We start from the raw sequence: 144,179 nt of genomic DNA, 5'->3' as shown, positions 1-144,179 counted from the left end.
CGTCTCACATTTGCCAAAAAACATCTTCATTATCCCCAAGACTTTTGGCCAAATATTCTGTGGACTGATGAGCCAAAAGTTGAACTTTTTGGAAGGTGTGCATTCCCTTACATATAGTGTAAAACTAACACGGCATTTCATAAAAAGAACATCATACCAACAGTCAAACATGGTGGTGGTGGTGTGATGGTCTGGGGCTACTTTGCAGCTTTAGGACCTGGATAGCTTGCCATAATTGATGGAACCATGAATTCTGCACTCTACCAGAAAATCCTGAAACAGAATGTCTGGCCATCAGTTTGTGACATCAAGCTCAACCACATTGGGATTTGGCAGCAGGACAATGATCCGAAACATACTAGCAAGTTCACCTCTGAATGAATCAAAAAATACAAAGGTTTTATTGTGGCCTAGTTAAAGTCCAGACTTAAATCCGATTGAGATGCTGTGGCATGACCTTAAACAGGCTATTAATCCTCGAAAACCCTTCAATGTGGCTGAACTAAAACAATTCTGCAAAAGAGTGGGCCAAAATTCCTCCATGCGATGTGAAAGACTCATTGCCAGTTATTGTAAACGCTTGATTACAGTTGTTGCCTCCAAGGGTGTCACAACCAGTTATTAGGTTTAGGGGCAATTACTTTTTCACATAGGGCCATGCAGGTTTAGACAGCTTTTTTTCCTTAATAAAGGAAATGCATTTTTCATTTACTCGGGTTATCTTTGTGTAATAAAATAAATTTTGTTTAATAATCTGAATTCTTTAAGTGTCACAAATATGCAAAAAAAAAAGGAAAGGGGCAAATACTTTTTCACAGCACTGTATATTATGAAGAGATTTTCATGCATTCAATAATTAACCTAATGTCCATATACAGTCTGATCCTAGGCAATGCCCTTAGCTATATAAAAAGAAACTTGTCTGGGCCAGCTGCCCAAAAAGTCCGTTTTAGAAACTAATTATGATTGTTGTCTTGGTAAACTTCTCCATTGTTTCTAAGCTTGGAAAGTCTGTGATTTTAATTCATCTGTACTCAACCCTGTGGGTGGAACAAACTTTTCAGGTTTCTGCAGCTTGGAGATAGGTAAACATTCATGTAATCCTGTACGATTTAGTTCAGTCCTATGGTAAAACTACCTTGGGGATAAGAGGCTTTTTGTCTCACACTCCAATATGGCAAAACTTTCTTTATAAAGAATTACTTAAATTGGAGAGCTTTAGGGATTGGGAAGAAAAGGGGATCAAATACATGCATCAGCTATACACTGGCCTGATTCTTCGATCCTTCTTAGACCTACAGGCAGAGTTTTCTCTTCCTCAAAACCAGTTTTATAGGTACTTACAGCTGAGCCATACCTTAAACTCGCAGTCCAGGTTCTCCAGACTACATCTTATGGATCATCTCATAGTTCAGGATGTTCTCTTGGCAAGAGATAAAAGAGGGATGATCTCTAGGAGTTATTCCATTCTCCTTAACGCCATTCAGGATGCCTCTCCGTTGCCATGCAGAAGGAGCTGGGAGAGTGATTTGGGTGCCATTTACAGTGAAACCTGGGCGCTTTGTTTCCATCCGCTCCCTTGGTTTCAGTGTCAGCCTCACATAATCTTTCCCAACTATACTTACTACATAGGGCCTATAGAACACCTGTTCAGCTACATAGGTGGGGAAATAGGCATACTTCCATATGTCCCAAATGTGAACAGGATCTTAGTGATCTTCTTCACATGTTTTGGAGGTGCCTGAAACTTTTCTGTTACTGGAGTGAGGTCCTAGATACGATATATCAAGTTTTGATGTTTAAGATTCTGAGTTATTCCATTGTTTGTCTGCTGGGTGCATTAGAGGAGGAATCTCTAAACACATACTGCTGTTTTACGCTTATTTTATGCTGCACGTAAGCTGATTGCATGGTATTGGATTGCTCCTCAGGTACCTACCAGGAGACAGTGGTTGGAAGAAGTGAACAACACACTTATACATGAGAAACTGACATATCAACATAGAAGTGTTCCTCGCAAATGTTATTCTATGTGGCAACCATGGGTAGATGTTTTGGGACTGGCCCCTCATCAGTTGGTGGGGGACAGAATTTTCCAAGGATAGGCCTTTATCAGGATCTATATGGATCTTATGCTAGATTGTTCGGGTGATGTTGCTCCATATCTGTTTTTCTTTCCTCTCTGTTGGCGGAGGTTCTATATGCTCAGACTTCTGGGTCTTATAACTGATTTTATTAGGATATTTTGGGTACATATGGTTTTGTTACATTTTTACCAACTGTGTAAACGCATACCTTTTCTGATGCTGAATGTTATTTATTCTTTTTTTTTTTAAATACAAACGTTTTATTGAGCTTTGTAAACAGAAAAAAGCCAACAAACAACAAAACCAAAGTACAACATATCAGAGCTGTGCAAATACATGTCATTACGAACAAGTGTCTTACATATCACATAGTAATAAAAGGGGGGAAGAAGAAAAAAAAATAATATAACATATAAAGATATGTAAAGTGGCGGTAAATTACGCTTTATAAACAGTGACGTAGACATGTGTTCGCAGAAAACATAGAAGATGGAAGGACAAGCTATAGTCTCTATTAATGGTATGGGCATAGAGAACATTTTTGCACTGAACACTTCATAGTATATCAGATACCAAAGTCCAACCATACCGATTTCCATGTATGCATACTTCGGAGAAAAGAACAATAATAACAGCAACAAAATGTTCCTGACATAAAAAAAAAAAGAGCATTGATAGGGGTATGACCCCCACGTAGACCACTGGGCGCTGATTCAAGGCAATCCTATAAGGTCCATAACACATCAGATTGTGGACCAGTTCTCCCATTTTTTATGGAATATATGCATAGTGTCGTATAAGGTGTGGTGAACCCTCTCCATGCTCCTAATCGCCTCCATTCTTGATAATACCTGAGTCCAAGGGACCGTCTCCGACCGCCAGTTAAGGGCCACCGCCCACAGCACCGAGCAACATAGTGTATGGGCCAATCTTTGGGTTGGTGCCGGGGCACTAGGAATTTTAGCAAACAAAAGTCCCATCTGAGGGGTAATGGATATTCTAGAGTTCAACATTTGTGAGATTACTTCTGATACCCTATTCCACACAGCCGTCAATCTACCGCACTCCCAAAAGCAACGGTCGGAGACCCCCTGGTAAAATCTATGGACTCTGTCTGGAGTAAAATACCACCTAGTGTGGAGCTTTACTACTGTGTCCTTTACTGACATAGACTTAGTGCATTTATGCATATTCTGTAACATGGAGGACCATGATTCAACTGATAATTCCACCCCGAGATCAGCCTCCCACGCCAGCATGGCCCGAGATTTGACTGGGAGGTGAAGTCCATTAAGGTGACTGTATAATCTCGAGACCACTCCTCTATCTCTAGATGAGGTACGGCTGATAAGTTCAAATAAAGAGGATTCAAGGTTGTCCGTCAGAAGGCCCTGAGAGCCGTAAAAGTCTCTAATTTGAAGGAATCTATGGGATTCAGAATCTGGAATTTGATAATTGTTTTTAAGGCCTTCAAATGAATAGAAGGAGTTGTCTCGGAACAGGGCGTGGAAGGTGACCAAGGAGTGTTGCACCCACCAGCTATAGTCATCAGGAGACCCGAATGCTGGTGTAAAACTTTTATTACCCATAAAGGACATTAATGGAGGTCTAGAGGAGGTCTGACAGGTAGACCAAAGTTTTAGGGTATGCCACACTATGCCATTAAGCTGCTTGACGTCCCGAGGATGCGACATGGAGGACCAAAGCAGACCCTGAAGGTTGAAGGGGCGAACAGATTCATTTTCGAACCTCAGCCAAGGTGGCTGTGGGGCACCTGCATGCCATTGTGCGGTCTGTGCCAGTCTAGCCGCTAGGTAATAGTGCCACAGGCTAGGGACCCCTAGCCCTCCCTGAGAGAGAGGCCTATACACTGTGAGTTTCCCACACCTGGGCCTCTTACCTTTCCATATGTACCTGTTCACTTCCCTTTGTATGTCCTCCACATCCCCTCTCCGGAGCGCTATCGGCAGGGCACGGAAGAGATATAACAATTTCGGCAATATAGACATTTTAATTGCTACTATCCTGCCCATAAACGGGATCGGGAAAGAATGCCAGAGGGACAACCACTGTCTCACTTTAGTGAAAGCCTGAGGGTAGTTATTGCTATAAATGGCTGATAGGGATGGAGCCAGTCGCACTCCAAGATACTGTAGGGACTGTCTTGAGACTGGGAAACCAAATCTGGCAGTTACAGCATCTATCATTTCCTGAGGTAAGTTCACTGATAGGGCTGAACACTTAGAGAGGTTGACGCTTAATCCTGAGATTCCCTCAAATTCACTCAGTACCTGTACCAGTCTAGGGAGGGAGTCCAGAGGATCCGGTAGGAAAACCAGTACATCGTAAGCGTACAAGCTAATTTTATGTTCCTCTAGGCCCTTCTTATATCCCTTTATCGCTGCATCCTCACAGATAGCCCTGGCCAGGGGCTCTATGGCCAGTGCAAAAATTAGTGGTGATAGGGGGCATCCCTGCCTGGTGCCCCTACCCAGTGTGAAGAGGTCCGAGGAGCAGCCTGGCAGCTTTATTCTAGTCTGAGGATCCCTGTATAACGCCTTAAAGCCATGCAAAAAAAGCCCCCCGGAAACCAAATTTCGCAAGAATGACATCTAGATAGGGCCAAAGCACACTATCAAATGCTTTATTGATATCAAGTCCCAATATCAAGGCCTTACGTTGGAATAGATCTGCATCCTGAATGATATTAGAGGCTGATCGGATATTATCCGTTATTTGTCTGGAGGGAATAAAACCAGTCTGTTCTGGAGCAACCAGAGATGAAATAATGGGGGCTAAGCGAGCCGCCAACAGTCTTCCAAAGATCTTGAGATCATTATTAAGGACAGAGATCGGCCTATAATTTTGGGGGAAAGAGTAATCCTTATTGGGTTTGGGAATTAAAGTCATGTTGGCATGCAGCATATCTGGGGGAAGAGAGTTGCCCTGCAGAATAAAATTAAAGACCTGTGCCAATTTAGGGGATAAAAAGTCTACAAATTTCTTATAATATGTGGACGTAAAGCCATCAGGGCCTGGGGCTTTGGAAGTTTTAAGGGACTTGATCACGGTCGCAACTTCTGCTTCTGTGCATGGGGCATTCAAACTACCAAGCTGCTCCTCAGTTAGGACAGGTAACTTCAGGCTGTTTAACCATGAGTAAGATATATCCGGATTGTTGATCTCTGGGGGAGAGAGCAACTTCTTATAAAATCGTGAGAAGACATCAAGTACCTCCTTAGGATGTGAGACCAAGTTGTCTCCTTCATCCCTCACCTTATATACATGTGCCGGCTGGAGAGACTGGTGGAGCTTCCTGGTGAACATGGCCGAGGCAGTATTACTGTGCAGAAGGAACCTAGCTTTTGCCCACTTAAGAGATTTTTCCGTGGCCGAGGACAATATGGAGTCTAGAGCAACTCTCTTCTGTGAAATTTGGTGTAGTACATCTGGTGAGTGATTCTGGCTATGCGTATGATATAATTTATGCAGGTCAGATGTCAGTGAGCGGATATCTGCCAGTCGTTTGCGTTTGGCTTGAGTAGCTAGTTCTATTAATTTACCTCTCATTACTGCCTTATGGGCAGCCCAGAGCATAGGGGGTGACACTTCACCATTATCATTAAGGGCGAAGTACTCACTCAGATGGTCAGCTACTGTGGTGAATGTCTCTAAATTAGAGAAGATAGAATCGTTCATTCTCCAGTTCGACGCAGAGTACGGAAGGCCAACATGATCCGTATTAAAGGATACTACATGATGGTCAGACCATGGACATACATGAATATCCGCCGATGAGGAATTTGCCAATAAAACTGGTGTACTAAATATATAGTCTAACCTAGAATAACTATCATGCGGGTGCGAGTAATGGGTATATTCTCTCACACCAACATTCAATGCCCTCCATGTATCTAATAATTGACAGTTGGTTAATGATTTATGTAAAGTTCGTGGAAAAGCGTTGGCCGTGCTCACCGATCGGCTCTTGTCAAGCATGGGGTGTGCCACCAGATTGAAATCGCATCCAACCAGAACATGTGCAGAGGAATATCGTTCCAGGATCTGGAAAAAATGTTGAAAAAAAGAACCCTGTGAGACATTCGGGGCATAAAGATTTGCAATTGTTATAGATTTACCCTGAATAGTACCCTGTACTATAATGAACCTGCTATCTGGGTCTCTATATACCTTTTGCACATCAAAGAACAGATGACCACGTACCAGGATCATGACACCCCTTGTCTTTGAGGTATATGTGGTGAAATAGACTTGTTTATAAGCCTTATCGAAGAATTTGGGGTGGTTTTGGGTAGCAAAATGAGTCTCCTGTAGCATAATAATATCTGCGCCTAAGTGCTTATAAAAGCGGAATGCTTTACGTCTCTTTTGAGGGGTATTAAAACCCCTCACATTATATGAGATTACCCGCAGCCCCATATCTGGGTATACAAGTGGAGTCTATAACCCTCTTGTCCACAAGGCACTAACATATCCAGCGAGTCATAATAAGGCACTTGATAATTCTTATAAGTAAGGCGTGTATCAACCAGGGGTTTCCGTGGCAACTCCCTGTTTGCGCCCAGTGGTCCACGCATAGTCAGGAACATAGCAAACAAAAATGAGAAACTTATTTTCATATAAAAAACAATGAACAACAAAAAATAAAAATTAACAAAACTTAGGGTTCTTGTCATTGGAGAACTTCGGGGGACAGAACCCCGGTTCCAAGAGAAGAATAACCAAGGACTAAATCGTCCTACACTCTTTGGAATAGGTATCAAACCTACAGCATCAAGCAGTGTACCTTAGCCTTCCCTGCTGCAAATATCGTGCAGGGAATCCTCGGCAACTACAGCAAGTGCTGAAGAGTGGGGGGAGTAAGAGAGTAAGCACCTAGAGCCTTCAGTGTGGCCCCAAGAAATTGCAAGGGGAGAAAAAGAAAAATAACCAACATGAAAAAAGGTCCAGCAGTAACTAAAATTAAAAAAAAAAAAAAAAACTGTCAGTGGTGGAAAAGACCAACATCCCCTTAAGGGCGCAAAAATATGACCAAAAAAAAAAAAATAGGAAAAGAAGTCGCTGAGCCTCACGGAGACCCACATCCTCTCCCCATGCCCGATGATATAGGACTCAAATACTCATATCCTAGTAGGATAGAGAATATGGCATGGGAGGGGTGGGGGCCAATCAGTCTGGGTAAGATCCACTCCTGGAAATTTCCTCGTTAGGGATGGTCAAGGAACACGATCCCTAGACCGGGATCCTCCATTATTGGTTCTCTGTGGTGATGGTGTCGCCCAAATGGCAGATGGGCGTGGGGTAGACAGAAGTCTCTGATTATTTTGGGGTGCCAAGAGACCCAGTTTAACCAGGAGCTCCTTACCCTCCATGACATTAAATACTGTATAAGTGGAGCCATTGTGGGGTACTGTGAGTTTAAATGGGAATCCCCATCGATATCTGATCCTGGCCGACTGGAGTACTGATGTGACTTCCTTCATCCTTCTTCTTTTATCTAGTGTCGTTGGGGAGATGTCTGGATAGATTTGAATGGTAACCCCCTCTAGTTGAATATGTTGTGTGGTACGTGCAGCTCTGAGGATATCCTCCTTCACAACATAGTCCTTGAAGCACATTATTATATCCCGAGGGGGTTTATCTGGGGTAGGTTTAGGCCTGAGGGCTCTGTGGAGCCTGTCGCAAGCAAAGGCCGAAGCAGGGTGTTCAGGGAGGAGGGAGCCAAAAAGCTTCTTCATTGCAGCCGCAAGGTCTGTGGTGGTCTCCGGCACCCCCCGCACCCGGAGGTTATTTCTACGATTGCGGTTGTCCAGATCTTCCAGGTGTGATTGAAGCTGGACAACCGTATCAGAGAGAGTCTCATGATCCTTCCTTAGGTCTGTGTGCGCCAGGGCTAGCTCATCATGCCTGGTCTCCAACATGTCCGTCCTGCCTCCCAAAGCCCCTATCTCCGCGGTGAGGGTGTTCGTGGACTTGTGGAGTTCGGCTTGAAATTTTTGAGCAATGCGATCATACATGATGGCAAGACTGTCCTCCAGATCCGCTTTCGTAAGTTGTGGAGTGTATTCACTGCGGTCCATGGAGACAGGAACAGGGGCGGCCTGGTTTGTAGTCTCCGCCGGAGCCTGCGGGCTGCGGGCGCCATCTTGGGACATGGTCTTCTCCCTGACTCGGAGAAGATAGGTCGTCAGGGACCGTGGGACGGGCTTCTTCTTGCGTTTCTTGGGGGTAGGCATACACTAGAAGTCCCACGGGGGTGATCGGGTAGGAGAGGAATAGAATCTTCCAGCAGGAAAGCCCCGGGGAGTGATAAAAGGCTCAATCTAGCTCAGAGCGTCTCCTACATGCGACCGTCCGGATCCGCGGCTTGGACACGCCCCCTATTTATTCTTTTTTATGCAACATTGGTGCGTGCTTATGTTTTGTACTTTTCTAGTGTGCCATATTTGGTGTATGTACAATTTCGGGATGTGTATTTTATGGTTTATCCAATAAATATATCTTTCTGTTTAAAAAAAAAAAAGATTTAGTTCATCTAAGATTCAAGTAGCTTTCATCCTTAAAGCATATTTAACAATTCAAAATCAGAAAAACCCTAACAATATAACCTTTAATAACAACTTTAATTTTTTTTCATTGCAAGTAAAGAAAGATGCACATGATATACCCTCCAACCAGTGTATGGAAATTGTGTATGCACAAATCCGCCTTCCACAAAATATCCTCTTAAAGCACAATCCTCTCTCCACTTCTAGCACAAATCCTTTCACCAAAAAGAAAACCCTAGTAAAAACCTTCCCCCATCCCAACACAAAACCTCACCTCCCAACCGCCCCAGATTTGGTGGGACATTTCTGAGATTTTAACACAATTCTGGTTTCCCATGAATCTTGGCTGAGTCTCAGAGCCTAGTGCTGAAACAAGCATAGCCCCCTGCCAAAGTATCCTCAATCACATATCCTCTTACGTCTTTGTTACCTTCCCCACCCCCCTTTCCAGTCACTGCCCCCCCCCCTTTGCAAGTCCCCATTAAACCTAAAAACATGTCTGCTGCAGAGAAATATCCTTGACTCCTCCTTCTGGCCTGTTTTTATGATAATGTCAGAGCCAATGAGGAGGCTTCAATCCACTTAGAGGGGGTGATTTCTGCATGTGGCCCCCCTGGGCATCACGTCCCAGAACTTGTTAGCCCAGATTCGCCAGAGGCTGGGATTTCAATGAAATCTCAGCACAGTTCCAGCTAATCTGGGACAGTTGGGAGGTATGCGTATGTACGTATGTAGCCAGGTACTTGGCTATGATGAGCAAGTCATGACAGTTTGCAGCGGCTCTTTACATTATCACTGAAATGATATACTGATTCATCTCACTGTCTGTTTCCCTCCAGCAGGGGGTGCTGGGAAATCAAAGAGCTCCATAGACATCTATGTTGGCCGCAGCGGAATGTGGGAAATGAAGTTCAGGAAGGGAGCCAAACTGTGGCCCTCTATTGACCACAGCCAGAGTCACCTTGGTGTAGAGCAGAGAGTGGACTAACCGCTGAGTGTGACCGGATGGTGAGCTACAATATTGCTTGGACTGGTGAGCTGCTGCAGTGGGGATTTACTATCTGCTGCTAGATAGATGAAGCCCTTTAAGAACTGACCATACAGCAATCCAGTAGTCTTATTGCTGCCTGCAGGTTTGACTGGGACTATTCTTATGAGTAGCATTGGTACAACCGGGCCCCAACGCTAGCTGGCTGAAGAGTTAGGACTAAAGACTGTCCCTTTACAGCTACTACACAGAGACCTTCACCTATTGCTTATGCTAAGAGGTACCTCTCAGGGGACATTGCACCATATCTATCCATTCTCCTATAGTGCCCTGTGGACTAGTTATAGTATTGTTATTCACATTGCATTCAATGCTTATATGCAGTTAATGCTTAAATGCCCTGTTTATTGCAGACTTTGCTGATTCATGAGTTTATCCCAGTCTAGTAGTACAGAACGCTATTCTAAGTTACCATGGCATAATAATTTTACTGTCTAGCAGACTGTGTCTGAACCTACCTTCGGTGTGTTCATTACGACTATTTATTCTAAGCCTTACCAATACATTGAGTTAATTTATGACTAAACAGTTTTGGGTCTATTCCCTGGTGCTAATTCAGAGCCGAGTAAAGGTACCCTACTCGTGTTCTTATAAGTGCTTGCAGTAACTTTCATTCAACCTGGTGTGTCAGAGGGGCTGAAGTTGTTCTTGGATCTGAGGTGCAGAACAGAGAACCCATAATACCAAGTGACTCCTGCGCGGGTAGCACTACATGTATGTGTATGGTGTACAGGTATGCAAGTTAAAGTAACATATAGTCACCCTTTTAGTAGCTCTTTCCAGTCATCTCTGTCCAGATTCAATTCTCTAACTCTAAAGATGTCACAGGCACTCTTGCATGACTTTCAAGTACATGGCAGTGATAAATAGCTGCAGCCCGCTGGGGTTAATCTTATAGAAAAGGAGATATAGGTATGAATGTGAAAGAATTTGCTAGGAAGGTACAGTTGAAGTAACTCTGCTGCTATAGCTGATGAGAAGTGATCTTTTCAAGGATCTGAGAGGTACATTCGGTGTCATCAATTAGTCCCTCCTTTGTAACATGTCTATGTCATCCCACCTGTCACTAATTACAGTTTTGTAACAATTGGGGAAAGGACTGTATACTACTACCATAGTGCAGCTGGTTAGCCCATGCTACCTATGGTCACTGAAAGTTTGAGGCAGTTATAAAATTCCTACCTAAACGTTGTCAATTACTTATATTACTATACGCAAAACAAACCTTGTAGTACTAATTTCACTGAGACATCCATGGGCTACAATTTATAGACACTATCTGGAAAAAAATAAAATAGATTAAAACGTGGGTCTTTAAATCCCCTTTATAGCAGCAGAAAAACTATGGATTTTTCATAGTTACTGTCATATTATTGCATATATAAGGAAATATATATATTTATTATACTTTACAAGGTAAAAAAGCTGGAGACAACAGCCTAAAATGTTAAAGAGTGAAACCCCCAATCTGCAACCAGATAATTGTTTTATTGCATTGTATTTATCAACAAAAATAATGTTTCTTGTATCATGGTACCACACATTCACTTATACATGTTTAATCCATTGACCAAATGTCAAAGGCATTGTTCATTCAATTATTTAATTCATGGCTATGTGCAAAGTTCAGTAACCAACACCAATTAATCAGTGCTTATTTTTTATTGACCTTACTCTCATACATATAAATTCTAGTTGGATGGGTTGGAAGGGTTACTAGACTGTGCACACTTGTCATTGCACCTTTGCAATTTTTTATTAACTAAGCGGGTGTGTCTTACAATAAAGTCAGAAAGATTTAGAGCTATAAATGTGTCTACTTCTCTAGTGTTTTTCCACAGATCACAGGCTATTATTGCAGGAGGATACAGAATGTTTTCCGTGCACATACATAACTTACTGTATATAATAGTGTTTTGTAACAAACTATTGCATAGAGTACACCTCAATGTCATGCTGTCAGACTTAACATCTATAATCATATGCACCTGACACACATGATTGTCATGTGGACAAAGGAATTTCTCAACAAATGACCTCTGAGAAAGGAAACAGAAGCCTGCTTGAACAAAGACATTTGCAGCAATTATAAACTTTAATGACCTTTTTTGCATTACAAGTAAACAGAGATGCGTATACCATACCTTCCAACCAATGTATGTGCAGAATAGGAGCCAACACCCATATGGACCTATGCTAATTTCAGACATGTGACAATTTCCTAATCAAGAAAATATGACGTGACAACTCTTGCAAAGAAACATTTTGTTACCAATATATGTTGTGCTCAGGGAAGCCATGTAGCCTAATAAAATCCTGAGTCATCCCCAGTCAACATATTTTTTCAGTAAAAACAAAGGAATAGTCAGTCAGTTCAGGATGGTTAACACAGAAATAGTGAATTTGTTATAACATATTTTAAGATCATCTGTTGTTGCAGTTAGAAAACCTGCCCCTAAAGTGTATTACAATTAAAGTTTCCTATTTACTCTCATTACGTGGCATTATACACTCATCCATTATATACTCCATTAACCCCACCTATTCTTAATGTGGCTTCTGTACAACTCCCAGGACCACCCTTTGCAGTGTCAGGACAAGAATATCAGTATATAATATCAGAACACCTATCAAACAATGGCTCTAATGTTTGTTCTTCCAGTGTAAAGCCTAGTACACACAAAGAGATTATCAAAAAATCTAACTATTCTATGGAATTGTGCAATGATGGTTTCTATAAAACCTGTACTTGGGGACCACATATCAGATCATATTTTTAGCCTCTTAATTTCTTAACATGTTATGTTTTTACATGGAATTCCATGCAACAATAAATGTGGTACTACCCAATTTACCAGCTGTGCCATATGTCTCATATCAGTCCCAACCTTCTCCTATTAGAACTAATGATCACTTGTTTTTTTTTTTTTTTGCATGCTGTCTCCATAACGAAAACAAATTTGTTACTTAAGTATGAAAATTCTCATACGAAAAAAAAAAGAAATGCAGAAGTGATGTAATGTATTTGTATTGTATTTTGAGACAAACACTGTACTCATTAAACATAAATTGTACGATATGGTATCGTACAAAAAAATTTTTGTGTTTGTCCCTTCGGATAATTTTGGATGAAAACCGTGTACTAATAATTAGGGATGATCGAACGGTTCGGGTCGACCATCGGTTCGACCCGAACATTGGGTGTTCGAAATTCGGTAGAATTCCGAACTTTTTGCGGTAAAAGTTCGAAATTCGGTCACCAGAACCGCCCAAAATGTTACACCCCCTTACAGGAAGAACATGGTGACCCCACTCTGCCATGTCAGGGTGACCGGAGTTTAGGGTGACCTGACTCTGCCATGCCAGGGTGACCCCACTCTGCCATGTCAGGGTGACCGTAGTTTAGGGTGACCTGACTCTGCCATGCCAGGGTGACCCCGATCTGCCGTGTCAGGGTGACCGTAGTTTAGGGTGACCTGACTCTGATAAAGCCTCAGTGACAACTATACATAAATTAAAATTCATCACAAAAAAACAGATTATCTTTCAGTAGCACAGGGATGGTGTTACCCTTCTTTCATAAAGTGCAAATAAATAAAGTGCATAAATTGCATAAATAATCCAAAACATCCAACTAAGCAAGAACAGAGTCCTTCAAAAGTCTTTGTTTATGTAGTGCATTTATTTGCACTTTATGAAAGGAGGGTAACACCATCCCTGCGCTACTGAAATTCTAAGAAAAATAATCTGTTTTTTTTCTGGTTCTGGGCATGCTACAGAGCTGAAACTTCACAGGTACACTTTTTAGACCCCCAGACACTAAATCCAAAGAAATCTCATTTTTTTTTTCAATAATTTTTTCAATAATTGGCTCTCTATCAAAAACGACAATTTTTAAGAACTTTTTTTTGCCTGATTCATAGTCCCTGGGGTATGACCCAGGACCCTAGGCACTTTTTAGGAGCATTTATTGGGTTTTAGGGCTTCAAAATTGTGTTTTTTGATTCCTGAAGTTCGGGTCCCATTGATTTCAATGGGGTTCTGGAATCCGAACCAAACTTTCGGGAAATTCGGGTGTTCTGGTCGAACCGAACTTTTCAAAAGTTCGATCATCCCTACTAATAATCAGATTATTGTACAATTGCTTCGAAAGTGGTATTTTTTGTACGATATTCTGTGAGTGTGTTTAAGGCTTATGTCATTATTAGTGGGCCATAGTCACTAGTACCGTAGACCACGGATCCCCAAACTCTTCAGCTTATCAACCCCTTTGTGAAGTTTGAGGTTGTGTCCCCCCCAAACATTTATTATATGACAATATTTTTATAAATACTACTTTAAATCATAGTACTCTGACTAATGATAATAATAGTAATAATACATAATGTTTGTGTTAAAACTGTTGACACTTTCTCATGTTATCACCCACTGCCATTATGGTTGTTACAATGCTGCATTTTAGTAAATGCACGGCAGTCAGGTATTTGGCAACGCTCCTAACCCTATGGATGTACCCACTGGCTCTTCCATAGAGTTTGAAGTGAGGGAGTATGCTCGGGAAGCAAGAACATATGCATGTAATTCCTGGAACAGGTACAAAACCCGGAACAATAAACAGCTGATAAAGACAACTCAAAGTTAAAGTTACTGATGGCTGGCCATCTTACCCTGGGTAACACAGTCTCACCATTAACCACCTCAATTTCACAACTAGGGACTTGCATGGAGCTCTACAAAAACCCAAAAAAATAAATAAATAACTGATTTAAATCAACCTCACTTTATTCATCGACCACTGTTTGCCCACCCCCCAACCTTCCAGCCACAACCCTTTGTACACTGCTATGAAGATGTTCTAGAAATGGAATATTACAGAATGGTAAATAGACATTTTTTATTAGCTACAAACAAAATACTTTGGGCATGCCAATGCTGACAAAGGTTACACATTATCTTTGAACTCCCATAATTTGAGCTTTCTTCAATCAAGGCTGTCAAATCTACTCTAAGAACTTCATAATGAAATGGGTAATTGAGGTTAGCATTTGAAATGGGTAATTGAGGTTAGCAGTCATGCATGATAAATTGCAAGCAAGTGGAACAACATAATGCAACTTTTCAATAGCTCTATAAATAAAATTGCTTTGTTTCCAGTCCCACAGAAATGTTAGATCTGGGTGTTTATTTTGTAAAGAAGATCTTGGTGTTTGATTACTGATAAATGAGCATTGCATATGACATGTTAAAGAGTGATCACTGTTAAAAATAACTCTAACCAAAACTTTTTTTCCTTTAAAACTTGAGAGGTTTTCATTTCTGTCTATGGCCCCACTGGGGAGATTTCTGCCCTCATAACAATGCTGTCACTAGGACAGAAAGTGCAGAAATAAAACGCTAAGGTTCTACCCCTTCTTAACATTATCTAAGACTAAAACAAATGTTTTGCTGGAAATGAACTTTAAGTGCAGTTGCTCAGTTGAAACGGGCTGTGTTTAATTCAGAAAAGCCTGCAAAAGTTTTGTTCTGAGTTCCAACTTGTCCAACAGATTCAGGTACTTCTTTTTTGAGCTACTTTAAGAAGCTGTCAGTGACAGATTGGAAAATAATTACCACAAGTTAGCATATTAGAAACTGGTGGTTATTAAGACCAACTCTGAGTTGGTGTATAGAGATACAAGAGTCTTCAAAGTGGGGCATGAATGTGTTTGGAAGCTGTCATGAATGTGACAGCATCCTGCACAGGGCTTGTGGTTTCTGGGACACAGGTGGCCATCTGCTTTCTAGCAACTGATGACTCATCCCCTGCCCCATTCAGTTACCATCCAGGAGATTCCCTACCCACAGTTGAACATAAATAAAGGGTTGGGGGGTGCTTGCTGATGCAATTACCCAATAGTTGCAATTGCCATATTTGAGCAATGACAGGAGTCTCTGGCCAGCATCTGAATGGGTTCAGGGATACATCCTTGGTTGCTATGATACTGCACAAGCCATCTTCCATTGGGGATGAACATGCACTGAGAACAGGAGCGTCCATGGTATGGGCCTTCTGACCTCAATGCAACCCTCCCCCTCCTATGCCTCTAATAAATTCATGGCATGTACCAGCATCTATCCGGCGTATGCACACAATAATTCAAAAGAGTGTGGTAGACACTCTTTATGAATTTCACTGATAAGCGTTATTTGAACTGTCCTTTCTATTAACTGGAAATGATGCAAACTACAAAGCATTAGGCCAATAAAAAGTGAGTGAAGGTGGGAGGAGCCACTTACTCTCTCCTTTTCTCACATTCATAGGGTTTAGCAGTAAAATTAGGACACGTGAGCCCAAAAAAACTTTCATGTGGAGAAAATATTATTTAGCAGGTAAATATGGGTGTAGGGGACATGTAAAAAACTTTAAATGAGTTGTAAAGAGCCCTGACCCGGCCCCACCCCCTCTCTCTCCTGATTGGCTAGCTGACTTTGATTGACAGCAGCGGCAACCCCCCTTTGGCCCCCCTAACACTTATCTGAGGCCCCTCTCTGTCCAGCGATGTCCATGAGTGTCTCAGTCAACCAAGATTCTCCCGCCTTATTGGCCATTGGCTGCTTCTGCTGTCAATCAAAGTCAGCTAGCCAATCAGGAGAGAGAGGGGGTGGGGCCGGTTCAGGGCTCTGTGTCTGAATGGACACAGGGAGCTGTGACTCGGATCAGGTGCCCCCCCCCCCCCAGCAAGCTGCTTGCTGTGGGGCACTGAACAGGAGGGAGAGACCAGGATCACAGAAGACGGACCCGAGAAGAGGAGGATCAGGGCTGCTCTGTGCAAATCCACTGCAACAGAGCAGGTAAGTATAACATGTTTGTTATTTTTATAGGGAAAAAAATTATACTTTACAATCGCTTTAAGGCTGCTTCATTTCCACGAGTAGAGGTACTGCAAATGCTTAGGCTGCCCACTCCCATGGGCAGCTGCCCTAATAAAGAGGCAAAATTCATAATTTTAATGGCACAAATATCCTGTAAAAGCAGAAGGGAAAGGACAAGCACAACCTACATAATATAGTAAACAAGGTGAACAATATTTATTAATGATTAAAAATGCACTCACAAAAGAGGAGCTTGTGTAAGGTGGGAAAAGTCAAAGCTGCTGCCTATGGAGCCCAGAACCACTGTGAAATTTGCCTGCTACAACCATGGGCAGGGGGAAAAGAGCACAGGCAGGAGGGAGCTGCTGCTGCAGAGATACAACCTGACCAGGGATTGAAGCCAGAGCCTGGATACAGAGGATGCCTAACACTTCTGGGAGTGCTCTGAGAGATAGGAACATGACACGTTTCACAGCATGTTGCTTCTTCTTTAGCCTATCTAAAAAGCCATAGGTGCTGGTGACAGGAACTGGCTGGAGCCACAAATGGCAGACTGTAGGAGCAAGCAGTGGGCTACTTCACATATCATATACCCTAATAAGTTCAAATAATAAAGTTGTGGCTGTTGCATTGTAAAAGCATTAAAAAACTAATTATTAAAAAAAAAAAAAAAAAGGACCTAAAAAAACTTAAAAAACAGTTGCATTGGAATCAAAAGTATTATAATTACATATACATTATAAAAGTGCACAAACATATATATGTATATTTATATCTCTCAAGACCATATTATAAAAATCAATGTAAAATTGAAATATGTTGGATGCAACCAGAGATAATGGCTGGGCACTATTGTCTGGAATTAAAACAAGTAACATCTTACATATTATATAGTACATAAACTGAAACATTTCTGACCCCCTGTGTACACATACAGTATATATACTGTACTGTAAATTTACTGTCCCCTCAAAAAACTCAACACACACAGCCATTAATGTCTAAACCACTGGGAACAAAAGTGAGTACACCCCTAAGTGAAAATATTCAAAATGGGCCCAAAGTGTCAATATTTTGAGTGGCCTCCATTATTTTCCAGCACTGCCCTCTTGAGCATGGAGTTCACCAGAGCTTCACAGGTTGCCACTGGAGTCCTTTTCCACTCCTCCATGACGACATCACAGAGCTGGTGGATGTTAGAGACCTTGCACTCCTCCACCTTCCATTTTAGGATGCCCCACAGGCGACCACCAAGGCCAGTGGTCGTTTGGACGCTTGTTTGGGGTCGTTATTATGTTGGAATACTGCCCTGCAACCCAGTCTCTGAAGGGAGGGGATAATGCTCTGCTTCAGTATGGCACAATACATGTTGGCATTCATGGTTCCCTCAATGAACTGTACCTTCCCAGTGCCGGCAGCACTCACGCGGTCCCAGACCATGACACTCCCACCACTATGCTTGACTCTAGGTAAGACACATTTGTCTTTGTACTCCTCACCTGGTTGCCACCACACACACTTGATACCATCTGAACCAAATAAGTTTATCTTGGTCGCAACAGACCACAGGACATGTTTCCAGTAATCCATGTCCTTAGTCTGCTTGTCTTCAGCAAACTGTTTGTGGGCTTTCTTGTGCATCATCTTTAGACGAGCCTTCCTTCTGTGATGACAGCCATGCCGGCCAATTTGATGCAGTATGCGGTGTATGGTCTGTGCACTGACAGGCTGACCCCCCACCCCTTCATCCTCTGCAGCAATGCTGGCAGCACTCATATGTCTATTTCCCAAAGACAACCTCTGGATATGACGCTGAGCACGTGCACTCAACTCCTTTGGTCGACCATGGTGAGGCATGTTCTGAGCGGAACCTGTCCTCTTAAACCACTGTATGGTCTTGGCCACCGTGCTGCAGCTCATTTTCAGGCTCTTGGCAATCTTCTTATGGCCTAGGCCATTTTTATGTAGAGCATCAATTCTTTTTTCTTTTTTTCAGATCCTCAGAGAGTTCTTTGCCATGAGGTGCCATGTTGAACTACCAGTGACCAGTATGAGAGAGTGAGAGTGATAACACCAAATTTAACACACCTGCTCACCATTCACACCTGAGACCATATAACACTAACGAGTCACATGACACCGTGGAGGTAAAATGGCTAATTAGGCCCAACTTGTACATTTTAGGGGTGTACAAATTGACACTGTTATACAAGCTGTACACTCACTACTTTACAATGTAGCAAAGTGACATTTCTTCAGGGTTGTCGCATGAAAAGATATAATAAAATATTTACAAAAATGTGAGGGGTGTACTCACTTTTGTGAGATACTGAAAATCTAAACCACAAACCAAAAATGTAATACAGTTCAGCTTACTACTGCTTGGTGTAATAACTGCATCATTTTTTTGCAAGCTTCTTTAGCTTTATTTTTACTTGATAATTCTGCAGATAACACATTTCCTGTCTCTGGATGTGAGACCTTCACTGTATCAATGAAGAGAGTCATGGTTGTCACCCTAAACTGCTCTTCTGATAGAGATGGCAACTGTAAAATTTTGAGTTTCCATTGACTTTCCTGCTTTCAATATTTGGAGAAAAAAATAGGGTGAATCTGCTCCAGTGGGGAAACAAAAACAGACAGCAAACCAGCTGACAGATACACTTTAATAATTTAATTTACTCATTCCCACTGGTGATTTATATGTAACTATTGTAAATAACGGTAAACTTTTTTTAGTGCTAGGGCCAGAGGTTAATCATTCCTGGCGGGTTCACACATTTCCCTGCATCCAATTCGCATGACAGGCAAGTGTGACCGGCTCTCAATGGAGCTGGTTCACACATATCCGGAGCGGCAGCGGTCCGGATTGAAAAAAGGTCCTGTGTGTGTTTAGGTCTGGTGTAGGCGCGAATTCAGGCACAAATTAAGACCTGAATCGCCCCTGAACTGGTGAAAGGGTACGCACCGGACCCCAGGCATGAACCCGCGGCTGCACATATGTGAATCCAGCCCCAAAGAACTAGCCAAAGAGATAACATATTCTTTTGCCATTTAATACAACCACAATTGAATGTAAAATATGGGCTGATTTCCATGCTTTGTACTGGTTGATTGCATGTTTAATAAAATGTATCCAATTATAAACATTTTATACTACAGCCTGGTACCAAAACTATTTATTTATTTATTTATTTATTTTTTGCTTACTACCAGAACTGAGAATTGTGACATATTCACAGAATTATTGGGAGGTTTCAGGCACTGAAATCATTTTAACATACAAACATACATACAGGTGGGGCCTATTACCCCAGTAGTAGTAGTAGTAGTAGATCCCGGTGCAAGCTCTCGTTAGTGCCCCCAGTGGCAGACAAAGGCTACGTTCACAAGAAGTCACCGTTAGGGCAGACCCTTAACTGAAAAGCGAGATTCCTCTCAAAGGGCACTTGCTAAATTTTTGTAATCCGAGGCCAAACAACTACACTCTTGGCACTATAGGCACAACTTTGGTTAGATTTCACACCTCCCTAGGTGTGCAGCATTTCTGAGCGGGTACTGCGGAGCCTGTACCGGTCTCCACTCACTTAGCAGTCAAGTCACCACACCCTGAGTGACTATGACCCGCATGTTACTATTGGCTACAGGAAGCACACTACTCCACTACCCCATGCTTGGTCTCCTCCCTGGACCCCACTGCAACTCTCTCAACTCCCTGGCTACAACAGATCCCTAGATACTTTGTGCCATGAGACCAGTCCTATTATGTACAACTTATGTAGGAGGATTAATTTAATCTCTGTGTATCCCCAGAAGCAATCCACCTCACTGGGTATATGTAAGGGTTTACAACCACTTTAATTATTTAAAAATGTACTACAAAAATAAAAGGGGTTTGACAGATTTGCAACATTTGATATGTAAGAACAGAAAAAAAATATCCTGTAAATTAAGGGAGTTGCTTTTCCCTTTCAAATAGATGGAATTAAAATGTACATAATAAATTGTTAGATTTATGTTTTAACATGATTTTCAGGGAGTCAGCCTTAATGGTATTGGTATTATGATAATCCTATAAACATATCAAGTTCTAATAAATGCATTGAAATGCATTCTCTAGTGATTTCTCTTCTAGTTTTTAGGGTTCTTTTTCTTTTTAAAAAAATAGTATTATGAGAGACAGGGCAAAGTGTTGTCTGTGCAACCTGCATTTCTACAGGAAAGTCCCACAGGACTATGGGAATCAGGACATTCTCTGCCATGTTTAATAGTTTCATGCAATTCCTAAAATGCTGCATATACAGGTCCCTCTCAAAAAATTAGCATATTGTGATAAAGTTCATTATTTTCTGTACTATTTTATGTACTGATAAACATTAGACTTTCATATATTTTAGATTCATTACACAAACTGAAGTAGTGCAAGCCTTTTATTGTTTTAATATTGAAGATTTTGGCATACAGCTCATGAAAAACCAAAATTCCTATCTCAAAAAATTAGCATATTTCATCCGACCAATAAAAAAAAGTGTTTTTAATACAAAAAAGTCAATCTTCAAATAATTATGTTCAGTTATGCACTCAATACCTGGTCGGGAATCCTTTTGTAGAAATGGCTGCTTCAATGCGGCGTGACATGGAGGCAATCAGCCTGTGGCACTGCTGAGGTGTTATGGAGGCCCAGGATGCTTCGATAGCGGCCTTGAGCTCATCCAGAGTGTTGGGTCTTGCGTCTCTCAACTTTCTCTTCACAACATCCCACAGATTCTCTATGGGGTTCAGGTCAGGAGAGTTGGCAGGCCAATTGAGCACAGTGATACCATGGTCAGTAAACCATTTACCAGTGGTTTTGGCACTGTGAGCAGGTGCCAGGTCATGCTGAAAAATGAAATATTCATCTCCATAAAGCTTTTCAGCAGATGGAAGCATGAAGTGCTCCAAAATCTCCTGATAGCTAGCTGCATTGACCCTGCCCTTGATAAAACACAGTGGACCAACACCAGCAGCTGACATGGCACCCTAGACCATCACTGACTGTGGGTACTTGACACTGGACTTCAGGCATTTTGGCATTTCCCTCTCCCCAGTCTTCCTCCAGACTCTGGCACCTTGATTTTCGAATGACATGCAAAATTTGCTTTCATTCGAAAAAAGTACTTTGGACCACTGAGCAACAGTCCAGTGCTGCTTCTCGGTAGCCCAGGTCAGGTGCTTCTGCCGCTGTTTCTGGTTCAAAAGTGGCTTGACCTGGGGAATGCGGCACCTGTAGCCCATTTCCTGCACACGCCTGTACACGGTGGCTCTAGATGTTTCTACTCCAGACTCAGTCCACTGCTTCCGCAGGTCCCCCAAGGTCTGGAATCGGTCCTTCTCCACAATCTTCCTCAGGGTCCGGTCACCTCTTCTCGTTGTGCAGCGTTTTCTGCCACACTTTTTCCTTCCCACAGACTTCCCACTGAGGTGCCTTGATACAGCACTCTGGGAACAGCCTATTCATTCAGAAATTTCTTTCTGTGTCTTACCCTCTTGCTTGAGGGTGTCAATGATGGCCTTCTGGACAGCAGTCAGGTCGGCAGTCTTACCCATGATTGCGGTTTTGAGTAATGAACCAGGCTGGGAGTTTTTAAAAGCCTCAGGAATCTTTTGCAGGTGTTTAGAGTTAATTAGTTGGTTCAGATGATTAGGTTAATAGCTCGTCTAGAGAACCTTTTCATGATATGCTAATTTTTTGAGATAGGAATTTTGGTTTTTCATGAGCTGTATGCCAAAATCATCAATATTAAAAAAATAAAAGGCTTGCACTACTTCAGTTGTGTGTAATGAATCTAAAATATATAAAAGTCTAATGTTTATCAGTACATTACAGAAAATAATGAACTTTATCACAATATGCAATTTTTTTGAGAGGGACCTGTATGTAGTGCATTGTGACATATGGTATGTGCAGGGTTCTAAAAATCTCACAAAATACTTTAAGTCAAAGTTCTCCTTGGGTCCCATCGCTTCATTATGCTCATGCTGCAGTCCCTATTAAGTAGTAAATAGGAGATAGAGCATGTGCTTGATTCAGTGGCACTCCTGGGAACATTTCTTGTGGAAGCTTGGACATCCAGTAGCAAAATGTAACCAAGAGCAAAGGTGCACTAAAAGTCTCCCACAAAAGTGGACACTTACCCTTCCAAATGGAAAAGAAGAAATGTGGTTGGAGAGTGGTGAAGCACACTTAAATAGGGAAATAGCATTTTTCTGGACTGGCAAATATTCATTATGAGTTTATTACTACTGGTCCCACTTTATTAATACTGGTGCTACTAGCTAAGTACTCTACCACATTGCATTCAACTTTACAATTATTCCTTTATGTAAGAACATTTGATTTAGTGCTTATTACTATAGCCTGGCAGCAGGGGTACTTTTTCAGAAGGGCACAATCTTTATGAAGTTCTATGTTTATTATAGGATGGATTTCCTATGAGTGCATCTTTTTCCTCGATATATTTTAGAGACACATGGATGGGTATCAGTGCAGAGACAAGGCCATCTAGTGCCCAGGGCGAAGATGCTTAACGGTGACTTCCCCCCAAGATGTATGAGCATCGCGCATCAGCAAAAATTGCCTCCCCCTCCCCGAAAGCAACTCGAGCACTATTCTGGACACTTACCCCTAAACATAAATTCCCTTTAAAAAACAAATTCTCCCAAACGAAAGTTGCTCCTCTTCCCAGTACAAATTCCACCCTCCCAATGCAATCCCCAACCCTGCATAAATCTATGTCCCCCCCCCTTTCCGCTCCCAACTAAAAAGCTCTCTTTCCTCAAATTCCCCCCGCCGAGCACAAATCTTCTACACCTCAAACGTACCCTCTGAGCACAAATACCTCGCAACCATCCCTACTAGCATAAATCCCCCCATCACCCTTCTTAGCACAAATCTCCCCTCCTAAATCCCCCCGTCTAGCACAAATCCCCCTGAATTACCCTTCCTTGCACACCCCCCAAATAACCCTTCCTAACACAAGTCCTCCCCCACTTACACAAATTTCACTTCCTAGAACAAATACTACCCCCCACAAACACCAGAATTCCCCCTCCCAGCACAAATCTCCCCTCATCTTCCCTTCAAGCACATGTCCTCCCATCAGCTCTTGCAGCACAAATACCCCCAATCTCCCCTCCTAGAACATACCCCCTCATCATCTCTACTAGCACAAATCCTCCCCCTCAAATCACTCTTTCTAACACAAATCACCCCCCCCCCCCAAGTCTCCCCTCCTAGCACAAATGCTCACCTCCCAGATCACCCCTTCTAGCACAACCCCCCTCCAAAAAAAAAAAAACACCTTCCAGCACAGATCTTCCCTCCTAGCTCTGTCCCCACCCCCCAATTCCTCCTTTCTGCATAAATACTCTTCACCAACCCCCCTCTAATAGAATACATTTCCCCCTCTACCACTCTTCTGGCACAAATTGCCCCAATGCCCCCTGCTACCACATACCCCCCCCCCAAACACCCCCCCTCCTATTACTAATCAACTTCTCCCTTCCCTTCCTAGCATAAACACTGTCACTGTCTCCAGCACAAATATTTGCTACTCTGCCCCCCTTCAGTTGTGTACACAATTTAATTCCCCCTCCCTCACACACAGACCTCTTATATAAGTCTGCAGATGTCTGTGGGATGTTCCTTTTCCCAGGCTTCTTCTCTTATTGACACCTAACAGTTCAGAAGGAGCCTGGGGCAAGCTGCTTTTAAAAATTTTGACAGTTTTTGGAACTCCTCTAGATTGGGATCCGCAGTGTCTTTGGGTATACAGGCTTTGACCTGTATTCTTGTGATATGCTCTGTTACGCTTGTTTGCTATTATATACCCCCGGGTATGTGATGCTGATGACTCCTGAAGTTTGTCTTGACACATGTTCTGATTCATGGAGCACAATGTCTATACCTGTTGTACTGATTTTTGTTTTGATTTCTATGCGTTAACCAAATAAAGATTATATAAAACCTTTGACAGGCAGCCAGCAGGGAGAGTTGCGGGGGTATGGGATTGTGGCCGCGGAAACTCACAATAGAGATTGCGGTAGCTGTCAGATCAGGACTTAACAGGGTTTGCTTATCCGCCCCCCTACCCACATTCTTTGCTGGGAGGAGCTTTGTTAAAACTTAAAGTAGTTTTTGTTTTAACTTTTAGAGTTACCCTATATTAAAAATATTGCCTATTTTCCCTTTCACCCTCTCAGTCTTGCACCAGCATTCCTCTTTAGGCAAAGTCATTCTGTCCATATTCTGTAAGCCCAGCCTGTCATTTCCATGCCACTCGAGGTGGGGTCATCATCATTCAGACTGGGCTCGCAGTGCTTCAGCACTACAGGGGGCTCAAATGGCACCACCCAGTCCTGGCAAAATACTTAATTTTATATTAAAATTGAACAATTAAATACCTATTGTGAAAAATAAGACACATAACGAATATATTTTGCATCAAATATTTTCTTTATTATCACCTTTTTATATAACTTTTTATATACACTAAGTACTGTTCTTTGTAAAAATACACAATTACAAAATGTGAAAAAGGGGCTATTTACATTACAAACAAAAAATCTTTTATATCCTAATATATATATATCTATATATATATAGATATACTCTATATATATATATATATATATATATATATATATATATATATATATATATATATATATATATATATATATATATAGATATATATATATATGTATATGTATATACAAACATACAAAGTATAATTTACATATATAAACAGTATATAAATAGTGTATCTGTAATATGTTTATTATGTAACAGTTTTTAAAATTCTAACATTGTACAATGTATGATTCTTTTACACATCTTTCATATATTTTCTGTTTCTTACACACACCAAGAAGCTTGTTTTTATATACCCAAATATATTATTACATATAGAGTATTAAGAACAATGTCACAGCACCTATTTGCATAGTATATAGAAAATTCATCAGAAGTCTGTTTGATGTAACATGACTTGTAAGTATAGGAGGCTAGGTTTAGTGAAACTATTGTATACAACATTTATACCATTCCAGCATCATATTGTACCACGACATGGAAGTAAAAGTGGAGTACTGAACCATACAGAATATTATAATAAAATATGATTTTGAATATTATTAAGACTAATGTAGAAATACAAGAATAATGATTACCTAATTTGACAATTGATGCTATCAAATGGCAAATACTTGTTTTGTTTTAAATCTCATTATTGATATTCTACATTGACTAAACTGTTTCCCTTCACTTTTTGACTTAGCACACTAATGTAATTTTCTTCAAAGACTTGACAATTTAAAGTTTACACAAAGAGCAGTCATCCACTTTGACTTGGGGTAGCCAATCAGAAATCAGTTTAGTATAGCTAGGAATTTAAAGACTAGTGTGTGGTAGCCATGCATCACTGCACACCTGGAAACATGCAATACATCATTATGTAATCAAATGGATCCCAAAGTATTGTTTGCTTGATCTTTTTTGGGTTATATATTTAAAAAATTTTGACTATGATTACAATCTAATATTCTGTCAATAGAAGTAAAATGAAAAATGATGGCGTCACAAACAGTCCCAATTGACATTAATTTAGGCAAACAGTATAAAATGATCAATGTATTGCATTGACTGTCTTCAGAGCATAGTTACTATTTTTCATATTCACAGTGCAATAAAAACGATTGCAGTTAAATATGGAAATTGCTAGATCTGTGCAATTTTTTCCAGAGAAGGTTATTAATTAAAAGAGTAAATGTTTTATCTACCCCCACTAAAGCTGCATTTACTTTAAGTGCCCAATCATTTGCAACATAAAAACTAAGAGTACTTGTGCATGATTCGATGTTTGAAGAAACTCTCTAGGTGAAGTGAAAAACTACTGTTTTAGTAAATCAACTTTTTTCAGCATTATAGTTAATATAGGAAATTAGATCTGGAATGCTGCCTACTAAAAATACTGCTTCAGATGGCAAATTTAGGAAAACCAGGTTAGGTGGTATTTCATTAAAAAATATATTTTTTACACCAGAAATAAATGGATGTATTTCTTTATTTAAAGGCTATAATAGCTGTAGCATTAACAGTGTCTGCAAAGTACAGATACAATGTAAATGCAAATTAGTGGATGTACTCTGTGTTGTGTCTTGGTGTGCTGTGTTGGCCAGAAATAGTACAGGTAATTTTTTTTCCATTAAAATGCCAATTTAAACTGGCTGGACAGCCTAAAGAAATGCACATGCAAAAAGCAGTATTAACATTCATGAACATTTAGTTGTGAATGGAGCCTATACGTAAAAAAAAAAAAAAAAAGGATAAATCATATTGCCAACAGACATCAAAAACTGGCTCACGCTATTTTTTTCAGACATTATTTCACTGGAAAGAAGTGGGAACCACACATACATGATTTTCTCTATGGCATGACTATAGCTATAGCTATTCCCCTGAGGCATTATAAAATTATTAGATTTTAGTGTAACAATACCTAGACCATCAACAATGCATTCAACAACATGTACTCTTTTCATACAAATTTAAAATTTAAAGGGTAACTTCACTTTCATGGGGAAAAAAAATAGCAAACAAAAATAAAATAATATAGCGTATACAATTGGGACACGAGTCATATTGTAATTGAATTTAAAAAAAAAAAAAGACCTTTCCTTTTCAATCTGCAGCTCCGTTATTGTCAGTAAAATGCAATGCAATATGGTTACCTGGAGGATTTCTGTACACAGATGGTGTACAGAACGCCCCCCGAAAATGTCATTTCCAGCTTGTGTGATTAGCTTACTGATTTTCCCAGTCTGCAGTAATATACAAGTCGGATTTTTGACATCACCTGCGACAAAGATGTCATTTTGGTAGGTCCTACCACTTTCCCCATTAGAGCCCTGCAGATGCAGGAGCTGACTTATAATTATAAAACCACTCCCATACAGGTTCACTCATGGACACAGATAATTAAACAACTATTCTTCAGAATAACAAAAGGTAGGAATCTGAAACAAAGTTTGTTAAAATCCTTGCAATGTACATAGATCATCCAGAGGGGAATGTTTTTTCTCGACAAAAGCGGAGTTACTCTTTAAGCAACTAATAACAGATGATACTTATACTTTTGATGAAATATGAGTCAGTAGGAGTCTCTTTTTTTTTTTTAACTAAATGTCAGCAGCCTTTTAAAACATATACATAAAACAATATACATTTAAAGAAATGTTCCAGTTCCTTAATACTCTCTGTTAACAGTCATTTAAACACAAAAGTTAATTCATTTTTGTGATAAAGATCAAAAAGTAACAACATCTCAAATTGTCAATCTTTATTTTGATCCAAAATGTAAAATTGTGTCATTTTTAAAAACTGGCGTACTAAGCAATTTTATACATATCTATGCAGGTTTATTTCTCTCTAGCCAATAAAATACAGATGCAATACTGCTTTTTTGTCTTTTAATATTGTAGTTAAACTTTATACTTTAATTAGAATTTAAAAGCAAGTTCTCAAATTCCTTAAAAAGTTTTTGCAATAAACATGTAACAATATAGGGTTTTGCCAATGTAAAAAAAACTAAAACCTTTTAAAGGTTTTGGAAATGATTGTAGAATATAATAGTTATAGTAACATATATATTATGATAAGGAAAGTGTGTAATGCATGGAAGTTAAGCTGGTCAAACATTATACAATTTTCCTATTCAATTTCCTTTGGATTTACCTTACAAAATGTAGTGCAAAGGCCTGCCTGATTACATACAAACTGAAAGTATTTAGGTTTGACCTCATATTATATGGTTTTGGTGAATCTAAAGGAAAATTCTGCTAGAAAATTGTAAAATGTATGGCGAGCCTTAAGCTGGCCATACATTAACCACTTGCCGACCGACCGCCGCCTTTTTACTGCAGTACTACGTGACTGGATTGCATGTGGTTTCCGCGGCACGCGCGCATCGCCGGAGCCGCGCTCCCGCTGTGTTTAGACACAGCGAGAGGCGGGCTGCGGGAGGAGCGGCGGCGATTGCCGCTGCTCTCCCACGATTGTCAGTTAGGGGTCCGATCTGTCGGCCGCAATGTCGCAGTCCCGCTAAAAATCACAGATCACCGCCATTACTAATAAAAAATAAATATATAAAAAGTCCAAAAATCTATCCTGTAGTTTGTAAACTCTATAAGCTTTTGTGCAAACCAATTAAAATACGCTTTTTGAGCGTTTTTTTTTAACCAAAAACATGTAGCAGAATACAAATTGGCCTAAACGGATAAAAAAATTAAATTTTTACATTTTTATTATTGGGAATGTTTTATAGCAGAAATTAAAAAATATGGCGTTTTTTTTTTTCAAAATTGTCGCTCTTTTTTTGTTTATAGCGCAAAACCTAAAAACCGAAGAGGTGATCAAGTACCACCAAAATAAAGTTCTATTTGTGGGAAAAAAGGACATCAATTGTATTCGGGTACAGCGTTGCACGACCGCGCAATTTTCCATTATAGTATTGCAGTGCCGAATCGCAAAAAATGGCCTGGTCATTAAGGGGGCAAATCCTTCCGGTCCAGAAGTGGTTAAACAATTGTCTTACTCAATTTCCTTTAGATTTACCTTCAACTATGTAGTGCAGGGTCCTGTCTGATTGCATACAAATTGAAAGTGTTTAGGTTTGACCTCAATAGTACAAGAAAATTGTGTAATGTATGGCCAGCATTATTTAGTAACTGCGAAAGCAAGTAACACACTTTAGCTCATTGCCACCAATCAGATTTAAACTTTGAGTAGTGCAACCTAATCATAGTTGACCTGTAATTGGCTGCAGTATTTTAAAGCATACTACTGCTCTTTACATGTCATTAAATAATGCTTCATGAAGATAAAACAAAACATCGTCTTTTGTGATTGATATCCTTTTCAACAAATCTATTTAAAAACTTAGTACATAATCAAACATATATAGCAGGACACTTGTTTATTTTAAACGGAGGTACTATTTGTTGTGGACCTGCCCATATTTAGCAGTTGCTAGCAAAGAACTTCCAAGGGCATTCAACTGATCCTTTTAAATACCATTGTGGCTTCAAGTAATTTTTAAGTTCCCTAAACTTGAATTACATGTGATTCATAAAAGGAGATACTATTAACCTTCCAAGAAAGTTCTATCTCCGAAACCTCTTTTTTGTTTTTGTCTTGCATAGAGATGGGATGAGTTACGACCTCTTTCAGAATCTCAGTGCTGATTTTGTTATTTGCCCCCAGTTGGAACACAGAATTTATATATAAAATATTGTAGAGTAGGGAAGAGTTAAAAACTCTCTCAGTATTTGGTTTTTAAGCCTCTGTTGGGAAAATGTTCCCTTACTTCTGATGGGTGTCAGACAGAAGAGGAAGTGATATTAAGCTTTTACAGACAGTGATAAAAAACCACACAAATAAAAAACAACGTCTTTCTCTCTCTAGCCAAAACAAGTAAAATGTTTTTGGTACGTGGTGTGATATAAAGCTGAACTTAGGGAAATAAAAAAGATGTATTCTTGCAGTGGGTCCTTCTCCAGACTGTAAAGGTTAACTGCTTGTTTTGACTAGGGGGGTGATAAATAAGGTGATATACATGCCCTATTCCTCGCTCTCTCAGCAGCCCACGCACTCCTCCACTGCTAAGTGTTCTGCAATATAGGCCCTTGATGTACTCCATTACATTACAGAACTGCTGGTCCTGCATTGTACAAGATGACATCATAGAGCTGTGACCAAGGAACCGGTCATACAAAGAGGAGGAATCCTGTAGGAGAAGAGCAATGAAGCCTTTCAGTGAGGATGGAGACTCACTGTACGTATAAACTTTTTTTTTACCTGTGTTAAGCTTTGAAAAAAAGGCTGCAAAGAACAAAAACTGCAATCTTTCTCACAACCAATGTCTTTCTGTTATGCATTCCAACTTATCATTTGCTGTATAACATCTGTAAATTACAAAATGTTACGCTGATACAGCACTCTGATTTATAAATGTTATTAGTAACTCCTATAGAGCATAAACTGTATTTCAAGCTTGGTTTGTTATTTAAACTCCAGTGCATAAACAGCATGGAATGCGCATATACTATTCAATAATACATTTTGGTTGTCTAATAGCTATATAAAAATACATTAAGACAATTCACAGACAGCTTGCATTGCTTGGAATGGAAGTGGAAGTTATTGTACATTCATGCTATAAAGAGGTTGGTCTTTTGTTTCTCATTGGTTTTCTTGTGTCTACTATGAAATGTCTGCAGACCTAATTTAAAGGTAAACTGGACTGCGTAGAAACCAAAGATAATCTTGTTCTTCAGAGCTTCAATAACATCAAGTAACAAGTGCTTCAAAGTGCCGGAATCTTGCTCACATCTGTAAAGAAATTACAATTAAATAAGAGTGCTGTTGTTCTGAGGGTCAAAAAAATTACTTAGATGTATTCATGGGGGCGTCCGCAGACATTTTTTTAGGGGGGGGGCAACATTTTAAGGTCACCCATGCTCTGCGCCCTCTTCAACAATGTGATGAGGGGGGGGGGGCTTAGTCATTATTCTTATTTTGAGTATTTATTTTTAAGGAGCAAACAGCAGCATTTATTTTTAAAGCATTTGTTAACCTAAAAAAGAAAAAAAAATTGATGTTGTTCCCTTAAAGCATGTTATACAACACAGTGCTTTGCTGTAAAATTTGGCCCCTTCTATCACCTAAAATACCTGGCTGATCCTGCCTGGCTATGTCCTCCCCCTGAAAAATGACCACCGTATACCATGGCTGCTGAGCTCTTGACACTGTGGTCAGTTTACGTGCCTCCCTCATCTGCAGCCCTCCTGTCCTCCTCTGTCCTCTCTCCTCCCTCTCTACCTGCCTGTCTGCTGCTGTAGTTTTATTTAAAGTTTAATATCCTGTCTACAGTCTGTTTAATAATCCTGTGTGCCCCTGTGTCTGTGTTTTATAAAAAAAATTACATTCTTTACAAGTTTTCAGAGCTTCAATCCCTGCTCACAAGACCCCTCATCCTCCCCTCCAGACTGGCATCAGTGAGGAATCCTCAGCCCCGTCCGCTGCAGGCAGCTGTCAGATGGGGAGAGGAGAGAGCTGACACGCTCAGCCCTCTAAGAAATGTTAAAGAATGGCTTATTTTTTAAAGCACACACACAGGATTAGTAAACAGACCAGACAAGATGGTATAAAGTGGCTTAACAATCACTTGAAAGGGGGAAGTTGAGATTCCAGGGGGGGGGGGGGGAATTTGCCTTGCCCCTACCTGCGGATGCCCATGGATGTATTCTCTTCAGGGTGAAATTAAATAATGATACAATTTGATGCTATTATATTTCATAAATTAAATTGGTCTATTGACCAAAAATATCAAAGAGCTAGATTATCCTGTTTTCTTACAAGGAGCTGGAGAGAGAAAGATTTTAGTTCAGCCTGAAGAGATGGCTTTATGCTCTGTAAATGTAATCAGATTATTTTTTTTTTTATTTCACCCTTGCACGTCAATTGTGTAATCTTTCGAAATAATACTAATACTGAAAATAATCATATAGCTCAAAATAAAGTTTTTGTACTTACCATTCATGTTTCTTCACAATAGAGTTTTCATTGCACCTCACAAATACCACGTGGGCTTTTCCTCTTGTAAGAGTGGCATGCTTCCCATTCTCAGGACAAAAAACTAACCTAAAATACAAAAAAAAACATACTCATATTAATTGATAAGCAAGTGTAACTGATAAACTAATTGCAAGTTTCCAAATACCAGAAAGAAAAAAAATTGTTTGGCATTGGGCACCATCATTTGGTTCCTAGACCTCACATTTCCTGTTTTGTGCAAATGGTCATATGAAGAATAACTTGTGGTTTATAAAATAAAATGTGTAACTCAAGTTGGACATATCAAAAGGCAACACAGGAGTTACTACAACAAAATGATTGTATACAAATGGGCAAAAGGGTACATGCAGCACCTCAATCTTCTCCCCCAAATGTAAAATGGATTTACAAACCTCAGCTTCAGAACTATGGTGATCTCACGGTCATGTTTTGCTGACCTCGTCCTTAGACTATGATGGCCACAGTGTTATGGTTGCCTTTCTTCTGTATCTGAAGTGTCTAAATGTAGTTTATATTTTCATGAAGAGGGTAAGAAAGTGGTGGGATGATGAGTTTTATTTAAAGCTGGATCCAGGCAGGAATAAAAAACAATTTCATGCAGGCTGGCAGAGTAGGGGGGGGGGGGGTCCAATCTGTATTAATTAATTGACAAAATTTGATGTCCCTGACCTGACTTTGCTGTCTGGCATTAACCTCCCTGGCGGTATGATTCTGTCAGGAATTACATACCAAAAGCGGTACAATTCTTTTCATGGAAATTTGGCGTTATGTATTATAGGCCTACAATTCTTAATAATTACTGACTTAAACCTGACCAAAACAAGAGTCTAGTAGACATCCCAGATGTGATAAATTTAAAACACAAACGCATGAATTATAATCAAATAAATAATATAATTTTATTATTTAATATAAAATATATCTAATAAAATTATACTATTGATTAGATTATAATTCATGCATTATATATTATATATATATATACATATATATATATATATATATATATATATACAGTGGGTACGGAAAGTATTCAGACCCCTTTAAATTTTTCACTCTTTGTTATATTGCAGCCATTTGCTAAAATCATTTAGGTTCATTCTTCTTCCTCATGAATGTACACATAGCACCCCATACTGACAGAAAAACACAGAATTGTTGACATTGTTGCAGATTTATTAAAAAAGAAAAACTGAAATATCACATGGTCCTAAGTATTCAGACCCTTTGCTCAGTATTTAGTAGAAGTCCCCTTTTGATCTAATACAGCCAGGAGTCTTTTTGGGAAAGATGCAACAAGTCTTTCACACCTGGATTTGGGGATCCTCTGCCATTCCTCCTTGCAGATCCTCTCCAGTTCTGTCAGGTTGGATGGTAAACGTTGGTGGACAGCCATTTTAGGTCTCTCCAGAGATGCTCAATTGGGTTTAAGTCAGGGCTCTGGCTGGGCCATTCAAGAACAGTCACGGAGTTGTTGTGAAGCCACTCCTTCGTTATTTTAGCTGTGTGCTTAGGGTCATTGTCTTGTTGGAAGGTAAACCTTCGGCCTAGTCTGAGGTCCAGAGCACTCTGGAGAAGGTTTTTGTCCAGGATATCCCTGTACTTGTCCGCATTCATCTTTCCCTCGATTGCAACCAGTCGTCTTGTCCCTGCAGCTGAAAAACACCCCCACAGCATGATGCTGCCACCACCATGCTTCACTGTTGGGACTGTATTGGACAGGTGATGAGCAGTGCCTGGTTTTCTCCACACATACCGCTTAGAATTAAGGCCAAAAAGTTCTATTTTGGTCTCATCAGACCAGAGAATCTTATTTCTCAACCTCTTGGAGTCCTTCAGGTGTTTTTTAGCAAACTCCATGCGGGCTTTCATGTGTCTTACACTGAGGAGAGGCATCCGTCGGGCCACTCTGCCATAAAGCCCCGACTGGTGGAGGGCTGCAGTGATGGTTGACTTTCTACAACTTTCTCCCATCTCCTGACTGCATCTCTGGAGCTCAGCCACAGTGATCTTTGGGTTCTTCTTTACCTCTCTCACCAAGGCTCTTCTCCCCTGATAGCTCAGTTTGGCCGGACGGCCAGCTCTAGGAAGGGTTCTGGTCGTCCCAAACGTCTTCCATTTGAGGATTATGGAGGCCACTGTGCTCTTAGGAACCTTAAGTGCAGCAGAAATCTTTTTGTAACCTTGGCCAGATCTGTGCCTTGCCACAATTCTGTCTCTGAGCTCTTCAGGCAGTTCCTTTGACCTCATGATTCTCATTTGCTCTGACATGCATTGTGTCGAAGGTCTTATATAGACAGGTGTGTGGCTTTCCTAATCAAGTCCAATCAGTATAATCAAACACAGCTGGACTCAAATGAAGGTGTAGAACCATCTCAAGGATGATCAGAAGAAATGGAAAGCACCTGAGTTAAATATATGAGTGTCACAGCAAAGGGTCTGAATACTTAGGACCATGTGATATTTCAGTTTTTCTTTTTTAATAAATATGCAACAATGTCAACAATTCTGTGTTTTTCTGTCAATATGGGGAGCTGTGTGTACATTCATGAGGAAGAAGAATGAACTTAAATGATTTTAGCAAATGGCTGCAATATAACAAAGAGTGAAAAATTTAAGGGGGTCTGAATACTTTCCGTACCCACTGTATATATATACACACACACATATATATATATATATATATATATATATATATATATATATAATATATAACGCATGAATTATAATTGAATCAATAATATAATTTTATATATATATATGTATATGTGTGCGTGTGTGCATATATATATATATATATATATATATATATATATATATATATATATATATATATATATATATATACATATATATATACATATATACACATATATACACACATATATATATATATATATATATATATATATATATATGCATATATATATATATATATATATATATATATATATATAATATAAAATGTGTTATGTGTTTGTGTTTTGTGCAACGTTTTTTTTTTTTTTTTTGAATTTCCCTCCCTAGTTCCGCTCCCATGCAGCATTGCTGCTGCAGGGAACGGAACTAGGAAGTCATCACACCGACGGAGGACGGAGGAGCGGCGGGACTCTCGGCTGGCGGTCACAGCAATGAGAGATCATCGCTGGATCGCCAGGAGAAGGTAAGAGACACCACTGCGCTCTCTGCACATCTACCCTGAGCGTGACTCGGGGTTACCGCTCCTGATAGAAAAATTCAACCCCGAGTCACGCTTGGGATCACCGCCAGGGAGGTTAATGCTTAAATCTCAGGATTGGGTGAACAGAAATACAAATCCTTTGGTGAATTAAACATTATATATATATATATATATACATATATATATATATATATATATATATATATATATATATATATATATATGTTTCATCTGTGTATTAAGCTGTATGGATGGAGTTTATTTTAAAATTTGTGACAGTGTGGAGAAAATGGGATTTGCCATTTTCTCCAGGATCAGTAACACCTGAACTGGATTCTGGAGTCCAGAGGCTTTGTAGAGCATTGGGAGGAATGAAGCTTCTAACCCTGTGTCTACATTGCAATGGAAACCAGCATCCTTATTGTGCAGGTGTGCACAGCACTTTTAGTCAAGAAGCTCTATGGTTCAGGATTCTTTCCCTGGAGACAAGCTGCTGCAGGAGCAGTGTGTGTGAACAGACACTGGGAGAGTGTCTCATCTGGCCTTATGAAGAGGCAATCTGATCGGACAAGGCTGTCACCTATCCTATCAGTTGTATGTAATTAGGCAGGAGACTTAGCAGCCTAGGTTGGGTAGCTGGTTTGTCAGAAGATTTAATGACTTAATGCAGTGAGACACAGACTCGGGGACTATGCTGTCTGGATAGCCAGGAGGCTAGAAAATTTCTATTTGTCATTACGACACTGGAAACTCCTGTAAGGGTATCATTCTGTGTATGTTTTTGAACTTTACTTTTGAAAAAAGTGGGGAAAAAAGCCCTGGAATGTACTTTACTGGCTGGACTGAAGTTAATGAAAAGCATTTTGAACCTCCATAAACTACATCAACTTTTTAAACCCAATGATGCCAAGAAAAGCATTAAGCGCTGGCCTTTTGCAAGTAAATATTTGGCCTAATGTGCATTAAACTTTCAAAAGCTCATAGCTGATTGATTGTCATTTATGAATGCACATCTTTGTTTTCACTGTTCGATAAAATATCGAAATAAACTGCTTGCAGTTGCATTGCAAATAACAATACTCGATCACTATATTATGATGTATACGTTCAGTTGTACCAAGTTGTATTGCTCTTTTGACATACGCTATAGAAAATGGTAGCAATATTAAATAAGCAATAGAAAGATCCAAAAGAAAAGGCTACTAATTATTTTTATGAGAATGTGCTTCAACAAAGATAATTACTTTTTTTGTAACTCTCCAGACTTTATCCTGATCTTCTGAATATCGAATGCATATGTTGTAAACCAGTCTGAAAAACTGAACAATGATTCCTTCTCCCATTTAACTTTCAACATTAGCAGCTCTCCCACATCCAGTTCAGTGTAGATCAAATATGAATAGGTTTTGTTTGTAGACATTTCAGCCCTAAAAAAGACAGGATCAGTTAAAATTCTTGATGTGCATTCACTGTATAAATTAAAAAGTTGAATCGGTGCAGCAAAATGAAGACATACTTATTTACAAGACTGTTTCTGACCATTTACACTAGGCTGAACATCTACTGTTAACCTTCACATGCCATTGACCATCAAAACATTAACATATTTAATGCAGTAGTGATTATGTATTTACCACCTCACTGAGATTTTTCAACCCTGTATTTGCTCCAATACACCCAGATATCTTGTATATTATGTCTCCAGTGTCCCCCCCACAGTGGCCCGTATAGTGTCTATACAGTTCTTACATATGGTTATAATATATACCAAGTATCTGATACATTAGCATTCAATGCTGAAAGACACTAACCCTACCGTACATAAACGTAACCTGTCAATTGCACACTCATCTCTCTGGTGTCGGGATCAATCTTTCTGTGCTGAAAATACGTGTTACATTTAGAGGGCTGGCAATATTGTGCAGAGTTGCTTGTTGTTAAATGTATGCAGGCTGTATGCAGGTTCATTTCATTTGAGACAACATAACTTTGCCTTTTATCTCTTGTCCACCCAACAGTCTTTTCTTTATAGTGTGCTTGCCTATGTAGATGTACATGATTTACGTCATATTTTGGTGAATGTCTGTAGTGCAAAGGGGGCTATAGGCATTATAAAGAGAAGGCAGTTTCTTTAGACTGGCAAAAAAAGGCAAACAGACACCTTAAAAATATTTCACTTGAATCAAGGCAACAAAGTAGGCACATTTCACAAATGCAATAAGGCCTCACTCCTAAATTTAATATTGCTTTTTCTCACTTTACCCTGGCACCCTTTTTAGTTGATGGCATTTTAAAGTTTGGTTCACAACATACAGCTGCAAGAAAAAGTATGTGAACCCTTTGGAATGATATGGATTTCTGCACATATTGGTCATAAAATGTGATCTAAGTCACAACAATAGACAATCACAGTCTGCTTAAACTAATAACACACAAATAATGAAATGTTGCCATGTTTTTATTGAACACACCATGTAAACATTCACAGTGCAGGTGGAAAAAGTATGTGAACCCTTGGATTTAATAACCGGTTGAACCGCCTTTGGCAGCAATAACTTCAACCAAACGTTTCCTGTAGTTGCAGATCAGATGTGCACAATGATCAGGAGTAATTCTTGACCATTCCTCTTTACAGAACTTTTTCAGTTCAGCAATATTCTTGGGATGTCTGGTGTGAATCGCTTTCTTGAGGTCATGCCACAGCATCTCAATCGGGTTGAGGTCAGGACTCTGACTGGGCCACTTCAGAAGGCGTATTTTCCCCTGTTTAAGCCATTGTGTTGTTGATTTACTTCTATGCTTTGGGTCATTGTCCTGTTGCAACACCCATCATCTGTTGAGCTTCAGCTGGTAGACAGATGGCCTTAAGTTCTCCTGCAAAATGTCTTTATAAACTTGGGAATTAATTTTTCCTTCAATGATAGCAATCCGTCCAGGCCCTGACACAGCAAAGCAGACCCAAACCATGATGCCCCCACCACCATACTTCACAGTTGGAATACGGTTTTGATGTTGGTGTGCTGTGCCTCTTTTTCGCCACACATAGTGTTGTGTGTTTCTTCCAAACAACTCAACTTTGGTTTCATCTGTCCACAGAATATTTTGCCAGTACTGCTGTGGAACATCCTGGTGCTCTTGTGCAAACTGTAAACGTGCAGCAATGTTTTATTTGGACAGCAGTGGCTTCCTCTGTGGTATCCTCCCATGAAATCCATTCTTGTTTAGTGTTTTACGTATTGTAGATTCGCTAACAGGGATGTTAGCATTTGCCAGTGACTTTTGTAAGTCTTTAGCTGACACTCTAGGATTCTTCTTCACCTCATTGAGCAGTCTGCGCTGTGTTCTTGCAGTCATCTTTACAGGACGGCCACTCCTAGGGAGAGTAGCAGCAGTGCTGAACTTTCTCCATTTATAGACAATTTGTCTTACCCTGGACTGATGAACAGCAAGGCTTTTGGAGATACTTTTATAACCCTTTCCAGCTTTATGCAAGTCAACAATTCTTAATCGTAGGTCTTCTGAGAGCACTTTTGTGCGAGGCATCATTCACATCAGGCAATGTTTCTTGTGAAAAGCAAACTCAGAACTGGTGTGTGTTTTTTATAGGGCAGGGCAGCTGTAATCAACACCTCCAATCTCATCTCTGATTGGACTCCAGTTGGCTGACATCTCACTCCAATGAGCTCCTGGAGATGTCATTAGTCTAGGGGTTCACATACTTTTTCCACCTGCACTGCGAATGTTTACATGGTGTGTTCATTAAAAACATGGCAAAATTTCATTCTTTGTGTGTTATTAGTTTAAGCAGACTGTGATTGTCTATTGTTGTGACTTAGATGATGATCAGATCATATTTTATGACCAATTTGTGCAGAAATCCATATCATTCCAAAGGGTTCACATACTTTTTCTTGCAGCTGTATATGCAAATTGGCTGTGTTTTAAACTGCATCGAATTTGCATGACATTTGAACTGGCAGTCTTCTCTATAGGGCTGCTTTACAAGTCTGCGGGCCAGCCACGGTGCATTTTTAAAAAGAGTCTTGTGCATTTTTCAGTCCGGTTCAGGTGCAATTTCAAGTAAAAATTTGCATCTGAAGCACACCTGAACCGGTGAACAAAACCGCACTGGACTCCTTTTACAAATAGCTCTGAAACCGCGGCCAGACATGTGTAAACTGAGCCTAAGGGGTTGATTTACGAAAACTGGAAAGTGTAAAAATCTGGTGCAGCTGTGCATGGTAGCCAACCAGCTTCTAACTTTGAATTTAAAATTTTTAAAAATTAAGCTTTGAAAAAAAAAAAAAACTGGAAGCTGATTGGTTTCTATGCAGAGATGCACCAGGTTTTGCACTGTCCAACATAAGTAAATCAATCCCTAAGTGACTGACTAGTTGTTAACCTATGCCTTAACCACTTGCCGACTACCCACCGCAGATATACTGTGGCAGGCTGGTTCGGCTGTACGCTCCTGGGGGCAAGCACGCGCCCACCCCCACTAGGCAGCGGGGAAGCCGATCCATGGGACTGGCGGCCACGATTGCGGCCAGGCACCCGCGATTGCTCCCCATTAAGAGAGAACGACGGTCTGCTGATGTAAATGTTTAGGATCACAGATCTCTGTGTTCATTTCACAAGTCCCTCCCCTATACAGTTAGAAAACACTCCCCTAGGCTCACAATTAACCCTTTGATCACCCTTGGGTTAAACCCTTCCCTGCCAGTGTCATTATTACAGTAACACTGCCTATTTTTTGCACTGATTACTGTAGTAATATCACTGGTCCCCCCAAAAGTTTCAAAAAAATTAGTTAGGTGTCTAATATGTCCGCCTCACTGTCGCAGTCCCGCTAAAAATTACAGATCGCTGCCATTACTAGTATAAAAATTTAAAAATAAAAATTATATAAATCTTTCCCCTAATTTGTAGACGCAGTAGCTTTTGCGCAAACCAAACAGAATATGCCTATTGGGATTTTGTTTTACAAAAATATGTAGCAGAAAACAAATTGGCCGAAAAGGATGAAAAATTTGATTTTTTACATTTTATTTTTGGAATATTATATAGGAGAAAGTGAAAAATATTGTTTTTTTTTTTTTAGAACTGTCGCTCTTTTTTTGTTTTTTAATCGCACAGATGATCAAAAACCAGCAAAAGAAAGCTCTATTTGTGGTAAAAACATCAATTTTATTTAGGTACAGTGTCGCACAACCGCGAAAGTGTCCGTTAAAGTAACGCAGTGCCGAAATGCAAAAAATGGCCTGGTCATTAAGGGGGCAAATCCTTCCAGTGCAGAAGAGGTTAAAACAGCTTGCTCATTTTCCCAGGCAGCAAAGTTTTCTTTATTTTGTAGGATGTGTACCGAGTTTACATTCTAAAAAATGCTGAAATCCTGTGGTAAGCCATCAAAACTAAATCCAAGCTAATCAAGGAAAACACATTCCAGTGATCTCCACTAAGAAGACCAAGCTAGCAGACTGCATCATGCCTATTATTTTAGCTCATCATGGGACATACTGTAACTGAAATGAAAATAAACAATTTAAGATTGCTTAAACAGAAATTAATGAAATACAATGAAAAATACAATATATGAATATCATTTTAAATGTTAAGTTTACCCAAACCTCATTGGACATCTTAACCCCTTTGCCTCCGCTCACATGGAGGCTACTGCGGCAAAGTGCCGCGATCCCGTCCAGCGACTTAGACCTACGTCGCTGGACTCCGCCCCTTGTGGGCGGCGCTCGCGCCCCGCCGGAGGCTCGCTCCCGCTGTGTTCATTCACAGCGGGAGTCGGGCCAGCGGAGGAGCAGCGGCGATTGCCACTGCTCTGCCCCGATCGTCGGGGATCGAGTCTGGAGATCCGCCCGCTGTGTGTAAACACAGCGGGCGGATCTCCATAGTGACAGGGACTGACAGATCGGAGTGTTCAGCATAGCTGGACATCCGATCTGTCTTTCTGTCACACAGTCACCTCCCCCCCCACACGTCAGTAAGCACCAGGCATACATTAACCCCTCCCTCTCCAATAAAATTAACCCCTTCCCTGCCAGTGTCATTTTTACAGTAACAGTGCATATATATAGCACTGATTACTGTAGAAATGTCACTGGTACCCCCAAAAGTGTCAAAAATGTCAGTCAAGGGTCCGATCTGTCCGCCGCAATGTCGCAGTCCCACAAAAAAAATCGCAGATCACCGCCATTACGCGTTAAAAAAAAAACACCAAAAATGACAGAAATCTTTCCCTTAGTTAGTAAACGCAATAACTTTTGCGCAAACCAATCAAAATACGCTTATTGCGATTTTTTTTTACTAAACATAGGTAGCAGAAAACAAATTGGCCAAAAATTTTAAAAAAATTTGATTTTTACATTTTTTTGGGGGGGAATTTCATATAAAAACATGTGAAAAAATATTGTTATTTTTTCAAAATAAACGCTCTTTTTTTGTTTATAGCGCAAAAAGTAAAAATCGCACAGGTGATCAAATACCACCAAAAGAAAGCTCTGTTTGTGGGAAAAAAAGGACGTAAATTTTGTTTGGGTACGGCGTCGCCCGACCGCGCAATTGTCAGTTAAATTCGCACAGCGCCGAATCGCAAAAAGTGGCCTGGACGGAAGACAGCAAAATCCTCCGGTGGTAAAGTGGTTAAAACGTATGTCAAGAAAAAAACATACACATTGCATTAGATACACATTCCTCATGTTTCATCCCTTCCTTTAAAGACTTTGCCAGTAAAGAAATATACTGGTTGATCTGCCAGAAATGCACTCAGCTCCTAATTTCTTGTAGGCTGACAACGCACAGAATTTTTGTGGACTGAATGATTTCAGCCCTATCCAGCTGTCTTTTGCTAGACTGCTGAATCTGCCCTCCTGTTATCTAAAACATTTAGCTGTAGACTATTATTCTGTAGTTCAAAATAAGAACCAAGGGGGCTAATTTGACTCCTTGCTATAGCACAGCAAGTGTGCATAGAACATCTCTGAATTATGAACATTCATTTGAAAATCTTCTAGTGTATGGTCAGCTTAAATTATACACAAAATTCTTGTTTGTGTACAAGCAGGTATACTGAGTACACCTAGACATAACTGAATGTCCAGGTGAGAGTTCACTCATAGCAAAGAATACCATGCTTCCAGCCGTCCAGGACTCTCTCTCCCTCTTGATTGGCTGAGACACAGCAGTGGCTCCAGTTGCTGTCAATCAAAGTCAGTTAGCCAATGAGGAGAGAGAGGGGGTGTGCCGAAGCACGGCTCCATGTCTGAATAGACACACAGAGCAGCGGCTCGGTTCGGGTGCCCCCCATTGCAAGCTGCTTGCTGTGGGGGCACTCGACAGGAGGGAGGGGCCAGGAGCCCCGGCGGGGACTCGAGAAGAGCAGGATCTGGCCTGCTCTGTTCAAAACCACTACACGGAGCAGGTAAGTATAACGTGTTTGTTTTTTTAAAGAAAAAAATTGAGACTTTAGTATAACTTCAAATGCAAAAAAGCATGTGTTTGACTCTCATGGACATGGGGCCTAACAAACATTAGTTTCTCCTTTTAGAATAAGTAAGAATGTGGGTTTGAGTTTTTTTTTTAACAATACTTTATGTAAAATAACCTAAATGCATTTATTTGATAACTTCTATGCGTATACGGTATCTTATTCTGTTTAGTGATATCAAACCTTATGTATTTCATTATCTGCTAATTTTTGTTTTGGTCTGTATTGTTGTGAACTAAATGTCAAAAAGGGGAGTGATTGGCGCTGCCAGGAAAGTAGGTTAATGGGAAATCTGGGTTAGGCTCCTATAGTTCAAGACCAAGTTCAACACATGCAAATGCACATAGAATGTATGTGGGAATGAGAACTATATAAGTAATAGGATATAAGTAATAGGATGTTTTTATATCCTATTACTTATATAGTTCTCATTCCCACATACATTCTATGTGCATTTGCATGTGTTGAACTTGGTCTTGAACTATAGGAGCCTAACCCAGATTTCCCATTAACCTACTTTCCTGGCAGCGCCAATCACTCCCCTTTTTGACATTTACACCTGACGCTCCCCCATTGGGGGTGCATCTTTTGGAGTGGGCAGCAGCCATTAGTGTTTTATTTATAGAAATTTTACGCACTATTTTATAGATAGTTTATCCTAAGCGCGGATCTTTCTTCCTTTCTTCATATTGTTGTGAACTGTTCATATAGCAGATGACATGCAAAATGCTGTCTTTGTCAATGGTTTAATTGAATCATATTGTTATATAAAATGTCACAAAATGTATTTGTACATAATAAGAACAGTTTAATTTATGAAATATATGACTGTGGGAAAACTTTTTAGCTCACATGACTCCCCCGTGAAGTTTCATATTGTTATGAAATATTATCCACCCTTTGTCCCATAGAGACTTAATGGAATAATAACTAGTAAAGGCAATAACATTATCCCACATATAAATATACATTAATGTATGTTTAATTAGGCCTCATGGGATACCAACTGATGTTCACAAATTTCCACTGAAAGTATGTCACTCAGAGATTGACAGTTCTAATATACACTGTAAATAACATCTGTACATAGAGCTCTCAGCAAGCCCAAATAGCATCCTATACTTACAGTCGGAGTGGTCTGTTTTCACTTTCTCCCTTTGTTCCATACAAGGAGACCAGTAAAGGTTGGTTGGTGACAGTCAAGTTCTTCTTTGCAAAGAAATGGACTTTTACTTGATAGTGGAACACTAAACATACATACAGAAAGTATATGTCAAATTATTAATGTAAGAGAAGAACAAAAACAATTCAAAATAATGTCACTATACATTTCCTTATATAATTCCTAAACAGCTCTGAATTTTAAATTTAAAAAAAAAATTACAAAAAATACATGTTAACTCCCAGTGATGTGCATCAAAGGGGGACAAAACCCCTAAAATAAAAAATTTTTGGAGGTATAAGACAGTCTAGTAACTTTTACATTTTTTGTATACACTATATGGTGCAAGCACTGTGCAGTGTACATTCCTGACTCATCTAAAGGCAATGTAACTCCTACGCACATGTGCAGAGTTTATATCACCAGTGTCAACCTGGTGGCCAATAAGGAGCGATGCAGGACCCGGAAAAAGAAGTATTTCTTTTTTTCTGGCAACTGTGAGCCTGGAAATGCTAACACTGGAGCAGAGCACACGAGGAACCTACTTTGACCCTGTGGACTTTGGTTCTGCTTTAAAGTGTACCCATGGGGACAGAAAAAAAAGGAGCTGCAATTACTAAAGCTTGGTGAGGCTGTATACATGTCAGTCATTCAATCATGTGCAAAGGAAATTCTATTCACTTATATTCCTTTGCATGTGACTGGGTGTTTAAACTGAAAATTGTGAAAAATACGAGAATTTACTAAATGACCGTACTGTGGCTAAAAAAACAGGAAAGGGGTCATAGATCCAAATGATGTACTGTAAAAAACAGGCAGACAATGGTGACCTCCATTGTTCTATGTTGAAGGTCTTCCTGGGCAAAGTTAGGTTATAGAAGTTATACATTAGGTGTACAGCAGCTGATTTTATTTCTAGTAGCCACATATGGTCATTGCATTAATATTTATTCATCATGCATTAGGTATTTGTATAAACCATAACCATGTTACATATACTAGCCTAGCCCACCATAATTTTTAATAGTGAACTGTTTGCACTCCTAGCATCATGTTTTAATAATGAATTCATTCTAAGGCCCCAGTAAAAAAACAAGCATATAGAGTTATGAATGCATTGTTTTTTGTTAAGCCTGAGGCATGTAAGCTTCATCATAAGTTATGAAAGTATTATTGTACCTTTAAAAGGCATCTGAGAACTCGTTTTCATGAACATCTTGGTACTTCTTTTCCCACGGACCTTATTGACTTTGTAACCCAGTGTATTACAGCGATTCTTTCTGCAGCTTAGACAAAGTCCTTTATCAAAGGCTTCCTTTGAATTGCAACGATAGGCCATGTTCGGCTTCTCTTCATTAAGAAGAGAGTCAATGAAGAGGTGGATGGAGCGTTCATGGGAGCACTTCACAATCTGGTCCATATCTGTACAAATATAAATAAACTAAGTCATATTTACACTCTAAATGTCACACTGTCTATCAGTCATTAATACCAAAAATGCAGCATGTTTGCTCCAACAGGGCAACAAATTTAATAATAAATAGGGAGCTGGAGGACCTCATATGCGAGGAAGGATTACAAGAGCTAAATGTGTTCTCCCTGTAGAAAAGACGCTTGAGAGGAGATATGATAGCGATATACAAATATCTCAATGGTAATTCCTGTCTAGGTAGGAAACTATTCAGTCTCAGGGAGTGTAAGAGGACATGGGGCCACACAATGACCTTGGAAGAGAATCTGTTTAACCTTAAGCTGCGTAGCTTAAGGATGTGGAACTCTCTTCCACAATCGGTGGTATCAATAGGAAGTATTGATAGTTTCAAAAGACTTTGCATCTTATCAAACACAATACACAGTGATATGGGAAAAATATATCCACACGAACACACACTCACACACCAACATAAGTTGAACTGGATGGACTATTGTCTTTATTCAACCTACCAACTATGTAACTATGTAACTATGTTGTTTAAAAAAATGTAATAAAACTCGATTTTGGCAGGATTGTCTGGTGACAGAATTGCACTGCAATCTGGACAAAACACACCTTTAAAAATCGGATGACGTCTGTCACCCAAAAAGAAGCAGAGCTTCTTTTGAGCGACACACGCGCATAGAGCAGCCCATTAAAGTGAATGGGCTGCCCTATGTGTGACACATGGAACTGAATGAAAATCGCCCACACAAAATCATGAGTGGGAACTCTGCATGAAGAGTGCATGCCTCCTCTTTTTTAAAATCAGCATGTCAATATGTATTTATTTAGCACAGTACATTAACCCATTCCTGCCAACACATTTCCTAAGCATTTACGCTTTTGTCATGATTTATCTTATTCCTACGGCTTTCTTTGTGCTATTACCCTGAACTTCCTATCAGAAAATGTGCCCGCAGAACCTCATCACAAGTCAAAAGTTTATATTCATTGGGGCTACATACTCCAGCATGCATAATGCCATCATGGACATTGTTGCATGCACAGGAAGCCCAAGATGAATAAAGGCGCAGGCAATGGGGTTGTTTACTAAAGTCAAATAGACTGTGTACTTTGCAAGTGTAGTTGCACTCATTTTCCCCAGAGCTTAGCAGATGTAGTGAAGCTCTGCTTATTTCCATCGTCCAATCATGTGCAATCTAAAGTGATGTTTTTTTTTTTTCCCTAGCATGTGCTTGGGCATTCTTTACAAAGTGAATTTTTGCCACAGTTACTAAGGTGTGGGGAAAATGAGTGCAACTGCACTTGCAAAGTGCACAGTCTATTTTCCTTTAGTAAATCAACTCCAGTATCCGCACATTGCCCTCTCCCAGGAGCACATATGAATGGGGTGGGACCATAGGACCCTGCAAGGTAAAGGAGCCACCCAAAAAAGCAGAGGGTGGGGTTGGCAATAAAGAGACCAACTAATTTGGAGATTGAAGGAAAACTCTGAAGCATAAAAAAGCACTAAATATTTTAAATTGATAGAAAATGCAGGGTTTAACATCAATTTAATCAGATTATCCAACAATTCAATTCAAATTGCTTTATTAAAATGAGTTCCTAATTCCTAAGTGCTAATCTTTAGTGCAGTAATCCATAGCAACTACAATCAACAAAGATGAAATCACAAACCAGTCATAGCTGCACTTATTGTCTTCACTGATTCTGCATGTAAATGAAGAAATTAGCACTTAAAAGAACCCCTTTTTCGAAAATGGGTATTCTGCATCATTACAGACATTTCTGCTGGCATGTATTTACATGGTTAAAGTCCTTATGAGGTGATGAGATGAGGTAGACTACTGGCAGGTAACATCACTTGTGGATGGTGGCATTTATAGGGTGAAAATGCAGTTTTTAGTTTACTTACTGTAAGAACACAATACCAAGTAAAGGAGCCCTAAAGGGTTCTTAATAGGTACAGGAACTTTTACCCCGTTCACACTGGGGCGACCTGGTCGCCTGACAGGTCGCCGTAGGTCGCCTGCCCTAGAGAAGCTGTGGACCCGTTCTAATAGGAGCGACACAAATCGCTCCGACTTAGAAAAAGGGTCCGGAGCTTCTTTGGGGCGACCTGGAGCGACCTGCATTGACTTCAATGTTATGAAGTCCGTGCCGGCCGCTCCGAGGTCGCAGTGCGAGCTGTGCGCCGCGACCTGTGAGGTCGCCCCGGCAAGTCGGATCTCCCCAGTGTGAACGGGGTCTTAGACTCACAAGGCTCATTACATTTGTAACAACTGTTGCAATTCCACCATGTTTTATTAACATATTTCTTCCTATCTTAAAATCAAATATTAGGGTTTTTGTGTATGGAAGCAGGAGGTCATTCAGTGGGATCCCTAAGATTCCACACTAAGTTTTTTTCTAAAAGCCCCAGAGACATGGTATTAAACCTAAACAAGTTCTTTCAAATCTTTTACAACTATCTAACTTTATCATTTCCTTAAACATTTGCATTTCCAAAATAAACCTACTACAGGAACAAAAACATTGCTTAGAGGTGCCACAGTAATGTGAAGGAACGAGAATTTTTTTTTTTTTGCTTTGCTCCATAAAGAATGTAATTTTAGAAAACAACTGGTAATTAGGCGCCAATAGCATTTATGGTTAATGACAAAAGAATAACTTCATCATTTCCCCCTACAGAAGTTATTTATGCTCCTTTTATCACAGGTCTGAGTGATAAGTTTGCCAATACTGTCATTTACAATGTTAATTGGATGGCAAGGTTTACTCTTGATTTATCAGAGCTGAAATGAAACAACATTTAAGACTAGAGTATAAACCCAGTCAATACAGGCTGTACAGTATAATTTAACCTTAATCGTTGTACTTTTTTGTCCTGGTAAATCAAGAGTAAATCTTGTCATCCTATTAACACTGTATATCTGTAGCAGGAATTAAAAAGCATGCATATTCAGGTTTCTGCAGTAGCGTACAACTACTTCTGAAAATCCCTGTGACTTCTGAGACCCAGGGTAAAAGAGGCATGAGGAGATGGGTAGCCATTCTTTTCGAAACAACCATTTGAAAATTAGAACTTCCTATTTTTTTCAGGCCACGGCTTATGATTACTATTCAAAACACACACACACACATATATATATATATATATATATATATATATATATATATATATATATATATACAAACATTCTTACCTATAAAGCCCCGTATACCCTTTTCTGCCATTAGCCGGATTGTTTCTCCAATATTGCATCCTGGCTGAAAGCTCCCACCATTTGGGTAAATGTCAATATGTCCAACAGGCCTTTGGATGCCTATGCTACGATCAGGGGTGCCCACGCTATATGTATGCACCACATCCACAAAATCTGCATCATCAGGGGACAAAGTCACCGAAGTCCCAGCATATTCAAAATTCGGCCCAGCTGGATCCAAACCTAGATAGAAAAACATTGTTAGACTAACAATATGACCCTTAAACTGTCAACAGTGCAATGACAGTGTCACTTTAAACTAAATGAGCAGATTAAGTGCCTACTCAAATGAAACACTGGAGCTTCAATTGCTATTTATGTTTATAATTAATTTAGTTTTATTACTAAAAGGAGGCTTTTTAATTTAATCAAAATATTACCTCATTATCCTTAACCATCTTTAATTCAGCAATGTTAAGAAGATTTACTGCACAATTAGCTTCCTAATTGCTAAAAACAACTATCTAGTGTTCATCTTTAAAATGTAAATAGATAACTATTTGTTGGCCTACGTATGCTACCATTTTGCAATTTAGATTTAGAACAATCTTAAATTCAGATTTTTCACACTGTGACATAAATTAATGAGATATCAGAAGTATTATGTAATTAAACGGACAAAAACAAATCACTCAAAAAAGGAGTTGTAAAAAAACAAGGCTTAAAACTTAATTTTTTGGTTCTTCTCTTAAAACTCTGGATAATTTGCTTTCAATTGGGGGAGATTTACCAAAATTAGAGAGTGCAACATTTGGTGCACCTCTACATAACCAATCAGTACCCAGATTTTATTGTCAAAGCCAAATTGAACAAGCTAAAATTAGAAGCTGATTGGCTACCATGCGCACCTGCATCCGATTCTGAGTGCACCGGTTTTAGTAAATTAACCTCATTGTCTTATAGTAAATTTGGTTAAAAAAAAAAGAATTGCTATTTACTTGACTTTATGGAATTAAATGTCAGTGTAGTTGTTAATAAGCTAAATATACCCTCTTTAAGTGAAAAATTTAATGAAAATGTGCAAATCAATAGTTTTGTATGCATAAAATGAAATAATTTTAGAAAAGGGATAGTCAGGTGTATAGTTTTGCCTGATTTACAAACAGATCCACTTATCACTGCTAGACATACTGTAATAAGGTTGTAGTAATTCATTCTAATTTAGGAGTGTGCTTCCATTGCATGTTAATATTTTTAAAGGATCAGTCAACCAAAAACTTTTATTTCAGTTTTGGTAGATTCTAAAGGGTTGAACTACCTGGTCATATTTATTATTTTTCAATAACATTATTGGATAAGTATCTGTGTGTTTCTGGATCTCCACATCTGATGTGGCCATTAAGAAGGATTCCCAATGTCCCTGTTGCGTTGCTATTTATACAATGTTATGTAAAATAGAATGGTGGGAGCTGGAACACATGTGTAAGTGGGAACATTCAGAACTCCCACGAGGATAAAAACAGAGTTGATGGCTCAATAAATGTACTCACACAAGAAAACGGATTTGAAATATTCTCTAGATGGTACAAAACACAGCTCAGACTGCGCAAAATCTCTCCTTCTATCTCCCGGATATGTTGGCGATGACAGACAGAACCAGATTCACTGTTACATATATGGTGGTCTTGCTCCAAAATACAACCATTCTGGAAGGAGGTGCACTGAATCACGAACGAGATTACCTCACTATCTTTAGAATTCTCCCCAGAACAGTTCTTACTCCACCATTCTAAAAACCCCAGACCAAAATATTTTTGCTCTCTGGCCATGCACCTTGTAAATGCAGCTAGGCTCTGTATACTCATCAAGTGGCGATTCATAGAACCCCCATCCATTAAAGATTGGTTTAAACGCACCCAAAAAATTGCAGAAATGGAGGAGCTTATCCACCAAGCGAAAGACGTTCCCTCCAAGTATGGAAATACTTGGTCAGCCTGGCAACACTTTGCTACGGCCACTGCCTTTCAGTCATACCAGATATAATAATCAGGTCTGGCCTTGAACAGGAGAGAATGGAAGATGGTACTTACTCTCACCCTTCCCCCCTATTCCCGCTACACCTCTCCACACCTTTAATCCCTCATCTCATATTCCTCAACACTACACTCCACCATACATTTCACAATACCCCTCATGCACGGACCTTAACATATCCCCCGCAAACCCTTATCACCTGATAACTCCAAGAAGAGAAGGGATGAGGGAAATATTACTAATCGTAAGCCCCATAAATAAAACCCTTAGCTTCCCGATATTCGGGCATTGTTATATCACATACTATTTCTTATGAATGATCAGTACTTAACATGGTCAGTTCTGTTAGATCAGTGGTTCCCAAAGTGGGGGTCGCGACCCCCCGGGGGGTCGCGGAGTGGGGAGCGGGGGGTCGCGAGATGATTTACAGAAACTTTTTTTTATTATTTTTAATGCGAGTTAATGCGAGACACGGCAGGCAAAAACATTGTTTTTTTTTTTACTGGTCAATTTTGAGATTTTTGGATATTTGTCTTCAATAACATGTCTTCTTTCAGACTGTGGTGAAAAAAAAAGTCCGAAATACACATTTAGGTCTTTATTTTATTACACTTTGTCTGTTTGCGTCTGTAGATTTCGCGTAAATAGGAAATAGAAACCCTTTATTATAAAAAAAATAGGTGGCTCTTAACGTTTTTCTGGCATAGCGGTGCACGGCAAATATTTAATGCATTCAATGAAAATATTCAATGGTATTCAGTGCAAAACAAAAATGAAAAATACAATTAGCCAATAAAATAAACAAATTATTGTGGCATTAATTAGCCCATAAACAATATTTATTGTAAAGCCTAAACGAATTTGTTTAAAGAAAGAGGCCGCTCACTCTAACGTTAACCAGATAAATGTTAGCTTTTATGAAGCGCATATCCAAGTGTTTGTGCGGAGTGGAGCGCGCACTATATGACATGGATAGAGGCGCCGCTGCCATCACTCGCATTTTCCTATCAACAGTGGAAACAACTTAAAATACTTCATTTCTGGTCGGCAGCTTGTTCGTATTCTGTCTGTAAGCATTTCACAGTTATGGATGTATTTGTTTTTGTCCATAATTTGTTAATAAAATAGCCTGGCTTAGAGATTGTGTTCCTTTTTGTTTTAGCTCTGTCAGTATGTAACCAAATCGCAAATCTTACATACGAGGGGGAGGGGGAGGGGGAGGGGGAGGGGGAGGGGTCGCGGGTCGTCAGCAATCTAATATTGGGGGTCGCGGTCTGAAAAGTTTGGGAACCCCTGTGTTAGATTATAGTTTAAACCACATGTGTTTATTTGCAATATGACACTTGTACCATAGTGTGTGTCATATTGTGTTATTTGTTACATTAGAAGAATTGTTACATATTGTTTTAAACAATTTCACAGTTATGGATGTATTTGTTTTTGTCCATAATTTGTTAATAAAATAGCCTGGCTTAGAGATTGTGTTCCTTTTTGTTTTAGCTCTGTCAGTATGTAACCAAATCGCAAATCTTACATACGAGGGGGAGGGGGAGGGGGAGGGGGAGGGGTCGTGGGTCGTCAGCAATCTAATATTGGGGGTCGCGGTCTGAAAAGTTTGGGAACCCCTGTGTTAGATTATAGTTTAAACCACATGTGTTTATTTGCAATATGACACTTGTACCATAGTGTGTGTCATATTGTGTTATTTGTTACATTAGAAGAATTGTTACATATTGTTTTAAACAACATTATCTGGCGGCTACGCCCCCATACATGTCTATTTTGTTTGACTTTGCTGTAAAAGTAACCTTGAAAACCCAATAAAAGTTGTTTAAAAAACAGAGTTGAGAATTATGGCAGGGGATATCACTGTACCAGAATCCAAGACATACAAGGTCCACCAATACCTAATACAGCACTTTTTGTTTGACTGACCCTTTAAGCCTATGTCACACCTATGAAACCACTTCAGTTTATCTTACCTGTTATCCTGTTAACTTTATTTTTCGTAAGACTCCCAGCAACACCTGCTGCATGAGCACCAAGACTATATCCCAAAATGTGAATGTTGTCCACAGGATAGTTGAGCTGTTCCTATAAAGGATATTGAAGTTTAATTAATTATAAACAATGTGACATATGAAAGTAAAATTTAAAAAAGATCTTGAGAATAAAATAACTGATCACAATTGAATGTTCCCTTCTTTTTTTTTTGTATCTAAGTATTAAAAGAACACCAAAGCCAGGGCACCCAAAGCATTAGTGTGAATTAAACTGCAGGTAACTTGCAATAGGAAAGATTTACTAAACCTGGAGCTCCCAGAATCCGGTGCAGCTGCGCATGGTAGCCAATCAGCTTCTAACTTTAGCTTGTTTAATTAGGCTTTGACAATAAAGCAAGGAAGCTGCACACTCCGGGTTTAGTAAATCACCCTCCCCCCCATAACTGACTTTTTTGTTTGCTCTCTTTGGTCTGTTAAATCTACCATTAAAGTTATCTGTTTTATCAGTTTGATAATTGTAAAAAAAAATTGGTGATCCTGGCAGAAATCTAGTGCTTTCCTGTGTCCTTTGCAGTGTTATTACAATGTTTTCAGAAAGTGTGTTGGGACTTCTAATCTTCCAATGAGATTTATTTTGCTAAAGCCTACACCAGGGGTCTTCAAACTCTGGCCCTCCAGTTGTTCAGGAACTACAATTCCCATCATGCCTAGTCACGTCTGTGAATGTCAGAGTTTACAATGCCTCATGGGATGTGTAGTTCCGCAACAGCTGGAGGGCCGTGGTTTGAAGATCCCTGGCCTACACCATTCTTTGCATTCTTTAATTTTCCCTGTGTGTGTTTTGCTAATAGAGTTCCCAGCTTTCCAAAAGACATCATGTGAAGAGTAAAAGTACAGCTTCTAACGTGTCAGACTAAATAGCTTCACTTTTTTAAAATATGAAACAAAGTAATATAAATGGCACAAATGGAGGTAGCACTTGCTCTCTACAACCTTTATATTTTCTCAAGGGCTGCTGATTCTGTACTCACTTCCATCCAGTCAATGAAACTTGCAACATCCTGTCCCACCAGTTGAGTGTACCCAGCAGAAACTGGGTAGTGCTGCTGTGCTCGAGATAGCCAATCTACCACAATCACATTTGAGTCTGGCTCTCTTTTATATAAGGCATCTACTAACTTAGGGACCCAACTCTCATACATGCCAGTTACCTAAAAAGAAAGAACATTCGGGCATAAATATCAGGAAAGACTGAACAGGCAAAAAGATATGTACAGGGCTTTTTGGCTTCTTTTGCCCAAATTCTTGAGAATATTTGAATAACCAATGATGAGCAAGTAAATAAATAAAAAAAAAAAAAAGGAATTTAATGCTTACACATGATTGAATTATTGAGTGAACATAGCTTCCCTCTTTTTTACTGAGCTAACTAGACATGTGCCTTTTTTTAACCTGATTAATTATGTAACTAGATGCAATAATTAGCCACACACTGCTGAATCCTTTTTTCTTTAATTTTTCTTTGTATTTCAGTTTAAAAAGCTTTATGATTAATAGAACTCAAATTCTTCTCTGAGTGCCAACTCCTATGAATAATTTGTTTTTTTTTACATGAAGGAAAGAAAAAAAAAATAATATTTAGCAATGTATGGCTACTTAATGCATCTAGATATCTTCAAGAATCTGAAGGATCCTACCTGGCCTGGGCACCTAGGCTGGTAAAAGAAGCAGTAGGTATGCCTGGAATGAAGTCACTTTGGGAGAACATGTATTTGCCAAGTTAAATGAACATTCTGATTGCAAAGTGAAATGTATCTATTTTTGCAGTAAATCAGCCACAATGCACTCGTGATAATGCACACATGATTAAGGACGATCTGCTGTGATTCCTATTGCATAGAGTAATAACTTTAACACAAAAGACTGTTTTGTTTTGTTTTTTTTTGGAAATTTATTGCATATCTATTTATTGATCCATTTTAAAAACAATAATATTTTGAATATTTTAGTGCCCTTATATTTCTCTGCTGATAAGTATAAGGTTGTGAGATAGATAATGGTTCACAATCAAGATCCCTGGAACAGCCTGAACAGTTCAAATTGCAACTAGAGGACACTGCAAATGTGCTCAGTTAATTCTGTTGAATGAGCATGCTGGAAAACCATCAGCCGAGTGGCTCCCAATCAGCACTCTCAGACAATGGTTGAGAGCGCCGATCAGAGTGTTCTGGTGGGGGGGGGGGGCATTCCCCTGTCAGAACATAACAGCTCAGCAGATCGCTGTACTAACGTCGGATCGTTAGTACAGTGACTCCGATCGGAGCTGACAGTTTTTTTTTCATTCAACCCTGAAAAAAACGAATAGTGTGTACCAGGCTTTATTTTCCCTCTAACTCTAGGATATTTGACATTTTTTTTTTCCTTATGGTGAAATGCATTCAGTAATGATCAATTTGTCCAAGCATCAGCAAATTAGGAGTCCCTGTATTTAGGACAGTATGTTAAATGTAAAAAACATCCAAAATGTTTAATTTTCCAAAAAGAAAAAAGTTCTACAGATAAGCAGTGTTTATTTTGAATAGTAGGCTTGGAAACTTTAGTACATTAAATATTCTTGATTCATTTACATTTATCTATATACCCTTCTGTGAAATGCAAACACTGGGACAGCAAACTTTGTAATTTTAAATGATCTGTAGTTCTATTGTTAGATAACTGGACCAAAAAAAGTACTTTTTCTAAGGATGGTACTTTACAAAGTGACAGAGCTCAAAAATTCCACAGCTTTACATATCAGTATACCAGGCTATATTCTTAAGATAGCAAAGATTATTAAAAGTAAAGCCTACACTTTATATTGGTTACATCTCTAAAGCCAACATAAAGTGTAGGCTTTACTTTTAATAATCTTTGCTATCTTAAGAATTATTTTTGCATCATTCATGAGTAACTTGCCCTACATAGCTCATTTATTTTGTTCAGTTGGAAGTCTGAACGAAAAAATACCAATTGAGTCTAATCGAGTCCTCTCAATGCTAATGGCATGAGTGGAGGAGTCTCAATGTTATTGTACTGAGTGCAGAGAAGCTGCCAAACAGTGACTTAATCTGATAAGATATAGTCACTGCTTGGCCAATAATTTTACACCCAGCTCGGTTTAATTTTAAGTTGTGGTGCTTCCAGGGCCATCCACGGCTCAAATTTTGGGCAATTCAGCAGTAATTTGCAGTAATCACCTTGTCACTGGTAATAAAAGCTGGGGGTGGATTATGGGAAGCATCTGGCTACACTGTGTTAATGATATGAATTTAGTTTATATGCTTTATTATATAAAACAGGACTGAATTGTGACCACATACATACAGAGCAAACAGTATACAACAGAATGCAAAACAAGTTATCACCATATCCAACTTTGTTTTTGTTCTAGTCTTAAAAAAGAGAAGAAGGGAAGAATTCAAACCTCTGTCAGGTTTTTATTTACGTATGTCTGTTTCCCCCACTATGAAAATATTACTCCATCTGCCCTAGATGACAGGTAGTTTTGACATGGGATTAGGTAGAAACTACCTCACGGAGGTCACAAAAAGCTGTAAAACCCTGACTGAGGTTCTAACTCCTTTTCTACTCTAACAAAGACTTAAAATCAAACTTTGGCAAGCTAAGGACTTTAAAGCACATATGCTATAATTCCTGACTAACAATCAGCTTTCATTGTAGGCCTACACATATAAAAAGTGGAAGCTGATTGATTGCTAGAATTTAGACATCATCTGCACAGTGTTTTAAAAAATCCTATTATGAAACAGAGTGGCAACAAGTAAAGAAATGTCAATGAGATAATTGAAGATAGGAAAAAAACAAAAACCAAACTGAGGCTGGACTGCTAAACTGCACTGGACGGCACAAAAAGTAGTGCATGTACAAAATTTGAAAAACAAGCTGCACCAAATCGCATAGTACTGCAGTACCTGATCTAGTGCCTGCATACACATTCTGTTTGCGATCTGCGTTTGGTGCTAAGTTAAAACTTCATTGACACCTGCAGCAGATCACAAAGGCAATTTGTTTTAAACATGGTGCTGGAAACACGCACAAAACGCACATTTCCCTCCCCGCATTCTGTTATGAACTGGTCCTCAATGGATTTTACAAGTTACCTCTAAAAACATTTTCCCTTACCGTCCATCCATGTATAACCACAAAGGTTTTACTTGTTTGGTTGAAGTTGCATTCTGCAATAGATTGTTGTTGTCCAGGGATAAGGTAACAGGTGTCTTCATCTGGCTCATCCGGAGTGCGCAGTGCAAATTTGCTTTCAATGTCTTTGAAATCAGTTTTCGTTCCGAAGATATTTGCTGTTGTCAAATCAAGTAAAATGATTAATATGTGCTACTAAGTATAACATCAAACATGTAGCTTGTCAGTTGTTTTTTGTGAATGTCAATTTTTAGGTGTTTCATATTAGCTAAATTGTACATAATGTAGTGTAAAATAATAATATTAATAATAAGGAACGAGAGCTAGTGACATTTTGTTTGTGTACCATTTTCATTTTATAAAATACTTGATTTCACCTTTTTTGAAATGTCAATAAAAAATTTTATGAGATTTTTAGTAATTTCCTGAAGTTTGGAGTGGAGTTGTGGAGTTCAGTGGGACTTGTGTTTATTTTTACACCTTGAAAGTAAAAAATCAAAGTTTTCTCCCTGAGCCTTTGGCCTGGTTTAATTCCTAAGTATATAATACATTTAAAGCAAAACTCAAGCCAAAAAATGTTTTTTTTTCTATTTTTTAATTAGTGGCCAGCCTATACTGCCCTCTTCTACCACTGATCCTGCTCCAGACTCTAAGGTGTTCAGATTTTTCCCACTTCTCTCACTCCTCTACAGTCTATGGGCAGCCTTAACTGACTAGGAAATGCTGATAAGACACATTGCAGTTAATAATTTACTAAACCAGTCATTAATTTCAAACTACCTAAACTTCAAACAGAATAGCTATATGGCAGTAAAATGTGAGAAAGTGAATGGTATACCACTTTCCTGTCTACTACAAGAAAGTTACTCTCCAATTTTAAAATATTTTTTCAGTTTAAAAAAAAAATGTATATCTTGCTAACTCTTGGACAATGTGAATGTTCGATTCACAGATCTGGCCTGAGGCAGACACAATTTCTTATGAATACGATATGTTTGACAGGACATCCTGAGTAATTACCTTATGTTATGCGTGCAAATGCTTTTCCAACATAGAAATTCTTTGTTTGCCCTCTGTATTTACATTTCCACCCAGAAATAACATTATTAAATCACTGGCGTATATAGATCTGGCCATGAACAGGCAGATCTTCTGTCCAGTACAAGGAAATATCTTATTTTGACCAACTCAACAGACAAGTCCTACATAACCCTAAAGTTCACAAATCAAGTTTTAGTTCACCAAATTTTCTTCAGATAGTTTTCTAGGTACACATTTCAGATCTCATTTGTTTGTGTTACTGGTAAATGACTGCATTTGAAAAAAAAACAAAAAAAAAACTTCTATTGGCTGATCTGTTAAACAGCTGTGGCAGGCATTTTAATGCCCAGCACAAATGAGATATGTGCATGCAGTGGTATGGATTTGTGTAGTTCCTAAAAAGCTCAGATTAAATATTTGCACCTACAGTATGTCCTGTAATGTTGCCATACACACATGAAAACTTTGTTTACTGTAATATGGATCTTTTATGATCAAAGTACATACATATATATTTTGTAATTAATTAATTTGCAATATTGTAATTTATTTACCAGTTGATGGATTTTTTTTTGCCTTACATAAACCTTTTGACCTGTTGTACAACCAAAGTGAATTTCTCCATCTAAAAGATTGATGTTACTATTCTTATCTCCTAACCCTGTGAACTTCCAAAGGCTGATTCAGCAGCCTATTTACAGGGCATGTACTAACTGCATGCATAGTATATCTTGTACTTTCAAGATACTGCATCAGCTGCATCACCAATCAAAGCTTATGGCCAAACAGAAGAAGAAATGGTCAGACCTGTGGTTGTGAAAATTGACTTCTAGGTTGTGTATATCTACTAACAGTTCTTTATAAATGAATATATTATAATATGGCAGCTGTACATAAATGCATCCTACAGATGTATTTCCAATAAAATATTGCCTTAAACAATAAGGCTTTATATAGGTACTTGATTTAATTTTAGAGCACATTCTACTGGGCATGGAATGCACATTCCATTACAGCATAGTGATAAGGACAGTGTGACACACAGTCAACAATTATCTCTGGCAGTGGAATTTGAGTTAAGCAAGAATAGATTTGGTAGACAATAAGAATTACTTTTACACAATAAAAAAAAAAAATACAGTTGGCTAAAGAAAGCAGTGATGAGTGAAGGGTTTCAGATGGAACAATTCCTGAACTGACACGATCCAAAATTGGGCAACTACTCTTGATGATTAGAACCTGAGGATATTAGTGTATGAATCACTAAAAGTTGGGATGTGCTTCCAAAAAAACACATTTAAAAACCCCTAGATCAAAAGAACAGTAATATTAGAAACCTTTGACCATTCCTATAGATGACATGTTCCAATCCAAAGGTATAAGCTCCTTTAAAACTACCAACAGCCTGCCTGATTGGATGGTTTAGGTAATCCCTTAAATAGTTTTGGTAAATAGAAAGGAGATTACACAAAGATTGTACAAAAAGATTGTCATTTTTATGGCCAGCTCTACAAAACCTAATGATAGCTTAGATTCTCAAACCTTCACAAAAAAAAGTGACAGTTGGAACTTGATTCGATATTCCAGTACAGCTCCAATGACATCTTAACATAAAACAGACCTACCAAATTAGCTTTATTTATAAACAGTGCTAGCATTTCCACTGTAAGGCTGCATTCACATGTCAGCTTATAATCGCGGGCAGAACCGCCGCGGTTCCGCCCGCAATTCGGAGATTTATTGCAAATCGCGGGACGCCTAGCGTTGCCCGTTGATTTGCAATAGCCCCCCAAACGCCGAGCGATGTTGCCGCGATTTACGCCCGCCGAATCGCGGCAACATCGCGCAAACAAAATCGCGGGACGCAATACGCTCCAAAGAAGCTCTTGTACTTTTTTGGAGCGTATTGCGTCCCGCGATTATAAGCTGACATGTGAATGCAGCCTAAGGTGCTTGCTAGCTGTTAGAATGTGTTGAAGTAAGTCTCCGTTCACATCTAGGCGTTTTGGGGCGTTTTTGAGGAGTTTTTCTGCTCTAGGATCAGCTCTCAAAATGCCCAACAAGACAAATCCTATTCATTTCAATGGCTCCTGTTCACATCTGAGCGTTTTGACGCTGTAAGCAAAACGCCCAATGCTCAAAAAAGTACACGAGCTTCCTTTTGGGCAGATTACAGGCGTTTTCCATTGGTTTCTATTCAATCTAAAAACGCCTGCACAAAAAACGCCTGTAAAAACGCCTGTAAATCGCGGTAAAAATCGCTGTAAAATCGCGGTAAAAATCGCGGTAAAATCGCGGTAAAAACGCTACGCTCAGGTGTGAATGTAGCCTAAAACATCACTGGCATCATCACCCATAAATTGCCAGTACACAATATGACATATATGTTATATATATATATATATATATATATATATACAAGCACCTTTAATATTAAATAAAATATACATAATAGAAGTGAACTTGTCCTTACAGAACTGCTTTGTAGGGGTCCAGTTTGCCTGTAATTATTTTGAAGAGAATTTTACTTTCTTGTATATCTGCTAGCAGATTGAACTGTGCATACTTGCTTTGCAGGATGACGGCAGGAAATACGTTGCTGTGAGCAGTTGACTTGGCAGACCTATTTCTCTGGAGGCAGACTTTCCAAGAACTGCTAGTTGTTCTTAACTAAGAGTGTAACGTTCCCATAAATCAAGCACTGTTGACACTATCTAAAAGCTGTCAAACGAAGCACGTGAAAACGGAGTGAACATGAAAGCAGTTTTGTTGACAGCTTTCCTGCCTAGCACCACGATAGATGTTCCATAAACAGAGAAGTGCCACCACATGGTGTGACTAAGGTAGGATCCACATGGCACAACTGTGGTAGGATCCACACGGTGCTACTGTGGTAGGATCCACATGGCGCAACTGTGAGACCGAATCTCATGTCTTCAATTTCACACTCACAGTGAAAAAGTCAACGCGCCTTAAAGCTGTCACCTGCTCATTTTATGGCTAGTAATATATTTCTTTTTATAACTTTCAGTTAATGATGGTTTCTACAAATTTAACACATCCTTCCATGAAAGACCCCTGGCAATAAAGATTAATGATCTACGACCTTCTCTGGAACTGGCTTTCAACAGCATAACTAAATGACAAGAAATGCAAAAAAAAAAAAAAAAAAACCACATAGAACTAGTGCTATAACATTATATTGTCACATTGTAATTTGGCTGGAATTGTCGGTGTTCAGGAAAAAGTTATGCAGGTGGTTTATGAAACATTTACAGTTTTCACCTTTACAAGTAAACCTGAGTTACCTTTGAACACCCAATTGTGTTCAGTGGAATTTAACAAATAGAAAGTTCTATTGCCTCTTGATAATTAAATTGAATACAGCTTTAGTGAAAGTGAAATATGTTCTCCTTTAAGAAAGCCTGGTACACTCTAACAGTTTTTTTTAGGGTTGAACAAAAAAACAAAAAAAACCTGACAGCTCCGGTCAGAGCCGCTGTACTAACAATCTGACATTAGTACATCAATCTCCCCCGCTGAGCTGTTGTGTTCTGACAGGCGGGTGCCCTCCCCCCACCAGAACACTCCATTTAGTGCTCTCTGCCATTGGCTGAGAGCGCTAATCAGGAGCTGGTCGGCTGCTGGTTTCCCAGCATAAAGGTCGTTTGGCTGGCTTCTGTTGGACCGGCTGGCTTATACATGTCAGACATTTTTTTTTAACCCGAGAGATGTTGACTGGCATTTGGCCCATGAGTACAGGGCTTTGAATTGTACCTAATCAAATTGTTTATCAGAAACAAGCACTGTTGAGCCCCATACATGGGCTGAATGCCGGCCGATATCAGGCGGTTAAAAAAAAAATGTCCCACATTCGGCCGTGTGTAAGCCAGCCGGTCCAACAGAATTTGGCCATTTGGCTAGCTTCCATCAGACATGCATGTTCGAAAACCAGCATTCGCCCTGCTCATATTCATCTGTCCCTCTTTCCTTCTCAGTAGTCCCTCTTTTTTTGGCAGATGTGTAATAAATGTAATATTTAACTACCAAAAGAGCTACACTACACTAAACCTTTCACACAACCCTTTTTATAACAATACAGTAAACCCCCCTCCATCGAAGGGGTTACGTTCCAGACCCACCCGCAATTAGTGAAAATCCACGAAATAGAAATACCCTATTCAAATACACCCTAGGCATGTTTTTATAACTGTCACTGTACTTTTAAAAGCATTTTAAGGCCTTTAAACACACTTTTAAAACAATACAAACACAATTTAAACACATAAAAGATACTGAGAGACAGAGCAAGAGCAATGGAAAACAAAAAAATATTTAATTAACAATGATTTAATTATTAAAAAAATATAAATAGGTCATACAAAAAAAAAACGCAAAATCCCGGGACTGCGAAAACTGAACCGGGATATAACGGGGGTTTACTGTATTACTATTTTTTTTAAAAATAGTCTAAAGGAAGCACAGTGATGAAGAGAGCACATTTGGGTTTAAACAATCAATTTCTACTTATTATTCTTCATATAACTGGGAGCATGGCAGGGCAGGTGTCCTTTGCCTTTACATTTTGTGCTAAAGGTTGTCCCTCTTTCCCATTTAAGAAAGTTGAGAGGTATGCTCATCTCACGCAGTCCTTTTTGATGATACTTCTTGGGGTTATCTTGTAATGCATTTAAACTTCTGATAGTTAAAGGGTTATTTTACCTATGTAATACAATTGCTTATGCAAAAAAGGGGTCCTAATATTTGTAAAGGGCACTGTTCAGTGTAGAAAAACATGGCTTTCTTTAAATGATATTAACAATATCAATTTTTATGAAATCCTAATTTAAATAGTAATTGTTTTTTGGTATTTGAGTTTAGCATCAATATAGAACATTATCACAGAATAAGTAGATGTTGCAGACAATTGTTTATGAATAATGCTTTTACAGTAGGAACTGTTCTGTATCCATGGAGGTGCAGCATGCTCCTTGGCTGCACTCCTGATTTGGACTACAAACATCTCCCCCTCTTATTATCTCCATATAGAAGAATAGATGAAGATAGATGGGGAAAGCTGATGACATTGTTTGTTCAGAGAACATGAAATTAAAAGGACACTGGGGTTCAGACAGGATCCACAGGCATTGTCATTTACTTAAAGTGGATGTACACCCTCACATATACCCAGTGAAGTGAACAGCCTCAGATGATACATAGAGATGAAACAAATCTCCCTGCATACGTTTTATTTGTATATCTGCTGCCTTTAACTTTCTACACTGTTTAGAAAGTGAACATTGTGTTCAATTTTTTCTTACTGTTCCAGCTCTGGGTGTGGAGTCTTGGCATAAACTGTGTGACAGCTGATTGCAGGAAAGGCACACCCCCCACCTCCCTCCACATAGGCAGAGGAAGGTAGAAACATGCAGAGATGTGCTGTGAATAGACCAGCTCTCTGCTAATCTATCGCTATGCACCCACACCTACACAAATTTCCAGCTGCTTTTATTTCCTGTGTCGGATAACTTGGCAGAAGTTATCATGCTGATAAAAGGGGAATGGAGCAGCAGAAAGACACTGGACCTAGGGCTTTGGAGATAGATAAGTAAACACTACAGATATATGTGCCCAGGTCAAATTTCATGAATGGGGTTTATATCCACTTTAAAGAAAATATTATTACCCTGAAAATGAATGCAGCAAACACCACATCTAAGGTCTGCTGCAGAATGCTCCTAGACTGCGCTCCTGCTTTGGATTACAAGCATCTCCCCTCTGATTATCTCCATTACATAAAAGGAAATTGTTTCCGTAGTTTATTTAAAAAAGATGGGAAAGCTGAAGATATTGTTTGTTCAGAGCACATGAAATTGCAAGGACACTGGGGTTCTGACAGGATCAACAGGCATTGCTCTATACTTAAAGAAAATGTTATTAGCATGAAATCTAATGCAGCAACCACCACATCTAAGGTCTGGTGAGCTGCAATATATTACAGTTTTGTTTTGGGGATTTAAATATTAATGATCCTGAATGATAATGACTAGATGTAGAACTAATTTATTATGTGTTGTAAACATGATGTAATAAAACATGCAATAAATGGCCAAATAAATAAAAAAACAATATTTAGCCAACTGTGCACCACATTTTAAGCCTGATAGTTGGCATTTGATCCAGCTTACGCGCTGTTCTTTACCCAGGTGATATTATTGGAAAATGTAGACATGTACTTGCCAATCTGTAATTTATTTATCAGAGAGATCAAACAGAATCAGCCCACCAGTTAGATAATGATCTACCATTCTCTTTCTAAGATACACTGTCTGCTGTCCAAGATTTCACTTCAAACACTCGCCTAACGTGAGTGATGGGTTATCAAAGGGCATATATTTCATGCCAATCCACTAAACTTGTATTTGCTTTATTCTCTCCATATTCTGAGTAGATACATGTGCTGACCTTGCATAAAAATTCCACCTCTGAGTAAATGACGTCTTATGATGCATGTTGACTACTATGGAAAATGTTACACAAACTTCAGGAGCCTGGGTCTCTGCAGCTGTATTCTGAGACTTCAAGTTCCATAACGGCTGGGGATCCACATTCTCCTAATTGTGACATTTGCCTTTATTTATTAAAGCAGAGTTCTGCCCCCCTTAAAAAATGTAAAAGTCAGCAGCTACAAATACTGTAGCTGCTGACTTTTAAATAGTAGAACTAACCTGTCCAGGGAGCCCGCGATGTCGGCACACAAAGCCGATTTACGTATTGGCTCTCGGGTGCTGCCGCCACCATCCAGGGCAAGGGAACCCGGCAGTGAACCCTTTTGGTTTCACTGCTGGTTCCCTACTGCGCATGCGCAAAGTGCGCTGTGCTTTGTAATTGGCCCAGTGGCGGAGGAAAAAGGAGGGGGCCGAACTTCCGAGGGCCAGCGCCGCGGCGCTGTCTCCCAAGAAGTGGGGAAGGGTACCTGTCAAAAACAGGTACCAGTTCCCACCTCTCCCCTGAAAGGTGCCAAATGGGGCACCGGAGGGGGGGGAGGAAGCAGATCTGCAGAGTTCCACTTTTAAGTGGAATTCCGCTTTAAACAGCGCAAGAAGCAAACTGAACAGATTGCAATAACCTATAGCAGTATTTCTCAACCTTTTTTCAGTCAAGGCACCCTTTAACAATTATAGACAATCTCAAGGCACCCTTTAACAATTATATACAATCTCAAGGCACCCTTTAAAATTAAGGACAGTCTCGAGGCACCTCATTCTAAAATGTAAAAAAAAACGATTCTAAGAGCTTTACATAATGCAGCAACATCCACACGTAGGACACCCAATGTTAGAGGTGATTTATTCTTTCAAAGCAAATACACTTTTGCACACTGAAACTGACTAGTATTCTAATGTTTCTCTCCTCCCTCAAATTCTTTCCATCAGTCATCTTATGTCACCTCAGTGTTGGGGGGAGAGGGGCACAGGAGGGTCAAACAAGGATGCTGTGTAGGCGACAGACATCCTCCTTATGACATTATTGGTTGTTAGGATGCCAGTGTCTAGAAAGTTGTAATGGTGCACAATGAAAACCTGTGGCTTTGTGTAACTAAATGGCAGCCTTGATCCACCTGCTGATTTGTATATCATTTTTTATACATTTTTAGGCATTTTGCCAAGGCACTCCTAAAGAAACCTCAAGGCACCCCAGGGTGCCTGGGCACCCTGGTTAAAAAAGGCTGACCTATAGCAACCAATTTTGACTAGCAGGGAGGATTGTTATAGATTACTGCACTTTGCTATTTCACTGTTTATGGATTATGTATTTCTTTACTTATTAGAGGAATTTCAGTTGTACCAACACTTTACGCAGCACTTTACATGTATTGTATATTCACATCAGTCTCTCTACATGCACATATTAGGGCCAATTTAGACATGAGCCAATTAACCTATCAGCATGTCTTTGCAGCTTTGGAGAAAACCGGAGAATCTGGGTGAACATGCAAACTCAACATGAATAAGTTGTTAAAATAGCATCCGCACACATGACCCTCCCCCAATAGTTGTGTGTGCTTCTTTATACGAAGTTACGCTATGTTGGATCTTTCTATGCTTATTTTCATGTTCTACTACTGCGGGATCTTTGAAGGATTACTGAACCTATATGGGATTCACTGCAAAAAGTTGCAACTACAATATTGGAAGACTTGCATGTTTATGGTGGGAACTGTTCTGCAAGTTAAGTGACTCATTTTATTTAGGCGCTGCATTTTTTTCTACGTGAATAAGGCTACTTTTTTAAAAAATTCATTCTAGTACATTGGTATGCAGGAGGCAGACCCAGAGTTCTAGGCAGAGTTCCAGGAACTAAAGGGAGACGGATTAATCTGAAAATGTCCACTGTGGGAAAAGCAGGGAGGAAAGGAAAAATAAGGTATGCAAAGAGTAAAGATCATGCAGTTATCTATAAAACGGAACTCCCAGAAAAGTAAAAGTCCTCCCGTGCATTGCGCTCAAACTGCCAGGGTTAAATGGTCATCTATGCCTCAGGGACCGAGTAAAGCAATTTTATTTACCCAGTCCTCTGCCCCTGTGGGTTTTTCCATGCTGCTAGACCAGTCCTCCTTGAACTCCGGCAATCTAAGGTCCTCAGATGTCATCAAGGCCTATGCAGGGACCAGAACCCTGGATTGAATTTGAGGAACACCAAGGGATAAACTATAGCTATTTTCGGGGGCAGCAGAGGAAGAGGTTAGTAAAACATGATTTTACTGTTCCATAGACAGAAATGAGCAAGGTAGGAACAGCCCCATGGCAAGGGAGGATTTTTTCTGGAGTTGGGCTATAAGGGCTCATTTACATTAAAGGCAGCCCTTGCCACCCCTCATAAAAGCGATGGCTTTTCAGAGGGCAGTTGACACGCAGCTGGGAGGCAATATGTTACCTCCTTACCACATGTTTTAGGCTGCCTTCACACCTGATCGGAGAATTTTCAGGTATTTTGGAGTATTTTTATTTCTGTGTTTTTGCATGGTATGAGCATTTAGAAGCTTTTTCCAAGCATTTAACCGTGTATTCAAGCTTCAGGCATTTTTGTATTAGCCAATGAAAAGCACTAGGAGAAGGGGAACAGTTTTTACGAGCTCAAAAACGCCTGACGAAATGTATCAAAAAAGGCTCTAAAATGCTTGTGTATTTTCAGGCATTACTATTAAAGACTATGGGGCCAACAAAGCTCAGACCTACCTCAGATGTAGTTCACATAGCTTCAGGAGTATCAGGCATTGAGCTACAGGAAGCTGAGCACTCATTTTTGTACAATCCCTATTGTAATACATGCAGTGGCGGTTCTACATTAAATTGCTCTCCGGGCGAGACTCCCTCCCGGCTCCCCCCCCCCCCCAAAAAAAAAATAACATGACAAAACTTCACATCTTGTACACACCACCCCCTTTCAATGCACAGTGACCAGCGTATCCCCTTTCAAAGCACAGTGACCAGCGTGCCCCCTTCAATGCCGAGACCAGCGTACCCCCTTTCAATGCAGAGGCCAGCGTGCCCCCTTTCAATGCAGAGGCCAGCGTGCCCCCTTTCAATGCAGAGGCCAGCGTGCCCCCTTTCAATGCAGTGACCAGCATACCCCCTTTCAATGCAAAGACCAGCGTGCCCCTTTTCAATGCAGAGACCAGGGTACCCCCTTTCAATGCAAAGACCAGCATGCCCCTTTTCAATGCAGAGACCAGGGTACCCCTTTTCAATGCAGTGACCAGCGTACCCCCTTTCAATGCAAAGACCAGCATGCTCCTTTTCAATGCAGAGACCAGGGTACCCCCTTTCAATGCAAAGACCAGCGTGCCCCTTTTCAATGCAGAGACCAGTGTGCCCCTTTTCAATGCAGAGACCAGCGTACCCCCTTTCAATGCAAAGACCAGCGTGCCCCCTTTCAATGCAAAGACCAGCGTGCCCCCTTTCAATGCAAAGACCAGCGTGCCCCTTTTCAATGCAGAGACCAGCGTACCCCCTTTCAATGCAAAGACCAGCGTGCCCCTTTTCAATGCAGTGACCAGGGTACCCCTTTTCAATGCAGTGACCAGCGTGCCCCCTTTCAATGCAAAGACCAGCGTACCCCCTTTCAATGCAAAGACCAGCGTACCCCTTTTCAATGCAGAGACCAGCGTACCCCCTTTCAATGCAGAGACCAGCGTACCCCCTTGAAATGCAGAGACCAGCGTGCTCCTTTTCAATGCAGAGACCAGCGTGCTCCTTTTCAATGCAGAGACCAGCGTACCCCCTTTCAATGCAGAGACCAGCGTACCCCCTTTCAATGCAGAGACCAGCGTACCCCCTTTCAATGCAGAGACCAGCCTGCTCCTTTTCAATGCAGAGACCAGCGTGCTCCTTTTCAATGCAGAGACCAGCGTACCCCCTTTCAATGCAAAGACCAGCGTACCCCCTTTCAATGCAGAGACCAGCCTGCTCCTTTTCAATGCAAAGACCAGCGTGCCCCTTCCAGGATGCTGTCATGTGCCTCCCCCCCCCAATTCCCAGGTGCGAACATAGAGGAGAGCGAGAGCAACTTACCTGCAAGTGACTACAGTAGTGTAGACTACCCTCCTTGGCTCCTCCTCCTCGCCGCCTCCTCCTCCTCGCCTCCCCCCCCCCGCCCTCGCCGCTAGTTCTGAGTGCGGCCGCCGCCGCTGCATAACCTGTGTGTAGTGTACTCTCCTCCTCGGCTCCTCCTCCTCGCCTTCCCCCCGCTAGTTCTGAGCGCGCCGTCGCCGCTGCATAACCCCTGGCTGTGTGTGTGTAGTGTACTCTTCTCGGCTGCATCCCCGCACCAGGCAAACTTTACCGATCCACAGACAGCTGAGACAGCCAGGTGATCCATCCATCGGCTCCTTCAGCAGCAGGGGCGGCAGCGGCGCCGCAGCAAAGATGATTTTCTTTTTCTCCATGAGTCGTTCGTGTGCCGAGTGCCGCCCCCCACGTGATGCCGCCCCGGGCATCTGCCACGTTCGCCCGTGCCCGAAACCGCCACTGAATACATGGGATTTTGGACTTTGAACATTTTGGAGATTTCAGCTACAAAGAACATTACAACAGCTGCAGATTGAAAAGGAAAGGTCATTTTTAATAACATTCAATTACAATATGATTTGTGTCGCAATTGTATAAGCTATATTATTTTTCTTTATTTGCTATTTTTTTCCCCATGAAAGTGGATTTACCCTTTATGGCAGTTCTGAAGGCAGAAGGGGTCCAACCTTGTACTAGTAAGGTGTACCTAATAAAGTGGCCGGTGAGTGCACATCTTATAGTCTTCCCTAAACACTCGTATGTGCTTGCAAAAGCGCTCAAATAAAAATGCCTAAGAGCCAGTTAACACCACATGCAGTCCAGTGCATAAAAAAAACGCATGGAAAGTAGGTTTTCAATGGCATAGTTCACACCAGGGCTTGCCGTTCCAGTGCGTTCCAGTTCCATTAAAAAAAAGTAGAACATGCTGCATTTTTCCTACACTGGTTTGCACTGGAACGCTGTAAAACGCATCAAAAATACACTGGAACGCACCTAAATGCACTGAAACACACATGTCCTTATTTAAAGTTAAGGAAATGGAGGAGGTAAAAATACACCGAACTGCATCAAAAACGCACTGGAATGCATCAAAATGCGCCAAAAATGCGCATGCAGAAAAGCATCTGTAACGCATCTGGACTGCGTTTCTATGGTGTGAACTGACCCTAAAAAATTCCTCTGCTCAGATGTGAAGGCAGCCTAATGCTATATATTGGGTGAAACCAACCGGTACAGTAGAAACGGGCGACATTCAACCCATGTGTACAGTCCCCTGCCTGACAAAAGCCGCTCTCACAACCAGCTTCTGTCGAACGGGCATGCTGGAAAACCAACATCCAAGTGGCATCCGATCAGCGCTGGCAGCCAAAAGCTGCGAGCGCTGACCTGTGCATTCTGGCATGTCAGAAGACTACAGTTGGGGGAGATCGCTGTACTAACATTGCTTGTATTAGTACAGCAATCTGCCGTTTGTATTTTTGTTTTGTTTTTTCAGCCCGCTGGATTGAATGACAAAAAACATGTTGTGTGTACCAGGCTTTGGTTAGCTTTCTACGGTCTCCAACTATTATAAGTGACCGGTTCACCATAGTCTTCGTGTAGCATAATATTTTTTGTGGCGTTATAGTTACAGCAAGAAAAGTTTTTCTTTAAAAAAAACCTTTCCAGTGTTTTCCTCCCACGTGTAATATGGGTTAGGACGTATGAATGTGCACACAGAGGAACATAAACATTCCCCAGGCGGTGGAGGGAGAGGAGAGCGGTGACAGAACTCTTCATGTAACAATGGTTGCCAAGAGCTGTGATTGAGGAGTCGTTTTGGGACTAGCCCACTCATGCCGCTCTCAATGAGCCAATCAGCCAGTCAGAAAAGGGGGTGTGAGATCGGGTGGAGTCACAATGACCTTATGTTAGGTTCGATGCTGTTCAAGTCTGAGCTGTAGTGAGGTAACCATCGGTCACATTTTTCAACTTGTCTTTCAAAGGCCTGCTCCTCCCAAAACCCCTGCTGTGTTTTCTCTGCTGCAGTCATAAGAGGGATTATCAGAGGAACTCGCCTTTATTGCTTGGGAAAAAAAAAAAAAAAGATTGCTAGCTGCTTAAACTAGATTTAACGTGCGAAACGAGTTCAATTGAAAATGTTGTTTTTGATTATAGATGGAACAACGTGTGCTTTTTCCAGTCAAACAGAAGGCCTGCTTCATCACCTAAATCACAGAAGGTTTATTACTGGTGCTGGAAATAGAAATACATGTTTACTGGAATGGGCACAATTCACTAAAGCTTATCGCATGCGATATTTCGGTCACGTGATAACTTAACGCATACGAAAACGAAAATGTCAATTCCCTATTGCTCGTATGCGGTATTTAACAAAAACACCAAAAAACGTTTGGTAAATAATGCATAAAAAGGCATTAAAATCAATTCACAAAAGGAAATAAATAAACAAATGCATGCGGTAATTAAAGCGGAGTTCCACTCAAAAGTGGAACTTCCCCTTAAATGGTCCTGACCCCCTGACATGCCACATTTGGCATGTCATTTTTCTTTGAGGGGGGGGGAGCGAGTACCTAGATTTGACCCTCTACCACCACTTCCACTCCGGCCACCTAGGTGGCTTGGGTGGAAGTTCTCCTCTGCTCCTCCCACCCTGCAATCACGTCAGAGGTCCCAGAAGATTGCCTGTCCATTCAGCACACGCAGCGCGACCTGCGCATGCGCAGTGCGCAGTGCGCCCCCGGCTGTGAAGCCGCAAGCTGTCACAGCCGGGTGCCCCCCTCACCAGAGATGCCGGCGCCGCAGGGAGAAGACTGAGTGAACCGAGGCTCCCCCCGGCCGCATCGCTGGACCTTGGGGCAGGTGAGTATGTGTTTATTAAAAGTCAGCAGCTGTAACATCGCTGGATTGAGATGGGGCTCAGGTAAGTATTAGGAGGGCTGCTGCACAAAGAAAGGCTTTTGATCTTAATGCATAAACATTCTGACTTTACAATCACTTTACCACCGGAAGGTTTACCCCCCTTCATGACCAGGCCATTTTTTGCAATATGGCACTGCGTTACTTTAACTGATAACACTGTACCCAAAAAAAATTTATGTCCGTTTTTACCCCCACAATTAGAGCTTTATTTTGGTGGTATTTGATCGCCTCTGCAATTTTTTTATTTTTTTTGGTGCTATAAATTGAAAAAGACGACAATTTAAAAAAAAAAAAATAACAATATATTTTACTTTCTGCTATAAAACATATCCTTTCAAAAAAATTTAAATTGAAATTGAAATTGTCTTCCTCAATTTAGGCCAATATGTATTCTGCTACATATTTTAGGTAAAAAAAAAAAAAAATCCCAGTAAGCGTATATTGGTTGGTTTGGGAAAAAGTTATAGCATCTACAAACTATGGGATAATTGTATCTATTTATATTTTTTATTTATTGATCAGCAACTTATAGCGAGAGTGCAATATTGCTGCGGACATTCTCACAGCAAGTTCACATATGTGCGAATTGGCTGTGGTTTTCACAGCGTCCAATTCGTATGACATGCGAGTGTGACCGGCTCTCAATGGAGTCGGTTCACACATGTCCGGGGCAGCCGCGGTGCGGATTCCAAAAGGGTCCTGTGCGTTCCTGGGTCCAGTTCAGGTGCAAATTCAGGCAAACATTAGGAAACACACCTGAACAGGTGAACAGAAACGCACTGGACCCCAGGCTGAATACTGCGGCCGTACATATGTGAACCCTACCTTACTGACACTTTTTGGGAACCAGTGACACTAATACAGTGATCAATGCTAAAAAAATATGCACTGTCACTGTACTAATGACTCTGGCTGGGAAGGGGTTAAGGTCAGGGGCAATCAAAGGGTTAACTGTGTGCCTAGCCAGTGTTTTACTACACTGTCTGAGGTGCTTTTACTAGGGGAAGGCATGGAATTTATTCCTTGCTTTCCAGGGACACACATTTCATCCCTTCCCTCCTGTCAGAGCGGCGATCTGCCTTGTTTACATAGGCAGATTGCAGTTCTGTGCCTGACGATCGATGGGTGGCGGCGGACATTGAGTACCCTGTACCCACCGATCAGCTCCTGCTGTGTGTAAACACAGTGGAAGCGTGCTGCCGGTGGCGCACAGGGCTGGTCCTTCCATGGGTCCCTATGGATCCATTGAACCCAGGCAGAACTTGGAGAGGGGCAGCAAACTGACTCCCAAGATTTTTTTTCTGCAGTTTTGTGTGTCTTCAGTTTGCGGCGTATCATGGGCGGCATTTCCCCATCTCATAGTGCCGACCGTAGTGCAAACTGATAAATATGAGGCAGAGGTTTTCTCCGGTCCCTCATGTGAGCCTAGTGTGCGCAATGACGTCAGACATCAGCGAACTCCATCTTACGCAGAGCAGGCTGGATCTTCTAGGGAAGTGGGCATGGCAAACACAGGAGTGACAGGAGGACTGAGGACAGACACTGGGTGTTTGGTGGACCGGTCCGGTGGTGAGTTATGGAAGAAGATAACAGTATATATAATATTTTCAACATTTTATATTTATATAAAATTATGGATGTGGGGGTCTTTTGTTGGGTGTTATTTTTTTTATGGGGGGGTGGCAGCATTTCATTCTTGGTCCCAGGCAGCACAATGTCTTGGGCCAGCCCTGGTGGTGCGCATTCACGCCCGACTACCCAGAAGTGCAGGATCACATATATATACGTGATCTGGCGCACAGCTCCCGCCCTGTAGCAGTAAAACTACTATATGGTGGTTTTTAAGCAGTTAAACTAATCCTGCATTTATATTAGATCTAAAGTCAAAAGTTTTTTTTCTCATTTGGGAGTAAGGTTAGTTTTTTTGCCCTCTGTGTCCCATTGGGGAAATTTCCTTTTACTTCCTGTCTGATAGTCAAAACAGGAAATAAGGGTAAATGCCTCTAAAGTGAGGGAATGAATCCCTGGTTGTCATCAGAACTAGCATCCACTTTGGAAGATTTCCCTTTTATTACTGTTTAGAAGACAACCCAAAATGTGGGATTTTCTTTCACTTTTACTGTCAGTGATAATGGTCACCAGATAAAATAGAGAGGATGAATCTGCCTAGCTGGGGCGATGACAGTGAGAAAAGCCTAACAGGGGTTCTAATCCCTATCCACTCTATCCAAAACTACAAACAACATTTTGCCTTTAGTTATACTCTTAATACATTTTATTTTACAGCACTTAGAGGAATATTTAAACTAAAGGGATCACAACTTAACTTTCCTAAACAGTCCCTCATCAGCGCCGCCATCCTAGGTGCCAGTCTTTGGCCGTCTTCATTGGGCAGCGTGGGATGAAGTCACTCCAGCCCATGCGCAGGAGACCATTATCCAGACACACAGGGATAGTGTCGGCGATGTAAGCTGAGCTGGACATGCAGTCCTCAACTCATCTTCCATATGTGTGAAATAGGCCCTGTTCACACCAAAACGCAGTGCGGGAAACTCACAAACTGTACTCACTTCCCGCACCACATTCAAAATGTACTGCACTTGCGATCTGCAGCAAGTACCTAGGCAATCCGAGCAGAAGTGTGAGCGGGAATCTGCAAAACCAGGCACCCCCCCCCCATTTAGAGAAAGGGGGAGGCCATAAAGCCGATCTTCCCCTTTTGGGTGGAGATCCGCTTTAAGGGTGGCTACATTCGTTTTTCTTTATACCCCACTGTTTTCTTTTAATTTAGCCCAGTAATCCTGCCATTAACACACTTCCTGTGCTAAGGTGACAACTGTATTGAGCAGCATTGTCACCCTAGGATATGGAGTGTGTTAGGACTACATAACAACCCCCCCCCCCACAATACTAAATGATAACAGTCCCAAGGCAGAGAATACAGGAAGTTCTAAGCTCGCAATATTTCTGGATGCATGACCAACTACTTTGCACTTTTCGAACAGCTATGATAAAACACTTCCAATGGTATATTTATCAGAGCAATAGGGGTCAATCCTTTAGGGACATGAAATCACTCCTAATCCTTTCCCCTACTTTTGTGAATAGTCTTTGATGGAAGTAGCCATTAGTCATAAGCCTCAGTTCACACTAGAATGTGGTGCTCAAAACCCACGATCCGCGCGCGTTTCCCACATCGCATTTAAATAGCACTGGCCTTGTGATCTGCAGCAAGTGTGAGTGCAAGCTTAACACCACCCCAAATGCAGGTCGCCAATACAATGTGTTTGCCTGCACCAGATCGCATGGTACAGAATGAATCCAGTTGCACTGCATTCCCAAAATTGCTGCATGCACAACTTTGGATGCAGTGTGATTTGAGCCTTCAAAATGAATGGGCTCAAAACACTCCGCTCTGAATCACATGTGAATTGTACTGGAATGTGATGCGGTTCCTGTGCGATTCATATGCGACTCACGGTGTGAACCGAGGCTAAGTTGAACTTAAGTTCGAGGAAGTGGAGTTGAACTCATGTACCTGTGGCTCCCTTGGCAATAGTTGAGGAAATAGATGCTTTCACGAGAAGATAATCACACAAACTTTGTAACCCTTTGAGTCCCTTTAAATCTCTGCACTCATCTCCACTCCAAACATAAATACATTGTCATGTTTCATCCACAACCAGTTTACTCTGCCGGTAACTTTTCTATCAGAGATTTTCACTCAGAATTTCATGAGGTTGAGTAAACTGAATTGCATAGCAAATGTATTTAATACAATTTTTAGATTAAAAAAGGCGACAGTGTACAGTAAATCACATCTCCCTAAGGGTAGATTTAGCCATGCATCTAAATCTGCCTTTCTTCTGAAACCCAATCTGCATTCGGATCGCATTTCAGAGGCTACTGACAAGTAGTAAGGAAGCGATGTGATGCCCCCTCGCTGCCTGTTTTATCCCCACTTTTGTTGACAAGCCCACCACAATAGCAAGCATTGCACACGTTTGCTGGGCATTTGCAGAGCTCCTGACTGTGTAGGGTTCTGTGGGCTTGTGCCCACCGATCGCTACACGTTGGGCGATGTTTGCCATGACGTATAAACACCCCCTATTGCTGTTTAGGGGGGGGGGGGCGGTTGGCAGGCAGCAAAAACGCAGCTCGGTTGCGCATTTTTGCAGCCCCCTCAACCACAAATCTAAATGAAGCCCAATGGTGGCCATATACACAATGATTAATGATCATTTTTTTTCCAATTCATCTCTCCTAATGAGAATAATCCATCTACAGTCAACAAACCATTAATTCAATATGACATACACAGGAAAGTAGATTTTGATAGTTAAGAAACAATCCTAACGCATCTCTGTTTCCACCATGCAATCTCATAATCTGATCATTTAAAATATATTTGTATGCATGACCACAGTATCTTAGTGCTGGTGATTGATGTAAAACAATCAACAATTTTCCACCCTGGCTGATCAACTCAGTTTGATTGAATATGATCCTAATTTAGTCTAAACCAATCAGAAGAAAAGTTATGGCTATTTGATTGCTTGCTGATAGATTTGATCAAATCGCACATCAATCAGCTAATAAAATTGAAACATGTATGGCCCCCATAAATCTGACTCTAATGGGCCATACACACTATAAGATTTTCTGAAGACTTTTTCCTTTAGACTTACCAAAACCATATAATATGAGGTCAAACCTAAACACTTTCAATTTGTATGCAATCTGGCAGGTCCTTGCACTACATAGAAAAGGTAAATCTGAAGGAAATCTACCAACAAAAGTTGGATAGTGTGTATCCAGCCTAAGGTCGGTTGCTTTTGAATACTGCACAACAGTGTTCTTTGCATTAAATCATTAAAAATACTTTTTTTTCAGGTCATATAAAATAAACAGACACTCTCCCCCTAACATACCATTCAGTCTATTACAATATCTGGCATTAACTTCAAAAGCACATGCAATACATTCCTCCTATTATGAGTTCACAAAAGTTTTCTTATGAGAGCTCATATGCAAGCGACAGAGAATTCTAGTACATTCCACGATTTTAGAAGTAGGATTTGCATATGTGGGAAGGACATAAAAAAAAAAAAAAATCTTTAAAAGTCAATCTGTTTAACTTTATGTCCAGATTAGTAAATAGCATGCAAATCAACAACAGTTTACAGACATAATAAAAAAACAGTTTATGCAACAAGTTTGAATCAAACTATGCAGCTTTAGTAAATGAATGAAACACGATCTTTAAAAGATCTGATTAGATTACAAAACGAAAGTGCTGCTAAGCTCTTCTTTTGAAATATTAGAAAGAGACGGAAGAGAGACAACGCTTAACTAAAGAAATACTTACTTGCAGTAGTTGGCTCAGTAGTAGCTCTGACTTTGTAGCTGGCCAGAAGACAGTGCATCCATATAAACAGTGCAAGGACCTCTCCACTTCTCATGTTTTTTTAAAAAAACAATTTCCTAGACTGAAACAATATTACAAAGTTCCTCTACTAAAGAACTATACTACTTATATGGTTTGAATGATGTTTCAGCAGCTACAGTACATTGAATGGAAAGTTCTCCTACAAGCAGGAGGAGTCCTGGATTGCTATTGGCAGTCAGAAGTCTCCTTATGTTATGAGAAATATGCAAATCATTACCACCCGACCAGAAGGAGGTTCCCAGGATTTTAGCGTGCATTTAAATAGCTTCGATGTGAAAGATTGCCAGGAACTTCACTTTTTAATAACTAATGTGCCAGTGCACTAAGAATAGCACCTGGCGGTTTGAAACTTGCAGAGCGTGACATAACCAGCACATCTGTTTCAAAACGCATTCCCAAAATACATTTTTATATATAGCATGAACAATAAAAACATCTCACCGGTATATCACATTTATACAGAAATTTGCTTTACTAAACGCAAATGGGAATCTACCCTTAGCTTAGTAAATGAGATGAATTGACTTACATCATCCAATCGTGTGCAAGCAACAATACATTTTTATATATAGCATGAACAATAAAAACATCTCACCAATATATCACATTTATACAGAAACTTTGATTTGCTAAAGGCAAATGGGAATCTACCCTTAGCTTAGTAAATGAGATGAACTGACTTACATCATCCAATTGTGTGCAAGCAAAAATATATTTTTTTGTATTTTTCTTGGAGCTTGGTTGGGTATTCTTTGGAAAATTCATTTTTTTACTATTTTTGGACTCACACTGGATCTTTGCACTTTTTAATATCTTTTTAGAGCACTGCAATTGTTTTTATTTATATTTTTGGAAAATTAATGTTCACGCATTCACTAAGCTAAAGGAAAATTCCCCTTGCCAAGTAAAAATTCCTTTGCAAAGTGATTATCCTTTTTAAATGAGATGAACTGACTTACATCATCCAATTGTGTGCAAGCAAAAATACATTTTTATATATAGCATGAACAATAAAAACATCTCACCGATATATCACATGTATACAGAAACTTTGATTTACTAAACACAAATGGGAATCTACCCTTAGCTTAGTAAATGAGATGAACTGACTTACATCATCCAATCGTCTGCAAGCAAAAATACATTTTTTTTGTATTTTTCTTGGAGCTTGGTTGGGTATTCTTTGGAAAATTCATTTTTTTTAATATTTTTGGACTCACACTGGATCTTTGCACTTTTTAATATCTGTTTAGAGCACTGAAATTGTTTTTATTTATATTTTTGGAAGATTAATGTTCACACATTCACTAAGCTAAAGGAAAATCCGACTTGCCAAGTAAAAATTCCTTTGCAAAGTGATTATCCTTTTTGCTTTTATTAAATCAACCCCCAAATGTGTAACATTAAATTGTAACGTATTTTAAAAAAGCCACTGCCTCTATGGATTTTATTATTTTACACATTTTTTTAATAAAGAAAACAAAAAAGTGGTCCAATCTGCAACACTCTGTATGTTTATTAAAAGAGTAAAAAAAAACTCACCAAAAAGACATCAAAATACAACATTAGGATCCTTCATCAGGTATGACGTCAAGCAAAAGGATAGCCTGCAACTCTTTAAATCTTCTTATTCTTTATTTTGATGGTATACCTTCATCAGGTATAGCAAGCATTATTTATACATATCTTTAAAAGATATATATATATATATATATATATATATATATATATATATATATATATATATATATATATATATATATATATATATATATGTATATGTTATACACATATTACACATAGTCTATGGCCCGTTAAAAGCTATTGGTGATTTTTCAGAGTGTGAGAAGACCCTTTTAACCAGAGTTAAAGCATACATGGACAGAATATAGAAGTCTATGCAGATTGTGTCCTTAATGGGAAGCAACTCCAGGACTCCAGTGCTGCCAGGGTGTTAAGCACTTTAGGCACTAAGCGGCTCCGTTTTATTGAAGTATATACAGTAACACACAATTGGAATAAATATTGTTGAAATGCAAAAAAAAAAAAAAAAACGTACTATTTAATTACAACGAATTTGGAAATGCATTACAATATTGTGTTATAAAACAGATTCAATTCTGAATTGAATTAACAGGGCGTTATATGCTGTAACCCATAGCAACAAGAATTCACTTCATCAGTGAAAGCAAAGACCTGTTGTTGCTATGGGTTACATGACTTAGTGCAATAAAACTTTTATATACAATTATATAATTAAATTCTGTCAGTGAATGGAAACACTCTTGGACCTCAAGCTTTGCAAAAAGTATGAATCGCTGCTGAGTATTAAAGGTAATCATATTCCTTCTAGAGTGGAACTAATAGAATATTGCAGGTCTTTTTTCACATTTTTTAGGTCACATTACTACTTTTTAGATCATATTTTTTCGTTTTTGCATATTGAGTATTGTCTAAAAACAAGCAAAGTTAGACATTGTGGTTTTCTTAATAGAAAATTATTGAATTTCTTTCCCATGTGGAACTATAAAAGTTAGCAATTTGAGCTTGTTATCTAGTCAGTTCAGCAAACTTTTTGGTGTAACTCCTTCCCTTGCCACACAAGCATAGGGTGATCTCTACTCTAGAAACTACTTCTAAATTGCTAAAGGAGTGCTTTGTCATCTCCCCTGTGCATCCTATAAGTTTTAAAAATGTAATTTTTTTAAAATAAAATTCCAATAAACCAGGTTAAGTATTTTCAGGATATGGGGAAATGACTCCTTTAGTAAGCAACCTCACATAGTGCAGTTACAAAAAAAAAAAAAGGAATGCAAATCATAGATATTGTGTAACTCCCATCAAAATCCCAGTTGATGCAGAATATTTTTTTAGCATAGGTAATAGTAAATGTCAAAAATGTTAATTATCTTAGCCCTTATGGTTCTTTGTGTAACCTTCCTGTTGGGCTGGTCACACAGATATGTCTTCAGTAATCATGAAAGTACCTATAGATGATCATAACATATTTGGGTACTCAATAATGGATTGTACCTACTGATGTCTTTTTTGTTCTTGTTTTATGCTTCAGGTAAGCATGACAGACACCTGCCTTGGGTCCACCAGCTGGGGCTTTGCAAGAACCACTGTAATCTAATGACAGCACAAATGCCTTACTGCACACAATACACCTGTAAAGTAGTCCCACTTTGTTTCTACCCTGGCACTATATTACCCACGTTTAAAAAAGGCATTAACCACTTGCCTACTGGGCACTTAAACCCCCCTCCTGCCCAGGCCAATTTTCAGCTTTCAGTGCTGTCGCACTTTGAAGGACAATTGCGCGGTCATGCAACACAGTACCCAAATTAAATTTTTATCATTTTTTTTCAAACAAAAAACAAATAGAGCGTTCTTTTGGTGGTATTTAATCACTACTGTGGATTTTATTTTTTTGCTGAACAAACAAAAAAGACTGAAAATTTTGAAAAAAAAAAACAAAACAGTTTTATAGTTTGTTACAAAATTTTGCAAACAGGTAATTTTTCTCCTTCATTGATGTGCGCTGATGAGGCGGCACTGTTAGGCTGCACTGATGGGCATTGATAGGCTGCATTGTTGGGCACTGATAGGCTGTACTGGTGGGCACTGATAGGCGATACTGATGGGCACTGATGGGCACTGATAAGGCAGCACTGATAGGTGGTACTGATGGGCACTGACGGGCGGCACTCAAGGGCACTGGTAGGTGGTGCTGAAGGGCACTAATAGGCAGCACTCATGGTTCACTCATGGGCACTGATGGGCAATGATAGGCACTGGTAGGTGACACTTATGAGGGGGCACTGATTGGCACTGATAGGTGGCACTGGTGTGACACTGGTGGGCACTTATAGGTGACACTGGTGGGCACAATTTGCCCTCTCCTCTTTGGGACCAATGTCCCTCTGACAGCAGCCGGTGATCGTTTACTTCACATGATCAGCTGTCATTGGCTGACAGCTGATCACGTGGTAAGGGGGCGGGACCGCCCCCTTACTTCAATCTGTGATCAGGCGAGTCTCATGGACTCGCTGATCACAGAGCGAGCCGGGCCGTTCCGCAGGGAGCACACAGGCCGATCGTGTTCGGCAGGACGTCAATGTATGCTCTCCCGGCAATTTAGGTCTGCGCTGTAGCCGTCTTTCGGCTATAGCGCAGGCGCCAGGTAGTTAAAGCACTCATCCCAGTAATGCAAATTAGGGATGCACCGATACCAGTTTTTTAAGATCAAGTATGAACACCAGGACTCATCGATACCAATTACCGATACCTATTTTTAGTGTCACGTGATAGTTTTTTAGACTAATGAAAAATTATTACCATTTATTTATATATATGAAGAACTGTAACGGTTCACATAATGTATGTGTGAGCCGGTTTTCAGTGCAATTTCAAAGCTCGGTCTGATGCGATTTCGTTCAGCGAGTTATGTGCGATTCCAATGCGAATTCTAGTGTATGAGATTAGAAATCCCACCTGAACCGGACTGAAATCGCACAGGACTCTTTTTCAAATTGCACTGCGACTAGCCCTCACATATATGAACGGATTCCACAGAAAGGCCTTTTAGTTTACATATAATGCGAATCAGTGCAGTTCAAAACGAACCGAAGATATCCGTTTTAGTATTAGAGCATTTGCATGAGTACAAATGCTTAGTATCGGTACCGGTATCAGTATCGGTGCAAAGCCTGTGGAAACCCAACCTACAAAGTAGCCGAAGCAAACCTGAAATGTGACACCTGGGAAAAGAGGAAGCAACTGAAAGGGATGTAGATCGTGGTCTTATAGAACAAAAACTATGTCTAGCCAGCCGCACTCCAATGCAAATATTTATTGAAAAGAGGATAAAATACCACAGCATAGAGAGGTAAGGATCAAAGACAGCTGGCACGTTTTACTCTACTAACAGTGCTTAATCATAGCTATGATTAAGCACAGCTAGTAGTGTGAAACGCGTCAACTGTCTTTAATCTGTACCTATGTATACTGTGGTATTTTATCCTCTTTTCAAAAGAAAGTTTGCATTGGAGTGCAGCTCACTTTTTGTTCTATATGGCTTGCACATTGAGCCTGCATCCTGCACCTGTGCTGTTACTGTGAGGATTTTTGAAGGCATTTCCACCTGGAGCGGTGTGTGGTCTAGATCGTGGTCTTCTCGTCTACAAAACCTCATGCTTTATCATCAATGCCTGTGATGGGAGAATGAATAGTGTAATTGGAGTAATAGTGATAGGACATTGAAGAAGTGACACAATTGTAAAAGGTGTAGCGGTGGGATGGGACAGTGACCAGGGAGGAGGATGTAGTGGGAACAGTGACAGGAAGATGGAGTGAGCAGTAAAAAACCCAAAACAAAATAGAGGGGGTATTTTGTACCTTGGGTGCTGGAGGAACTTATCCTGACACAGGTTAATCCCCTTAACTTTCAGAGCTGATTGACATTTTTCTCATAAGTTCTCGGTGAAAACTATGAAACACAACACAGTAAAAGAAAAATGAGAATATTGGACATATACTGCTTGAATGCACAGTATGTAATTGCCTTCTGTGTGCTGTATGGACTGCAAATGCTTTAACAATATAAATGACTTAGAGTAACCTCTGGGAGTGTGAAAATGATTGGAATGTTTGAAACAAGGTCATATTATGTGTCTCTAAGATTGAATGCACTGAACAGTTTGTTACTGATACTCAGAATACATGAAACAGCAAGATGAGAAATGATTGTCCTCCCTTAAGGGGAATCTGCAGAACATTTTTGCCCTCCAATAAAAGCTCCTGATCCTTAAAACAACCACCTCCAAGTGCCTACTCAGTTTCTTAGATGACCTTCACTAAACCCCTGGACCCAAAAAACGCAGGCTGCCTTCTGTGCTCTGCTCATATTCCCATTGGCCAGTTGAACATTGTTTTTGTGGTAGCTAGTTGCAATGGTTTTAAGGATTGTGAGATGCAGTGAAGATTATCTAAGGAGAAAAGCAGACACTTGAAGTTGTCTTCTGCAAGGCATTTGGGAGGTAAGAACTCCTATGGGCATCCTTTAAATAACAATGTCGTTTACGTTTACAGTTCTCAAATAGGGAAAAATGGCAGATAGGCACTAGTCAACGTTTTGCCTTTCCTAATAGAAAAATACAGTGGGCCAAATAAACTTAGATAAAGAATGTTAAAGAATGCTAATTGTCTCATGTGACATCTTATTTTAGTGCATTGCATATCAAATAAACTTTTATGTTGCAGTGAACATAATTTATTTGGCACATAGCGGATTGTGTAATTTTTCACATACCATCATCCTTTTGGCACGCTACTGCCCACCTCTATTGTGCCAAATATTGAAAACATTATTTTTCTGTACCATTGATTTATGATTGGGAGACATATTGTGTGAAAAGTCGCACAATTTTTCAAAATTGCTGTACTGGTTGCATCTTTTACTTTAAACCCTTCAATAAAATAAAATTAGGTGCATCCCACAAATATTTAGCACTCTGACAATAGTTTATCTGGCTCAGTGTGCATGTCCCACACTGAGGTGCTTTACCCCATCACAATTGCTAAATATTTGGAAGCTGATCAATCCTCCTAATGCTTGCGTGTGTTACAGAATTTTCTTCGAAATATGAGCTACGCAGCTTATAAACAACTCACCATTAGGGTTGAGCGAACACCTAGATGTCCGTGTTCGACGGGTTCGGCCGAACTTTAAAAAAAAGTCCGGGTCCGTGTCCCGGACTTTTACCGAACTTTTCCCGGACACCGAACCCCATTGAAGTCAATGGGGACCCGAACTTTAAGGCACTAAAATGGCTCTAAAACACCAAAGGAAAGGGCTAGAGTGCTGCAAATGGCAGCAAAACGTAATTAAGAGCATGGCAAGTGCTCTGCAAACAAATGTGGATAGGGAAATAACTTAAAACAACAAAAAAAAAACAGAAAAATAAAACAATGTTCTTCTTCATCTCTGAAGGACGAGGCCCATATGGAGTAGGAGGGAGGTTGAGGTGGTGGTGGATGTGGCGGTGACATAGGCGTGCGCACAGGGTGTGCTGGGTGTGCCTGGGCACACCCTAATCACCTAGGGCACATAGCATTGCCAGTGAGGAGATGGGAAAGATCTCCCTGGGACCTGCTCTGCTCTATTTCTCCTTGCCTACAGGTACATGGCCCCGATACATTACTCTCCCTGCTGGCAAACACATGCATGTGTATTTCAACTTTGGGGTGCACACCTTAATGCAATAGGCTGCGCACACCTATGGGCGGTGTAGGTGGAAGCGGCGGTGGAGGAGGACCAGGGCCGGATTAACAGCATCATGGGCTTGGTGCTGAGGATTTTGAAGGGCCTTAAGGGCCGTGCCTTGCCATGCACCCAGAGGAGGAAGGGTGCAGCCATGCATGCCTAATTCAACATGGGATGCTGTCTCTGAAGCCCATAAACACATCCATGCATCGCCAACTGTCCCTCCTTGTCCGGCCTTCACGCTGTGTGGGGAGGTTCTGAGGGTGCTGCCTGGGGAAGCGAGCATAGAAGCCAGACTTCTGTGTTTACAAGTGACAGAAGAGCGGTAACAGTGAATATGGCCAACCCGGGGCCTATATAAAAGGTAGGGGCCTGGAGCTGCAGCTCCAATAGCCCCTACATTAATCTGGCCCTGAGGAGGAGGACGAGGTAGCCAACACTGCTTCTTTTCAAAAATTTTAAATGAGGGTACACCCCAAAAGAGTGAGAAAGAGCAAAAATGGAACAATGGGTGGGTAAGGTCGGTATCCATTGCTATTCTGCATAAGGTACGGAAAAGTCCCGTGGGATCCATGCCTGGTTCATTTTAATGAACGTGAGCTTGTCCACATTGTCTCTGGACAGGCGGCTGCGCTTGTCTGTTATAACGCCCCCAGCCGTGCTAAATACCCGTTCAGATAATACACTGGCTGCAGGGCACGCCAGCACCTCCAAGGCGTAAAGGGCAAGCTCAAGCCATGTGCCCAATTTGGAGACCCAGAAGTTGAAGGGGGCAGACCCGTCATTCACTACATGTAGGCGTGTGCACACATACTGCTCCACCATGTTGGTAAAATGCTGCCTCCTGCTAAGACGTTCCATCTGAGCTGCTGGTGCTGCTGTTTGTTGTGGCGTGCTGACAAAGCTTTTCCACATTTCGGCCATGCTAACCCTGCCTTCTGAGGTGCTGGCGGTGCCCTGGTTGCGTTGGCGACCTCCTCCTCCTCCTCCTCTGCCTTGTGCTTCCACTGTGGCCCCGCTGTCAGATGGGAATGCCAGCAGCATGGCGTCTACCAGCGTGCGCTTGTACTCGCGCATCTTGCGATCGCGCTCCAGTGAGTGAATTAAGGACGGTACGTTGTCCTTGTAACGGGGATCCAGCAGCGTGGCCACCCAGTAATCAGCACAAGTTAGAATGTGGGCAACTCGGCGGTCGTTGTGGAGACACTGCAGCATGTAATCGCTCATGTGTGCCAGGCTGCCCAGAGGCAACGAAAGGCTGTCCTCTGTGGGAGGTGTATCGTCCGTGTCCTCTGTATCCCCCCAGCCACGCACCAGTGATGGCCATGAGCTGGCCTGGGTGCCACCCTGCTGTGAACATGGTTCCATCTCCTCCTCCAGCTCCTCCTCCTCCTCATCCTCCTCATCCTCCAGAACTGTGCCCCTGCTGGACAATTGCGTCCCTGGCGTTTGCGTGTGCAGGAACCCACCCTCGGAGCCCCTTGCGAATGACTGCCCTGAAAGCCTTGGAAATGTTACCTCTTCATCCTCCTCCTCCTCCTCATCCTGTGCCACATCCTCTTCCATCATCGCCCGAATTGTTTTTTCAAGGAGGCATAGAAGTGGGATAGTTAAGCTGAGAACGGCGTCATTGCCACTGGCCATGTTGGTGGAGTACTCAAAACAGCGCAACAAGGCACACAGGTCTCGCATGGAGGCCCAGTTAAATTAAATAGCGGAATAGAAAATATGATCCAAAAAAAGTGTATGTATATCACACGTACACAACCACACTGGGCCCCAATTACTATTGTTTGTACCCCTAAAAGGCTAGATGAGGAGTAGGGGGAGTATGGAACAGGCAGCACCCTCAAACCTTCAGAAGTATGAGATGAACCCCAACAACTTGGAAAGGTGGATCTCTCTCACACGTACCGACACAGACTATCCCGCAATTCAATTGATCCTCAAAGGTTTTTATTGAATAGCGGAATAGGAAATATGATCAAAAAAAGTGTATGTATCTCGCACGTACACAACCACACTAGGCCCCAATTACTATTGTTTGTACCCCTAAAAGGCTAGATGAGGAGTAGGGGGGGTATGGAACAGGCAGCACCCTCAAACCTTCAGAAGTATGAGATGAACCCCAACAACTTGGAAAGGTGGATCTCTCTCACACGTACCGACACAGACTATCCCCCAATTTAACTGATCCCCAAAGGTTTTTGATTAAATAGCGGAATAGAAAATATGATCCAAAAAAAGTGTATGTATATCACACGTACACAACCACACTAGGCCCCAATTACTATTGTTTGTACCCCTAAAAGGCTAGATGAGGAGTAGGGGGGGTATGGAACAGGCAGCACCCTCAAACCTTCAGAAGTATGAGATGAACCCCAACAACTTGGAAAGGTGGATCTCTCTCACACGTACCGACACAGACTATCCCCCAATTTAACTGATCCCCAAAGGTTTTTGATTAAATAGCGGAATAGAAAATATGATCCCAAAAAAGTGTATGTATATCACACGTACACAACCACACTGGGCCCCAATTACTATTGTTTGTACCCCTAAAAGGCTAGATGAGGAGTAGGGGGAGTATGGAACAGGCAGCACCCTCAAACCTTCAGAAGTATGAGATGAACCCCAACAACTTGGAAAGGTGGATCTCTCTCACACGTACCAACACAGACTATCCCCCAATTTAACTGATCCCCAAAGGTTTTTGATTAAATAGCGGAATAGAAAATATGATCCAAAAAAAGTGTATGTATATCACACGTACACAACCACACTAGGCCCCAATTACTATTGTTTGTACCCCTAAAAGGCTAGATGAGGAGTAGGGGGAGTATGGAACAGGCAGCACCCTCAAACCTTCAGAAGTATGAGATGAACCCCAACAACTTGGAAAGGTGGATCTCTCTCACACGTACCGACACAGACTATCCCGCAATTCAATTGATCCTCAAAGGTTTTTATTGAATAGCGGAATAGGAAATATGATCAAAAAAAGTGTATGTATCTCGCACGTACACAACCACACTAGGCCCCAATTACTATTGTTTGTACCCCTAAAAGGCTAGATGAGGAGTAGGGGGGGTATGGAACAGGCAGCACCCTCAAACCTTCAGAAGTATGAGATGAACCCCAACAACTTGGAAAGGTGGATCTCTCTCACACGTACCGACACAGACTATCCCCCAATTTAACTGATCCCCAAAGGTTTTTGATTAAATAGCGGAATAGAAAATATGATCCCAAAAAAGTGTATGTATATCACACGTACACAACCACACTGGGCCCCAATTACTATTGTTTGTACCCCTAAAAGGCTAGATGAGGAGTAGGGGGAGTATGGAACAGGCAGCACCCTCAAACCTTCAGAAGTATGAGATGAACCCCAACAACTTGGAAAGGTGGATCTCTCTCACACGTACCGACACAGACTATCCCGCAATTCAATTGATCCTCAAAGGTTTTTATTGAATAGCGGAATAGGAAATATGATCAAAAAAAGTGTATGTATCTCGCACGTACACAACCACACTAGGCCCCAATTACTATTGTTTGTACCCCTAAAAGGCTAGATGAGGAGTAGGGGGGGTATGGAACAGGCAGCACCCTCAAACCTTCAGAAGTATGAGATGAACCCCAACAACTTGGAAAGGTGGATCTCTCTCACACGTACCGACACAGACTATCCCCCAATTTAACTGATCCCCAAAGGTTTTTGATTAAATAGCGGAATAGAAAATATGATCCAAAAAAAGTGTATGTATATCACACGTACACAACCACACTAGGCCCCAATTACTATTGTTTGTACCCCTAAAAGGCTAGATGAGGAGTAGGGGGGGTATGGAACAGGCAGCACCCTCAAACCTTCAGAAGTATGAGATGAACCCCAACAACTTGGAAAGGTGGATCTCTCTCACACGTACCAACACAGACTATCCCCCAATTTAACTGATCCCCAAAGGTTTTTGATTAAATAGCGGAATAGAAAATATGATCCCAAAAAAGTGTATGTATATCACACGTACACAACCACACTAGGCCCCAATTACTATTGTTTGTACCCCTAAAAGGCTAGGAGTAGGGGGAGTATGGAACAGGCAGCACCCTCAAACCTTCAGAAGTATGAGATGAACCCCAACAACTTGGAAAGGTGGATCTCTCTCACACGTACCAACACAGACTATCCCCCAATTTAACTGATCCCCAAAGGTTTTTGATTAAATAGCGGAATAGAAAATATGATCCAAAAAAAGTGTATGTATATCACACGTACACAACCACACTAGGCCCCAATTACTATTGTTTGTACCCCTAAAAGGCTAGGAGTAGGGGGAGTATGGAACAGGCAGCACCCTCAAACCTTCAGAAGTATGAGATGAACCCCAACAACTTGGAAAGGTGGATCTCTCTCACACGTACCAACACAGACTATCCCCCAATTTAACTGATCCCCAAAGGTTTTTGATTAAATAGCGGAATAGAAAATATGATCCCAAAAAAGTGTATGTATATCACACGTACACAACCACACTAGGCCCCAATTACTATTGTTTGTACCCCTAAAAGGCTAGGAGTAGGGGGAGTATGGAACAGGCAGCACCCTCAAACCTTCAGAAGTATGAGATGAACCCCAACAACTTGGAAAGGTGGATCTCTCTCACACGTACCAACACAGACTATCCCCCAATTTAACTGATCCCCAAAGGTTTTTGATTAAATAGCGGAATAGAAAATATGATCCCAAAAAAGTGTATGTATATCACACGTACACAACCACACTAGGCCCCAATTACTATTGTTTGTACCCCTAAAAGGCTAGGAGTAGGGGGAGTATGGAACAGGCAGCACCCTCAAACCTTCAGAAGTATGAGATGAACCCCAACAACTTGGAAAGGTGGATCTCTCTCACACGTACCAACACAGACTATCCCCCAATTTAACTGATCCCCAAAGGTTTTTGATTAAATAGCGGAATAGAAAATATGATCCCAAAAAAGTGTATGTATATCACACGTACACAACCACACTAGGCCCCAATTACTATTGTTTGTACCCCTAAAAGGCTAGGAGTAGGGGGAGTATGGAACAGGCAGCACCCTCAAACCTTCAGAAGTATGAGATGAACCCCAACAACTTGGAAAGGTGGATCTCTCTCACACGTACCGACACAGACTATCCCGCAATTCAATTGATCCTCAAAGGTTTTTATTGAATAGCGGAATAGGAAATATGATCAAAAAAAGTGTATGTATCTCGCACGTACACAACCACACTAGGCCCCAATTACTATTGTTTGTACCCCTAAAAGGCTAGATGAGGAGTAGGGGGGGTATGGAACAGGCAGCACCCTCAAACCTTCAGAAGTATGAGATGAACCCCAACAACTTGGAAAGGTGGATCTCTCTCACACGTACCGACACAGACTATCCCCCAATTTAACTGATCCCCAAAGGTTTTTGATTAAATAGCGGAATAGAAAATATGATCCCAAAAAAGTGTATGTATATCACACGTACACAACCACACTAGGCCCCAATTACTATTGTTTGTACCCCTAAAAGGCTAGGAGTAGGGGGAGTATGGAACAGGCAGCACCCTCAAACCTTCAGAAGTATGAGATGAACCCCAACAACTTGGAAAGGTGGATCTCTCTCACACGTACCGACACAGACTATCCCGCAATTCAATTGATCCTCAAAGGTTTTTATTGAATAGCGGAATAGGAAATATGATCAAAAAAAGTGTATGTATCTCGCACGTACACAACCACACTAGGCCCCAATTACTATTGTTTGTACCCCTAAAAGGCTAGATGAGGAGTAGGGGGGGTATGGAACAGGCAGCACCCTCAAACCTTCAGAAGTATGAGATGAACCCCAACAACTTGGAAAGGTGGATCTCTCTCACACGTACCGACACAGACTATCCCCCAATTTAACTGATCCCCAAAGGTTTTTGATTAAATAGCGGAATAGAAAATATGATCCAAAAAAAGTGTATGTATATCACACGTACACAACCACACTAGGCCCCAATTACTATTGTTTGTACCCCTAAAAGGCTAGATGAGGAGTAGGGGGGGTATGGAACAGGCAGCACCCTCAAACCTTCAGAAGTATGAGATGAACCCCAACAACTTGGAAAGGTGGATCTCTCTCACACGTACCAACACAGACTATCCCCCAATTTAACTGATCCCCAAAGGTTTTTGATTAAATAGCGGAATAGAAAATATGATCCAAAAAAAGTGTATGTATATCACACGTACACAACCACACTAGGCCCCAATTACTATTGTTTGTACCCCTAAAAGGCTAGATGAGGAGTAGGGGGGGTATGGAACAGGCAGCACCCTCAAACCTTCAGAAGTATGAGATGAACCCCAACAACTTGGAAAGGTGGATCTCTCTCACACGTACCAACACAGACTATCCCCCAATTTAACTGATCCCCAAAGGTTTTTGATTAAATAGCGGAATAGAAAATATGATCCCAAAAAAGTGTATGTATATCACACGTACACAACCACACTAGGCCCCAATTACTATTGTTTGTACCCCTAAAAGGCTAGGAGTAGGGGGAGTATGGAACAGGCAGCACCCTCAAACCTTCAGAAGTATGAGATGAACCCCAACAACTTGGAAAGGTGGATCTCTCTCACACGTACCAACACAGACTATCCCCCAATTTAACTGATCCCCAAAGGTTTTTGATTAAATAGCGGAATAGAAAATATGATCCCAAAAAAGTGTATGTATATCACACGTACACAACCACACTAGGCCCCAATTACTATTGTTTGTACCCCTAAAAGGCTAGGAGTAGGGGGAGTATGGAACAGGCAGCACCCTCAAACCTTCAGAAGTATGAGATGAACCCCAACAACTTGGAAAGGTGGATCTCTCTCACACGTACCAACACAGACTATCCCCCAATTTAACTGATCCCCAAAGGTTTTTGATTAAATAGCGGAATAGAAAATATGATCCCAAAAAAGTGTATGTATATCACACGTACACAACCACACTAGGCCCCAATTACTATTGTTTGTACCCCTAAAAGGCTAGATGAGGAGTAGGGGGAGTATGGAACAGGCAGCACCCTCAAACCTTCAGAAGTATGAGATTGTGTTCACTGTACCCCACAAAGATTGAGTTCACTGCACCCCACAATGATTGTGTTCACTGCACCCCACAAAGATTGTGTTCACTGCACCTCACAAAGATTGTGTTCACTGTACCCCCCAAAGATTGTGTTCACTGCACCCCACAAAGATTCTGTTCACTGTACCCCACAAAGATTGTGTTCACTGCACCCCAAAAATATTGTGTTCACTGCACCCCAAAAAGGATGTTGTTCACTGCACCCCAAAAAGGATGTTGTTCACTCCACCCCAAAAAGATTGTGTTCACTGCACCCCACAAAGATTGTGTTCACTGCACCCCAAAAAGATTGTGTTCACTGCACCCCAAAAATGATTTTGTTCACTGCACCCCAAAAAGGATTTTGTTCACTGCACCCCAAAAAGGATGTTGTTCACTCCACCCCAAAAAGATTGTGTTCACTGCACCCCAAAAAGATTGTGTTCACTGCACCCCACAAAGGATTTTGTTCACTGCACCCCAAAAAGATTGTGTTCACTGCACCCCAAAAAGGATGTTGTTCACTGCACCCCAAAAAGGATTTTGTTCACTGCACCCCAAAAAGATTGTGTTCACTGCACCCCACAAAGGATTTTGTTCACTGCACCCCACAAAGATTGTGTTCACTGCACACCAAAAAGGATTGTGTTCACTGCACCCCAAAAAGATTTTGTTCACTGCACCCCAAAAAGATTGTGTTCACTGCAGCCCAAAAAGATTGTGTTCACTGCAGCCCAAAAAGATTGTGTTCACTGCAGCCCAAAAAGATTGTGTTCACTGCATCCCAAAAAGATTGTGTTCACTGCAGCTCACACACAGAAAAATGGATGTGGATCACTGACACCTGCCTATCTCCAATCCCACACCACACAGCAATATCGATTGTAGTTTGTAGAACACAGTTTCCCTAAAATTCAGCAGACTCTGTCCCTAACAGGATTGAGAAGAGATCGTAGATCAGGATTGAGTGCAGACCCCACCCCCCACACAGCAATATCGATTGTAGTTTGTAGAAGACACTGACCCTATAATTCAGCAGACTCTATCCCTAAAATGCCTACAACTCGCCCTGCCTAAACACTCCGACCTGTCCCTCAATTCTATCCGGACACAAATGGTTTTTTCCTGCCTATCTTTCCCTAATCAGCAGCCAGCACGTTGATGTGTGCTCTGTCCCTGAATCTAAGCAGCATAATGACGCCGCTGCGGCTGCCTCGAACTTATAAAGACTTGGTCACATGCTTCAGACGGCCAATCACAGCTACTGAGACATTTGCAGGCATGGCTGGGATGGCTTAAGGCACACCAGTTAAACGATTGTTGATTGGCTGTTGAAAGCCCGCCATGAAAAGAGCGCCAAAGCATGCAAAACCCGGAAATAAAACGACCGAACACGGATTTTTACCCGAACATACAGTAAAGTGTCCGTGTCTGTGTTCGGGTACAAAAAATCCAATTATTAGGTACGAACACGAATAATACAGTCCGTGTTCGCTCAACACTACTCACCATTCGTTAATCAGCAAACAAATATTGTTCCAGTCTGTTCGGAGACTCAGCTATTCCCTCATGATGTGCTGCAATTTTTCATCTTACACAGCATACAGAAAAAAAGCTTCATGCACATGGTCATACAGGGGCTGTACTGCGTGTAATCATGTGCAAACAGCACTCATTGAGATGAATTAGAAGATGCCGCTATAAGCAGTTATACTACAGGGGATGTGTAAAGCACCCTGCTGAACAGAGTGGGCATCCAGTCAGGGGAGGCAGGTGAGTCAGAGCTATGAACATAAAATAATTTAAAAAACTATCACGCTTTAAGGGTCGTAGCTCGGTGACCTGGGGTCACACAGACCCCAGATTTGGGGGGTAGGTAACCGAAGTCCTGTGGTTCTGGAGATACCGGGCTCCTTGCGCAGCCTGTCAGAAGCTACATACAGCGCTGCCAGTTTAAATACAAACTGGCACACGCTGTTTGCAGCAGACTGAGAGGATGAGCTCACAGTGCTTCTGACTTCTTGTCAAAGGCACTGAGCTCAATGGACAGCTTGAAACCTTGGACCAATGGTAAAGCACCATTGGTTCAAGCTGTCCAATAAAAATGCTGCAGTGGAGGCTCTCCTCTCACTGCAGGGTCATAAAAGGGGGCTTGTATCTGAAAGAAAATGCTCCCTTTCAGCCCAGCCCTCTTAACTACAAGGAAAAAGCATGGGTTTATGGGTATAACATTTACCCATAATCCCTTTTTTTCTCACACAGTTAAGATGGAGAATCTGCTGCTACTTTTTTAACCACTTGCAAACCAGCCGCTGTACTTATACTGCGACAGGTCGGCTCTGTCCTGCGAAACGACATGCCTGTACATCGTTTCACAGGAGAGATAGTAGGGGAGCGCACGTGCACGGGCCGATTGGCCACAGGGGGAGCCAATCAGCGGGTCTGGCAGCTGCAATGTCCGCGGGGCATCCGCAATCACTCCCCGTGGAGACAGAACGGCGGTCTGCTGATGTAAACACGGCAGACCGCTGTTCTGTCAGTAATGAACACAGGGATCATGTGTTCCTCTTATTTAGGAACACAGGTCTCTGTGTTCATCCAGCAAACCCATCCCCCACACTGTTAGAAAGCACCCCCTAGGGCCACAGTTAACCCTTTGATCGGCCTTGGTGTTAACCCCTTCCCTGCCAGTGTCAGTAGTACAGTAACAATGCATATTTTTAGCACTGATAACAGTGCATATTTTCGCACTGATTACTGTAGTAATGTCACTGGTCCCCCAAAAGTGTCAAAAATGTTAGTTAGGCATCTGATCTGTCCGCAGCAATATGGCAGTCCCGCTAAATATCGCTGATCGCCACTATTACTAGTAAAAAAATAAATAAAAATTACATAAATCTTTCCCCTATTTTGTAGACGCGATAACCTTTGCAATATACACTTATTGCGATTTTTTTTACCAAAAATATGTAGCAGAAAACATATTGGCCTAAAATAATTAAAAAATTAGATTTTAACATTTTGTTTTGGGGGATGTTTTATAGCAGAAAGTAAAAAATATTGTTTTTTTTTCAGAATTGTCACTCTTTTTTATTTATAGCGCAAAAAATCGCAGAAGTGACTACATTACCACCAGAAAAAGCTCTATTTGTGGAGAAAAAAAGGACATCAATTTTATTTGGGTACAGTGTCGCAGGACCGCGTAATTGTCAGTTAAAATAACGCAGTGCCGTATCGCAAAAAATGGCCTGGTCATTAGGGGGTAAAACCTTCCAGTCCAGAAGTGGTTAATCAAGTAAAATAATATATTATTATGCTATATTTTCTAACATAATTATTTTTTTATGTATCTATTTACTGTGAAATTACTGGTTTGAAGTTATAACTTCAAACTTCAGTAATTTGTCTGTTAAGCAATCTGCTTGAGTACAGTTTTTTTAAAATATAGTAAGTTTACTTAAAAACAATATATAATAATTATTTGTATATTACTTACTTATGGTAATTAAACACTTGCCACCCAGGCCAATTCTGACACTTCTCTCCTACATGTAAAAACCATTATTTTTTGCTAGAAAATTGCTCAGAACCCCCAAACTTTTTATATATATATTTATGTCACACGGTATTTGCGCAGCAATTTTTTAAACGCATATTTTTTTGGTAAATAGATACCTAACATGTCACACTTTAAAATTATGCACACTTGTAGAATGGTATCAAACTTCAGTACTCCGGTGACCGAAAAACATCTTAAGGGTCCTTTCACACGGGCGTTCAGTTTTTTTCCCCCGATCAGTGACTTTTTTTTTTTTGCGGACACGGATGACACATTGGAGTGTCTGTTTCCGTATGTCCGTTTTTCATCCCATCCGTTTGCGGATGATAAACGGACATAATGCATGTCTATGTAAATACGGATGTCAGCGGATGACACCACTGACATCCGTTTTTGCGTCTGTTCCGTTTTTTAAACGGAAGAAAAAATAGGGTTCTCTTCCGTTCAAAAAAACGGAACTGAACGGACGCAAAACGGATGTCAGCGGATGGTCATCCGCTGACATTCGTATTCACATAGACATACATTATGTCAGTTTTTCATCCGCAAACGGATGGGATGAAAAATGGACATACGCAACGCCCGTGTGAAAGAGGCCCAAAGGGACATTGTTTATTTTTGTTAAATAAGTATAACTAGTAGAACTGCAATTGCCTACATAATGAGAATCAAATACATAACTTGTGAATATGTAACCTGTGTGTATCTGGCTCTGATACTAACTAGTGCCTCACCAGCCACTGACCTCACCGCACGTCCCTGGAACATACTGCTTACTGCAAATAGTGTGCATTCAGAGCATATATCTGTGTAGGTGCAAGTGCTTTAAACAACCTTGATGCACAACCTTGTACAGCTGCAGGTCCCGGGAAAGTGATTACGCAGGGTCTTCAGACTGTTTGGCCCCTGTGCAGATGAGTGCATGAACCTGAAAAAGTTAGGCTGTCAGTGACAGCCCAGACGTCAGACACTTTTGCTCTTACTCTTACAGCCATGTTACTGCTCTGTAAACAACAACTACTGGCTCTACTGCTCATGGCAGTATGCCTGCTCTATGCAAGGGACGAGGTCATCCAGTGCCCAGAGTGAAGTTGCCAAATTGCACCATCCTCCCCTAATTGATTACTCATATAGAGATAAATAGTTTCTACTGCATATAGCACTGAAATTTACATTTATTAAGACTGCACTTTTTTGTACTTTGTAATTGTGGTTGCTATTGGATACCACGCAATCATAGTATCAAGGTAAAAAATGCCCCTGTACATTCACAAATCATATATATATAACCGAAGCAAATAAGTTCAGAAATTAGGTTATGTGTAATAAAATGGAATGACACACTAACTAAAATGTATTTAATATTTTGTACAAAATCCTTTGTTGGTAATGACAGCTTCAAGACGCCTCCGGTATGGAGAAACTAGTCACATGCATTGCTCAGGTGTGATTTTGGCCCATTCTTGCACACAAACAGTCTTCAAATCTTGAAGGTTCCGTGGGCCTCTTCTATAACTCTGATCTTTAGTTCTTTTCATGGATTTTCTATTGGATTCAAGTCAGGTGATTGGCTGCGCCATTCTAGCAGCTTTATTTTCTTTCTTTGAAACCAACTGAGAGTTCCCTTGGCTTTGTGTTTGGGATTATTGTCTTGCTGAAATGTCCACCCAGATTTCATCTTCATCATCCCAGTAGATGGCAGCAGATTTTTATCAGGAATGTCTTGGTACATTTTTCCATACATCCATCCTTCAATGACATGAAGTTTGTAAGTACCGTATGCTGAAAAACAGCCCCACACCATGATATTCCCACCTCCAAACTTCACTGATGGTATTGTCTTTTTTGGGTGATGTGCAGTGCCATTTGACCTCCAAACATAGTGTGTATTATGGCACCCAAAGAGTTAAATTTATTTCTCATATGACCAGACTATATTCTCCCAGTATTTCACAGGCTTGTCTAAACGTAAAACGAGCTTCAACATGCTTTTTCTTTAGCAATGGAGTCTTGTGTGATGAGTGTGCATACAGGCCATGGCTGTGCATTACTTATTGTTTTCTTTGAAACATTTGTACCTGCTAATTCTAGGTCTTTCTGAAGCTCTCCACAAGTGCTCTTGAACAACTCTTCTGATAATTTTTTTCACTCCTCTATCAGAAAGTTTGCGAGGAGCACCTGGCCATGGCCGGTTTATGGTAAAATTATGTCCTTTCCACTTCCGGATTATGGCCCCAACAGTGCTCACTGGAACATTCAGAGGATTAGAAATCTTTCTGTAACCAATACCATTAGTATGTTTTGCAACAATAAGGTTGCAAAGATCTTGAGGGAGCTTTTTGCTTTTACCCATCATGAGATGTTTCTTGTGTGAGACCTTGGTAATGAGAAACCTTTGAGGCTGAACCAGTTGATATTAATTTGCACTGACAAGGGGCAGGATTATTTTCTAATTACTGATAGATTTCAGTAATTAGCAACTCCCTTTCTTCATGTGTTCAATGTTTTTTCTCTGAGTCGTTCCATTTTTTTTACACATAACATAACTTAATTTATTAATTTATTTGTTTTGGTTTCTTTTTATGTATGGATTGCATTGGTTGTTGCTGACATGTGGTGACAATTTCATGACATTAGCACCTTAAGAGCCGGTTCACACTAGCGTGACTTGTCAGGTGACTTGTCAGCCTGACAAGTCGCGCTCCCTCGCGGTCCGTTGACCGCTACAGGACCTGTTCTAATAGGAGCGACACAAGTCGCTCCGACTTAGAAAAAGGGTCCTGTACTACTTCAGGGCGACCTCGGAGCGACTTGCATAGACTTCCATTATGTGAGGTCCCTGCAAGTCGCTCCAAAGTCGTGGTGCATGGCAATGCACAAGTCGCCCCCGAAGTAGTAAGGAGTCATGTCGCCTCAGTGTGAACCGGCTCTTAAAAATATATTTACCTAGAAAAATGGGGACATGTTCAATACTTATTTTATCCGCTGTATGTTGAAGGGATTTATATTCATTGGAGTAACAAGGTTTACATTTATAATGATCTATTCATTTGTTTAAATAGGTTTTTTTATATTCATATGATCTGTTTATTATTTATCACAAACCTAGTCAACTCAGGTGACCTGCGATGCTGTAGATCCAGAGATGAGGACGTTGAAGTTATATTGTATATTTGCACATTTTGAGCTTTCCTGTAGAAGTTGATCTTGGTCCCAGACTCCCAGCCCCTTCTAATTTGTGTGCACATTCTATTTGCCCAAATAATCCTATAGTGAGGGTACTTTGTCGACTATTTAGAAGTTTAAGAAGAGGTATTGGCAGAGCCAAGGCTGACATTTACAGGGAAACTTAAAATGTGCATATATTTTCACTATGGTCTGCTTACGTATTGTTTTACCATATATTTGGTTTGATTTGATCCTGCTCATGACAGATTTATTTAAATAATAAAACCATTTTATTTATTTAGATTTATTTAAATGTTTATCTCAGATTGTCCTTACACTGAATTGAAGGAAGTAATTCAAAGAAACAATAAGTTCAGAATTCAATTCAAGTGACTGCCACCCATGTGAATGGTACAAATGTGTATAATTAAATGCCATACATTATGTATTCTATTCCAGAACATTTCATAGTGTCAGTCATTCATCCCATTAACTTGCAAAATGTGATACATTTTGAAAACAGAGTTCACGTTTTCCCTTGCAGAGTTTCAGCTCACATGAAACAGTGATTAAGCACATTAATTTGTTCTGTTCCACATTCATTGGAGGCAAAACCATCACTAAAACATTATATTCAGTTGTCAATCACAACGATACAGTCTCTAAATTATATACTACTTGTAATGAGTTTATTGAGCAATTTTCTGACTGCGAGATCCAAATCATATTGCAAGATTTAAATGAAAAAGAGATTTGAAATGTTAATTGCATGTAATGATTTACCATTTGTCTTTGATATGAAGAACTTGAAGGAAGACTGTCTACAGAGATAAATCTGTAGAAATCACTAACATGCAGGACTGGTTTTATCATGCATTAGTGAAATGATTTTACGCACAGAAGTGACTCTCTACCTTGGCTTGTATTCTTGTATGGCTTGTATTCAAAATACTCTAATATTGCAAACTGTCCAAAGAGTTCTTGTTTGTTTATCATTCCAAACCTTGACAACATGAAGCATTTCCTATGTACAGGCAGCTAGTTCACATGGTTAAAATAAATGTCAATGCATACCAGACATGGGAGTAAAGGCCCGTACACACGTACCGATTGTCGGCCGAACAGAATCTGTCGTGCAAGCATTAAAATTTTTGTATGCCGACACCAGAACGGCCGATTGTTCGCCAGTCAGTACAGATTTCGGCCGACAGACTTTGCAAGACTGGGCATGCTCAGAAAATAAAAAAGACAAGGAAAGTTAACCATCACATGACATCACTTCTGCAGTCGGCTGTTGTTGGCCGACAAAATTCGTGTGCAGTCTTTTGCACTTTTCAACCGACAAGACAGCCCTCGGACAAAAGATGGCCGATCGTTCGGCCGACGATCGGTACATGTGTACGGGGCTTTAGTCACACATGTGCAAGTCTCAAGCAAGTCTCAAGTTACTGTGGCGAAAAGCAAGCAAGTCAAGTAGAGTCCCTGCTAGAAGTCAAGCAAGTCAAGTCATTTATTTTGGTCAAGTCACAAATCATGTCAAAATACTGATCTACCCCAATTTTCACCTTTAAATCAGTTAAAAGTCAGTGGTCAGGAAAAGTTTTGTTTTATTTTCAACATTAACAAAACTTAGTGCTTTTTTCTTGGCATATTAAAGAAACACTTTGAATGCCCAACAGCTCAAAATCCTTCGTCTGGTCATGTTTCAACACCACAGTCACTAAAAACATGTTAAATATTTCCATTGTTAACCACTTTAGGACTGCTCACGTTGCTGCTACTGCAGACACAGCAGGAGTTGGGCCAGGGGAGGAGAGACGGCGATCACCGTCTCTCTTCCACGATCGTCGGGGAAAGACTGAGAAAATCTGGCCGCTTGTGTAAACAAAGCGGGCGGATCTTCTCTGTGACTGGCAGCGACAGATCACAGGATTCAGCATAGCTGAACCTGCGATTTGTGTCTGTATAAAAAAGCCAAGGACCAGTGCGCTACCTAGAGGGTTAAACCTCAGGAACTGCTTCTAATGCAATGGGAAAAAAAGGTGTGCAAATCCGCAAAGAGGAAAAGCAGCCAATCTTAATCAGTGTCCCCACTGTGAACAATATCTTAAAAAACTCAAGAAGATCGGCGCTAATTCTCAATCTTCTAATAAATATCAATAAAAACAATATAAAATCAATGTGCTGGGATAAATATGATTGCGAGATGAATAAATATTAAAATCTATTTATATGAATATATAACTTCTTATGTGATAATCTGTCAACCCTCACTAGTAATATACAAGCAAGTGCAGATGGATGGATAAGGTGCCGATGGATCAATACGTATGGTGAAATTGATTAAAAAAATATATCTAATATTCTGTGTGTCTTCTATTTAAAAGGTTGTTTCAAGAGCGCCAAAAAATTCCAAAGATGTGAGAAAATATTAGTGCAGATGGATAAATAAAGTGCAAGTGTGTCAATAAAGTAAAAATGGAATAAATCCGTGATGTGAATAGGTGAATAAATGAATATATCCTTTAAAAATTCTAAAAATATCCTAATATGATGAAAATAAATGTGAATGGATGAAACAAGTGCAGATGGATAAATATAGTGTGAAAAGAAAAAATCTGTGATGTGGATGAATAAATAAATGTGTCTTCTTAATCCAAAACAAATAATGAATATGATGAACAGTGGAATGAGACGTGCTGAAAAAAATCTCACTGATGGGTGCATGCACAATACATGACAAAAACGATACTATTAAACCAAACAAATATGTAGTCAATAGTTCCAATGGATACAATCTGTGCTAATGAAATATGTGCACTCCTATGTGCAAAAAAATTCCAACAAATGTCCAAGAGAAAAATCCATAAGTGATAAAAAACTAAATTGTCCCAATAAATCCAAAATATCCTGTAAAATAAAGTTGTGCACTCCTATGTGCAAGAAATCTTCACACAAAATATCCAACTATGTAATGAATCAAAATGCCGATCCTGAATGGACTTAAAGTGTGCAGTGGCCTCTTACCTCAAACACACATAATGCTCGTATGTGTGACATCCAATAATGAAACTCTCTTTGCTCCCGATCAGCTCAACAGGTTTTTCCTTTATACTGAATGGAGGGCTAGATCCTTCTTTCTACTGGTTACAATAGTATAACACCGATCCTCCGTTGCGGACTGCTCTATCCTGGATGTCGATTCACCTCACAGGGATATAAAGGAGAGGTCGCTCATGGTGTGGTATCATCAAAATAGGTTTATTAAGTAAAAGTATTGCACTTACAGCAAACAAATGGAAACAAGCGTTGACACCTCTAACAAGCGGTCTGCAATAGGACTTCCGGTCACGGCCGTAGACACGGAAGCGACGTCACCCGGCTCCTCCCGATGCGTTGCGTCACTAGATCACGTGACTTTATCAAGGGATCCCAGAGGATTACCCAGAGGATGGAGTACCCAGAGGAAATCCACACGGACACAAGGAGAGCATGTAAACTCCAGGCAGGTAGTGTTGTGGTTGATATTTGAACCGGCGACCCTAGTCCTGCTAGGCATTAGTGCTAACCACTGTTAGTAGTAAAGATCCGGATTTTGAATTGTACAGTCAAGTTCCAGTGTTTGCAGTTTTTGGAAGTTTTATAGGGGTGAGCAGGAACTCAGTCATAGAGTTGACACAATATGAGACATATTGACCGAGAGCTAGAGCTTGTCTCCTTGTGTACATATACAGCGCTGGCTAGAAGTTTTGAGAATGACACAATATAAATTAATATATATATTTATTTTGTAAATTAATTTTCACAAAGTCTGTTTCCTCAGTTTTTATTATAGCAAGTTGTATATACTACAGAATGTTATGAAAAATGATCAGATGAATTGCAATTAATTGCAAAGTCCTTCTTTGCCATGAAAATAAACTTCATTTCAAAAAAACATTTCCACTGCATTTCCAGCCATACTACAAAAGGACCAGCTGACATCATGTCAGTGATTCTCTTGTTAACACAGGTGTCAGTATTGACGAGCACAAGGCTGGAAATCACTCTGTAGAGCTAATTGAGATAGAATAAAAGCTAAAAGCTTTAAAAGGAGGGTGGTGCTTGAAATCATTGTTCTTCTTTAACCACTTGCTGTCGGCTTACTGTCTATTTAAGTTGGCAGAGTGTCTCTCCCAGGCAAAATCACGTTAATAAACATCATCTGCCTGGAAGGTGCTAGGGGGCGAGCGCACGGGGAAGCTGGCGCGTGTGTCAGGTGGCTCCGATTGCCGCCTGACACCCTCGATCTCTCCCCGCTGAGAGAAAAGGACGGACGGCTGATGTAAACACAGCCGTCCGTCCTTCTGTCTGCAATGATCACAGAGCCCATGTGATCCTGCTATATAGGATTGCATGTCTCTGTGATCATTTCAAAAGCCCAACCCCCCCACAGTTAGAATCACTTCCCTAGGCTTACATTTAACCCCCTTGATCACCAACAGTATTAACCCCTTCCCTGCCAGTGTCATTATTACAGTAACAGTGCATATTTTTAGCACTGATTATTGTAGTAATGTTACTGGTACTCCCAAAAGTGTCAAAAATGTCAGTCAGGGGTCTGATCTGGCCGCTGCAATGTCGCAGTCACACAAAAAATCGCAGATCACCACCATTACTAGTAAAAAAAAAAAAAAAAAAACATTAAAAATGACATACATCTTTCCCGTAGTTAGTAGACGCAATAGCTTTTGCGCAAACCAATCAAAATACGCTTATTGTGTTTTATTTTACCAAAAATATGTAGCAGAAAACACATTGGCCTAAAATGTTTTTTTTAAGAATGTCATATAAAAGAATGTGAAAAATATTGGGTTTTTTCAAAATTGTTGCTCTTTTTTTTGTTTATAACGCACAAGGGGTCCTTTTTTTTACTTAAACTCTGACATTACATATGCTTTTCTGTACACAGAATAGGGACAGCTATCATTTTGTCGAAGCCCACCCTAAAGGGGTAGTAAAGTCAGAAGGATTTTTATCTTAATGAATTCTATGCATAGAATGCATTAAGATAAAAAGTCTTCTGTGTGCAGCAGCTCCCCTCAGCCCCCCCCCCCCCATTACTTACTCAAGCACCCTCTCTATCCAGCAATGTCCACGAATGCCTCAGCCTCATCTGGGACTCTCTCTCCTGATTTGCTAAGACATAGCAGCAGCGTCATTGGCTCCCACTGCTGTAATTTAAACTCAGTTAGTCAATCAGGAGAGGGAGGGGGCAAGGGCAAACAGCAGCTCCTTATCTGAATGGATACACAGAGCTGCAGCTCGGCTTGGGTGCCCCCATAGCAAGCTGCTTGCTGTGGGGGCACTCAACAGGTCGGAGGGGCCAGAAGCTCCAGCCAGGGACCTGAGAAGAGGAGGGCCTAGGATGCCCTGTGCAAAACCATTAAACAGGGCAGGTAAGTATAACATGTTTGTTATTTAGAATAGAAAATAAAGAGACTTTACAATCACTTTAAAGATGGAGGTAATTTAAACAGTTAGGATCTGTTTAAATGTTCATAAAATAAACACCTTGGTCAGGAGTATGTGACAAACAGCACAAATGGCAGAGTACTGTATTAAGGGGTAATTAACATACAACATAGTGTCGAGACTGCAGGAGTCAACACTATCCAACATACAGCAAGGCTGCAGAGAGCAGTGAACAGAATAATGACTTTTAAATTGCTAATTAGGTGCATGGCTAGCCAGCAAGATGGCTGGCCGCATGTGATCGGAGCTCTTTGGCCTCCACTCGAGCTCCATGCGGTGCACCTTGATACCCACCTTGATCCGGACCTCCATGCGAGTATTGCGGCAGCTTGCGATACATACTGGGCAATATGAGTAAGGAGACCAGTAGGGAACGTCCCGCTACGGCAACAGAACGTTTGAAGGAGTTTGTGCGGACCGAGAAGCAGGAAGTAGGTCGGAGCCCACCAAACACACGGAGTGGAGGAAGCAGCAGCAATACACAGAGCAACATGCCGGCAGGGAAACCAGCAAAACTCTCACTTGAACAGGCACATTCTCAACTTATGGCTGCTATAACTGCAAGTAATACTATGTTGGCTGGTAAAATGGAGGAAATTAGAATGGATATTGGTTTAATACACCATGATCTGCAGGCTGTGAGAGAGCGGATGTCAGAGGCTGAAAAAAGGATATCCTCATTAGAGGATAATTTCACTCCAGTGCCAAATTGTATATTAGCAGCTGAAGAGAAAGTAACATACCTTAATCAAAAAGTTGATGACTTAGAAAACAGATTAAGACTCAATAATATCAGATTTGTGGGCTTACCGGAGAGGGCTGAGGGGAAGAAACCTGGATATTTTGTGGAGACATGGATTAAAACCCTATTTCCTGATACTACTTTCTCCACAGCATTTGCAGTAGAAAGAGCCCATAGAATTCCAGCCCCTGGAGCCCCTGCAAGACCTTTACTTGCACCATTTTTGAATTGTAAAGATCGGGATCTTATACTACGGAAAGCAAGACAAAAGGGCACCATTCAATATGAAAACGCGCAAGTGTTTTTTTCCCCTGATTTTTCAATAGATCTACAGAAATTGGGAGCTACCTTTTTTGAAGTTAAAAAAAAATTAAGAGAATGACACATTATCTACTCCATGGCATACCATGTGAGGATGAGGGTGGAGGAAGATGGGAAAACATATTTCTTCAATACTCCGGAGAGTGTACAAGAATGGCTTTGCTCGAAAGGAACTATAAAGTGAAAGGAAAGAAGAATCTTGCCATTTTCCTTTGTTTTTCCTTGTAATGAAAACTCTTTCTTTTTTCCTGGTGAAGGATACAAGAAAAAAAAAAAGCATGTGGATGATGGCATGATGAGGTGGGGAGAATGAAGGGACTGGGAGTCAATGAACTATGGTTGTTTTTGTTTGTTTATTTATTTATTTATTATTTTCGTGTGTTTTTTCTTTTTTTTTTTTTGTGTGCGTTTTTTTTTTGTGTTTTTTTTTTTTCATTTTCGGGGTTCCTCTCCCCCTCCCTCCCTACTCCCACCACTGGTAATTCTTTGAGCCATTTTTTTTTTTTGATGGCTTAGCAAAATTCTAATTTTTCTGAGAGTAAGGTGAGAGCTTGAGTGGAGGCCACAGCTATATTGTCCTTGCATGCAAATGATTATATGCTCGGGCAATGTCCCATTGTTTTTTTTTTGGAGTAAGACCTATTGGTCAAAATTTTGCTATATGTGCATGATGATTTTTCTTTTTAAAAATTTTTTTTTTTTTGGGTAATTTTGTTTGTGATTTTTTTTTCTTTTTCTCTTTTTTTCTTTTTCATATTTTTTCTTGTTACTTTTGAAGATCGCTGTGTCTTGGTGTGCCCAACTGACCTCAATAATTATATTGGTATAAAATATAAGGAGTACATTGCTATAGAATATTATCATGATAAATGTCATAGATAGACGGTTAAATATATGGGATCCCTTTTGGGAAGTGAACCTACAGCTATATATAGAAAAAAACCTCTAAGACGACTACACAATGTAGGTTCCTATCATGGAATTTTAGGAGTCTAGGGACCCCCCAGAAGAGATCCCAGGTAATTACAAATATATTACAAACTAAAGCACAAATTATATGCCTGCAAGAGACACATATGATTACAGATACAACAAACCAATTGTGTAAACCCTGGATCCAATGGTCTATACACTCAAGCTATTCAACATATGCAAGGGGGGTTTCACTGCTTGTCGATAGGTCGGTACAATGGAAGTGCTTTCAAAAAAAGGTAGACCCTGAAGGGCAATATGTATTTGTAAGAGTGTATGATATACCATTTGTTATTTTAGGTATATATAATCCACCACCTGCTACATTAAGTGTAATTAATGGTGTAATTAATAATAATTAAAGTGTAATTAATAATAGCTATGCTATTTGCAAGTTTATACCCAGAGGCATTAGTGCTATGCCTGGGAGAATTTAATCTGTGGGACCAGCTGGTGGACAGGCATGGACCCCCCCTAAAAATAACTCAAAAACCACTTATGTTTCGTGAGTTAGGGGAAGAATTTGGATGGAGAGATTTGTGGCGAATGCTTAATCCCCAGACCAGGGCTTATTCCTGGGCCATCCCAGGAAGGGGATGTCTGTCAAGAATAGATCTGGCACTGGGAAATGATAAAATTATTTCTAGGGTTGTCTCTGTTGAATGTTTGATTAGAGGAGTGTCTGATCACTCACCACTCCTGGTAAATATAGCAGTAGGAATTGAGGGAATGGAGCAAAACTGGAAATTTCAGCCATATTGGTTATCACAGACTGGAGCGCATGATCGTATACCTGAACAATTGCAGATATTTTTAGAAACACATGGATCCCAAAGAGATTTGATCTTTTGGGATACCTTGAAAGCATATCTACAGGGGGCACTTAGATCAACAATATCATATATTATAAGAGCCACCAGGCAGGAAACTGAAAATCTAGAAGAGCAATGTAGAGATACAGAAGCTGCATTTTTGAAAACACCAACTGAAATAAATAGGGAAAAATGGGAAATTACAGTAAGAAAATATACTACACATATAGCAGCAATAGCTAAATACAAACAATTTGAATATCAACAGAAGTACTTTGAACAAGGGAATACTTCAAGTCGTCTTTTAGCACATATGGCTAAGCACTAAAGTACAAGTTTAGTTATAACTAATATACAGCGCCCTGACGGGGAATGCGTAAGGGATGTGGCTGGTATTATGTCATGCTTTCACAAGTTTTATACTGATATGTATGCCACCTCTCGTACGTATAATGCAGATGAAATTTAAATTTATCTGAGTGAAATACACTTTCCAGCTTTAACGACCGAGCAGGTAAAATTATTAGAGGAAAATCCAAGCGAGGAAGAAGTAAGAAGAGCAATAACAAGTCTAGCAATAGGAAAGGCTTCAGGACCAGACGGACTTCCGTTAGAAGTATATAGTGAATAAGTGTATATTCTTGCCCCAGTGCTAGTTCAAGTATTTGATGCAGCTTTCAGGGTAAAAAGACTTCCTGAATCCATGTATTTAGCTACAGTAGTACTAATTCCAAAACCAGATAAAAACTTAACAGATGGTGCTTCATACCGACCCATATCATTATTAAATACAGACTACAAAATTCTTGCAAAAATTTTGGCTCATAGATTAAACAATGTAATACTTAATATTATACATCCAGATCAAACTGGATTTATGCCAGGAAAATTCACATCTAGAAATCTTCGAAGAACACAACTTATAGCTCAGCTTAGAGATCAACTATCAGACTCAAGTGTCTTGGCTTCTCTTGAAACAGCAAAGGCTTTTTAATCTATTGAATGGCCCTTTTTTCAGGCAGTGCTTAGGGCATTTGGATTTTGGGAGAAATTCTGTACTTGGGTGGAAATAATGTATCTAAATCCAACTTCTCAGCTGTTGGTAAATGGCTTTTTAACCAAGGCCATACAATTATATAGAGGCACCCGGCAGGGATGCCCTCTATCACCACTCTTATTTCCAGTAGCTATTGAATCTTTGGCACTTTGACTTCAGCACACGCCTTCTGTACGGAGCATTACATTGGCAGAAAGGATAGATATAGTGGGATTATATGCTGACGATCTTGTTTTATATTTAAATGATGCACATGGATCAGGAAGCAGCTATGCATATAATAGAACTATTTGGTTCTTATTCAGGCCTTAAAATTAATTGGCAAAAATCCTCCCTTATGCCATTGCAAGCACAACTACTCACACTAAGCAAGGATTCAAGTTTATTAAAGGTAGTGTCCTCTTTCAAATACATGGGAATAAATATTACAAGATTACCACAAGCAGCTTTACAGGCTAACCTTAATCCACTCATGACAACAATTTAAACTAAATTAGCTACTTGGGCTAAATTACCACTTTCAGTTGCAGGGAGAATATGTTTAATCAAGATGGTCCTATTACCGAAATGTTTATACATTTTTTCACATATGTCGGTTATAGTCCCTAAAATTATTTTTTTTAAAATAGATGCCCTATTTACCACATTTATTTGGGGAAAGGGTTGAAATAGAATAAAGTTGACCCTACTTCAGAGAGCTAAAACAGAAGCAGGTATGGCACTTCCTAATATATACAGATACTATCTCGCTGGACAACTTAAACATCTTACAGGATGGGTAGTACCAGTAACACCACAGATGGTAGAATCACACCTGGCTAATGTTTTACAAATCAATAATTTATTTATAGCCCTAGAAGCACCTTTGAATAAAATAAAATATAAGCAAATACCAATGTTAACATTAGCTCGTACAATATGGAGAGAGGCAAAATGTATTGAGGGAAACACACAAATAAACATGGATCTCGCACTATGACGAAACCCAACGTTTAATCAACTGAAACAATTGGTAGAGTATCAGTTCTGGGAACAAAACGGGATATCAGTCCTTGCAGACGTATATGACATAACACATATGTACTCTTTTTCAGATATACAAATGAAATATGATATACCACATACCTCATTATATAGATACTTACAGTTGCAACATGCGTAACAAGCGCAATTTGGAGTTTTAGGTCCTGGGATCTCTAGATATCCAATGATCAGTATTCTTAGGTTCCAGGGCCCTAAAGGATTAATCTCTAAAATATATGCACATTTAACCAGGGTTAATTCAGGAATGAATCCCTTGGCAATAAGAACAAAATGGCAGGAAATGATTCCCAATTTAAGTGACGAAGATTGGAAAGAAGCTTGCTCATCCCATTTATATGTATCGCCAGCAGCAAACAATAGGTTAATACAATTATATATGCTACATAAATCATATCTCTCTCCAAGTAGACTTTATGCAATGCACAGCATTGCATCTCCAAAATGCTTGAGATGCAGTGCTAAGCGGGCAGACTTTATACATATTATGTGGTTTTGTCCAGTGATATCAAGATTCTGGCAGGAAATAATTCAAATATTATCCTCTGTTCTGAATATGCCTGTACATTTGACCCCAGAAACCTGTTTGCTGGGTATATTAGATGAAATAACATGGTCTAGATAGTGCAAGATAATGCTTAGAGAAATGCTGTTTATGGCAAGGAAAACAATCACAGTTAAGTGGATTCAGTGGAAGCAATGCTCAAGCTTAGGTGTCAGTGGTTTTAGAAAATAATACCCCAACATTGGAGTCAAAGTGATAAATAACCCAGCAGGCATGGTGTCAGTGGTCCCTTTCATTAGTGACAGTGGGTACTCAGTCACAAACATTGGTGTTCTTTGGATTGTCTCTCACTTCCACCTGTATTCTCTACCACATACTTTATGTCAAGCCCTTTACCCTCTAATTAATAAAATAACTGAATTCCTCAATCCCTCCTGATCAGGAAACTCTGGAATACTTTAATGAGTGAAGCCAGCTTATCCATATAGGTCACCAGCTCACCCATCCATTTAAAATGTATTTTAATACCAGTAAACATGGCAAGCATTATGCATTTATAGGGACTGAAAGGCTTGGGATGTTTACCAATTGTAATGTGTAATGATTTTAAATATAAAAATAATAGACTGGATCTTACGTCATTATGTTTCAATATACACCCTGTGTATACTGCTGGGAGAGATAAAGAGCACAAATTGCATGTCCCCTCTTACTTGCTCATTTATATCCCCCACCTTTGTTTCTTTTGTTCACCCTCCCCAGCTACCAGTGCCAGAGTGGCTGGCAGGGGAATGCCATGCACTGAATTAAGGCACTCTTTCCCCTCAAACTCTTACAAGGGTTAAATCTTCTTCCCATTGTTCAGTGCATTTACTGAAAGTTTGATGCTCCTGTGTCTCTTGCCTCTGACAAGTGATGTCATGCTAGTGACATCACTCCAGTGCATAGATTTGGCAGAGCGACGTGTCCTGGATTAACGGGACAATGAGATCTTGGTAAAATCCTGTGATAGCCCTGCAGAATCCTGGACGGTTGAGACATACAGTATGTCGGATCGGTGCCCTTTCTCCTACTCCATCCACCCCACTACAACCACTTCAAATCTATAACCAGCACAGTGTCATGGAGGACACTGAAAAATCGATCACAGACTTGTACCTTTGTGTCACATAATGTTTTTTTACACATGAACAGCAGTTTGTATAGATTTACTCACTTTCAGTAAAGGTCACCATGCTGGCAAACGTTACTAAGAAAACTGTATGTGATTTGGACTTCTAGGATAGTTTAAATACAGGATAACATATTCAAGAATGTTTAAGCAGTGAAATGTGAAAAATGCAAATTTTAATTCTGTCACCACACTGAGCTGTCCAGAATGCAGGTTTCAAGATACTGACTATTGTATATGAGTATGTTGTATATACATCCAGCCAACAGGTGAAACTTTAAAATTCTGCTTGTGTTTTCCAGTTTCTCCTTAGCTCCTGTTTAAAAAAAAAAGAATGCTGTTTAAAGAGTTTGATAACTTAAGCAGAACTTAAGAGCCACAGGAAAATTAATTAGAGGAGCCATTCTTCCCTTTGTCTCCTTCTCCTTCTGTAGACCTCCGTCTGATTTTCAGTCAGATGTAGACTGGCTAATGGAAGATAATAGTTGCTGTATGCTTTCTTTGCCATTGTGTTTGTATTTTTTATTATGAAACCTATGTAAATCCTAAATATTTCACTTTCTCTTCTCCTACCTCTATACATTATTGAATAAAGTAATTTGAGGCCAAAACCAACCCTTGGAAATTCTGTTAAATATGTTTTTTACCCTAATTAAAGAAGGACTATGAGGTCTGTAAAAGTTTTCATTAAATATTAGTTCTTTATACAGACATTTATACATGCTATTGCTTACTTGCTGGCTTACATCATGGACAGTCAGTGTTCCATAGGTTTCATCAACTGACTGAAAACCACCTAAAAATTGAATGCAAGAAGCTAAAAATACACGCTGTCGAATGCTTCTTCTAAAAATCAGCTCAGAAAAAAACATTTAAAATATTGAAACAGTCAGATGGGGATTAATCTTCTCAACTCTATGAAAACTTGGCTTACAAATAAGTTTTTGTTCTGCTTCTCAAACATCCTTGTGTCCATCTATGAATTCTTTATTAAACGGGGCATGTGTTAGGGTTGTCCGCTTTCCTATTCATCCCTCTTATCTTCATCCCACCCACTAAACCCCTAACCAAAACCAGGTAAAGTGAATCCAAGTATAAAGTGATACGACAAATGTTCCATCAAATTCAAACTTTTTTTGTAAAAAGTAGTTTTAAAGTTTAACTGCTTTCTTTAAAGCGGTTGTAAAGCAGTGAAATGAAAAATGAACTAAGCATTCAATGGCGTGTATCTGCCTCAATCCAAAGCACCTAGTGCGAATATTTTCTCTTCTCCCCTTCCTCTGCTATGTGCACGAATCACTTCTAACAGTTTAAGTGGACACCAAGAAATCCTGAGAGACGATCCCGCCTCCCTCTAGCACACAGCAGGTGATTGACTGCCTCAGCTGTGCATGATTTTCAGGGCATGTGTTCTTTCCTTTCACTCAGGTCTCAGATTACACACAGCTCTGTGCTGTGTGCTGCGCAATGTGTGACATCAGATCCCTGCCCCCTGTCTGCTGGAAGCTGTGAAATAGCCTTTGATATGTGAACTTTGAATGGCTGTAAAAAAGAGAAGGCTGCAGATAAACAGGCAAAACTTATGTAGGAGTATTTGTTCCATCATTGTGTATCATCTGAGGGTAGTCATTTCAGTGCGTATATGTAAGGGTTTAAAAGTTTTCCTTTATTTTAGTAAATGCCTACCACTGTCATAACCCACACCAATATTATGCTCACCTGACTGTATTCTGTGCAACCTTCTTGGCATCATAACAAAAACCTCTGTTTTCAATCTACTAAGTAGAATGCTTTATCTATAAAGAGCTTACAGCTAGGTTTCCGTGCTGGAGAGTTTTTTACTCGCTATGTCACAATCCTGCCTAAATACGTTCTGCCCTGACCTTTGCCAACAGTATGAGTCTACCTGACTGTATCTTTTTTTTACATTTTTGATTTCCAAATTTGTACTTTGCTTTGGTTACCTGGCTAGTGGTAATATTGGGGAATATCTATTGCTGCCATTCCCATTTATTTCAGTTGCACATTTAGCTGTTTCTACAACTGATTTTTCTGTCCCCCACAAAAACTCTGGCTAAGGTGCCAAGCATCTGGATAGTATAAATCAAAGTTGCTTACGTTCCAGCCAGTCTATGATCGGGCTGATAAACCGGATTTTACAATCTACTGGTATTGAGATATCTAGAATCATTCTTACATGTTTTTTATCGTGCATTCCTTCTATTGATGGATTCCAAATACACTATGACCCAGACAGCCGTTTCTCTTGCCTCATGATTATATTACATAATTCTGCTATTATTCAATATTATTTTTGCTATACTGCTGGTAAGTGCCATCAGCCAAGTAGTTCAGTGAAATGTATAACTCATCTCTTTAATTATCCAAAATTGCATACCAAGCTGACTACAAAAAGAAAGCAGGAATATTTAACTAATATATTGTGTTATTTCTATGTATATATGAACTTACAAGTGTTTGTGAATAACGTTACAGTGTTACATGTATGAAATAAATAAATTACAACAGCCTCAAGACATTCATGGTGTTTACCACCTGTGTTCTATACAGTGCTTCCTCAAAATAATATTATATAAAACGTACGAAACTGATCCTTATAAAACATAGAACATTCTTTAGTGCAAAAATACATTTAAAGTGCATCCAACCATGAAGCTCTCGTTAAAATATGCACAAATGCATTTAAAATGCATCAAACCATGAAAGTCTCATTATTTAAATGCATAATATATTTCCTAAATATGAACAGCCTGTGCAAATAAACAGTTTCAATTTAAAGTGCAGATACAGTATCTAACAATTAGTGAAAGTGTTCTGTGCGTGCCATCAGTCCTGTGTCAGCTAAGTCACACTTGCAAAAAATCTGTGTACACCAATAGTTTGTGCATCAAAAAGGCAAATTCACTGCAATTGCACACTCCCCTACATGCAAGTCTGAACTTCCACTGTGTATCCCCCACCACCTTATCCAAGCAATTCACCCAGGGCCTGCCTTAGGTGTTCAGGCGCCCTGTGCGAGCTAATCCTGTGGTGCCCCCCCATCCTCACCCCTCGCCCCTTGGTCACCTAAACATGGCTTTATCTAAAGAAAAACTATTTAGGAGTATAATTGTTGCTAATTTACTGCAAGTGGGTGCAGCAGCAAGATAAAAACAGGAAAAAAATTAGTGCAAAAATACTCTAAGTATTTACCCTAAAATGATATGTAAATATATCACCCAAATCTGTTTCTGTTGTAAAAAGTGCACAGTGCTAAATTAATAATTAAATCTGCATGGCTACTACCATATACATATCATATACCACTACTAAATAAATAACAATTAAATATTCATAACTTCTACAATGTGCAAAAAATGAATCAACATAGCGTGATTCCATAAAATACATAGGCTTTTTTTTAAGTCTGGTGAGTCAGTTTGGGGTGACTGGTGGAAGCAGCACATAGGGTGCTTTTTTGGCGCATACCTTCCGTTGAAGATTTGTCACCATAAATATTTATTTGCACTTTATTGCACATTTTCTTGCACCTTTTTTGCACTTCATTGGACTTTTCTTGGAACCTTTTTATGATCACTAATAACCTAGCCCCAGAGACCCCCCCACGGAGCCCCCCCCTTACATCAAAGACCCCCCATGGAGCCCCCCCTTACATCAGAGACCCCCCACAGAGCCCCTCATTACATCAGAGACCCCCTTACATCAGAGACTCCTCACAGAGCCCTCCCTTACATCAGAGACCCCCACAGAGCCCCCCTACATCAGAGACCCTCCACAGAGCCCCCCTTACATCAGAGACCCCCCCACAGAGCCCCCCTTACATCAGAGACCCCCAAAAGAGCCCCCCTTACATCAGAGCCACCCCACAGACCTCCCTTATATCAGAGACCCACCTTACATCAGAGACTCCCTCACAGAGCTCCCCCTTACACCAGAGACCCCCCACAGAGCTCCCCTTACATCAGAGACCCCCCACAGAGCCCCCCTTACATCAGAGTCCCCCCACAGAGCCAACCTTACATTTGTTTTATATACTGAGGCAAGAGAGAGGGTGGGTTTACTCACCCCAATATGGGGGCTCAGGCTCAGGCTGTCTGCTGCTTTTCTCATCTAGGTTTAAACTTCCCACCCACACATCCCCGGGGAGTGTGGGCAGGGCAGACCCAGGAGGAAAGGGGCCGATTGAGGAGGGGCAGACAATCTCTCTCTCTCTTTCCTCTTGCATGCCTGCAGAGAGGAAGAGGGGATCTGTCAGCGGCGGCTCTGATGCTGAGCTGTGAGAGATACACAGCTCAGCCCTGCAGCCGGAGGAGACACAGGCACAGCCGCACAGCAGGAGGTAAGCGGTGGCCGCGGCCTGTGTTAACCCTGTCCAGTCCACGGTCGCAGCTTACCTCCCGCTGTGCAGCCTGATCATTAACCAGCCACAGAGCAGGTGGCCCCGGCCCACTGAAAATGCCCAGTCTGCCCGATAGCCAGTCCGGGCCTGCCTGTGAGTAACTGACTGCGAGCTGTGATGGCCGCACGGCGCCGCTGTTGCCCATGGTGCCCTGTGCGGTCGCACAGCTCGCACACCCCAAAGGCCGGCCCTGAATTCACCAGATATTTGGACCCTTATAATATATATATATTATAAAATGGGTCATTAGCACTTTTGTACAACACTGGAAATGCGGCCACCATTCGTACTTATCAGCCTGACACAAGGAAAAGAGGAGACAAACTTTCCATAGAATGATACAGTTTTATCTAAAATGACCAATAAAAACACACCAATAAACCTACCTTTGCCACTGCCAATCCTAGGCTTGTTATACTCACTGTGGAACCTAAGGGGTTCATCCTCTGCATTGTGTAAAATGGCTGTATTGTCCTGTCCCCCCCCCCCCCTTCTTCCACAGTCCCCAATCAATCTGCTGATAGAACAGAGGCTAGGAGACAAGCTGCATGCTCAGTTTGGTGTGAATTGCTAGAGAGTTTTATTTTTTTTCTTGGGAGAGTGCATGTGTTCAGCACAGGGGCAATCAGCACAGTTCAGACAGAGGGTCAGGGGTCCTGCAGCCTTATAGAACAGTCCGAGCACAATGAAAACTGCTTCAAAAGCTTTAACCAGACACTGATAGAAGTCACAAGACTGCTCTAACTGTTGATGAGAAAAGGTATTTAGCCGTTTATATTTACTATAATAATTACATTTCCATGTTCTGTGTACTGTGGGAGACCAGATATAGTCAATGCAGGGTCCTGGGTTTAGTAACAATTTAACTATTTTTCTAGATATTGGTGGAAGTATGTTGCATTCTTCTTTACAATCAGAAAAAATATGGTCAAAATTGCATCAATCAAACAATCTCTTATTGAAAGTGATTTTGACATAGTTAGATTGGAAAAGATTCATATTGTTCCATAAACAGAACTGAGTAAATTTGTTGGCATAATCACACAGCATCGGGTGACCATCACATAATTAAGACAGAGTCACTATTCTTATTTCTTTCAGGCTACAAGCATCCACACATCATTAAGAGAAAGTGATAGAATGCCAGATAAATAAACCCCCTGGATGAATCAAATAAATGATCGCACTCATTAGCAGCGTCATTGAACAAGTAATTAAAAGCAGTGCAAGTTGGCATCATCAAGACAAAAAAAATAACTGTAAACATTTTTACACACACTTTATAACAACATTACATGATAGTGTAACAGTCAGTGTAATACTTTTGTAATATTTGAATCCATTGTGTAATATCATAAAATAAGTGATAACATATAATATAAATGTTCACATAATATAACTGGGTACTAACATTTATAGGTAAAGTTCATCCAGGGAATATCTGATTGCCTCTCGGGGGATCAGGAAGGAATATTTAACCCGCTGTAGCAAATTGGATAATGCTTTATTGGGAGTTTTTTTCCTTCCTCTAGTCTAGATCAACTGTGGGTATAGGATTGTGTAAATATAGGATTGTATGTGTATACCTTTTAATCAAAGTATAGCATCAAGTCAAATAAACTCCTGGGATATTGATCTGGTCAGTTAAGTAGCAGAGGGGGTTGTTAATCCTTTTTCAGTTTCAGTTTTTGTTTTGGTGTTAATGAAATTAACAATGTGTGCACTAGATGGGCAACAATGAGACAACCTCTAAAACAGAAATGGTTTTACAGGTATAGGGCTCTAACATCTTTTCCCTACTCATCTTTTCTGACTGTTTTTCACTAGTTTTTGCATTTGACTAGTGTCAGTCTCACTACTGGTAGGATGAGGCGATACCTGGACCCTATAGAAGTTGCACAGGCAGTCCAACTCCTCCAGGTTTGCACATCAATACGTTCCATTAACAGAAGGTTTTCTGTGTTTCCCAGCGCAGTCTCAAGAGCATAGAGGAGATTCCAGGAGACAGGAAGTTACTCTAGGAGAGCTGGACAGGGCCGTAGAAGGCCCCTAACCCATTATCAGGACCAATATCTGCTCCTTTTTGCAAGGAGGAACTGGATGAGCACTGCCAGAGCCCTACAAAATGATCTACAGCAGGCCACTGGTGTGAATGTCTCTGACCGAACAGTCAGAAACAGATTTTATGAGGGTGGCCTGAGGGTCCGACTTCCTCTAGTGGGCCCTGTGCTCACTGCTCCCCACCCTGGAACTCGATTGGCATTTGCCAATAAACACCAGAATTGGAAAGTCCACCACTGGCGCCCTATGATTTTACAGATGAGAGCAGGTTCACCCTGAGCACATGTGGCAGACGTCAAAGGGTCTGGAGAAGCCATGGAGAATATTATGCTGCCTGAAACATCAGTCAGCATGACTGGTTTGGTGGTGGGTCAGTGATGGTCTGGGGAGACATATCCATGGAGGGACGCACAGACCTCTACAGGCTAGACAATGGCACCCTGAATGCCATTAGGTATCGGGATGAAATCCTTGGACCCATTGTCAGACCCTACACTGGTGCTGTGATCCTGGGTTCCTCCTGGTGACCGACAATGCCCGGCCTCATGTGGTGAGAGTATGCTGGCAGTTCCTGGAGGATGAAGGAATTTATACTATTGAATGGCCCCCACGCTCGCCTGACTTAAATCCAATAGAACACCTCTGGGACATTATGTTTTGGTGTATCCGCCACCGCCAGGTTGCAGCTCAGTCTGTTCAGGAGCTCAGTGATGCCCTGGTCCAGATCTGGGAGGAAATACCCCAGAACACCATTTAGGAGCATGCCCCAACATTGTCAGACATGCATACAAGCATGTGGGGGCCATACCAACTACTGAGTACCATTTTGAGTTCCTTCAATGAAATTTAAACAAAATGAACTAGCCTGCTGTCTTTGAATTCAGGTCTCTTTAGGTTGATAATTTTACTTTCCATCAAACGATGTGGCATCCTTTCATTCCTAACACATTGCCCAGTCCATATCAGTATAGATATCCAGGATGATATTTTTCCCCATTGAGATCTGACATGTTTTCAAAGTGTACCTTTAATTATTTTGAGCAGTGTATGTATATATATATATATATATATATATATATATATATTTACACATGTGTATGTATAAATCATTTTTTATTTTTTTCCTCAATTGGTTGAACTAGATAGACTTGTGTCTACGTTCAGGTTTTTATTGCTGTCACCCAACTGGAAAAATTAACAGTCTATTTCCTTCTCCTAGTGGCCATTGTTTCCAAGGCACAAAGTGAGGAGAAATCTAATATTTTAGAGTTGCTCCAGATTAGGAGCTGAGGGTTAATGACCCAATCAGGACAAATTTTCTGGGGAAATCCTGTCACCGGTGATATTTTCTCTTAATTTCTTTTGCGTCTTGAGGACAGGAAGTAAGGGGAGATCTCCGAAGTAAGACACAGACACATCAATGTAGTAATTATTATTAATAAGGTTTATCCAAAAAGACTTTTGTTGAAAGGTTTGACCATTACATACCTACTAAACGTTATCTAATGATTGCACAGCAAAAGATTTTAATATTTGATTTCATATTTAAGGGAGCTATGCTGCGAAAATGAGGGTGGCTTCAAATCACACATTTAATTACTATAGCATGATAGGAAGTGATGTGCAAGTATGAAGGAGGCTGGTAAAAAAAAAAAAAACAATGACTTCAAATTCCCCTGTGTAACTAGAGGTTTAAAATAAATATTTTTGCTTCAGGTCACCTTACATTTAGGAAATACAGCCAACTAAGATGTAACAACAGGAACAAGAAACAAAGACTGGTGACCTTTAACCACTTTACCACCACGTACCCAAACGAAATTTACGTTCTTTTTTTCCCACAAACAGAGCTTTCTTTTGGTGGTATTTGATCATCTCTGCGATTTTTATTTTTTGCGATATTAATAAAAAAAATGCGAAATTTGGAAAAAATAACAATATTTTTCTACTTTGACAGTTAAGAAATATCCAATATATTCAATTTTTGTCATATATTTAGGCCAAAATGTATTTAGCTACATGTCTTTGACAAAAAAATTCTCAATGAGCGTATTTTTAACCGCTTTAAGACCGGAAAATTTTACCCTCTTCCTGACCAGGCCATATTTTGCGATTCGGCACTGCGTTAATTTAACGGACAATTGCCCAGTCGTGCGACACTGTACCCAAATTAAATTGACGTTCTTTTTCCCCCACAAATAGAGCTTTCTTTTGGTGGTATTTGATCACCTGTGCGATTTTTACTTTTTGCGATATAAACAAAAAAAGAGCGACAATTTTGAAAAAATAACAATATTTTTCACATTTGTTTATATGAAATTCCCCCCCAAAAAAAATGTAAAAATCAAAATTTTTCAACATCTTAGGCCAATTTGTTTTCTGCTACATATTTTTGGTAAAAAAAATCGCAATAAGCGTATTTTGATTGGTTTGCGCAAAAGTTATTGCGTTTACTAACTAAGGGAAAGATTTCTGTCATTGTTGGTGTTTTTTTTTTTTAATGAGTAATGGCGGCGATCTGCGTTTTTTTTTTGCGGGACTGCGACATTGCGGCAGACAGATCGGACCCTTGACTGACATGTTTGACACTTTTGGGGGTACCAGTGACATTACTACAGTAATCAGTGCTATACATATGCACTGTTACTGTAAAAATGACACTAGCAGGGAAGGGGTTAATTTTTATTGGAGAGGGAGGGGTTAATGTATGCCTGGTGCTTACTGACGTGTGTGGGGGGAGGTGACTGAGTGATACAGGGACAGATCGCAGGTTCAGCTAAGCTGAACCCTGCAATCTGACCCTGCCTGTCACTTAGGAGATCCGCCCGCTTTGTTTCCACATTTCCACACTAGATCCCAGATGATCGGGGAAGAGCAGCGGTGATCACCGCCGCTCCTCCCCTGGCCCGACTCCCGCTGTGACTGAATACAGCGGGAGCGAGCCTCCGGTGGCGCGCGCGTGCTGCCGACAGAGGGGAGTGTCAGGTGACGTAGGTCAAAATCAATAAGGGTTTAACTCCAAGGGAATAATTGTTGGAGAAGTCCTTGTCCAACATCTCCAGCAGTAGTCTACAGTCTTAGGCCCCGTTCACACTGGTGCGACGCTACTTCCCGGGGCGACCTCACAGGTCGCGGCGCGCTGCTCGCACCGCGACCTCGGAGCGGCCGGCACGGACTTCATAACATTGAAGTCAATGCAGGTCGCTCCAGGTCGCCCCAAAGAAGCTCCGGACCCTTTTTCTAAGTCGGAGCGACTTGTGTCGCTCCTATTAGAACGGGTCCACAGCTTCTCTATGGCAGGTGACCTACGGCGACCTGTCAGGCGACCAGGTCGCCTGACAGGTCGCCCCAGTGTGAACGGGGGCTCAGTATGCTGTACATGATCATCACAACCAAACTTGCCATTACAATATAGTATATTGCACAATGTCAGTTTTAGTAGAAGCAGTTTCCATAGACAGAGGGTATACTGTATATTACCATTTCAATGGATGTTAACTGTCAATAAGAATCATGTATATTTCCCTCCCCACAGATTTCTTTTGTAAACTGTCAAAACTCTACATAATTTGTTGCCATGACATAGGGTATCAGCTAGAAACAGATTGCTCATGAAACACAGCCAACTTGTTGACAGGTATTTACTTCATACTGCTGAATGGAATACAACACATAGACCAACTGACTACAGCTGGTTCTGGCAGACTCATTCTTAACAGTGGATCCCACCACAACACACACAAACAACCCATTCACTGCCAGGCCAAACGTTTCGTTTTTCACATACATGATTATTCACTGCTGCTCTCTGAATATGCATAGTACATACAGAGAGTGAAATGTTTAGCAGAAGCTTATGGCTGCAATAGCTTGTTTTCTTCAGCCAGCTCCTGGCTGTAAAATGAGTGCATCTTTTACAGTGCAGGCGGCGCAGTCCCACCCCCTGCCAAGTCTCCTTGGATTACCTGCAGACAGTCACTAAGGGACAGTTCACACATCAATCCTTACTCCCAGTTGCTTGTTACTCAATAAACAGTCCAGGGGATTTGGTTTTTATATTTATTGTGGAACTTGGATGGGAGCAGGGGGATAGTGGGATACTCCAATTTGAACTATTCACAGTAGATAAGGACAACTCTCACTTGGCCTCACTAGGTGATTTGTGGAAGCAGACACACTGCTTTGACCATACTGCCACTTGTATGGAAAAATTAAGTCCTCTTGCTCTCTATAGCAGTAGACTTGATGCAACTACATTATCTTCAGGGCACTCTCTAGCATCCCCTTGATTGATACCTGTCCACTGACTCTTCTAGCAGAAAGGATGGCCCTCTCAGGACAGGCCCCATGACACAGATCTGTACTCACTGTAGGCAGAATCAGACCCTTTCCAGTATCTCCTTTCCAGTCAGCTCTGCAGGACATCTGGGTTTAGTTCCTCTTTGACTTTCAGGCCCTCAGGTAGACCACCTGAGGCCGCATGGCAGCTTCTACAGAGGAGACGCAGCTGTTCCCTTACTCCGGGACCCCGCTCTCCAGCTGAAAAGACCCCGAGCACATGTGCCCTTGACATTTATACAGTATCCCAGCATACAGAGTGGCACCTTCCTCTGCCAATCATCAGAGCAGTAGTAACTGCCTGTGCACTCACTTGTCAAGTTTCCTCCCACTTTCTAATATGCCTCCCTATTGGACCAGTGTGAAACATTTTAGACAAGCTGAGCTGCACCTGAGCACCATGAGCAGACCTCATAAACAGATCCTGTTCCCTGGTAGGCAGAGAGCAATAAACATTTACCTGGCAATCTCTCTGGAAAGCAGAAAGACCCCAAAACTATACTCTCTCTCTAGCACCTACCTAGGAGGGTGCTACACAATACGCACACTAAACTGAACATGTGCAGAGTGCCTCCAAGGCTCTGTACTACCCTGTTTCCCTGAAAATAAGCCCTACCCCAAAAATAAGACCTAGCGTGATTTTTGGGGATGGTTGCAATATAAGCCCTACCCCGAAAATAAGCCCTAGTTAAAATATTTATAAAAACATGTAATCCGTTTTGTAAAAAGATTATATAATGTGCATTGTGTCTGTTTGTAACTGTAACTTTATTGGGGAAAATACCTTATTTACTGCGCCGCTGGGCGCTCAAGTGACCAGCGGGAGATCTTCTCCTCTCCTCCCAGCTGATGTCAGCGGCCCTTCCCTCTACAGTGCTCATAGCAGGATCTCAACCCCTCCTTCTGCAGTATTCGGAGCAGAGAGGAAGAGCCCTGACGGCTCATGTGAGCACCCAGCCGCTCTGTAAATAAGGTATTTTTCACAATAAAGTTACAAATGGAGACTCACTAGACATTATTTAATCTTTTTACAAAATAGATTACATAATTTTTTAATGACTTTAACCAAGGTTTATTTTTGGGATTACAGAATGTTATAATGCTGACTTCTGCGCTGACAGGGGAAGAGGAGAAGAGAAGACAGGGGACACAAAAACTTAAAAAAAATATTTTATTGTTTTGTTCCAGGTTTTTTTAAAACCTAGAGAGGGGTAAATGACACAGCACAAGGACTGTGCTTTCTATCATGCTTTAAAGGATCAGGATATATATATATATATTTTTTTTTTTATAGGGTTACAACCACTTTAAGATCGTCCTTGTACATACCATAAATAAATAAAACATCCCCTGAAAATAAGCCCTAGTGTGTTTTTTGTAGCCAAAATTAATATAAGACCCGGTCTTATTTTCGGAGAAACACGGTATCAAAAGATGGATTGGGGACTGTGGAAGAAGGGGAGGATCAGAGAAGACAGGATCAAACAGCATAATGCTGCTTGATCCTTTACACAATGCAGAGGATGCAAATGCAGGGGATTAACCCCTTCAGTTCCACAGTGAGTATAACAAGCATGCTTTACTGCAGTGGTTCTTAACCTGGGTTCGATCGAACCCCAGGGGTTCGGTGAGTCAGTCTCTGGGGTTCGGCGGAGGACTCATATGATTCGTGATGACACGCACACCCTCCGCTAGTACCACTTCGCTGTCAGGGACTATTTCTCCAATTTCGGGCGTGTCCTTCCGCTCCCGCTCCGCGCCGTCATCATGGAAACACACAACATCCCCACAGTACAGAGACCCGACCTGGCGGAGTGATTCACATGTCATGTGACACTGACACACTGTGAGTCAGTGCACTGACGGCGAGGACAAGGACAGACTGAGCAGAGTGAGAGCGGGGACTCGGAGACTAGAGGAGAGAGAGGTCCAACTCCTAGGCCTAGGAGGAGGCTTAGTGAGTGGTGGCTCACTCAAGTGACTCACTGAGTGAGTCTGACACCAGTCTGGCACCAGACCCAGGCCAGAGCAGGCCACGCACTACTAGGCCAGCACAACCCAGAATCAGGAGGACTAAGGTAGGTAGATGTGGTGGTGTGGTGTTCTCTGCAGAGAAGTGTTTTACTAAAAAGGCGCCCCCCCACTGTGTATAACAGTTATACATAGTGAGTGAGTGTGCAGTATTGGTATGGCATTTTTTTTTTTTAAGTTAGGAGAGCCTTTTTTTTTTTTTTTGGTTAGTTGGTTGGTAATGCAAATGGTCTGTGCTCAGTATTAATGCAAATGCTCATTGCTCAGTATTAATGCAAATGGTCAGTGCTCAGTATTAATGCAAATGGTCAGTGCTCAGTGTTAATGCAAATGGTCAGTGCTCAGTGTTAATGCAAATGGTCAACGCTCAGTATTAATGCAAATGGTCAGCGGTCAGTATTAATGCAAATGGTCAGCGGTCAGTGTTAATGCAAATGGTCAGCAGTCAGTGTTAATGAAAATGGTCAGCAGTCAGTGTTAATGAAAATGGTCAGCAGTCAGTGTTAATGAAAATGGTCAGCAGTCAGTATTAATGCAATGGTTTTGTTCATTTTGTGCACCTATGTATAAATATATACCGTCCTAAATATATACCTATGTTTTGAATTTGAAAAAATCATATTTTATTTTTTCAATTAAGAAGGGTTCGGTGAATGCGCATATGAAACTGGTGGGGTTCAGTACCTCCATCAAGGTTAAGAACCACTGCTTTACTGCATATACAGACTGATTTTACTGTTGTGGGTTTATGTTCACACACATACAAACCTGTTGAGTGTGGTTGGTGACATTTGACATCTTATCCAGCTAATTGTTAGATTTCTGCACATTTACTGGTGTTTAGCTTATGTGAGTCTAAGATTTTATTGTGTTTTTATTTTATTTTTTTTTATATGTTTTGGCTAGAATAAATAATACACTATGATAATTTATTCTCTTCTCATGTCTGATGATTTATCCTGCTTGACTGATTGAAACATTCCTTGATGGTTCCATCTTTATGTGTGGGAGTACCACCGGATTGGTCGGTTCAAACAAAGATTTTCAGAGAGGAAACACATTCATATCCCAACACGCGATTGCTGTCCTATAACATAAACAGCAATCAGTTCTGGTGAGTTTGCATTTTTTTCTTTCCCAACTGGATTCAATTATGGACACCTGATTGTGATTTGAGATATTGTACCACTCTTCGTATATTTTTCACAGTTATATTCTTGTTTGTTTATAAAGTGCTGCAGCTTTTTATATTACATATAAATACAAACAGAGTGTGAACTGCAAACTGCAATTCCCCCACTCATACCTAGGTGTGTGTTATTGCAAAAGAGACATAGCATGTCCCTTCTGCAATAACCACTTTACCACTAGAGCATTTTGCTGTCTTACGTCTTTGCCACTTTTTGCGATTCGGCGCTGTGCGACTTTAACTGACAATTGCGCGGTCGTGCGACACCATACCCAAACGAAATTTACGTCCTTTTTTTCCCACAAACAGAGCTTTCTTTTGGTGGTATTTGATCACCTGTGCGATTTTTACTTTTTGCGCTATAAACAAAAAAAGAGCTTAAATTTTGAAAAAATAACAATATTTTTCACATTTTTTTATATGAAATTCCCCCCCAAAAAATGTAAAAATCTAAATTTTTTTAAATTTTTGGCCAATTTGTTTTCTGCTACCTATGTTTGGTAAAAAAATTCACAATAAGCGTATTTTGATTGGTTTGCGCAAAAGTTATTGCGTTTACTAACAAAGGGAAAGATTTCTGTCATTTTTGGTGGGTTTTTTTTTAACGCGTAATGGCGGCGATCTGCAATTTTTTTTGCGGGACTGCGACATTGCGGCGGACAGATCGGACCCTTGACTGACATTTTTGACACTTTTGGGGTACCAGTGACATTACTGCAGTAATCAGTGCTATATATATGCACTGTTACTGTAAAAATGACACTGGCAGGGAAGGGGTTAATTTTATTGGAGAGGGAGGGGTTAATGTATGCCTGGTGCTTACTGACGTGTGGGGGGGAGAGGTGACTGAGTGACACAAGGACAGATCCAGGGTTCAGCTATGCTGAACCCTGCAATCTGACCCTGCCTGTCACTTCAGAGATCCGCCCGCTGTGTTTACACACAGCGGGCGGATCTCCACACTAGATCCCCGACGATCGGGGAAGAGCAGAGGCGATCGCCGCTGCTCCTCCGCTGGCCCGACTCCCGCTGTGACTGAAAACAGCGAGAGCGAGCCTCCGGTGGCACGTGAGCGCCGCCCACAAGGGGGGTGTCTGACGTTGTAGTACTACGGCGTCAGACGATAACGAGCCACTTTGCCGCAGTAGTACTACGGTACTCAGCGGTACAGTGGTTAAACAGCAGCCTGCCCACGATTGTTTACATTTTAGATTTAGATATAGACCGAACTATATATTTTTTAAGGGGCGACATATTTAAAAGCCTGAATTCCTGATTTTGCACCTCCCATGACATTTGTGCAAAGGAAAATAATGTTAAAATTAAAGTGTTCATAGTTCATATTATGGTTATGGAGTGATACCGGAGTGTTGAAGTGTAGTATTACTTGGGTATTTGGATGGATGTCAGCAATGATTTGGATTCAAATATATGGTGACCAACTTGTGATCCATTGGGATTTACCTCTCTCACTCCCTGTTAGGCTGGATTTACACTGGTGTGAATTGCATGAGGGTTTCCCCGCATCCAATTTGCATGTCAGGAGACTGTGACCGGCTCTCAATGGAGTTGGTTCACACAGCTCTGGGACGGCTGCAGAGCGGTTTACGGAAAGGTCCTGTGCGTCTTCTGGTCCACTTCAGGTCCAAATTCATCCAAAAATTCGACCAAATTTGGATATAAAATGGTGAACGGGGCGCACCGGACCTCCTGGTGCGAGCCGCTCTGCACACAGCGTGAACCCAGCCTAATAGGGGTCAACAGAGTCCGGTAAGTGCGTGGTGTATCTGCATGCTGGTGGAGAGAATACCTCTGTCTCTATTCACCGTGGATCACATTGGGATTAATTTAGACTTGTTATGGATATTCTTTATTTCCCTTAATCTTTAATTGAATTTCACTTTGCGGCTTGTTGCTTATTGAAACTCATCATTGTGGTGGTGTTTAAATAGATCATTTATTTGCATATATGTGCTTGAACTAAATTTATATCACATTAAGAAGTGCGGTTAATCTAGTTTGTTTAATATCAAAGTGTTTGTAGTACATAAAAACACCAATCAATGTTTAAAATTCCCATAAATATAAACAAATAATCTTAAATTACTAATAAACACTTAACATCTAGGGATACAAAATGTGACAGAAAACTATCAATAGGCAATGTATTTAAAGCTGAAACCTGGTCAACTATCAAAAATAACTTTGGTGTGTCCCCCAGGTTAGTAAGAGTTAAATGAATAGTTAATCTTTGATGGGGTGTTAAAGGTCAGAAATATTTACCTTATTTCCTCTCCAATCCACTCTAGCCCCAGAATGTGAATAGGCCCTTGACATCCTTGCATTCAATGCAGGACTGCTGGTCCTACATTGTACATGATGACATCGGTAAGCACAATCAGAGAAGAGTAGAGAAGTGGTTTCAAAGGACCAGACACCCATCATAGGTGCAGGAGAGATGAATAAAGTATGTATGTCTCTACTTTATACCAATTCGCACTATCCTGGGTGGGGGACTCAAATTTATTTTTAAAGGCTGACTAGAGCTTTAAAACATTACCTACATCAACAGTTTACAGTTAGACTAATCCTACAGTTACACCGGATGCAGATTTGAAATTGGGTTACTTCACTTGAAGCTGCACGCATATCAGTGCGATTTGGAAGACATATGTGCGACTTCATGCACATATGTCTATGCAAGTCGCACCTGAACTTCCAAAAAGTAGTGGAGTTGCACTGATTTGACCACTTCCATTGCGGACGATAGGGTGCTACTTGTCATGCAATTTGAAACTATCAAATTGCATGACAAGTCGCACTGGTGTGACCAGGTGCAAACTGATGCCCCTAAAATATATTCATGCATCTAATTCATGTGGGAATAAACAATGCAGAAGAGATTAAAAAAAGAGATCAGCAATGATTACATAGTAACTCTGCAGCCTTATTTTTCTCCTTTGTTTTAAATACAGTGGATTTACTACTCTAAGGTCCCTTTCACACAGGTGGTCCTTCAGTCCATTTCATGACTGATGACTACAAGGACAATATGGACAGCAATACACCCCTATGGGTTGATACAAGCAGACTTGTGTCCATTTACAGTGGGTATAGAAAAAAATAATGCCCGTTTAAAATAATCCAATTTGGTACTTTGCAGCCTAAAATGAAGACAGACACAGTTTTGTTTTATCCAGCTGTATTTACTCAGTGCCATTTATATCATCCAAGTGAAAGATATAATACTAACATGTCAAAAAATAAATAAATTCAAAAGCAGAATCACTGAGTTGGAAAAAGGATCACCCCCTCCTAAAAATGATTTGTAAACTCAATCAGGTGTAGCCAATCCCCTTCTCAATGGCACACAAAGCCATTTTACTTTTAACTGTGATCAGCTGTGGTCATTTTGATTAGCTCAGCATGAAAAGAGCTTTCCTTGAGCATTTCAGTCCCTGCAGCGCAACTGAAGCAAACAGTCAACTGATCTCTGGGATAAAGTTGTGGACAGGCACAAGTCTGGAGATGGATACAAGAAAATGGGCTTAATCAATGCCTAAAAGCACTTTTATTAAGAAGTGGAAGGTATTTGCTACAACACAGATCCTCCCTGGATCAGATCAGGACGTCGCTCCAAACTGCATGGAAGAGCCAGGAGGAAACTGGTCAGAGAGGCTGTCAAGTGGCCTACAGGAATTATGAAGCAGTTGCAGGAATTTATGACAAAGTAGTGTAGAGTAGTGTACATGTGATAACAATATCACAAATTCTCTACAAATGTGCCTTACATGGGAGGGTTGAAAGAAAAAAGCCACTCCTCAGGGAAGGTCACATGCAGCCGGTTTTGCCAAAACTCACCTTGAAGATTCTGAAGCCACATAGAAAAAGGTATTATGGTCACATGAGCCTAAAACGGAATTATTTGGCCTCAACACCAAACGATATGTCTGTCGGAAATCCAATACAAAAAAAAAAGATGAATGTCCTTGCATGGCCTAGTCAGAGGTCAGACTTAAACCCCATTGAAAATCTGTGGAATGACTTGAAGACTGAACTCCTCAAACGGTCACCATCAAACTTAACTGAACTAGAGCAGTTCTGCAAAGAAGAGTGGGCAAATATTGCAAAGTCTAGATGTGCAAAGTTAGTAGAGACATATCCCAACAGACTAAAGGCTGTAATTAAAGCAAAAGGTGGTTCAGAAAATTACTAACATAAGGAGGTGACCTTTTTCCAACTCAGTGATACTGTTTTTGAATTTTTTTAAAAAAATTCTGACATGCTAGTGTTATATCTTTCACTTGGATGTTATAAGTTGCACTGAGTAAATACAGCTGGATAAAACAAAAACGGTGTCTTCATTTTAGGCTGCAAAGCAACAAAATGTGATTATTTTAAAGGAGGGTGATTCCTTTTTCCATACCCATTATATATCCACCCTCCTTTAGGTCTGTTCAGGTCTGTTGGAACAAACAGAAAAAGTTTGCATCTACGCCTGCTTTTACTAACCGGAGTGGAGGTAGGTAGATATAGGGGGACACAAGTACACTTAATATACATCCACAAGAAGTATATGGGTCTGTTTTTTTCCATGCAGAAAAAAATGGAACAGACACAAATGTGACATACGTACCATTGTACAAAAGAGAAAAAATATTGGCTGCGCCTCTAAATAAAGGAATAAATCAACCAATTACAGTATACTCTGTATGTGTAAATGTATAAACAAAAATGTAATTCAATCCCAAAAAATCAAAATACATTTTTCAGTGACATGACACAAGTCCCTGAGGAACCCTGACGAAGTCACGTGACCGTGACGATACATGTTGGGCGGAGTCCAATGCTGCACTGAGGACTGCGAGTGTATGTTTCTATTTACAAGTGCATTATCTCTGTTTAAGTTGTAAGTGCAACTTATTTTTAATGTGGACATTTTGAAGTATTACACCATGGGAGTTCATTTGTCTAAAATGAGGTTAACAGTGGAAGAAAGATGATTGCAGGCTTAAATGGCCATACGTGGTTTAAACCTGAGAAGGGCATATCCATTGAGGAAAGCAGTGGAAATAAGGAGAGTATCTAGAGAAGATTGGTTGTACACCCCAGTAGGGGAAAGCGATTTTGCATCTGGGAACAGGTAGGTCTATTGGAGGTGACTGCAGTGGTTAAAGGTGGTGGAAATCAATGTCATAGAAGACCCACAAGGGTGAAGGATTAGGGAAGATTGGAACATGGTGTACACTTTAAAGAAACATTATCACATGAATGGAAGAGATATGTGTCACATACTGTATGAATTGTGCACTCACATTTTAATTGTGTATTTTGTTTTTCAACATGTGGAGAAATGTGTCATGTCACTGAATAATTTAGATTTTTTGGGATTGAATTACATTGTTGTATATATACATACACACACACATGACTAAGGCACCCCAGGTAATTATCACACTTAACATAACCGTTATCCCAAAAACCCAACCCTTTACCTAAACTTCCTGCAGTAAATACGCAGACACCGTTATTGGAGTAAAATTGGCCGAAATGGGCATTTATTAACCAGTAGCAAAATAGATATAACACATTCCTTAGAACAGGAACCAAAATAATATAATAAAATATAACATAAGGTTGCTGATCTTTGAAGGCCCCCAAATATCAAGTACCATTTTTGTATCTGTGTAACTCTTAACTGTCTCCAGCCGCACCACACGGGGACGACCTCAACATACAGCAGATACCTCCCAATTTCCCCAGGTGACTCCATACCTTAGATGGGTCCCTCAGCTAATAAGCTCAGCAGGTTTTACCAAAAACACCTCCAAAGACCCCAACCGCCAAATCTGAAAAGCAAGTGCATTAGACATAAATCCCAATGTAGGGGCGGGCGGGAATGATTCTACACCCACGCTGCTACTGATGCCCGAGAACTCAGGTCAGCTAAACTCCCCCCTCCTCGGCCCCTCCCCAACAACTAACAGGGGTCAATAGGTGAGAACCCACACGATGTTACATTTATTTTTAACCCCTGCTAGGCCAATTCCACTGCTGGCCCAGTCATGCTCGCCCTGTGCTTATTCTTTTGGTGTTTTGCTCCGGGCTGTACTGGAGTATAATTGAATCATTTATTCCTTTATAAGAGGTGCAACCAATATTTTTTAATTTTTGTTTATCTGGTAGTTGTGGGAACACAATAATTTGGTTTGCTGCCATTTAAATTGCATTAACTATTAGGAAAATAATAGTTAAAGGAGCGCAGGATAACACACACTTGGTATTCGTACTGTTCTGATCCACCTTGTCTGGGGATCCAGATCACCACCTATGTGAAAGGGGACTAAAAGAAATGTTCTACAATGGGGACACATTCTTCAATAAAATCACTATTATTTCTTTTTTTTTTTTTTAGATTCAAAAAGATAATCCCATAATGAGAAGTATGGGATTTTTTTTAAATCATACTTACCTAGGTGGATACAGCATCCGCTCAATGTTGCATCTGTCTCTCACCGGTTCTAAGGCTGAGAACCAAGAGATCAAACACTGTTGATCACTTGGTTCTTTCTCAGAGCTCCGCGAGTAGAGATCTGGGGACTCTTTGCTCTGCCTTCCTGCAATCACTGGAGCGCTGGAGGCGGGAGAGGTCGGCTCAGGCTCTCAGCTGCTCGCTGAGAGGCTAAGCCGAGTGCCGGTCCAGACATGTGGGTCTATTCCAACCATATGGTTGTGATATTTCTCAAACCCGGACTGGCTCAGCCCACTGTCTGCTGAAAATGGGTCACAGGAGTGCAGAACGAACTGGACTCCTGTGATCCACAGGAGAAGAACAGCCAAACGAGCTTTAGCTGTACTTCTCCTTCAATCTCTGCAGCAAAGACAGTAATCACTTAGACAGGCAGTGAAAGAAAATCTCACATCTTCCCCGCTCCATCAAAAGAATAACTTTTTAAAAAAAGTTTTTGTTACTCGATTCTCTATTGTGTAGTTATTCTATAGTTATAGTAAACATTTATGCAAGTAGATCAATAAGTGCCGGTTCACATTTCTACGATGTGGGAACGCTGCGAATATACAGCGTGTTCCCGCATCACATCTGCACCCCTGGCAGTTCACACTGCCATATGCTGGGGGTGTCAATTAAAAGTTCACACAGAATCAGATCGCACTAGTGTGAACCACCATGCGATCCGATTCTGCCGCGGACGAAAAAAAAGGGTCCTGTGCGAGTTGGGTGCGATTGCGATGCAAATTCAGCCATACAAACTGTATGGCTGAATTTGCACCGCACAGAGATCGCATGTAATTTTAGGAGCAGTGGGCTCCGAATTACATGCGATCTCTGTGATTGCAGAAATGTGAACCGGCACTAAAGGTCTCATTCACACTAGCATTGGCATACGTGCCATTATATGCTTTCTAAACAGATATAATGATTTTTTATGGTAAAATTCACACTGCGTATTTGCCTGCATTTAGGTGCATTCAGCTTAGGTGCATTTAGAGAAAATAAAATTCTGTGCATCCAGAGGCAGATTAGATACTCTGAATGGGTCTACATGTATGGAAATTAACATAGACATGCGTTAACCTAAAGGTAAATACATCTAAAAGCAGAAGAACTTGAACTGGGAAGCATAAAGTATTTCATACTTCCCAGATAATATCTCTTGCACCTAAATAACCTAAACGCAGAAAGTTGATGTGAATGTAAATTCTTTGTGATAGCATAGTTTCTTATTTCAATGGTACTAAAGTTTCCTTAACCTTCCTAGCGGTATTCCCGAGTGTGGCTCGGGTTACCGCCAGAAGCATCGCTGGATCCTGGTAGAGGGTCAAAAAATGGATACCGTGAAATGTAAAAAACATGACAACAAGACATACAGTACATAACGTTATGTACTGTATGTCTTGTTGTCATGTTTTTTATTCTTTTGTAATAAAATGAATATATTTTTTATACATATATGAGTGTTGTATTCGTATTCCTGCAACCACCAGTTATGCCGGTATAGTCCCGCTTTCTTGGGTCCTCTCTTGGCCCCTACTACCCCTTGTTTTTTATCCTGGTAGAGGGGTTACTTACCTTGTCACCGGGATCCAGCGATGTATCCCAGCGGTGTGCGGCGGCGGATCTTCCTCCCGATGCTCTGTGCCTCGGCTTCCGTCTCCTGCGACGGGACGCTTGCAGGGGGGTGGAACCGGCGGCAAATTCAAAAGTAAAGCACATGTGTATATGTACAGTATATATGTGTATATATATATATATATATATATATACATAAATACATACTTTAACTTATTTATAGTCATTTATTATATTATAATTTATGATTTTCTGTTTCAAACTTTATCATACCCGAGATGTTATAAAGAAGAACGCACAGTAAAAAAAAAAATCATATGTAAATAGTTGGTTTGGGCTGCGCATTCTTAATAATTACATGCAAAATAATTTGTAACGCTTTCGGTACCTAAAATCAGAAAGAATCATACCGCCAGGGAGGTTAACAAGAAATCCTAAACTACCATAAAACAAACAGTCAAAACAGTCACATGCTTCTGAGCTGGGCTAAAGAAGACATAATCCTAGCAGTATTGCTTTGTGGAATGTTGCTCTGCTGGTTCTTGGCTTCGCTGGATTTTACAAGAATTGTTTCTGTTCTACAAACACCCAGAAAAGGTTGCAGTTTTTTAATACAACACATGCTTATATACTGACAAAACCTTTATAAGCTGTGATTATAAACTTTGAATCGGTTTGCACCTTTAGCAATCTTTAAGTCCCTGCTCACATCTGTGCATTTTTTGCGCACCTTGGTCAATGTGTGACAAAGCGCAACATGACGTTTGCTCTTATTTTTCTATGCAGCTTCCACAAGCAGAAACTAAATTGTTCTTAATGAGTGATGTAAAGTTGATATACATTTGACTTTATTAGCTCTCTGCAACAGATGTCATTGATCTTTCTGCAGGCAGACAGCAATACATCCTTGCTTCAGAACTTAAGAGTCTGGGCAGCTTGCCAAAAAAAGGGTGGAAGATGGGTGTGATGCAAAACCTGCATCCTGATTGGCTGAGTGCAAAGTGTGCAGATCAGGCGCTCGGGCTGTAGTGCAGATCACATGAACTGAAGTTATTTCTGTGCCAGAAGAAATCATGCTTGCACTATTTAGTAGAGGGTTATGTAAATACTGGTGGGCGACAGACAGTGCGATTCAATATACATTACCTTTTTAACAGCTACTATCAGTCCAGTAAATGTACTGTATGTCTGTGCAAACGAAGCAACAGCAAATAGTGAAATACCATACAAAATTGCATACATTCGGCCAAAAGTTGCATTAAATAAACTGTGTAACTTGTATGAGCTCGCACAATTACAGTAAATGCACAAAATCGGTTCAATGTATAAGGCATGTTTTATGTGGCGTATATATTTAGATTATTATGTCACGTAGTTGATTTTTTTTAAAGGAGTAGAGGATGCTCATTTTTTATTATTATTATACAGGATTTATATATATTTTATTTAGGATTTATATATATACACAGGATTTATATATATTTATATAGTGCCAACAGTTTGCGCAACGCTGGGGGAAGACAATACAGTTACGATACAATTCAATACAGGAGGAATTAGAGGGCCCTGCTCAATAGAGCTTACAATCTAGTAGCTTAGTGAATAAAGTGTTCAAGTTTCCATTTAAGTTTTCACTTTACCTTCACAATTATGTGCAGAGAAATTCAAAAACAAAGTATTATCTTGCATTGCACATGCACATGGCCAAGTCTTGCTGAATCAGCTAAAATTTAAGATGTGGGTGACTTTTTTGGCACCACCTGGCACAACAACAGTCAATTTTCCAATTGACTTTTGTCAAATTAGCTGGGTGACTCTATCCAGTCGGATGTTGGCTCTGGTCAGGTTTTCTGACAGCTGCAGGTGCTGGCTGTCAGAATACAGTAGTCAGCTACAAGTGCTGGCTGTCAGAATATGGCAGCCAGCAAGGGATTTTCCTCCATCCAAATATATTAGATTTCTCTTATTCTATACGTGTATGCATGAGCTTAAAGCCAGGGGCGGCTCCAAACAAATTTATTTTGGGGTGCTATGGTGGTGCTTGAGGCACAAGTGAGGATGCTAATGCGCCGCGCGAAGAGCACCGCTGCTACTGCACACCTGTGGGCGTGGCCAAAATGTTGACGTTGCCTGCAAGTTGATGTTTCTTCATGGTCTAGACCAGTGATGGCGAACCTTGGCACCCCAGATGTTCTGAAATTATATTTCCCATGATGCTCAACTACACTGCAAAGTGCATGAGCATCATGGGAAATTAGTTCCAAAACATCTGGGGTGCCAAGGTTCGCAACCAATGGCCTAAACTCCATGGCTTGTAGTGTAACACTTTTCCCCCTTAGTATAGACCTAATAAGACCAGGGGGTGAACTGAAGAGACTGTGGGATTAAAGTAGTTTGTCAGTGTCAGTTTTCAGTGTGCATCTGCACAATGGTGGTTGGTGGGCCCCCTGTACAATAGTGATCAGTATTTCCCAACTGCTGTATATCAATAAAACAAAAAAATGCAGCCCAACCCTACACTTCCTCTATAAAATTCTACAAATGGACTTATAAGTGCAATAGTAAAACCTATAAATGAATATCCAGTGCAAATTAACCAATGTATTGCAATGTAGTAGTGATGGTGGCACCCTCTCTACAAAAATATTTAGAAAAATTGCAGAGCTGAATTGTGCAATTAATAGTGAAAACCCCTACATACAATAACAATAGCAGATATCCAAATCAACCAGTGTATTAGAACATAGTAGTGATGGTGTCACCCTCTCTGCAACAGTTAAGAAATATTGAAGAGCTGCAATGTGCAAATAGTAGTGAAACCCCCTATATATAATCATAATAAAATGTCAAATGAATGTACATATTTTACATTATTATTATACATATATGGGGTTTTACCATTATTTGCACATTGCAGCTCTGCAATTTCTCAAAATATTTTTGCAGAGGGGGTGACCCCATCACTACTATGTTCTAATACGTTGGTTCATTTGCATCTCTGCTTTATTATTGTACGTAGGGGGTTTTCACCATTATTTGCACATTGCAGCGATTTCTCAAAATATTTGTTGCTGAGAGAGTTACACCATCACTACTATATTGCTTACATTGGTTAATTTGCACTGGACATTCCTATATAGGTTTTACCATTGCATGTATAGGTCCATTTGTAGAATTTTATAGAGGGAATGTAGGCAGCACTGCATTTTTTGCTTTTTATTAAGTAATGTTTGATGTGGGATTCTGTGATTATTACTTTTGAGATTTTTTTAGTTGCCATGGTAGTAGTTTTATTTGATTTGGTATGCCCTTTGTAAACTGGTAGTCAGGGCTTTTTTCTCAAAGAATAGGTGCAGGATCACAACCACGCTTCAGCCTCAATACAAATATCCCCCTCTCTCCCACTGAAGGGCAGAGTATGCCGCAAATGTTGGTTCTGGCCAAACTGTACTAACAGAGGAAGGTCTTAATTGCAGACTATTTTAGGCCTCTTTCACACGGGCTTTCCGCCCGGCGGACTCCGCTTTGCTCAGTGGGGGATCGATCCATTGACCCCCGCTGTGCAGGCGGACGACAGGTCCTTCTCCGCTCAAATGCGCATAGACAGACCTGTCAGAGCCATGCTCTCTTCTATGGGGAGATCAGATGAAAACGGACAGCCTGTCCGTTTTCGTCTGATCCCATCCCATTCGATCCTCCAGACGGATGGAAAATAGGTTCACCATATGTTTGTATTACACGGACAGGATTGGGTCGGATAGAAGACCGCTGACATCCCCTGCCCCATAGGGGTGAATGGAGCATCCGATCAGATCAGCCTGAAAAACTGACAGGCGGACTTGATTGGAAAGCTTGCCTGAAAGGGGCCTAACTAGGAGTTTGGGAAGAGTTAAAAACATGCCCCAAACTCCTGCATTTAATGCCAGTGTGAACAGGGTCTAAAGCAGTTCCTCAGCATAGAGATGAGCCTCCCAAGTTCCTCCCAAGTGCTGTCCCATGTCACTACACATTGTACCTAGTTGCAAGGTGCATTTGGGGGGAAGTGCTGAGCCTGCGCCCACTCCATCAGTCAAGCGCACCTCTGTTACCTCACTCCTAGTAACAGAATTGGGTCCTGCCTTGCACATAGCGTGGACCTCATGCGTGCACTTATTAACTCCTTCACTTCTGAACCTTGTGACCAGGCCATGGATCTCAACAGTTCAGTTCCGATTCCTACTGGAAACAGACTGCTAGGGAGGGAGCCACACATCAACTTCCTCCATACGACCTGTCACCTATACCAGGCACCACTCCTAATGACTGGTTCCTTTGTGTCTTGACTTAGTGCTTGGTTACTCATAACAACTGCATTCCTCTTCTTTGTCTTGCAGAGGTAATGCTGAAACGTTATACTCCTTTGTGCTTTACAGACCCTGGTTCTTTTGATATGCCAGAACCAACATGCATCCCTTTGAATAACTTTGGACCAGGCTCAGAACAGTTGATGGAACTTTACTTAAGAGTTCTTCAGTGACACAGTTCAATGTGAACTGTAGTCTTTCACAATATGCACACCACAGTGCGCCATCCTTCTTTGCTATAGTTTTGACAGTTTGAACATCATCCCATGTTAGGGATTTAGCAGCCTTGGTGTAACAGCTATTATTGGTCACATTCATAATATCATAGCCATCTGGATCTATGACTAGGGTTGAGCGGACACCTAGATGTCCGTGTTCGACGGGTTCGGCCGAACTTTAAAAAAAAGTCCGGGTCCGTGTCCCGGACTTTTACCGAACTTTTCCCGGACACCGAACCCCATTGAAGTCAATGGGGACCCGAATTTTAAGGCACTAAAATGGCTCTAAAACACCAAAGGAAAGGGCTAGAGTGCTGCAAATGGCAGCAAAACGTAATTAAGAGCATGGCAAGTGCTCTGCAAACAAATGTGGATAGGGAAATAACTTAAAACAACAAAAAAAAACAGAAAAATAAAACAATGTTCTTCTTCATCTGAAGGACGAGGCCCATATGGAGTAGGAGGGAGGTTGAGGTGGTGGTGGATGTGGCGGTGACATAGGCATGCGCACAGGGTGTGCCGGGTGTGCCTGAGCACACCCTAATCACCTAGGGCACATAGCATTGCCAGTGAGGAGATGGGAAAGATCTCCCTCGGACCTGCTCTGCTCTATTTCTCTTTGCCTACAGGTACATGGCCCCGATACATTACTCTCCCTGCTGGCAAACACATGCATGTGTATTTCAACTTTGGGGTGCACACCTTAATGCAATAGGCTGCGCACACCTATGGGTGGTGTAGGTGGAAGCGGCGGTGGAGGAGGACCAGGGCCGGATTAAGAGCATCATGGGCTTGGTGCTGAGGATTTTGAAGGGCCTTAAGGGCCGTGCCTTGCCATGCACCCAGAGGAGGAAGGGTGCAGCCATGCATGCCTAATTCAACATGGGATGCTGTCTCTGAAGCCCATAAACACATCCATGCATCGGCAACTGTCCCTCCTTGTCCGGCCTTCGCGCTGTGTGGGGAGGTTCTGAGGGTGCTGCCTGGGGAAGCGAGCATAGAAGCCAGACTTCTGTGTTTACAAGTGACAGAAGAGCGGTAACAGTGAATATGGCCAACCCGGGGCCTATATAAAAGGTAGGGGCCTGGAGCTGCAGCTCCAATAGCCCCTACGTTAATCTGGCCCTGAGGAGGAGGACGAGGTAGCCAACACTGCTTCTTTTCACAAATTTTAAATGAGGGTACACCCCAAAATAGTGAGAAAGAGCAAAAATGGAACAATGGGTGGGTAAGGTCGGTATCCATTGCTATTCTGCACAAGGTACGGAAAAGTCCCGTGGGATCCATGCCTGGTTCATTTTAATGAACGTGAGCTTGTCCACATTGTCTCTGGACAGGCGGCTGCGCTTGTCTGTTATAACGCCCCCAGCCGTGCTAAATACCCGTTCAGATAATACACTGGCTGCAGGGCACGCCAGCACCTCCAAGGCGTAAAGGGCAAGCTCAGGCCATGTGCCCAATTTGGAGACCCAGAAGTTGAAGGGGGCAGACCCCTCATTCACTACATGTAGGCGTGTGCACACATACTGCTCCACCATGTTGGTAAAATGCTGCCTCCTGCTAAGACGTTCCATCTGAGCTGCTGGTGCTGCTGTTTGTTGTGGCGTGCTGACAAAGCTTTTCCACATTTCGGCCATGCTAACCCTGCCTTCTGAGGTGCTGGCGGTGCCCTGGTTGCGTTGGCGACCTCCTCCTCCTCCTCCTCCTCCTCTGCCTTGTGCTTCCACTGCGGCCCCGCTGTCAGATGGGAATGCCAGCAGCATGGCGTCTACCAGCGTGCGCTTGTACTCGCGCATCTTGCGATCGCGCTCCAGTGAGTGAATTAAGGACGGTACGTTGTCCTTGTAACGGGGATCCAGCAGCGTGGCCACCCAGTAATCAGCACAAGTTAGAATGTGGGCAACTCGGCGGTCGTTGTGGAGACACTGCAGCATGTAATCGCACATGTGTGCCAGGCTGCCCAGAGGCAACGAAAGGCTGTCCTCTGTGGGAGGTGTATCGTCCGTGTCCTCTGTATCCCCCCAGCCACGCACCAGTGATGGCCATGAGCTGGCCTGGGTGCCACCCTGCTGTGAACATGGTTCCATCTCCTCCTCCAGCTCCTCCTCCTCCTCATCCTCCTCATCCTCCAGAACTGTGCCCCTGCTGGACAATTGTGTCCCTGGCGTTTGTGTGTGCAGGAACCCACCCTCGGAGCCCCTTGCGAATGACTGCCCTGAAAGCCTTGGAAATGTTACCTCTTCATCCTCCCCCTCCTCCTCATCCTGTGCCACATCCTCTACCATCATCGCCCGAATTGTTTTTTCAAGGAGGCATAAAAGTGGGATAGTTAAGCTGAGAACGGCGTCATTGCCACTGGCCATGTTGGTGGAGTACTCAAAACAGCGCAACAAGGCACACAGGTCTCGCATGGAGGCCCAGTTATTGGTGGTGAAGTGGTGCTGTTCCGCAGAGCGACTCACGCGTGCGTGCTGCAGCTGAAACTCCACTATGGCCTGCTGCTGCTCGCACAGTCTTTCCAGCATGTGCAAGGTGGAGTTCCACCTTGTGGGCACGTCACATATGAGGCGGTGAGCGGGAAGGCCGAAGTTACGCTGCAGCGCTGCCAGGCGAGCAGCAGCAGGGTGAGAACGCCGAAAGTGCGCACAAACGGCCCGCACTTTCTGCAGCAGCTCTGACATATCGGGGTAGTTTTTAAGGAACCTCTGCACCACCAAATTCAGCACATGCGCCAGGCAAGGGATGTGTGTCAAACCGGCTAGGCCCAGAGCTGCTATGAGATTTCTCCCGTTATCGCACACCACCAGGCCGGGCTTGAGGCTCACTGGCAGCAACCACTCATTTGTCTGCTGTTCCATGCTCCTCCACAACTCCTGCGCGGTGTGTGGTTTGTCCCCCAAACAGGCAAGTTGTAAAACTGCCTGCTGTCGTTTACCCCTGGCCGTGCTGAAGTTGGTGGTGAAGGTGTTACGCTGTCCGGATGAGGAGGCGGTAGAGGATGAGGAAGCGGAGTAGGAGGAGTTAGGAACAGGAGGCAAACTGAAGCACCCTGCAATCCTCGGTGGTGGAAGGACATGCGCCAAATTGCTATCCGCCTCAGGCCCATCCGCCACTGCATTTACCCAGTGTGCCGTTAGGGAGATATAACGCCCCTGACCGTGCTTACTGGTCCACGTATCGGTAGTTAGGTGGACCTTGGCACAGATGGTGTTGCGCAGTGCACACCTGATTTTTTCCCCCACTTGGTTGTGCAGGGAAGGGATGGCTTGCCTGGAAAAGTAGTGGCGGCTGGGCACGACGTACTGTGGGACAGCCACCGACATAAGGTTTTTAAAACTGTGCGTCTCCACCAGACGGAATGACAGCATTTCAAAGGCCAATAATTTTGAAATGCTGGCATTCAGGGCCAGGGATCGCGGGTGGGTAGGGGGGTACTTCCTCTTCCTCTCAAGTGTTTGGGAGATGGAAAGCTGAACGCTTCCACGGGACATTGTGGAGATGGTTGTTGGTGACCCAGGTGGTGGTGTTGCTGACAGATCGTCTGTTTGCGGGGTGGCAGGTGCCGGTATCACTACAGATGTGGCTGGAGCGGCCGAGACTGCAGCAGAAGAGGAAGCAGGATGAGCCAGAGACGTTTCTTGGTTTTGAAGGTGTGTACTCCACTGCAGCTCGTGCTTTGCACTTAGATGCCTGATCATGCAGGTTGTGCTCAGGTTGAGAAGGTTTATGCCTCGCTTCAAGCTCTGATTGCACAGGGTGCAAACCACTCGTGTCCTGTCATCAGCACATTTTCTAAAGAACTTCCACGCTAGAGAACTCCTTTGAGCTGACTTTGGTGCGCTCATTCCCTTGCTGCGTTGGGCAGTAGCGGGCGTAGTGTCTAGGGCACGGCCGCTCCGCTTCTGCACCCTGCTCCCTCTTCTGCTGTGCTGGTGGCTCTGTGCGACCACCGCCTCTTCCTCCAAACTACTCAGGTCACCTGCATGACGTTCATTCCATGTGGGGTCGAGGACCTCATCGTCCTCCACATCATCTTCAGCCCAGTCTTCACCCCTGCCCTCCTTGTCGGTCTCCACAATGCTGAACGCCGCAGCAGTTGGCACCTGCGTTTCGTCATCATCGGAGACGTGCTGCGATGATCCTTGCATGTACTCATCTTGAGAAAAAAGTGGTTGGGCATCGCTGCACTCAATCTCTTCCACTTCTGGGGCAGGGCTAGGTGGATGGCCCTGGGAAACCCTGCTGACAGAGTCATCAAAAAGAAGAAGAGACTGCTGTATGGCTTGGGGCTCAGACTGCTTGCCTGATTTGCAAGGGGGTGAGGTGAAAGACGGTTGGACATCGGCTGCAGGTGCCAACTGTGACCTTTCTGCAGTAGACTGGGTGGGAGACAATGTGAAGGAACTGGAGGCACTGTCAGCAGCAAACCAATCTACTATCGCCTCCACTTGTTCTGGCCTCATCACTTCTAGGGGCGTATGATGCCCTACCAAATACTGATGCAGGTTCTGTCGCCTACTCACACTTGAGGAAGGTGTTTCACTTGTGCGTGTAGCTGGCACAGATCGACCACGTCCTCTCCTTGCAACAGGAGCTCTACCAGCAGCACCACGACCCAGGCCACGGCCCTTATTTGACGGTCTCCTCATATTTCTGTAATTTAAGATCTTGCCCTAGAAAGGTTTTTATTGAATAGCGGAATAGGAAATATGATCCAAAAAAGTGTATGTATCTCGCACGTACAAAACCACACTAGGCCCCAATTACTATTCTTTCTACCCCTAAAAGGATGGATGAGGAGTAGGAGGAGTATGGAACAGACAGCACTCTCAAATCTTCAGAAGTAAGAGATGAACCTCAAAAACTTGGAAAGGTGGATCTCACACGTACCGACACAGACTATCCCGCAATTCAATTGATCCTCAAAGGTTTTTATTGAATAGCGGAATAGGAAATATGATCAAAAAAAGTGTATGTATCTCGCACGTACACCACCACACTAGGCCCCAATTACTATTGTTTGTACCCCTAAAAGGATGGTTGAGCAGTAGGAGGAGGAGTATGGAACAGGCAGCACCCTCAAATCTTCAGAAGTATGAGATGAGCCCCAAAAACTTGGAAAGGTGGATCTCACACGTACCGACACAGACTATCACGCAATTTAATTGATCCCCAAAGGTTTTAATTGAATAGCGGAATAGAAAATATGATCAAAAAGAAAGTGTATGTATCTCACACGTACACGACCACACTAGGCCCCAATTACTATTGTTTGTACCCCTAAAAGGATGGTTGAGGAGTAGGAGGAGGAGTATGGAACAGGCAGCACCCTCAAATCTTCAGAAGTATGAGATGAACCCCAAAAACTTGGAAAGGTGGATCTCACACGTACCGACACAGACTATCACGCAATTTAATTGATCCCCAAAGGTTTTAATAGAATAGCGGAATAGAAAATATGATCAAAAAGAAAGTGTATGTATCTCACACGTACACCACCACACTAGGCACCAATTACTATTGTTTGTACCCCTAAAAGGATGGTTGAGGAGTAGGAGGAGGAGTATGGAACAGGCAGCACCCTCAAATCTTCAGAAGTATGAGATGAACCCCAAAAACTTGGAAAGGTGGATCTCACACGTACCGACACAGACTATCACGCAATTTAATTGATCCCCAAAGGTTTTAATTGAATAGCGGAATAGAAAATATGATCAAAAAGAAAGTGTATGTATCTCACACGTACACCACCACACTAAGCCCCAATTACTATTGTTTGTACCCCTAAAATGATGGTTGAGGAGTAGGAGGAGGAGTATGGAACAGGCAGCACCCTCAAATCTTCAGAAGTATGAGATGAACCCCAAAAACTTGGAAAGGTGGATCTCACACGTACCGACACAGACTATCACGCAATTTAATTGATCCCCAAAGGTTTTAATTGAAAAGCGGAATAGAAAATATGATCAAAAAGAAAGTGTATGTATCTCACACGTACACCACCACACTAGGCCCCAATTACTATTGTTTGTACCCCTAAAAGGATGGTTGAGGAGTAGGAGGAGGAGTATGGAACAGGCAGCACCCTCAAATCTTCAGAAGTATGAGATGAACTCCAAAAACTTGGAAAGGTGGATCTCACACGTATCGACACAGACTATCACGCAATTTAATTGATCCCCAAAGGTTTTAATTGAATAGCGGAATAGAAAATATGATCAAAAAGAAAGTGTATGTATCTCACACGTACACCACCACACTAGGCCCCAATTACTATTGTTTGTACCCCTAAAAGGATGGTTGAGGAGTAGGAGGAGGAGTATGGAACAGGCAGCACCCTCAAATCTTCAGAAGTATGAGATGAACCCCAAAAAATTGGAAAGGTGGATCTCACACGTACCGACACAGACTATCACGCAATTTCATTGATCCCCAAAGGTTTTAATTGAATAGCGGAATAGAAAATATGATCAAAAAGAAAGTGTATGTATCTCACACGTACACCACCACACTAGGCCCCAATTACTATTGTTTGTACCCCTAAAAGGATGGTTGAGCAGTAGGAGGAGGAGTATGGAACAGGCAGCACCCTCAAATCTTCAGAAGTATGAGATGAACCCCAAAAACCTGGAAAGGTGGATCTCACACGTACCGACACAGACTATCACGCAATTTAATTGATCCCCAAAGGATTTAATTGAATAGCGGAATAGAAAATATGATCAAAAAGAAAGTGTATGTATCTCACACGTACACCACCACACTAGGCCCCAATTACTATTGTTTGTACCCCTAAAAGGATGGTTGAGCAGTAGGAGGAGGAGTATGGAACAGGCAGCACCCTCAAATCTTCAGAAGTATGAGATGAACCCCAAAAACTTGGAAAGGTGGATCTCACACGTACCGACACAGACTATCACGCAATTTAATTGATCCCCAAAGGTTTTAATTGAATAGCGGAATAGAAAATATGATCAAAAAGAAAGTGTATGTATCTCACACGTACACCACCACACTAGGCCCCAATTACTATTGTTTGTACCCCTAAAAGGATGGTTGAGCAGTAGGAGGAGGAGTATGGAACAGGCAGCACCCTCAAATCTTCAGAAGTATGAGATTGTGTTCACTGTACCCCACAAAGATTGTGTTCACTGCACCCCACAAAGATTGTGTTCACTGCACCTCAAAAAGGATTTTGTTCACTACACCCCACAAAGATTGTGTTCACTGCACCCTAAAAGGATTTTGTTTACTGCACCCCAAAAAGATTGTGTTC

At 41.0% G+C, this 144,179-nt stretch overlaps 1 protein-coding gene across 1 annotated transcript; it reads right to left on the bottom strand.

Moving 5' to 3' along the window:
* Positions 1 to 30,486: 30,486 nt before the first annotated feature.
* Positions 30,487 to 77,121, bottom strand: LPL (lipoprotein lipase). The gene is made up of 10 exons (XM_082247800.1): positions 76,854 to 77,121; positions 56,934 to 57,109; positions 53,783 to 53,962; positions 52,731 to 52,842; positions 48,715 to 48,957; positions 45,250 to 45,492; positions 44,035 to 44,155; positions 36,655 to 36,837; positions 32,188 to 32,295; positions 30,487 to 30,984 (listed from the first exon to the last, which is right to left on the bottom strand). Coding segments are annotated over exons 1-10 (1,461 nt in total). The 5' UTR covers positions 76,948 to 77,121; the 3' UTR covers positions 30,487 to 30,983.
* Positions 77,122 to 144,179: the final 67,058 nt, after the last annotated feature.

Source organism: Pelophylax lessonae (genome assembly GCF_965119305.1).
Source record: "Pelophylax lessonae genome assembly, chromosome: 1".
Taxonomy (NCBI): domain Eukaryota; kingdom Metazoa; phylum Chordata; class Amphibia; order Anura; family Ranidae; genus Pelophylax; species Pelophylax lessonae.
The sequence above is the reverse complement of the archived record's forward strand: the minus strand, read 5'-3'. Positions and strand labels throughout refer to the sequence as shown.

Coding starts and splice junctions, on each gene's coding strand:
- LPL (XM_082247800.1), bottom strand. CDS start 76,947: ATGAGAAGTGGAGAGGTCCTTGCACTGTTTATATGGATGCACTGTCTT. Junction 53,963..56,933: donor TGGTTATACATGGATGGACG/GTAAGGGAAAAT, acceptor CTTTCTTTTTAG/GTAACTGGCATGTATGAGAG. Junction 52,843..53,782: donor GTTTCATTGACTGGATGGAA/GTGAGTACAGAA, acceptor TATCCTTTATAG/GAACAGCTCAACTATCCTGT.